Raw genomic sequence first — 144179 nt, 5'->3', positions numbered from 1 at the left:
GTGTCTGAAGAGCACATCCTAAAGATTTCAGTGCTGTTTAGCAGAGTAGCTTTGAGCAACATTTCTCCAGAGGTTGAGCAATTCTGCAGCACGTGAGCAGAGATTGTTTTATTTTTAACAATTTTTTTATTTTTCATACAAGACCAAGAGCCTTTGAGGGGGCGTGGCTAGCAGCCGATGCGGACGGTCGCAGCCTAACGAGGCTCCCGACCCTCTGCCCGCAAATCCGCCTGTTATCCTGCTTGTGCCCCGGGATCCCCGCGCACCTCGGGTAGATCCCGGGTACTGCCGCTGAAGCCTGCTCCGGTGCGAGCTGCACGCCCAGGAACTGCTCACAGAAGCGGCAGAACGCTACGAGGGACGGGGCTCCTGGCTCCCAAGATGGCGGCACCCTAACTGAGGCAGGCTGCGACTCCCTCCGGGCTCCTCAACAGCGCCCACCTGTGCAGCGGGGACTATTGACCCGGAGCACCGTGCCCTGGAACGCCCCGGCGGGCGACCGTCCCCAGCGGACACTGCGTCCTGCCCAGAGCTTCGTCGCCGGGAGTCCGGCGGGGCCCCGCCCCCTCCGGGAGGGTCCTACACTTTACTCCCCGGCTTGAGGCCTGCGCCCTGGACGGAGGCCCGCCCCTACCCTGGGCAACTGGAATCGGCGCTGCTGCCCGTGGTTCCCCCGTCGGGCTCGGGGAGACGGGCGCTGGCTGACCCCCTGGGCCCTGCTCGGCTGGTTGGTGGCGGCCGGCCACTGGAGCGAACGAGGCCTGCCGACCGCACGACGGAGTCTCCCGAGCAGAGGTGAGCCACGAGACCCCGGGGGTCCCTCCCCGGCACTGCGGACACCGGCGCTGCGGCCTCTGCCCTGGGACGGCTTGGCGGATGCCCACCTTGACCTCCGGAGGGCCCCGAGCGGCACCCCGCCACTTGTGCATCGGCAGGCCCCGCCTCGCAGGGGCGGACTCCGACTCCGACTTCACTCCCTGGCGCTGAGGCCTACACCCGTGGCGGGGACCCTCCCCCTCCTCCGACCTCCCGGAGCCTGACTGGTCGTGTGGGGCCCCCCCCTTGGGACTACTGGTTAAGAGAACTGGCTGCCCCTGGTGCCCGGCTGGCAGGTTAGCGGTGCGAGGACGGGGGTGTGGGGCGCTCCGCCGCTGCGGAGCTGACCCCGCTTCGGGGCATTTCGGTCCGTCCCGGGGCTGGGCCCCGCCGCCCGCGGGTAGCCCCTCCCGCCGAGGCCACTGGCGCAACGTCCATCAGCGGAGCCCTCTGAGGGAACAGCCAGGTGGCCCTAACCCTCCTGAAGGCTCACAGCGGGGCTATCACCTGGCCCGCCATCTTCCTGCCTGGGGACGCCCGCGGAGGGGACTGACCGAGGGGGCGCCTGGGGTGCACGCCACCACCGAGTTTGCGAGGGGGAACTGTGCTGACCCCATCGCGGAGATCGCGGACCAGGGGAGGTGTGGACTGCGAACACTTCAAACGATCTGAACCTCCAGTGCGTTGGGGCGACGGACAGCGGAGCAGAATGGGCAAGCCGACGAGAGGCGCGAGGACAGAGGGGACTCCCCCCACGGAGGAGTCCGAAGGCCCTGAGCACCCGGCGACAGATCTCCAACTAATGCAGGACAGAATACTGGACGCTATTGCTGCCACAAAAGAATCACTGCACAGCGACATCGCTCAGGTATCTGTGGGCCTGGGGCTCCTGCGGGCCGACCATGTGAAGTTGGCAGACAGAGTTAAGATTGTGGAGGCCACCCTACAGGATGTCGCGCCATCGCAGAAATCGATGGAGGGGAAGCTCACGGAGGCACTGGACCGGATCAGAGCCCTGGAGCGGCGAGCCGAGGATGCCGAAAATCGCAGCCGCCGGAACAACGTGCGCCTCGTGGGCCTGCCGGAAAAAACGGAAGGGACGGACATGGTGGGATATCTCGATGGCTGGTTGCGTTCTGTGGTGGCCCCGGGGGGTCTCTCCCCCTTCTTCACCCTGGAAAGGGCGCACAGAGTGCCGGCGAGGCCCCCGAGGCCGGGCCTTCCACCTCGCCCAGTGGTCATAAAACTCCTGCACTACAAAGATCGGGACTGGCTGCTGCAGCGCGCCCGAGACGCCGGCCCGTTCCAGGTGGACAACAGTAAGGTGACCCTGTTTCCGGACTATACATATGAAACCCAAAAGCAGCGGGCCTCGTTCCTCTCTATCAAGCGGGAGCTCCGCGCGGAGGGAATCCAATACTTGCTCTTGTTCCCAGCTAGGCTCCGAGTTGTAGTGGACGAGAACACGTTGTTTTTTCAGACATCAGATGAGGCCTGGGCCTGGTGGGACACCTACAAAGCTGGCACGGACGGTGCTCGGCGCCAGGAAGAAGAGGAACGTCAGGAACAACCTCTCAGACGGTCGAGACGTCACCGGGGTCGAGCCCGAGGCCCTAAGAGACCAACGGACACTCAGACAGCGGACGAACGGAGAGCAGCATTGCAGGCGGTTAAGGAAGTTTCGGGGCCTGCACTGGCCCTCTCGGAGAGGGGCTCGGGCTCGGAGGGCCAGGGTACGGGCTCGGACACTGAACATTCGGAGCTGGGTGGAGCCAACGGACCGAAGGTCACTCCGCAGACATCAGGTGAAATCTTCGGGAGCTGACCCCTCAACAAGGTACCAGGTGGGGAGACTGGGAGTTCCCACAATTTCCACGGCTGCTGCGAACTCTGGAGCGGGCAGCTGTGAGACTGAACTATTGCAATTTGGGATGTGTATTACAGGGCGGAGGCCTGAGGGCAGTCCCCACAGGCGTTAGCGACTAGCGTACGCACCCCGAGGCCCATAAGGCCACCGTAGCTTGACTGCGGAATAGTGGTTCTGTGAGCCGTTGCTCACTTGTTTGGATGGGAGTGTCTCTATTGCAGAGGTGTCCTATTCTGGGGGGGGGGGGCCTGGAGCGGTTGGGGGTTCTCTGGGCGAAGCTACTAGGGGTGGATTGGGGTACGGGGCTGGGGTGGGATTGTATGTGTCAGTGCCTGTGGCCTGGGTACCGGTTACTGGGCCTTCATCATTCACTGTATGGGATAATGGCTAATCTGTGCCCGTTGAAATGTGTGACCTGGAATGTGCGGGGCCTAAATACCATGACAAAGAGACACAAAATTCACTCATACCTAATACGCCGTGGAGTGCAGATTGCATTCCTGCAGGAAACTCACCTGACTAAACAGGAGGGTTTTGCGCTTCAGCGTAGATGGAGGGGTCATTTATTCTACACTACCTACTCTGCGTTAGCTAGGGGAGTACTGATTTGGATAAGGGCGGGCACCCCTCTGCAGATCACTAGGCACACTGAGGACCCGGAGGGGAGATACGTGGCTGTGGAGGGCCTGCTCAGGGGCCGACTCATAGCGCTCTGCAACGTTTATGCGCCGAATGTAGATCAGGCTACTTATTTCACCAAACTCTCCAGGGTACTTGCCAGCTATATTTCAGGCCCAACTTTATTGGGTGGGGACTTCAATTCCATTGCGGATGTTACGCTGGATAGATCGCACCCTCCGCTGCGCACCTCCCCTGTGTACCGAGTAGCGAAATGTAGAACCGAATGGCAAACTGCCTGGGCCCTGTCGGACTGCTGGCGCACGCAGCATCCCACTGTGCGAGATTACTCATTTTATTCCAGCTTGCACGACCTGCACGTGCGCCTTGACTCCTTCCTGTGCTCCCCTGCAGTGCTCGCAGCGGTGCTCCGCACAGAGTATCTAGCGCGCACACTGTCGGATCATAACCCGCTCCTCCTGTCCCTGGACTGGATGACTGTGCCCCCAAAAATCCCGACATGGCGGCTGCGCCCCGACACTCTGGATGACCCGCCCTTCCGTGCGGACCTGGAGGCACGGATCGACCAATACTTTGGGGACAACGCGGGCACCACCTCCTCCAGAGCAACGGAGTGGGACGCGTTTAAGGTAGTGGTGCGGGGCCACTGTATCGGGAAATACGCGGGTGCGCGCAGGTCATTGATAGAGGACCTAGAGAAGGCTGAGAGCGCGCTGCGGGAGGTGGAGGTCAACCGCCCTAATCGCCCGGAACTGCAGGAGACGGTGTGTAAGGCACGGGAGGCAGTGGCTGTGGAGGTGGAGCGCCTCCGCTGCTTTGATTACAGGACATACCTTACGAAAACTCTCGCAGAGGGTGATAAAACTGGATCCCTCCTGGCCTGGTTGGCGAACCCCTCCAGGAACGCCCAACCGATCTTAGCCTTGCGGGGACCTGACGGCCGTGTCCATGCTACGCAACCTGCAATAGCGGACTGCTTTAGAGAGTACTATGAGAGGTTGTATAAATCTGGGTTGGGAGACAACTCAGACATGCTGGAAGCCTTCCTGGCTGACTTACCGCTACCGCACCTAGAACGGGAGCAGGCTGAAGCGCTGGGGGGTCCCATTACACTATCTGACGTACGCAGTGCAGTGAAGCGAATGGCGCGTAACAAGACGCCGGGAATGGATGGACTCCCCATTGAGTTCTACGGGAAATATCTGGACCTCTTGGCCCCGAGACTACTACTAGTCTATAATGAGGCAAAAGAGGCAGGCCGACTCCCCCTCTCGATGAGCGAGGCCATAGTGATCCCTCTTTTGAAACCACGGCGGGAAAGCATTGATCCTGCTTCTTACAGGCCCCTAGCTATGCTAACGGCTGATTACAAAATTCTAAGCACGGTGCTGGCTACCAGGCTGTTGTCCCACATGCAAGAACTGATCCACACGGACCAATCGGGTTTCATACCCACGAGGAACACGTCGCATAACATTCGTAGACTCCTGCGGCTGGTGGATGCCCCGCCACCGGAGGCGGGTTCCCCCTTCGTACTGGCTGTGGACATAGAAAAGGCCTTTGATAGCCTGGAGTGGGACTACTTATACGACGTAATGCGCCGGTTTGGCCTGGGAGAGGGGTACATACAATGGACTAGAGTGCTCTACTCCACTGCGAGGGCCAGGGTACGGATCGGACCGCTGGTGTCGGACCAATTCGAGGTGACTCGAGGGACCCGACAGGGATGCGCATTATCTCCGCTACTATTTGCGCTAGCGGTGGAACCGCTCGCGGCTGCGGCGAGGAGCGGAGAATACTATACAGGCCTGACCTTCAGAGGAGACCTCCACCACATCTCCTTGTATGCAGACGACCTCCTCCTCTTCCTGGACAACGCGGGTGAGGCGGCAGAGGGTGCTGAGAAACTCTTTATCACGACCCAGCTGACCTCCTAGACGGCAATGTTGGGCGGTGTATCCGTGCCCTGAAGGGTTGTATATCCTTCTGGGCCACTTTACCCCTTTCGCTGGCCGGCCGAGTGGCGCTCCTGAAAATTATTGTCCTGCCGCGGCTGCTCTATTTTTTCCGGACCCTCCCCGTGTGGATACCAGGGTCGACCTTCAAACACCTGAAAACTATCTTGGTGTCTTTCCTTTGGGGCACGGGAAGGCGTAGGATTGCGCTGGCGACGCTAACCCGCCCTAGAGACGAGGGGGGACTAGCGGTCCCGGACTTCGAGCTATACTACTTGGCGGGACAGCTGCAGTGCTTCACGCAGGAGGTAGCGAGAGTCTATCGGGGTCCGGAGCAAGACAGGGAGAGGGGCACCCCTCGCCATGTCCTGGCGTACATCACTCTACAACAGAAGTTGTTCCTGAGGGGACTCTCCCAGGAGGAGCGAACGTTCCGGCAGTGCTGGAATCGTGCACAGAAGCGGGCCGGGCCTGGTCGCCCGTACGCCCCTGAAATCCCGCTGGGCATGGTGACGGCACTGCCGCATGGCGGAGATTGGTCGGGATTGCGTCTATGGGAAGAAGCAGGGCTCCAGATGCTGGGCGATTTATACGAGGATGGGGTACTCTCCCCATACCAGTCCCTACAAGAGCGGTACGACCTTCCCAAAGGTGATTACCTAATGCACGCCGCGGTGGTGAGAGCTATGCAGAGACACTGGGGAAGTGGACTGTCGGAACCCACGACTTCCCTAGCATGTCAATACACGATGATGGCGGCGGGTACGTTTAAGGCGGTCACGTGTCTCTACCGCAGAATGCTCTCTGAAGCGCTGCTGCCTCTTACGCCGCTTAAGACTAAATGGGAGGAGGACCTGCACTTAGACATCCCGGACACGACATGGGCACAACTAGTGGGTAGGGCTAGAAAAAGCACCAGGAATGCGCGTTTTCAGCTAATACATTTATACATCCTCCACAGGGCCTACCTCACCCCGCAAAAAATCACTGCATACTTTCACGTGGCTGACGCGGCTTGCCCTAGATGCAACCACATAGGGGCGGACTTAGTACATATGCTGAGAGGGTGCCCCGCGCTCCAAGGTTACTGGACCACCATAGGGGAGACTTTGACCGCGATCACGAATAGGGAGCTACTCTACGATAATGCAGTCACCATTCTACACTGGTTCCCCCACACCAAAAAAACCAAGCTATCCAGTAAATTCATAGACATGGGCTTACTCCTTGCCAAGAGAGAATTGACTAAAGGTTGGAAATCGAGGGTGGGACCAACACACAGGAGGTGGCTACACGAATTCTTAAAATGGGCCACTGCGGAGAGCACAATCCGTTATCAATTGGCCCGCCGTAACTCGGATGATAAAGCACGGGAGGCGGCGATGGCATGGGAAATACTGGTACAGGCTCTCAGGGATAGCACATTGGAGGAGGAGGAAGTAGAGGAGGGGGAAACGGATCGGCCCCAGCCACAATAGACGGTCCCTTGACACTACCAGGGATATCACACACGTAGTTTACCACGAATGATCCGGATTCCCAGTCCAGGAGTGCTTACAGTTGCACCATACACAGGCACTGACACTAGGGGGGGTGGGGGGGTTGGGAGCTATAGATTAAGACTGGGGACATTCACGTTCTTTATATCACTGTACTAGATCATCAGGGCTACTTCACCTACGGCGGGCGACAAAATAAAAGCAGGCACCATAGCACACTAACCGTTGTTGGGTATGTTGGCAGTTTCTTACGTATTACTCTATTTTGGGCATTAGCGCCGCCCTGCCTCCGGGATGAGGGCTGAATGGCTGTGTTTTCCCACATTTTACCGTCTGATCAGAAATTGTTCCTGCTATGCCCTCTGATGATGATGATGATGCCTTTCTGCATGTGTATTGATCTGCAATAAAAAATTTTGACGAAAAAAAAGACCAAGAGCCTTTTAGCGGTCTCAAAACTGCCCAATTCAGAAAATCAGATCTTTTGAGAACGTAAAAAGGCTTCATATATCTGACCCTCGATGGCTAAATAGATTTCGCCCATTTAATATGGGCAGATTTTTTTGCTTTTTGGATCACCTGATTTTAGGGCCTGATTACGAGTATGGTTGTGTTCCGAATTCCGCACTCGCAGTGGCGGTCCACTATTCGCCATATTATGGGGCATATTCTCAAGGACTCATCGCCAATTCATCTGCACTTTAGCGCCGCAAAAGTGGCAATAGTTTTATCGCCCTATTCTCAAGCTGGTGCAAACTGCCAACATCTCCAGTTTTGCAGAGATAGCTGCCACAAAAAACATCGCCACGGATGAAAGCAACAACAAGCACTAATGATATGCAGAGTAGGCGTTCCTGTGCAAAAAAACACGAAAAAACACCACTTCACGATATTTCAACGACCAGCTAGATCTGCGATGCGATCCAAAAACTGGCGATAAGGCATGTTAGCAGCAGAGATTTGACACCTGATTTTTACTGGTGTTAAGCAGGATGACAACCTGCAGTATGAAAGGGAGCCCAGCCCAGAGCCACATCTGAAGACCAACACATGTCATGGAGCTACTGATCATGCAGCTCGGAGACCCAAGAGGGCCACAACACCCACTGACATCACCCCAGGCCCCTTCCCCCCCAGACCTCCCCACGGACTTCCACTGAGGCAGCGCAGAACAAGACAGCTGACCTTCCGAAAACGGCATGGTCCCTCAGCCACACAATTGCAGAATCAAGTATGTGTGAAGGAGGCAAGTCACCCACAAACAAGAATGTACACAATGCCAAGTGTGGCGGTGATGTGCTGGACAGCCTTAAGTATGCAGAGCACAGATATGTCCATGTGGACATATACTGCTGGTATTTGTAGTGTTGTGGACAGGGGACGCAACCTTGTCACCTCAGGCATTGGGTAAGACCTTGGACATGTAGCTTTGTCATCCCCCCCTGTAAGTGTAAGCGGAGTGGGCTGGGCCGGCTTACGCCAGTCCAACATAGGGGTGTGAAAATTTTTCCCGGGGCTCTGGGCGTAGTTCAGTTCTGGCCTAGACAAGGAAGTAACTAATGCTTGTGTCTCTGTTGTAGTGTGGCGCCACTCTGCCCGCAATCAACAGTGTTACAATGTAGCATGCACCTGGAGGGCGGGCTCGCACGAACGGAGAAATAAAGGTGCTCAAGACTGTTAGGAGTCTTGGCTCATACATGCCAAGTGTTGTGTGTATCTGTATTGCCGCAGCATGAGCCAAATGCCTAGCCTTAATTGCAGCGCGAGTTGAGCCAGGCATGAACTCTACATCTGTGTCCGCCCTATCCTTACCATAGGCCTACACTCACGTGGCCGACCACCTTCAACGGCCAACATCAGTGTCGTTGTCAGGCTTGTGGACATGCGCAGACAGGCATGACAATGGTGTGCCGTAGGAGTGCAAGTGATGCAACCGCGCAGCGCACACAAGTAAATAGGCTCGGGGGAGGGAGGAGCAGCTGCGAGGCAACGTAACACCCTGTGATGCCACTCATTTGCCACATGCAAGACATTTCAAACATGAATCCCAAACTTGCACACATCCCACCCCACCCCCAACAAGCCACATCATATTTCCTGAATGCAAGCAGATGACAAGCTAATATTAGGGACTAAAGTTCCTTTGTCTGAACTATCAGGCGGAAACACATCTGCACCTCTCCAACCTCGGAATTGCATGTGCCCGGCACCCCCTGACAGATACTATAGCAGCTGATGATGACTGCCACACTACGCACAGCCTGACATAAGACCAACGTATACACACCCCACACACAGAAGTCCTTGCTCGAAGTTATCTTGCATGGAATGGCCTTCACACTTAGTTCCACAACATCCTAGGTGTACAACCGTGGCACACTAAAACAAGTCATTGATCCGAGCTGTGACATTTCATCCACAGAACTGGCGCAAGTCAGAACAGTGCCGCTTCAACCAGAGCCACTAACGCAATGACGGAATATCCCGGACACACGCACAACCCCTGTCACGTGGAACTGTACCGTGCATGTATGCTGCATTTGCTGGGGGCACTGCCATTGGCAGTGCTGCGGATCAATTACCGGCTAAGCTTCTGCCTTGCCAATGTCACCTGCTTTCATCCTGTGTTGCATTGTTGATCCTGCATATTCGAGTGGTCCATGGATGTCTGCCTATCCAACATGATGGTAGCTGACCTGGATTTTCACATGTGTGTGCGCCCCCTGTTGGCCCACGCCCAGGAGTGTCCCCATGATACCCGTTTATTGGATGCCTTGATACTTCGCATACATGCTGGCAGCTGGAGCTTAGAGATTGCCCAACTCCTCGTGTGCAGTGACCACATTGAACGCTCACATATTGGGCTGTAGTGCAAATTGGTGAAAGAGAGTGGACGCAGCACATCTGTCCGGACCTGCTAATGGATGGACTCGCCGTCCTGTTTGATAAAGTCGACAGCGACCTCATGTTGGAAATGCTAGCCTACGAAGCTGCGATCACTTTCATGGACAAGTAACTATGTACCTGCAGCCACAACAGATTGGAACCCATTGCACATGTCCCAACACCATGTTGCATCTTGGTCACATATCCCAGGACAACAGTGGACATGGCTGCATTCGCCTGGACTCTGAAAACATGAGCGGACAACAACGCGGGTTAACACACACCTGTGAAAGGTGAGGCACTCCCCCGGAGTGGACAGCGGTGTTGGCAATGTTCCTCATTCTGACATACTGCTGCATTGGTCTGCATGTTGGGGCACTTATCTTGCCCATACTGACACGCATATGCTAATAAAGTCTACGCACCTTCACTTGTATTCAACTGTGATGAGTGTTGATTGGAATGACAATGTGTGTCTCACTGCTTATCTGGGTCAAGGCCATACACGTGCATTGATAGCTTTACCCAGGGAGTACCTTTTTTTGTTGAATCACTGTTTCTACATTCAAACATACTTTCCTACTTGACTGATCATAGCCATGTGTGAATTAGGATGTTTTTTTTATTATTCTTCTTATTGAACAATAAATCAACAAAGAAACACATCAGGTGACATATTCATAAATCTTACAAGTTTCTCAATGACATTCCATACATTCAAAATATTATGCAGTTATGACAATTAGTGGTTTAAGGAGACTCGTGCGTCTCCGCTTTTTCCTGACATGCCGGAGGGGCACAAACATTTCCCCTGTAGTGATTCCAAGCCTCCCAGACCTTACCCCACTTCCCCAGGCATCCCCTGGCGGAATAGACTGACCTTTCCCAAAACATATACCAATCTAAATCCTCCATCCATTTCTCAATCCGGGGCGGCTGGCTGGCTCCCCACAGTTGGGCGATATTACGCTTTGCTATCATGAATGCCAACGTTGCCCATTGCTTTTTATATGTGTTTAGGTCCGTGGGTTCTCAGACATTCAGTATGAACCTGCGGGCCTCTGGCTGCATTTCTATTCGCAGGACCGCTCGCAGCGTGCGGTGGACCTCTCCCCAAAACGCTTGCACACTTATACAGTGCCACAATATATGTGTTAACGTCCCCAGTTCCCCACAACCCTTCTTGTACAACCCGCTCTCTGAGCGGCTCATACGGACCATACAGGGCCCCGTGACATACGTCCTGTGTAAAATCTTAAGTTGCACCAATCTGAGCCTCATCTGAATTGCCCCCACCGGCGGGGAGGAAACCGCCTCCTGCCAGTCCTAGTCATCTAGCTCCAACCCATCCTCATTCCAATGCCGTCTTATGAGTACTAGCGGATCCTCCATATTATTTATGAGTTTCTTATATAGTAGAGAGATGGTTTTCTCTGGAAGATGTCTGTCCAACTCTCTATCTTCAAGGGGAGAAGCGTCAGGGAGTGTTGTGCCCCTGGGAATGTGTGTGAGCAACCATGTCGGATCTGAAGTTAACGGATATACTCACAATCATTCAGTTGATATTGTAGCTTAAGGGAATCAAATGTGTGAATTGTACCCTCCCCCCAAACATCCTTTATATGCCTGATCCCTATAAAGTCCCACTTATCAAAGCCCTTGGACTTCTATAGACTTCCCAACCTCTCCGAATTCCGCAGCGGGGTGGCGAGTGTGAGCCTCTACTCCCACTTGAGGTGCCTGTTGGTCGCATGCCACACCTGGAGCCAACACATCCAAAAAACAAATTAGGGATCCCTCTCGGGTTGGTGAGGTAAAGCAGAATATCATCAGCGTAGAGTGAGATTTTGTCCTCTCACTCCACAGACCATCGCATTCCGCATATCGAACGGTCCTGCCGGACCCATGCCGCCAACAGTTCAAAGGCCAGGGCGAAAAGGAGTGGGGACAGGGGACATCCCTGTCTGGTGCCCCTGCCCAGATGGAAGTCAGGATACCTGCAGTTATTTACTACTACTCGGGCCATTGGAGCAGAATAGAGAAGGCGTACCCAACCCAGTTTTTCCAGCACTACAAAAAACTAGGGCCACTCGACTCTGTCAAATGCCAGAGTGGTGTCCAATGTCACTAGCACCGCTGGCTCCTGAATCTCTAGGGTCCTACCCAGGACCCCATGCAGCCGACGCAAATTGAGGGCCGTATTCCGATGTGGCATAAAGCTGGTCCGGGTGTATCAAGGTAGTGATGAGTTTGGCCAGTCTTGTTGCCAGCAGCATCGCCAGGACCTTAGGCTCCATGTTTAGCAATGAGATAGGCCTATATGATGAACATCACGTCTTGGGCTTACCCTCCTTATGTATTACCACTATATTGGCAACTCGCTGCTCATATGGAAGTTGCCCCCTATCTTTGCTTTCCTCAAACATAGGGCGGAGAAATGGAGCAATTCTATTGGATCTCAATTTATAAAGTTCTATGGGAATGCTGTTCAGCCCGAGGCCTTCCAGGAGTGTACTCCTCTGATGGCTTGCGCCACCTCATCATCTGTGAGTGGGGGTTCCAGATAGTCCCGATTTTTGCCCGATAGCATGGGCAATTGAATATCCTTGACCATCTCCCTATTATCTGCTCCCGTATACACCCCCGCCGAACTATACACCCCACAATAATAGTTTGCGAACATATTGGCGATGGCCTGTGGGTCTGCAATAATTCTGGAGTTTTCCCCCTGTAATTCTGGCACTATCCGCGACGCCCATTCCCTCCTTTCGAGCCATGTAATCAGCTTTCCCACATTGTCTCCATGCTCGTATACTCTGCTCTGAATCTCGCCGTTCTGTGCCCTAGTCTTGTCCCTGGCAAGACTACCAAACTCATCCTGCCATCATTTTAAACGGTGGAGACCCTCAGGGGTTACCGCCTGGGATACCTCCCTTTCCAGTTTTATCACTTCCTCCTTTGCTTTTTCCAATTCAGCCTGCCGTTCCTTCTTTTTCCTTGCAATCAGGGATACAGTCTCTCCCCGAATAACAGTTTTATACGCCTCCCACAAGGTCTGCGCTGAATCTACTGTGCCCTGATTTTCTTGAAAGTACCTGTCCGTGGCCTTAACTATATCTTTCTTTGTGGTGGGATCCCTCAGGTGCCATGGATTGATAGGGGTAATCTTGCCTGCATTGACCTGATCTAATTCCATCCGGAGCCAAACTGGAAAGTCGTCCGAGATGCCCCTCCCCAGATGTCGCACCTCCTGAAGGGCATACACCCCATCCCGAACTGGCAGTGTGCCTGTCGCCCCACACTCTATATCTACGAATTAACTAAAGGTAGTAATGAGGAGGAAGGCCGGTGCCCCATCTCCCCACACAGCCCTGTGTAGAATAGTCCGCCCAAATCCAGGACAGCCCATAATTAGCGTATAGTCCACGGGTTTAAACAGAGAAAGTAGCCGTGGGTCTAACCCCACTACCAGACACTACACAATAGTCCCGTGGATCTTGCGGCCTCCTTCATTCCTGCTCCTGCAGTCTGCCTCCTCCATCAGGATGTCGCCCCTCCAGCCCGCCAGGGGGACGGCTGTCTATCCAGTCTGATGCCACCTCCGGATTATCAAAAAAACAGGCCCTCCCCTCGGTTTCCACTTTCAATCGAGCCAGGAACATCATTGCATACTTCAATCCTTTGTCTCTGAGTTTTTTCCTCACCGAAGAAAATTCCGGCGTTGTTTCTGAACAGTTTGCGTGAAGTCAGGGAAGAAAGAGAGGGTGGTGTTCTCATACCGCAGGGGGGCCCCGAGCGAGCGGCCTGCAGGATCACATCCCTGTCCTTGAAGTTCAATACCCTCGCAATCATCGGGCGAGGGGGCGCTCCAGGCCAGGGTCGCCCACCCGGCACCCTATGTGCACACTCAATTGTAAAGAAGTTACCCAGTCCCTTGGGCTTGAGGTGGTTGAGGATGATGTCCTCGACAAACATGTCTGGGGCCGGGTCTTCAGACTTCTCAGGCACCCCAAGGATACATATATTGTTGCGTCGGGCTCTCTCTTCGTATTCATCTAGCTTTTGTTCGGTCAGGTCACAAGAGGTGTTGAGGTCCCGCACTTCCTGTTGGAGCAACGCCACATCATCGATTAGGCTGGCAGTCTTTCTGTCCAGCGATATGACTTTTTCGTTTGCTTTCGTGAGATCCACCCGGATGACATTGACCTCTATCATGACAGTGTCTAATTTGTTGTCCAATGACTCCATTTTCTGTCCCAGTGACGACTGGACTCCGTCTATGGCTGCCATTACGTCGAGCAATGTCGGCTCGTCCGGCGGGCCCAAAGAGTCTTCCCCCGCCGACTGAACCTGCTTCGAATCTATAGGGGAACCCTTAGGCATTGTGTAGTGGTCCAGTTTGTTGTTCTGGATCTGTTTTGTCACTTTGGAGGATCTGAACTGGTGCCTGTCGACGTTTGGCTTGGTCGCCATTGAAAGCGCTTCCCCCTGAGCGCGCCAGCACTCTTGCTCTGTAGGAGTCTGGGAGGTCCCAGTCCGTGCCGACCCCGCCCGCTATCTATGTTGACTCTCTTCTGCCACGATATAGCCAGATGGATCCAGTCCAAATGTCCCCAAGCGATGCGACGGCGCACAATCTCCAGCCCCCAAGGCGCGATTCAGGCCATGTTAACGCAGGGGCCCACTACAGTACGTCCTCTCACCTCCTGGTGCAGGCCCTAGCCAGCGAACGGGGGGCTCACCATCGCCAAACACTCTAGTCCAGGGCCCCCAATCGCTGCCACCGGGCCCTCACTCCACCTCAAGCTTCACAGCCCCGGCGCTCCTCAAAACGTGAAACGCTCCCAGGGGCTCAAGTGTGAATTATTGTACCAGTACTCCACGTAACATCACATCAGTGATCCAGCAATGCAAGACTGTTAGAAGTATATGAGCAATGCAGATAGCGGTCTTGAATCTCTATGTTAATCTCAGTATTAACAGAGCCACAGAAGCATCAGTAACTGATTAATGGCAGATCCGCCAAGATATCAGGTCTACTGAATCAGGACACATGGGAGCTTTAGAGTAGTAAAGCTATCATTTTGCAGTTTTAAATAGCCGTACTGGAGATGCAGATAGAAACCTATATTCTCAGACTCGAATCAATAGTCATTAGAGTGTCCCAAGGCCCATGTAGTATCCCACCACCGGTATCGGAGGTTTAGTCGGATTGGTACCCCAGACGGATGTCACATGCAGATTCAAAGCTGCAGGTATATTGGCGTTTCCATAAAATGTCTTTAGTTGTAAAGTGTTTCACGTCAGTGAGACCGCCGCAGTGTCAGAACATAGCGGGAGGCAGGCAACATGAGAACAGTGCTGTAGAAGTACCTCAGAGCATCACAGCAGCAGCGGAGCAAGCCTATGGGCACACCCCTCCAACGCTCTTTCATTCGCTGACAATCCTCAGCGCCTGCGGCCGCTCGCTTCTCCTCGCTGCCACAACAGCCACCGGCTCCAAGGGCCTCCAACCCCTCCGAGGGCTAAAATGGTGGGTTACCGTCCAGAGTGCCGCCGCACAGGCGCGGGATTTCGCCCCTCAGGGCACACAGAATGACTCTCTCAGTGTAGAGGAGGGGAACTAAACTAATCACCATCCACTGTGCCCCCCCTGGCCCTCCAGCACTCCCCTCCACTCCAGTTTCGGCCACACCGCACCCCTCAGCTTCACCTCCAGACCTTCAAGTCACCACCGCCATCCGAAGATCACACTCAACGGGGCGGGAGGCCTCTCCGGCGCGCCACCACTCATTCTCCTGACACCCGTGCCCATCTTCACGGCCGCCGGCCCTTAACGTTTTGATGTCAGGCCGGACCGGCGACTTCCGGTTTGCAGCCCCGGTGTAGTTCGATTTCAGGCCGGCCGCAGCACACACTCGAGCACTTGGCTCTGGATGCAGAGCAGGCCGCAACAGACGGGAGGTGTATCTATGGCCCCCGGTGTCACAGAGGGGCCGGAGTTGCTGCTGGGAGCACCACTTGTCTTCGGCTATCAGGCGGTAGGATCCAGGTCCAGGATTAATGCCAGGATAATAGGGCTGGGGGACAGGTTCGGTGGAGCCGAGCTCTTATGTGGCCATCTTGGACCACCGCGTGGCTCCTCCCCCGAATTAGAATGTTTTATTCACATTCAGTGGTGTGTTGTAGCTGGAGCAGTACAATGTAAACCCCAGTTTACATTGTTTCCCTGTGGAGGGCCAGCCAGAGTCCTTTAGGTATTGACAAGTGCATCGGAAGAGCAAGAGTTGAGTCTGCAATGTGATTGCTGTCATTGGTAACCAGACAAAATGTGGTAGTCAAATGGCAAGGTCCAAGGTTAGTGTCGTAGAGTGCATCGAGGGACAGAGGAAGGTGTTATTCCAGAGCATGATGCAGAGGGCAGAACCAAGCTGAAACTGGCCATATGGTGGAGATGAACCCTACCTCTTCATTCTTACCACAAAGCCAAATTCATCATCATCTTCGTCCTCTGATGTGTCAAGTGTCTCACATGTGGGTGGTGTTTGGTCTGCATCACTGAGTGGCAGTGACACATCAGGGGCCGGAGGTGGAATGTCTGCCGCACTGTGTGGCACTAACACTTAAGGGGGCGGAGATGTGGATGGAGTGGTAGCATCAGCATTCATCCGCGCCAGGCCATGTGGCGGCAATGACCTGGCGAGGAACTGCAGGGCATGGAAGATCACAGCTACATCTTGCTGGTGTGCAGCCTTGGCAAACATTATTTCCGCCTGCATCCGCTCCAAGCTCTCCATCATTCTCCTTATGTGTCCCAACTCCCAGCTGACATTGCTGTAGCCACTCTGATTAGACAGTTGTTCTTGGCTCAGAGTCATGACTCCAGCGATGTCAGCCATGGATCGTTAAAGAGCATCGAGCTGACTGTGGGTGACCGTTAGGGACTGTAAGTCGTCCCTGATGGGACTTAGACACCCACATATGGCATCTAGTTTGGCTGCCATGAGGTCGAACCCCACACGCAGCTGATCAGCCATCTTCTCTTGGCACCCTAACTCACGGCATTGGAATGCCATGTGTTGGTGGTGGAGGTCCTGGGAGACAGCCGTGGTGGTGGGTGCTTCCTTCTCTGTGGTCTGTGCAGTGGGTGGCGTCTCCTCGATGCAGCTGAGCTGCTCTGCTCCTGGAGGTGGGGTGTCGAAGCTGTCTATGGGCTGTTGGAGGGCGTCGATGTTGGGGAGGTCCTTCTCATCATTAGTGCTGAGTTGTTGGGTCTGCTCTGCAGGAGATGTTGATTGTCACAAGTTTACTAATAGACTGCATGACATTGTACATTGTGACTGTTTGTGAGGAGATGACAATTTGATGCGGGACAGTTGACATTTTCTACACCATCAGGGATGTGAGTTTGTACTTGTACATTATCAGCTCACAGTTTCCTGCTGTGCCAAATGTGAATGGCCATTTTCTACACACAATCTGCAGCAGTTGTGTCCTCTGTTCTGTTGTGAAAGTGTTGCAGTTTGTACCACATTGTTGTCAATGTTGAGGTGGTCCAATTCTTATGTGTGTGTGCTGCATTGTGGGTGAGTTGCCCCTTCAGCTCTGATTTGGTGGGCTCTTAGCCCTTTCAGGCGGAGTACCTTTCACTTCTGTGCTTGTACAGTGCTGAGATGTTGCAGACTTGGGTAAATTGGGCTCTTGTTCGGAGTTGTGACGCTTGGTCGTGTCATCTATCGATCTGACTGCTGTTGGGCACCACTAAAGCTGCTGTCCCTGTATCCCAGTGGGTGAAGGCGTGGCGGCAAGCTCTGGTTTGCATTGTGCTGGTTTTCAGGTGCACAAGTATGAAGGTGTGTGATGCATGCAGGGGTGCCTACACATCAACACATATGAAGTATAATGACTAAGTCTGGGCGGTGAACTCCATTCCGCTCGCAGAGTTAGCAGAGTTTCTGCACTCCGCGTTACGCGGAGCTCACAGAGTTCCGAAAAACTCGGAGCAGAGATTTTTCCTCAGTCTCATTCGTCAACATCAAGTTGGCGAGCGCGAGTGAGGAAAATCCACCTCCAGGCGAGATTTTTCCTTATTCGCGATCGTCAACATCAAGTTGCTGATCGCAAGAGTGGAAAATCAACCTCCTGGCAAGATTTCTCAACGTGGGCGGTCAGATTTCTCATTGCGAGTGGTTGCGTATACTCGTGACCGCTCGTGTTGAGAAACTGTCCGTTCACGTTGCAAAAGCTGCCTCTCAAGTAAAAATCTACTCGAGTGACAGAAAGGAAGCAGTGCCCTCTTGCCCTGTACATGATGCCGTTTGCGATGATTGCACAGTGCGGACTAGCATCTGGCGCTGAAAATCATTGCGAACAGCATTTATCTAACGCACCCCGCTGCTTGCGGAGCTCCGCGTAGCCCGGTGTAGGTTTTTTGCACTTCGCGGAGTTACTCATAAACTCCGCCCAGGCTTAATAATGACCCTTCCTGATGGCCGAGCAGCTTCATCCATCAAACTCAGGAAGGATTGGTGCACTAAAGGCTTAAAGAGGGCCAGGTCCTGCCGGTGCTCAGCACTCAGTTCTAAGAAGCAGGTGAGGGGCTGAGATGGGTCGCTTTCGGACTCACCATTTTTGCCCTCACCCTTAGGGTAAAAAACATCTTAACTCTGCAGCGGTGCCAAGTTCAAGTTCAAGTTTAAAATTTGTATAGCGCACTACTCACCCAGAGGGTCTCAAGGCGCTTGAGGGAGTGGGGTATTTTACTTATCGAATATCCAAGTTTTTAGTTGTTTTCTGAAGGAGAGGTGGTTCTGTGTAAGGCGGAGGTAGGTGGGGAGAGAGTTTCAGGTCTTGGCCGCTAAGTAGGAGAAGGATCTTCCCCCCATGGTGGATCTTTGGATGCGTGGAATAGCGGCGAGGGCTTGATTGGACGATCGTAGTTGGCAGGTGGGGGTGTAAAAGGACAGGCGCGTGTTGAGGTATTCGGGTCCTAAGTTGTAGAGGGCTTTGTGTGCGTGGGTGAGGAGACGAAACGTTATTCTCTTGTTGACGGGGCGCCAGTGGAGGTCTTTCAGGTGGCCGGAAATGTGAGCATGGCGGGGGGTGTCTAGGATGAGTCTGGCTGAGGCGTTCTGGATGCGTTGGAGTTTTTTCTGTAGTTTGGCTGTGGTTCCGGCGTAGAGGGTTTTTCCGTAGTCCAGTTGGCTTGTGACCAGTGCATGGGTGACCGTCTTTCTTGTTTCAGTGGGGATCCAACGGAAGATTTTTTTGAGCATACGTAGGATGTTGAAGCATGATGATGAGACGGCGTTGACTTGTCTGGTCATCGAGAGGGAGGAGTCCAGCATGAAGCCCAGGTTGCGAGCGTGGTCCGTCGGTATGGGTGCGGATCCCAGGGCCGGTGGCCACCATGAGTCGTCCCAGGCGGAGGGGGATGATCCTAAGATGAGGACTTCCGTTTTGTCCGAGTTCAGTTTTAAACGGCTGTTCTTCATCCATTCGGCTACGTCTTTCATCCCTTCGTGTAGGTTGGTTTTGGCGGTGTTTGGGTCTTTGGTGAGGGAGAGGATCAGCTGGGTGTCGTCTGGGTAGGAGATGATGTTGAGGTTGTGTTGGTGCGCGATGGATGCGAGGGGACTCATGTATACGTTGAAGAGGGTTGGACTGAGTGATGGTCCTTGTGGTATGCCGCAGATGACTTCGGTGGCTTCTGATCTGAAAGGGGGAGGCGGACTCTCTGGGTTCTCCCAGCGAGGAACGAGATGATCCAGTCCAATGCTTTTCCTTGTATCCCGACGTTGTTGAGGCGTTGTATAAGGGTGCTATGACAAACTGTGTCGAAGGCTGCGGAGAGGTCCAGTAGGATGAGGGCAGCTGTTTCTCCGTTGTCCAGTAAAGTTCGAATGTCGTCTGTTGCTGCGATGAGGGCGGTCTCGGTGCTGTGTTTGGCTCCGAATCCGGACTGTGAAGGGTCGAGGGACTCATTGGATTCGAGGAAGGGGGCGAGCTGACTGTTGACGGTTTTCTCAATGACTTTGGCAGGGAATGGGAGGAGCGAAATGGGGCGGTAGTTCTTAAGTTCAGTGGGGTCTGCTGTGGGTTTCTTCAGGAGGGCGCTGAGTTCGGCATGTTACCAGCTTTCCAAGAAGGTAGCGGAGTTGAGGGAGCAGTTGATGACGTCCCGGAGATGGGGTGCGATAATGGAGTCTGCTTTGTTGAAAATGTGGTGGGGACAAGGGTCGGTTGGCGATCCTGAGTGGATGGAGTTCATCAGGCGGATGGTGTCTTCAGTGGTGATTGGGTTCCAGGCGCAAAGGTAGTTGGAGGGGGTTTTTATTTCGGAGGTGGGTGGGGTGGACTGGTCTTCAAAGCTGCTATGTATGTCAACAATTTTGTTGTGGAAGAACGAGGCTAGAGAGTCGCAGAGGTCTTGGGAGGGAGTGATGTCGTTGGTGCCGGCGGTGGGATTGGTAAACTCTTTGACGATGTTGAATAGTTCCTTACTGTTGTGGGCGTTGTTGTCGAGTTGATCCTTGAATGCTGATTTCTTGGTGGATCGGATCAGTTGGTGGTGTTTGCGGGTGGCGTTCTTGAAGGTGGCCAGGTTGTCAGTGGTTGGGTTTTTTCACCAGGCTTTCTAGAGGGTGCGACAGATCTTCTTGGATTTCTTAAGGTCATCATTGAACCAGGGGGCTTTTTTGCTACCTTGCTTGATTTGATGGTTTTTCAAGGGTGCTAATTCGTTAGCGCTGTGGGTGATCCATTGTGTGAGGTTGGTGGCTGCTTGGTTTGGGTCCGATGATTTGGCAGGAGGGTTTTGGTGAAGTGATGTGAAGAGCTGGTCGGTGGTAATTTTGTTCCAGTTTCTGCGGGGAATTGGTTGTGGGTGGTTGTGGCTCGTGATCTTTTTGTAGTTCAAGTGAATGCAGCTGTCGTCCGTCCAATGGAGAGCTGTGGTGTGATTGAAGGAGATGTGCTTGCTGGAGGTGAAGATTGGGTCGAGCGTGTGCCCTGCATAGTGGGTGGGGGTGTCAACAAGTTGTTTGAGTCCGAGATTGTCGAGGTTGTCCAGAAGGGTGGTGGTGTTGCTGTCGTTGTTCTTCTCCAGGTGGAAGTTGAGGTCTCCCAGTAGAATGTAGTCCTCGGAGGGGAGGGCGTGTGGGCTGATGAAGTCGGTGATGTCTTCGCTGAATTGTGTGCGGGGTCCTGGTGGCCTGCAGATGAGGGTGCCTCGGAGTGTGGTCTTGGGGTCGGTGTGGATCTGGAAGTGGAGGTGTTCGGCGGCTGCGAGGTTATCGTCGGAACTGGTCGTGATGCGGATGGTGTTCTTATGGACGATGGCGATGCCTCCTCCTGTTTGTTTGATGCAGTCCTTTCGGATGATCTTGTAGCCGTCCGGGATGGCTATGGCGATGTCGGGCGTTGATGAGGCGTTCATCCAGGTTTCTGTAAGAAAAGCGACGCCGGCGAAGTGGTGTCGAGTAGGTTCCAAAGTTCAATGGCGTGTCTGTGGACCGAGCGGGTGTTGAGCAGGATGCACTTCAGGTGGTTGGAGTCGGAGCTCTGTTTGGAGTTTGTGGATTTGGTGTGGGTCCTGATGCAGTCGAACTTGCAGGAGTGGCAGGTGAAGGGTCCATGGGTGTGTCCTGGGACGGCTTGGTAGCAGTCTGGGAGACGGCCGGGGTTGAGTGCTGAGAGGGTGGCGGCGTCGTACGTTATGCGGGTGGAGTGGATTTTGCGTGGGCCAGGGGGCTGGTGCTGGGCGCGGTCCAGGCGCGGACGGGCGTAGACGGGCTTACCTTTGGTGCACCTTCGGCGCGCATGGGGCGCGTCTGCTGCGCGTGAAAGCTGCGCGTAGGCTGTTCTGACATAAGTGGATATTGGAGGGGGCGGAGCGAGGGAGGAGCAGCTGGGAGGCGGGAGCGGGGTGGAGAGGACGGGCTCCGAGGCACAACAACAAAATGGCAGCAAAAGCAAAACCGAAACAGGTTGGGGCACAAAGTGGGATTACGCTGTGGGCAGTCGCACCGGCACAATCAGGCACTAATAATTATTTTCAATTCTGCAATGCGAGCGCTACGATATAAACTGCACAAATGAGCAATACAAACTACGATATAAACTGCACAAACGAGCAATGCACAAATGAGCAATACAAACTACGATATAGACTGCACAAACGAGCAATGCACAAATGAGCAATAAAGCGCTATGAAATTCAAGCAGGCAGCAGTTCTTTAAAGCACAAAGCAATGCGAGCGAAGCCCAACGATACCCAAGGGAGACCAGGGAGCGTGGGGAGCGACCGCTTCTGATAGAGTCAGGACGGTCACCCTTCACTGCCTTTGAGGTAACTTCAAAGAGACTCATTATAGTTCTTTCACAGTCTCATCATTTCAGAACTGAAACGTTTTCAATATTATACACAACAAAGCCTTAGTTGTTGCTTAGTTATCTTATGCAACGGACAATCATTGACATAGCCAATAGTCTTGGCTTGTTGTAGGTATAATGTTACTAGTTGTATTATATATCTGGAGAAAATGACAGAATCAGCAAAATACCAGCCAGGCGGCACACTTTGATAAGCACAGATTTTTAGCTTATGTGTTTTAAGCAACACTCTTTATTACATTGTCCACACCCCTTGAGAGACTCTGTTGGACTTGGCCCTTTCTGCAGGGTGATCCCTGAACTTTTTGCCTTATTCCAATATTCTCTCTGACCTGTTTTTGTTGGTTTAATGACTCTGGGCACTTTACCACTGCTGACCAGTGCTAAAGTGCATATGCTCTCCCTATGAAAAGTGTACATGTGATTGATTTCCATGATTGGCTTATTTGATTTACTGCCAGTCCCCAGTAAAGGGCACCAGGAGTGCCAGGGCTTGTAAATACAAATGCTGCTAATGGGCCTGCAGCACTGGTTGCGCCACCCACAGAAGCAACCTCTTAAAATGTGTCTAAGGTCTGCCATTGCAGAACCTGCGTGCAGTCTGGTACTGTCATGCTGACTGCACAAGTGCACACACTTGCCAGCCTCTAAACCTTCCCTTAACTTCATATTAGTCACCCCTATGGTAGACCCAAGGGCAGGGTGCATTGTAAGCATAAGGTAGGACAAGCCCTGATGTATGTGGCAAGTCCTAATAGTGAATTACAGCCATTTTCGTTTTTCACTATTGTAAGGCTACCTGTTCTCATAGGCCAGAATGGGATGCTGGAATTATTACACTCTATAATCCCAGCAGGCTCAGGGAACACGCTAGAAAGTCAAGTTTAGTATGCCTGAACTCAGAATAATAAAATACTTCTTTTAGTAAAGTTAATTTTAATATCCTGTGTTTGCAAATGCTACTTTTAGAAAGTTGCGTGTAACAAGAGGGAGAGAGAGGACTAGGGGCCAGATGTAGGAGGGAGATTTTGGCCATTTACCAGCCGGTAACGGCCGAATTCGGCCGTTAACGACCGGTAAATGGCCATGGAGATGTAGGGGGATAAAAAACATGCATTTTCTGTAATTTTACCGAATCGGTAATTTTACCGATTCTGTAAAATTACAGAATCGGTAAAATTACCGAATCTGTATATTTTACCGAATCGGTAAATATACCCGTCGGTAAAATTACCGAAAATGCATTTTTGGTATGTAGGTGCCAAGTTTAACAGTGACACAGGGCTTTGAAAATCGGTATTTTACCATGCAATACAGTTGCATGGTAAAATACCGATTCAGGTGTACATGCACATCTGTGCATGTACACCTGTGCCACGTGGCACACATTCATGCCCTTAGGGCATGCATGTGTGCCACATGGCACACAAGCCTAAAACAGGGGTGCTAGAGGGTGTCAAAGTGACACCCCCTGCACCCTTGCAAAATTCGGTATTAACCGATTCGGTAAATACTGAATCGTATTTGATATTGAATCCTATGGGCTTCAAGGCCCATAGGATTCAATATCAAATACCGGTTCGGTATTTACCGAATCGGTAAATACCGATTTTTAGCGATTCGGTAAAATTTACCGAATTGGTACCTACATTAGAAATACCTACTCTTAATTACCGAATCAGTAAAATTCGGTAATTAAGAGTCGGTATTTCTGATTTTGCTACATCTGGCCCTAGATAGCTAGTCCGAGTCCCCGAGGGTTTATATGTGATTAATCAAAGAGGACTAGCTTAAGTTGACCAAAGTGTTGCAGTACTCTAATTAGTTCTGTCACGGGCACCTTGTTGGTGTATTCATGAAGCCCTCACCCACCAACCTAGTTGGTGGCATGCTTCATCATCGGGCCCACCCAGTGACACCTAGTATGTCCCGGGTGTGCTACGACGCCTGATTACAGCGGAGCTGGTATATTGCTGAGAGTGCAGTGAGTGAGGTTGAGTGAGTTGTGATTTAAAACGGCTTGGTGGTGGTCCCAGTACCCGAAGGTAAATTAAATTTTAATAACTGGGCCATCACCAGCGGTTAAAAGTAAGGCTACAGGACGCGTAAGGGTGGTGAGTTACTGCCCCCTGCGTCCTTCAGATGGTCGACATGTTTCAGCCAGTGCCTTAGAGTATTCTGGCTTTCCTCAGGACCGTTTTTAAAGGTGTGGTGAAATAAAACAGACTTAGTGTTGTGGTACAGACTAGAAAGTTAGCATTTGCTTGCCTGACCATTTCAGCACGCCTCTGCCAGGATGTGTATCTGCTGTCTGGTTTGTGTATTTGACAGGGCTGGGGAATTCCAGGGGACAGTCTGGGCTGCCAGGTGGTGAATAGAGGGATTACCCCCAGGATGGGTGGGAGGAGTGCCCCTTGACTCTGAATAGGGCTGTGCTCTGCCGCCACAATGCTGGCTCCACCTCCTGCAGAGCGTCTGATGTCCCTGCCCTGCACCCTGAAAGAAGAATGCAGCATCCTGTAAACAGAGTGCTCCAAAACTGGGTTGAACCAGGCTCAGGCCCCCTGGCCTGCAAAGACAAAATAAACTGAGTATAAATGTAGGAGCCCTGCTCCTAAGAAATTAGATCCTGTTTTGACCACGACGAACCTCTGCCCGACTGGAAGGACCAGGAGAAGCTGAAGTAAGGAAACCTGTCCCTGACCTTGGGGACTGGCCTGCAGTTGGTGCCTTGCTGAGAACAGAGAGGAGAAGACCAGAGAGGACTTTGAAGACTAGTGCCTGAAACGATCTCCAAGGGCTTGATCTCGAGCTTGCCCCCTGAACTGAACCCCAGGACCAGTAGGTTCAATTCTGCCTGTGCCCATCTGCGGCTGGTCCCTTGCGTTCTCTTCCCTCGCCGGAGTCGTGACTCTGGTGCCCTCTCCGTGACAGTCCAGAGCCTGGCCGCCCCTGCCCGCTGAGAGCTCCGCTCGAGTTCGAGTCTCTCTCTACACGCTGTGCCGGGCCGCCCGCTCTCCTGTCACCTCGCCTGCGACGGAGCGCGTTGTGCGCCTCTCATCCTCTCCCGCTGGAGTCTGCACGGAGCGCATCTGATAGCCCCGGATGGTCCATACGTCGATACGCACCTGACTGTCCCGCTTTGCCCTCCTGCATACCAAGGCCTGTGCCGCACCTCAAGAAAGCCTCCAGTATGTTCGGTACCAGAGGCCCGGTGCTGCACCTGTCTGCCCGAGAACGCGACACCCCCACAGATCCACAGGTACGATCCTGCTACGTGGACTGAGAAGAGTTCGCCGCGCATCGCCTGCATGCTAAGACGTAGTACGCCCCGCAGGCATGAACGGTGCCTCGCCCCGTGAGCTGCTCTAGACCCCGGATCGACCGCAACCCTCCACACCATCCCGCTCACCCGCCTCGCACCCCGAGGGGGCTTCAAGCCGGATAATTCCTCGGAGAACCGCAGGCCCCGTCCCGGGTCCACCCTCACAAGTGGCATCGCCTGAAACGCCTCGAACACTCGCATCAAGGTACACTTGAACTCGATCCCGAGTTCACATCGGATCCAGGGTCCGCAACGTTTGTTTTCGCTGTCGTCGTTCATCCATCAACTGGTCGCTTCACCAGCGCAAAAGCGCGCATCAACCCCCAGCGTACCTTGCTGACAAGAACACTAAAGAACTTTTGCCTATTTAAATTTGGTGTCCTCATTCGCTAAACGTTATATGGTCTTGTAAAGTAATCCTGCATATGAAGTATATTTTCACATAAAGTCTACGTATTTTTGATACAAACCTTACGACTGGTGTCCGTCTGTGGTGGGTCATTGGGTTTACTGTATGTGATCATAAATGCTTCACTAACTAACGCCCTGAGGATTAGCCTTGTCTGCTCGCGTCACGCAACCTAGAGGGTGAGCAGGGGTTATTCTTACGGAGTAGTTCCCTTGCCCTGACTAGAGGAGAGGGTCCCTGCTTGTCACAAGTGCATACCTGTGCCAACCAGAGACCTCCGATTCTAACAGACTCCCCCTAGTTTTTTCATCCCATTTAAAGTCTTGGGTGCACTGTTTCAAAAGTAACACACATTCATCATTAAAGAACTGCAAAGCGTGTCTTCAGCAAGGGCCTCGACAAAAACACAGGGGGACAATTAAAGCTCTTATAGTGGAAAAGCAAAACACCTCTCATACAGAGTCCACAGATGGATGAACGAGTGACAGCATCTGTGGAAGAATCCTGCTACTTTCACTTATGAGGTAGACCTACTGGCTTTGACAGTGATTGTCATACATTCTAGGTGTGTGTTGAAAGTGGTACATTTTGCAAGTATGCAACTGTGAGCTGCCTCTCAAGTTCTCCAATTTTTTCAGACTGTAAATGTCCTTCAGGGACGATGTAAAGCGCTCTGACACTCAGGTGTCTTTTACGATGTATAGTAAACCTCTAACAAATAAACGTTAAAAATGGCTTCTCGTTGTCGATACCACGGATGTTTGTTCAAAGTCTAGTTTTTGCTTCTTTATCCCAAATCCCAATCATTTTTTGTCCAGTGGAAGAGAGTGAAACCTTCTGAGGCGAGCTTCTCATTAGCAGAAAAGTGACTAGTATAAAAAGATGAATTGCAAGACGCCACCCCCCTTCGGGGAGTGGCGTCGTTAGAGGCAGCCAAAGGGCCGACCCCTCAGAAGTCACTTCCGGGTCCGCCGACCCGGAAGTGAAAATACGAGCTAGGTCGAGGCCAATAGAGTCAGGGGTTACTGGCGACCCGGAAAAAATAGTAGGGCGCGAGGCTTAAAAGCCTGCGTCCATTTTAGGGCTCCCTCTTTTGTCCGCTGGCCGCCTGAGGAGCCGGACGTCGCGAGCGGAAGACACCGCGGGGACCGTCGTGTGTTGAAGACATCGCGGGGACCGTCGCGTGAAGCGATCAAGCGAGTGTCAAGCCGACGTGTGGTTCAGGTTAGCGGGCCGGGCAGTGTGTTGCTTGTTGCTTGGTGAGGGGATTTAGTCGTGGGTGACGCGGCGAGCAGGATTGCCTTAGCGCGATCGACTAGGGGGCGGGGATGATCGGAGGTCCGGCGCGGCCGGGTAAAAGGTAATGAGGCCGCCTTCGCATTTAACGAAGGGGAATTAGCTCAAATGGTAGAGCGCTCGCTTAGCATGCGAGAGGTAGCGGGATCGGTGCCCGCATTCTCCAACTTTTCCTGTTACTCATTTAATTGCATTTATTATCACGGAGATCCCTAGTTGAAAGCGGGACATGAGTGTAGAAATCACATGTTGCATATCCGGGGGATCGACACATCAATGAGGTAATGAGGCCGCCTTTCGCATTTAACTATCAAGCGGGCGGCGGAAATCCCGCCTTTCACAATAAATACCAAGCGGGCGGCGGAGATCCCTAGTTGAAAGCGGGATATGAGTTTACTGTCAGGATTTCGGGTATATGTACCGTTCTGGCCAAACTCGCTTCCCATGTATTATAGGATTGAATTGCTTCACAAATGTACTTTTATGAATACCGTGAATACCGTGATTGGTCGGAATTTATTAATAACGGGGATTCTTGGCAGTAGGTAAACTAGACACGGAGAAATATATGAAAGGTTGGGAATTTAGTGGTTCCTTTTTGTAAACTGCGCTTTCCACTCTGTTGGTACCAAACAGAATAATGCATGGATTGGGTATTGGGATGCTTGGAGTAAAAGTAAAATGAGGCTGCATTACGGAGGAAATAATTTCCTATTAAAATTCCATGGCCTCGCTGGGGAGTCCCATTTAATTAAGGGGACATGCTGAGCAGGCTACGCCTGAGAGGTTGGGGTCCGGGTAAAGGAGAGCACGGTCTATACATGCTTGTAATGTTAGTTAAAGGAAGTAACGCTTGTTCTCTTTAAGTGCAGGATGCCGCCTAAGAGGTCACGGAAGGGCAAAGAAACCTCAGCAAAAAATGATGGGTACCTCGCTTTTACGGAGCTGTTGGAGTTCACGAGAGAAAAAGGCATGGATTGGGTGCTAAAGAACATGCGAGAGGGGGCTAGAGCAGACGTGAACCCTCAGGAAGAAAGAGGGAGAGGCAAGAGAGTGAGGCGTACGCCAGAGAGGTTTAAGGAGGCAACCAAAGGCAAGCGGCCCAGGGCGTCCGAGCCACAACGAGCGTCATCAGGTGAGGAAGAGGTACCAGAGACAATTGATTTGAATGCAGCTGCAGATAAGGACAAGGACGACATGGAGGGACAGAATGTCACTGCTATGCCCACACAAATGGGAGGGATCCCTGTCGCGCATGTAGGGGTGCCCTGTTCGCAGGGTACATTACCACCGGTAGTGGCGCAACCAGGTAGCGGAGTGTCGCAAGTGTGGGTGCAACCTGGAGGGGTCGCACAGTTACCAGGGATGCAACTATATGGCTCCCACGGGCAAGCAATTGGTAATGGCCCCATAAACTCGAAGGTCCCCACAATGACTTTTCCTACAAGTGCGGGACCTGTAATGTTGAATGCATACTCGAACTTAGGGTGCCCACCTTTGGCGCCAATACCTAACACGGCTGCTGACTTGTCGGTGTCCCCTAATAGTCAGATGCAAGGGGCGGCGGGAGGGCAACCGACAGGTCACCCACTATTGGCAGTCAGCCCGTTAATGTTCGGTTCATCCTCAATGACCCTATCGCCATCTACGGGGATCACCTGGCATGTGCCTGCAGAGATGAAAGAAAAAATACTCAGAGGGGATTATGTGGACGTGTTTGATCTCATTAATGCAGGGGTGGCGGCAGGGAAGTCCAAAGGAGAGAAAGTGGGCGAGTATAGTCAGAAGAAGGCATGGACGGAGTGGTCCATGAAAAACTGGATCACAGGATTTGCTATTTATGCCGCAGTAATACTGGAAAAATATCCAGTGTTAGGTCCTCAAATGATGAGCTATATATCCCTGATACATGGTGCTGCAGCCGAGTTTCCAGGGCTGGGGTGGTTAAAATATGATAGAATGTTCAGGCAAATGAAAGCAGTCCACACAGGTATATCATGGGACCAACGGGAGATCAATCTATGGCACACAGTTTTTTACTCGTCACCCTCAACGTCTAAGGCTAGTGCCCCCGCTCAGAGTCAGTCCTTTCGGAGTGACAAGGGAGTCGGTGATAGGAAACAGGCCTGCTGGCAGTTTAACAGGAATGAGTGTACTAGGGGGATCTCGTGTAAGTTCAAACACTGCTGTTCGTACTGTGGGGGAACATCCCATCCAGATATTAGATGTTTAAAAAAAAATGGAAATCCCAAAGAACAGTCTACACATACCACTCCAAAAGGGAAGCCACCCAAAACAGCTGACAAGGCTCCCAACTCCCATTAAACGGCATGTCCTGACACACCTCCTCAGTAAGTATGACAAACTTGAGGAGGCTCAATTCCTGCTTCACGGCTTTTCATTTGGTTTCCGAATCCCCTCCTCAGCATCCCCCACTGAATTCCCGCCTCGTAATCAAAGCTCAGTGCTTCAGAACATGGAGGCGACGCGGAGCAAGATCATGAAAGAAGTTTCTTTGGGCCGGGTCGCGGGACCCTTCAAAAATCTTCCAAACCCTGATCTGGTCTGCTCACCGTTAGGTCTAGTTCCGAAGAAAGAGGTGGGTAAATTCCGCTTGATACATAATCTATCAAGCCCGCCAGGTTTCTCAGTCAATGATAAGTTAGATCCTGAGCTATGCACAGTGCGCTATACAACGTTTGACACAGCCGTTGAGAAATTGCAAATGTTTGGCGAGGGCGCCCTAATGGCCAAAGCTGATGTAGAGTCAGCGTTCAGGTTAGTGCCTGTTCACCCAGAAGATACCAGGCTGTTGGGTTTCACTTTCGATAATAACTATTTCATAGACTTGTGTATGCCCATGGGATGTTCTATTGCTTGTGCAGTTTTCGAGACCTTTGCCAGGTTCCTAGAATGGGCGGTGGAGCAATTCCTGACCTCAGACAAATCTCATGCAGTAGTACATTACTTGGACGATTTTTTATTCATGGGCCCTAAGGGTTCCCAGTCATGCAGGAAGGCCCTGCTGGGCTTCCAGCAACTGGCTGAAGCTCTGGGGGTGCCATTGGCGGCAGAAAAAACGGAAGGCCCATCTACATGTCTGACATTTTTGGGCATTGAAATTGACACTACAGCAGGTGTGTGCAGGTTGCCGAAGGCAAAGGTAGATGCCTTCAGGGCTGCAATCGATAACTGCCTTGGAGCAAAGAAAGTAACGTTACACCAGTTACAAGTACTCTTGGGTCAACTGAACTTCGCCTTGCGGGTCGTTCCAATGGGCAGGGCTTTCTCCAGGAGTTTAGCAAGGGCAATGTCGGGACTGCGTGCGAAACATCACAGAGTTAGGTTGTCAGCTGAGGTGAGAGAGGATTTGCGGATTTGGAAGGTTTTCTTGCAGGAATTCAATGGCACGGTGCTATGGCGGTCCGCCAGCACCTCGAATGCCGATATAGAACTCTTCACTGATGCGGCCGGTAGTATTGGTTTTGGAGCAATTTTGGGCACCAAGTGGTGTATGCAGCACTGGCCTGAGGATTGGGTAGAACAAGGTCTGACTCGTAACATTTCCTTCCTAGAACTGTTCCCCATAGTGGTGGCTTTGCACTTGTGGGGGGATATGCTCTCAAACAGGCACATTGTATTTTGGTCAGATAACATGTCAGTTGTGATGGTGATCAATAACCAGAGAGCAACCTGCACATGGGTGCTACGTCTCTTAAAAGATCTAATACTGAAATGCCTGAGACACAATGTCCATTTCACTGCGAGGCATGTTCCTGGTGTGGAGAATAAAGCGGCTGATGCATTATCTCGTTTTAAGTTGACAGAATTCCGTGCACTTTGGCCGCAAGCAGAGACGACAATGACAGCTTTCCCAGCGGAGCTATGGAAGCTTGGTGCCCCACTGCCTCCGAACTGATAGCAGCATCCTTGGCCCCCAAGACTAAGAGTATGTATCAAAAGTCTTGGGAATGTTATATGTCATACTTGAAGGGAGCGGGCCTAGTGGATATTTTTGTACCTCAGAGCGTGTTAGGATTTATTGTGCAACAGAAGGAGCGGGGGAAATCGGTGGCATTTATGAAAAGGCAATTATCAGCTTTGGCATTCTACGCAGGGTTGCGGGGAATTACAGACCCAACGAAGGACCAGAGAGTCAGGAGAGCAGTGAAGGGTTGGGAGCGCCTGGCGCCTGGGGCAAAAGACTCTAGAAGGCCTATAGATGTAGGGAAGTTGGTAAAAATCCTCGACACGTTGCCACTTGTTTGTTTTTCATCTTATGAGACCCAATTATTTAGGGTGGCCTATGTGTTAGCCTTTTTCGGAGCCTTACGAATCTCAGAGTTACTCCCGGCATCAAAAACAGATAAGGAGGGTGGCCTAAAGTGCTCAGATATAATAGAGTCAGTAGATGTCCTGAGACTCAGAGTGCGAAGATCGAAAACGGACCCCTTAGGTAAAGGGACTTGGGTTCAATTGGGCAGAGTAGTGGGTGAGTCTTTTTGCCCAGTCAGCCTGATGAGAGAGTTCATGCAAGCCAGGCCCCTAGGGACCGATGATAGAGTACTAGTCCACATGAACGGTCTGCCTCTCACCAGGTTCCAGTTTACAAGGGTGTTTAAGATGACCTTGGCAAAGATCGGGGTTGACCCGTCCGATTTTACATCCCATTCTTTTCGGATCGGTGCAGCTACAACAGCTGCTGGCCTGGGGCTGCCCGAGCAGGCGATTAAGAGGCTGGGTCGTTGGAAATCCGCTTGCTACGAGCGTTACGTACGACCGCAATTAGTTTAACTTTGTCATTGCTCTTCCGCCCCCTCCTCCTGTTTACGACCGTTCTCTTCGTGTCTTTTAATGTTTACTATAGGTGCCTCTCCTAAGAGAATACAAATATGTTGGTGCGGCCACTCCTTCATTCGCAGGGCGGGTGTGATCTTCAAGGAGACGTTCGGAAAAAGGGCACACATGGTGCAAGGATGTGATCATCATTGGGTGGGGGTAGGCGGGCAGCTCCTAGCTGACGTCCCGAAGGATTTAAAGGCGGCTTTGGACAGGGGCATGCCTTATCCTGATGTTTTCGTGTTGCACTGTGGAGGCAACGATATGATCCCGGCAGGAAGGAGGGGAGTGAAGGAGTCATTGTTTTCTACGCTAGCAGCGGTCAAAAATATTTTGCCCGGGACTATACTCATATGGTCTGAAGTCATCCCGAGGCTGGTATGGTCGCGGGGCGCACCCATGAAAGCAGTGAATAGATCGATAAAGAGGTTAAATCAATCGGTGGCAGAAATTCTGCAGAAATCCAGCATTAGAACGATTCGTCACAAGTTGATACAGACGTCCAGGCCGGACTTGTATGCGGAGGATGGAGTGCACCTTTCAGAAGCGGGCACTGGAATATTTTTAGACACAGTCTTAGGAGCCATCTCCGAGGCCCTCGAGCGCGGGGGGGGAGGTCGAGTCCGCCAGTAAGCGCCTCGCCCTGTGGCGGGGTTCCGGACAGGAATAACACGGGAACTTCTTGTCCAGTGACAGTTTTTACCTCTGAACAGGTTTTCGAAATCATCAAGGACTCCGGGCTGGCGGGAGAGTTGAGGCTGACCTGCTGGTGGCCTTGGCTTCTCCAGCCCTACCCCGGAAGCCGCTGGTTGCCCAAGTGGGGGCATATTATTCACCTGTGGCTCTGTTGACCGGAAGGGGGTTAACGTAAAGAGAGCAGGCTATCTGGGTTGTGGCCTGCTGGCGCAGCCCTGAAGTTAAACCAAATGCCCATTGGAGAATGGGCGGTGAAAGACTATAGATGTATATAAGTGTGAGTTTTTAATGCTGTGATATGAAAAGTTTTTGAGTATAAATAAAGAAATGGGGTCAATGAAGTAATTGACCGGGAAAAATTATGTAATAAACATACACACTGCGAAAATCAAGCAAGACTCACGAGTTTAATTGTGGGAAGGGGCCTCTTGTTGATACATGCCTGGGGGAGGGGGGAGAGTGCACTTTGTATGCCATCTATGCAAGACGCCACCCCCCTTCGGGGAGTGGCGTCGTTAGAGGCAGCCAAAGGGCCGACCCCTCAGAAGTCACTTCCGGGTCCGCCGACCCGGAAGTGAAAATACGAGCTAGGTCGAGGCCAATAGAGTCAGGGGTTACTGGCGACCCGGAAATAATAGTAGGGCGCGAGGCTTAAAAGCCTGCGTCCATTTTAGGGCTCCCTCTTTTGTCCGCTGGCCGCCTGAGGAGCCGGACGTCGCGAGCGGAAGACACCCACCCACCCATCCCCAAATAATTTGGCTTTTGGCAGGGCAGTAGCGGGGTTCCGGACAGGAATAACACGGGAACTTCTTGTCCAGTGACAGTTTTTACCTCTGAACAGGTTTTCGAAATCATCAAGGACTCCGGGCTGGCGGGAGAGTTGAGGCTGACCTGCTGGTGGCCTTGGCTTCTCCAGCCCTACCCCGGAAGCCGCTGGTTGCCCAAGTGGGGGCATATTATTCACCTGTGGCTCTGTTGACCGGAAGGGGGTTAACGTAAAGAGAGCAGGCTATCTGGGTTGTGGCCTGCTGGCGCAGCCCTGAAGTTAAACCAAATGCCCATTGGAGAATGGGCGGTGAAAGACTATAGATGTATATAAGTGTGAGTTTTTAATGCTGTGATATGAAAAGTTTTTGAGTATAAATAAAGAAATGGGGTCAATGAAGTAATTGACCGGGAAAAATTATGTAATAAACATACACACTGCGAAAATCAAGCAAGACTCACGAGTTTAATTGTGGGAAGGGGCCTCTTGTTGATACATGCCTGGGGGAGGGGGGAGAGTGCACTTTGTATGCCATCTATACATCAGCCGAGGGGGTTCTGCTTCCTAGCTCCTCGTCGAGGCCCCCTCCACTCTGTTCGGCCCCTGACTGCTAATCTCCTCAGGTTGCTTATCTGGGTCGCCACTTATATATATTAACATTCAGCATGTTCTGCCCACGGTGAAAAGGGGTCTTTACCAGGCCCACTCGTGCGGCCTCACAATCCCCCGGGATCTCTCAGCAGAAGTGGGGTTAAAAGGGGTGCCCCACAGGACGTGACTGCCCCCCCCCTCACCGAAGATAGGGTCACCTGAGAAGTGATTCCCTGAACTCTGATCTGCGCCGCGCCTGCATCCCAATTAGCCTGCTAATTTATGGAATAAATTGCGAATGCCTGTTATTTAGTAAGAAAAACAATGGTCCCAACCAAATAGTTTCTTTCAAAGAACAAAATCTGTACTGAGTAAATTGTTTAAATGAGCTTCTTCAATCAATAACGCTCTATTGAATCAATCAATTTTAGCAAAAAACAATTTTCAACACATTAATTTTTGTCGAAAAACCTGACACAAACCAAAGTATTATTCGAAACAGTTCGGAGTTTAATGTTTCACTCCATTAAAACTCAATAATTGAATATATACACATTTTTCATTTATATACAATTCGGACTAACGGTAAAAAGAAGAGCAGTCAGCTTCTAAAAGAAGTGCAGAAAAAAGGAGAAGAAATAGTGATTGTGATAAGAAGGGTGCAAGCCTCAAAAGAAAATTAGTGACAAGTGAAATAGAAATTCGGATTTGATTTATGCTGTACTCAGAATCCAGCTAGTTATTTTCTAAATAGGCCACAGATAGTTGTTATTATCTCCACTCATTTATACAGTCACAAGTGACATGTATAATGGTTTCCAGCGTGGTCCTATTTGTATAGCTTAAAGAAAGGCGTCGACGTTTCGACCCGTCTTTTGGTGCGTGGGCAAGTTGGAGCCTCGACCTGCGGGTCTTCCTCAGGACGGATGTTGCACATGCGTTTTTACCGTAGACTTCACACAACAGTATCCTAAGTTAAAATTCATAAAAAGATTGGTGGTCAGGATTTTTGATAGTGTATATGGATTTTAACTTTCCATAACCGATATGTTTCTTACCCAATGATTATTTATGGGCTGCCTCCATCATCCTATTTCGAATATGGACGAAAGATGTAATTCAATCGTAGAGAACCACCTGTAATTAATGAGGCATGGGTGGTCTATTACTAAATGTTGCATGTGAATCAACTTATGGTAACATATTTACCTAGTTTATCTAATGCTGCCTAACATAAAACTAGGAGTGCTTACCCTGAACTGGGTGGTACGGCGTCTGAGTTGGTTGTCCAGACCTTGATGGTTAAAATTCAAGCAGAACGTCCCTGGACACTATATAGGAGACAACAAAATAAGGGGTGTATTGAATTTCTAAAGTCCCCCACTGTAACAACCGTGTGGACACTATACGTTAGTGAATTAGTGCATACCTTCTGTGTCAGGCGTTGTGCATATCAAGTGTCAGCCAGTTGGAATTTTGCAATTGTTCCAAAACAGTTCCTGATTGAATAAGTTACCAGGCGCTGAAAAAGATCGTACGCAGTGGTTCAGTATAGTGAAAGGGACGTTTAAATCGTGTGCGATAAGGGATGGCGAGTCGTAAAGTAAGCCTACCTCTCTGACTCGCGTCTGTTGCCGCAGAAAATGCCGACCTGCCGTGTCAAGTTCAGGCGCGACGTGATGGCGTCACAAACACGTGTTGTTTTGAAGCCTTTCAATAGAAAGGGACAAAAGACTGCCCAAAGGTGATATTCAGTCCTACATGGATGATTAAATTAATTAAATTAATTTAACAAATTCATGTGGAGTACACGGTCAGCCAGTATTCAAGATAGACACTTGTTTGTTGATCTCTTCATACTCATTGAGTCCCCGCTTGATTGTGTCGAAGAAATGTATAAAGCGACACTCTCGAACACTCGAACACTCGAGAGTGTCGCTTTATACATTTCTTCGACACAATCAAGCGGGGACTCAATGAGTATGAAGAGATCAACAAACAAGTGTCTATCTTGAATACTGGCTGACCGTGTACTCCACATGAATTTGTTAAATTAATTTAATTAATTTAATCATCCATGTAGGACTGAATATCACCTTTGGGCAGTCTTTTGTCCCTTTCTATTGAAAGGCTTCAAAACAACACGTGTTTGTGACGCCATCACGTCGCGCCTGAACTTGACACGGCAGGTCGGCATTTTCTGCGGCAACAGACGCGAGTCAGAGAGGTAGGCTTACTTTACGACTCGCCATCCCTTATCGCACACGATTTAAACGTCCCTTTCACTATACTGAACCACTGCGTACGATCTTTTTCAGCGCCTGGTAACTTATTCAATCAGGAACTGTTTTGGAACAATTGCAAAATTCCAACTGGCTGACACTTGATATGCACAACGCCTGACACAGAAGGTATGCACTAATTCACTAACGTATAGTGTCCACACGGTTGTTACAGTGGGGGACTTTAGAAATTCAATACACCCCTTATTTTGTTGTCTCCTATATAGTGTGCAGGGACGTTCTGCTTGAATTTTAACCATCAAGGTCTGGACAACCAACTCAGACGCCGTACCACCCAGTTCAGGGTAAGCACTCCTAGTTTTATGTTAGGCAGCATTAGATAAACTAGGTAAATATGTTACCATAAGTTGATTCACATGCAACATTTAGTAATAGACCACCCATGCCTCATTAATTACAGGTGGTTCTCTACGATTGAATTACATCTTTCGTCCATATTCGAAATAGGATGATGGAGGCAGCCCATAAATAATCATTGGGTAAGAAACATATCGGTTATGGAAAGTTAAAATCCATATACACTATCAAAAATCCTGACCACCAATCTTTTTATGAATTTTAACTTAGGATACTGTTGTGTGAAGTCTACGGTAAAAACGCATGTGCAACATCCGTCCTGAGGAAGACCCGCAGGTCGAGGCTCCAACTTGCCCACGCACCAAAAGACGGGTCGAAACGTCGACGCCTTTCTTTAAGCTATACAAATAGGACCACGCTGGAAACCATTATACATGTCACTTGTGACTGTATAAATGAGTGGAGATAATAACAACTATCTGTGGCCTATTTAGAAAATAACTAGCTGGATTCTGAGTACAGCATAAATCAAATCCGAATTTCTATTTCACTTGTCACTAATTTTCTTTTGAGGCTTGCACCCTTCTTATCACAATCACTATTTCTTCTCCTTTTTTCTGCACTTCTTTTAGAAGCTGACTGCTCTTCTTTTTACCGTTAGTCCGAATTGTATATAAATGAAAAATGTGTATATATTCAATTATTGAGTTTTAATGGAGTGAAACATTAAACTCCGAACTGTTTCGAATAATACTTTGGTTTGTGTCAGGTTTTTCGACAAAAATTAATGTGTTGAAAATTGTTTTTTGCTAAAATTGATTGATTCAATAGAGCGTTATTGATTGAAGAAGCTCATTTAAACAATTTACTCAGTACAGATTTTGTTCTTTGAAAGAAACTATTTGGTTGGGACCATTGTTTTCCTATATAACGTTTCACCCAGGTCCTTGAACCTTATTGGGTTACCCCATTCCAGTAATTGTTATTTAGTAAGAGCTTGACAGGGGGAGCCTCGGGGGGCACAGACGAGCAGAAGCCTCTGTGATACCGTCAGAAAGGGATGACCGCGTCTGCCCTAGTTTTGATATTTTCACAAATTATTTTCTTTTTTCTGATCTTTTCCCATCTTTGCATTTTCTGCGTTGCCTCCTTGCTGACACAGAGCCTCGAAATCTTACAAAGGGTCCTCGTTCTTAGTGAAACACAGGTGGCGCCCCGCTCATCACAGAACCCAGGGGGCGCCCTTTGGCTTGAAATACGGTGGTCACCACGAGTAAATCACTGTCCAGTGAATTCTTGTTCTTAAAATGAAATGTACATCATTATCCTATGTGGATCAAGGACTGGCCTGCTTCCATCCCCCAACTACCCCTTTGTGCATGCGTCGCCGTCCAGCCTTGGCTCTTACCCTGACTCACACTACATACAACCTGTGCATGGTGCCACAGTGGCCAGAGACATGTGTATACCAAAGACATTACAGAACAAGCACTGGCAAAGCCAAGAGGTCTGGCTGTTAGAGCGAGAACTGTGTTGTGCTGTCTTTAACTACCACAACATGGTTTGAGGGGGTTAGGTGTTCATGTCCGCTAGAATGGCCCTCGTCCTGCAGCCCCACCACACTTGGTGCCATCTCCCTGCAGCCCCTCAACACCTGGTGCCCTCGGCATGCAGCCCCATCACACCTGGTGCCCTCGTCCCGCAGCCCCACCACACTTGGTGCCATCTCCCTGCAGCCCCTCAACACCTGGTGCCCTCGCCCTGCAGCCCCACCACACCTGGTGCCCTCGTCCCGCAGCCCCACCACACCTGGTGCCCTCACCCTGCAGCCCAACCACACCTGGTGCCCTCGCCCTGCAGCCCCACCACAGCTGGTGCCCTCACCCCGCAGCCCCACCACACCTGGTGCCCTCGTCCCGCAGCCCCACCACACCTGGCGCCCTTGTCCTGCAGCCCCATCACACCTGGTGCTCTCGTCCTGCAGCCCCATCACACCTGGTGCCCTCACCCTGCAGCCACACCACACCTGGTGCTCTCGCCCTGCAGCCCCACCACACCTGGTGCCCTTGTCCTGCAGCCCCACCACACCTGGTGCTCTCGTCCTGCAGCCCCATCACACCTGGTGCTCTCGCCCTGCAGCCCCACCACACCTGGTGCCCTCACCCTGCAGCCCCACCACACCTGGTGCGATCTCCCTGCAGCCCCACCACACCTGGTGCCCTCGTTCTACAGCCCCACCACACCTGGTGCCCTCACCCTGCAGACCCACCACACCTGGTGCCCTCGTCCTACAGCCCCACCACACCTGGTGCCCTCGCCCTGCAGCCCCACCACAGCTGGTGCCCTCACCCTGCAGCCCAACCACACCTCGTGCTCTTGCCATGCAGCCCCACCACAGCTGGTGCTCTCGTCCTGCAGCCCTATCACACCTGGTGCTCTCGCCCTGCAGCCCCACCACACCTGGTGCCCTCGTCATGCAGCCCCACCACACCTGGTGCCCTTGCCCTGCTGCCCCACCACATCTGGTGCTCTCGTCCTGCAGCCACACCACACCTGGTGCCCTCGGCATGCAGCCCCACCACACCTGGTGCCCTCGCCCTGCAGCCCCACCACACCTGGTGCCCTCGCCATACAGCCCGAACACACCTGGTGCCCTCGCCAGGCAGCCCCACCACACCTGGTGCTCTCGTCCTGCAGCCCCACCACACCTGGTGCTCTCGTCCTGCAGCCACACCACGCCTAGTGCCCTCGGCATGCAGCCCCACCACACCTGGTGCCCTCGCCCTGCAGCCCCACCACACCTGGTGCCCTCGCCATGCAGCCCGAACACACCTGGTGCCCTCGCCATGCAGCCCCACCACACCTGGTGCTCTTGCCCTTCAGCCCCACCACACCTGATGCCTTCGTCCCACAGCTCCACCACACCTGGTGCCCTCGTCCTGCAACCCCACCACACCTGGTGCCCTAGCCCTGCAGCCCCACCACACCTGGTGCTCTCGTCCTGCAGCCCCATCACACCTGGTGCTCTCACCCTGCAGCCCCACCACACCTGGTGCCCTCGTCCGAAAGCCCCACCACACCTGGTGCTCTCGTCCTGCAGCAACACCACACCTGGTGCCCTTGGCATGCAGCCCCACCACAACTGGTGCCCTCGTCCTGCAGCCCCACCACACCTGGTGCTCTCGCCATGCAGCCCGAACACACCTGGTGCCCTCGCCATGCAGCCCCACCACACCTGGTGCTCTCGTCCTGCAGCCACACCACACCTGGTGCCCTCGGCATGCAGCCCCATCACACCTGGTGCTCTCGTCCTGCAGCCCCACCACACCTTGTGCTCTCGTCCTGCTGCCACACCACACTTGGTGCTCTCGCCCATCAGCCCCACCACACCTGGTGCTCTCGTCCTGCAGCCCCACCACACCTGGTGCCCTCGTCCTGCAGCCCCACCATACCTGGTGCGCTCGTCCTGTAGCCACACCACACCTGGTGCCCTCGGCATGCAGCCCCACCACACCTGGTGCCCTCACCCTGCAGCCCCACCACACCTGGTGCCCTCGTCCTACAGCACACCACACCTGGTGCCCTCGTCCTGCAGCCCCACCATACCTGGTGCGCTCGTCCTGTAGCCACACCACACCTGGTGCCCTCGGCATGCAGCCCCACCACACCTGGTGCCCTCGTCCTGCAGCCCCACCACACCTGGTGCTCTCGTCCTGCAGCCACACCACACCTGGTGCCCTCGGCATGCAGCCCCACCACACCTGGTGCCCTCGTCCTGCAGCCCCACCACACCTGGTGCCCTCGTCCTGCAGCCCCACCATACCTGGTGCGCTCGTCCTGTAGCCACACCACACCTGGTGCCCTCGGCATGCAGCCCCACCACACCTGGTGCCCTATGCCACATTATTCCTGCGTTAGGTAGGATGTATGCAGGATTGGCGTCGTACGCAACAAAGCCTCGTAGGAGTGGTGCCACCTCTAACCACTGAGCCACGCTTCTCCACCTTATGATCAATTATCCTTGCCCCACCCCCCAGTTTGAAGACTTCTGCTGTAGAAGTTCCTACGTGATGTATTTAGTCAATCTGATGGAAGGGGTCCTATCAAGAATTCAGTATGGTGATGCATTATTTGCCAGTCCCACAAATACCAAACGTACACAGAAAGCAGCCATTTACTGTACTGCCTGAAAAGCCAATCAGATCCAACTAGGCCTGGCTTCACTTAAATGGTTGTGCCTAGAAGCCCAGAGCACCCACAATGCGACCTGTGTAACAACATCACTCTCCCAAAACACTATTACCACTTACTATGTAAAACAGATGATTGCAACACTGTGCACTGATTTAGTAACTCAAAGAATTAAACTCAAAGCATTTTACTTTGCTTTAAAATGGAAGAGAGAAAAAGAGAGCAATATAGAGGGTGATTTGCACAACATAAGAAACCCAGATAACCTTGCATCAATCCCGGCTTCCACTCGACCACGTTGTGTGAACCTAGACAATTACTTTTTTTTAACAGTGCCTCCTTTTTCTTCATCACACGATAGCACCTTGAAAGACACCGTTTCACTGTGTGATGCACAAAACAAAAGGCTAATGTGATTCCATCTATAGTAATACCCCATTCCACATGTAGGGGGCAAGAGACACCTGACGTTCCCCTTGGGTCATTAATAGCATCGTCATTAGGGCACGGGGGGCATGAATATTTCTATTGAAAGTAAATATCTCACAGGAGTCCAGGTAGTTGTTCCAAGTGAGTATCTTTATTGAAGTTGAAGTACAGAGATGGTAGGTAGGTAGGTAAGGGTAGTAGGTAGGCCAAGATGAAGATGGTATGAAGGCCCCATCTGGAGCTGTTTCCATCAGCTCAGCCAGGAGTCAACTGACATGCATGAGTCACATCACATTCTATGACATCATTGGACATTCTAAATGTCCCCAGACTCAACAAGAAAGGAAGACAGGGTGGAAAGGAAGAAGAGGAGGAGAAATACAAGGAAACACCTTATAACAATTTCCAAACTCATAATTAATTTCAATCACTTCAATTCAATGGTATACTTACTTGATTGTACTAAACTAAAATACGTTGCATTATAAAGAAACACACTGTTTTGAATTTTGAGGACTCGTTATCATATATGTACTGAACTCTCTGCACTAAACAGCAGCAGACCCCTCACCCTGCCCCTCCCCCAGCCCCAAAACCCTGCGGGTTAGCACTGCTTCAGCCACCCTGCAGGAGACAGGAACCACTAAATGCAAAAAAACAGTGAATTTGTGTGACCATGGTGCAACGGAGCACACTTTAAAACCATTGGTTTGCATTGTTTGTTTTTAAAGTACGAGCAGAAACCTTGGACGGGCCCGCCCCAGGCACCACAGTACCAGCAATAAAACTGGCCCCAACTTCCCAGCCTACCAGGGGAACACCCAGTGCCCAACGCACCTGTCCAGGCCTTTCTGCAGACCTTGGGTTACCAATTCTTTCAAATGTAAATAGAGTGGCCTTTGACTCCGCCTCCTGGGAGTAATGCTCTCTCACCTCATGCTATTGGCTGTTTGCTTAACATTCCGTATCCTGTGGTGTGGTTGCATTGCAATGTGGGAGGGACTATTTTACATCTAACAGTGCACTCAATCATCAAACATGCAATCTTTTATGTCATACATGCATTCTGTTTTATCAATCTCTCCTTTAGTTGGTTCTATTTTTCACTAAAGCAGTCATGTTGATGAAAATATCTGCAGAAGTTCAAGGGCGGAGCTTGTCTTATCTGAGCACACACTGCTTCTCTTCTGCTTCATATTCACCTGTCCCCAGGCACACTTCATTGGCAGAGAGTCGACTGAGTCTGCCTACTGATTCCTTTCATTGTCACTGATTCGTGACCTCAGTGAATAAGCAGGAAAGAGACACAGATCACAGCAAACATGAGGTGTTTTGGGCAAGTTGTATGACCGCCTATGGAGTGTTTTTAAATCCTTATATCACACATTTATTCTATACATAAAGTAAACTTTATTGGTACTAATGGGGCTGTGAATGTCACAATATCTTCTTTAAGCATGCACCGATTATTGTTTTTTATCCACTGAGGACATATTTCTTCTTCATCAACCCCCAGACGTTTTATTGATGATAGGTTGCATCGGTTCCCTTCTGGGGAGCTCTCGTTGCCACTGAATGAGGCCAGGAATGAATGAGCATGTACAGGAGACTGACACTTATCAAGAAAGAATGCCTCCATAATGGATGAATGTATAGGTGAACACAGGAATGAGGGAGCAGCTGTGGCATGCGTGAAGATTAGCCTCCTGCCACCAACGTGACTGTATTCATTCATTCACTCACTGCTTGTCTCACCCATTCATTCATACATTGATTTTTTCATTCAGCTCTCTGTCCGTGTATTCAGTCGCCCATTCATCCATCGCACTCTTGCTCATTCATAATCAGTCGGTGAATGTCATTCAGTCATCCACGCATCCAATGGTTCGTCCATCCATTCATCCACTCTTTGATTCAATTGCTCATGTACCCAGTCACTAGTCCGCACAATATCACAAACAAAAGTGTCAAGCAGTTAGGAAGCACTTTCATTGAAATAAAAGTTGCTTTTACAGAGTGTGCCCACCAAAATCTGTAAAAATCCATTTGTTTTGTACCTGAAGGGATTGTTTGAGAGATAATCCTTTCTTCAAGATAGTTCAATAACACAATATTAGTCTTTCCATCTGGCAATTGAGGGTACCCCAGGTCTTGGAGGGAAGTCTGTGTGCCTCCTTTATTATATTGGTGCCTCAGGGTCTAAAGGGATGAAAAAAAGGATGGCATGGAAGCCAGCCCTCTGCAGAACTAGAGGAAAGCCCAGCACTCTAGCTTTTGATGCTCGTCCAGACTTAGGGAGGGTTTCTAGCTTCCATTCAAGAGCCAGTAACACACACAACATGTTACTGCCCTCTCAGCTCGGTATCCACTCAACCAAGTGACCTTTCACCTCTCCTCTTCTGTATCTCTGTACCCACTGGCAGAGCAGAGATTACATCAAACGATATTATTGGTAAAAGAAATGATTATGACAACTTCTGTGTAAACCATAGAAAATGTGTGCAAAGTATCACGTTCTGAAAATTGTCATAAATATTAATTTTAGTTACATCATCATAAAAGCATGCAGAAGACAAGATTGATTTGAGATATATTACTTATTTAATTAATATTGATGTGACTATTAACCATGAAACATTATTTCCGCTCATTTATATGTGTTAGAATAATGCAGGAGAAAAATGTCACATCATGGATTTTATGATAATTGGTTTGATTTTCATGTAAAGATAATGAAATTAATAAGACTAAAAGAAAATATTGTGATTTAATTTGCCTTCTATGTGAAAATTAACTATAATGTTATTTTATGTAATAACGTGTGCAACGCAAATGACAAAAGAAAGTAGGTGCCACAGCACTATATTTAGATGTGTTCTCATGAATCTTCTTTAGCACGTATTTCACATAGTCGAATAACACATACACCACAGAGATTTATATTCATTTTAATATATGGTTAATGTAGACACTAACAACATTTTATGAGTAGATTATAATGACAAGTATTAATTTTGATGAGCCTGAAATGTTGTATTTCAATCATATTTTGAGTTCACGCACTAGCTTCCTAGTAATATAATTCATAATTTAACATTATCTAGTTGTATATTAGCCCAAATTTCGTGTAGGCCTCATTTCCATTTTCAGTGAAGTCATGGATTGAATATTTTCTAAAGCGTATGATAACTTCTTGCAATATTGGAAGTTGTATTGAACTGATCACTGTTTCCTTTGACATCTCCCGGACTGAACAGTACACTTGCAACACATTTTGTTACACTCTGGAACAGCTGCTTGGGAAAGAGCCCTTATGAACACTTATGTTTTCGTTTTTTAATGTCCTATTGTTCAATGTGTCCTATGCTTACATGACTTAACCCCTTCGATGCGGATGACAAAGCCAGCTCGTCATGGGCGTTACCTGCGCTACGCGGATGACGAGCTAGCTTTGTCGCAAACCGCGCATTTTTGAAATTCCAGCGCACAGCGGGAAAACGCGGTAGCGCGGTAGCTGTTAAGGAACTGCATAATCCATTCATCAAATTTTTCCGGATTTGTCTCTTCTTTATTGTCACATCACCCTATTGCGGATTAACCAATCAACTGAATGGTCTGACAAATTGATGTCAAGGCGTGTCACCCAGGAAACAGATCCAGTATAATTGCTCGTCTTTTGAAGAACGTGGGTGCTACTGGTTTCTGAGACTTCTGGGACTTGGACTCGCTACTGCCTACGGTGTCCTGATGCAGATTGAAACTTTTCGGATGAAGAGTTCTGGTCCCGTCGCTGTGACTCTTGCTGTTACATCTGCGAAATGAGACAGATCACAGTCTTGACAAACTGGACTGGCTACTTGGAACTTTGCTGAACTCTCTTGACAGTTTTTACTTAGACTCTCCTGGCTACCTATCCGTATCGATACATACGCTGTGTGTGATCAGAATCTTCTTCGGCTAAGGAAGATTTCCCCATCCACTCATCATATTCCCCCTGAAACTCAGAGGCTTGGTATACTTCATTAAATATTTTACTAATTGATTGTTAGAGCTGTGAGCCACTTTATTGAATGCAAATATTATTTACCTTTTAGACTGAATAACTAAACTTTAATATTTAATTTGATTCTGATGTACTCTCTCGTCATTCCTTGAGGGTGAACATTAATGTACAATTATCAATTAATTGAGAAAGACTAATCTATGAGTTGATGTAAATTGGGTTTAGTTACAGTTATCCTATTCCTGGTCCTCATTGGGTAACTGCCCATTTCCTGAATATCCAACCCCTTTCAGCACAGAGCAAGATCCATTGGAGAGCCAACTGGATGCATGAGTAGTGTAAGATGATGAGTAGGAAAATTCTAGTAGGGGCCCAGTAAACGCCACAGCACCACAAATGGTTTACTCTTCTGCAGTCTTTTTCCAGTCTCTCCAGTCAAGCCTCTGCTGCAGCCGTAATCGGGGACATTGGCATGTGTAGTCATTTGCACCCTTCCACCCTACCAATATGGCATGCCAGATCCCTAAAATACTTCAGATTGCCCAAGGTTCAGACATGTACCAGTGAGGCTGATGCCTTCTAAGGGTTGCCACATGTTTGTGGAGGTCATTTCTCCCCATCAGTCAATCGATCAATCAATGCATTTATATAGCGCACTACTCACCCGGAGGGTCTCAAGGCGCTTGGGGGGGGGGGCCCGCTACTGCACGAACAGCCAGGTCTTGAGCTGCTTCTTGAAGGCGAGGTGGTCTTGGGTCTGGCAGAGGTGGGTCGGGAGGGAGTTCCAAGTCTTGGCGGCCAGGTAGGAGAAGGACCTTCCTCCTGTGGTGGCTCTTCGGATGCGGGGGACGGCGGCGAGGGCATGGCTGGTCAATCGAAGCTGGCGTGCGGGCGTGTAGAAGTTGAGGCGGCTGTTGAGGTATCTTGGGCCTTGGTTGTGAAGGGCTTTGTGTGCGTGGGTGAGGAGACGGAAGGTGATTCTCTTGTTGACCGGGAGCCAGTGCAGGTCTCTCAGGTGACCGGAGATGTGGCTGTGTCGGGGGATGTCGAGGATGAGTCTTGCTGAGGCGTTCTGGATCCGCTGGAGTCTCTTCTGGAGTTTGGCAGTGGTTCCGGCGTAGAGGGAGTTGCCGTAGTCCAGCCGGCTGGAGACGAGGGCCTGCGTGACCGTCTTCCTGGTCTCGGTGGGGATCCACCGGAAGATGTTATGGAGCATGCGCAGGATGTTGAAGCATGACGAGGAGACGGCGTTGACTTGTCTGGTCATGGAGAGGGAAGATTCCAGAACAAAGCCCAGGTTGCGTGCATGGTCTGTTGGTTTGGGTGCGCTGCCCAGGGCGGGGGGCCACCAGGAGTCGTCCCAGGCGGAGGGTGATGATCCCAGGATGAGGACTTCCGTCATGTCTGAGTTCAGTTTCAGGCGGCTGTTCATCATCCACTCGGCTACATCTTTCATCCCTTCGTGTAGGTTGGCTCTGGCGGTGGCAGGGTCGTTGGTGAGGGAGAGGATCAGCTGGGTGTCGTCTGCGTAGGAGATGATGTTGAGGTTGTGATGGCATGCGGTGGCCACAAGGGGGCTCATGTAGACATTGAAGAGGGTGGGGCTGAGCGATGATCCTTGTGGTACGCCGCAGATGACTTCGGTGGCTTCTGATCTGAACGGGGGGAGGCGGACTCTCTGTGTCCTTCCGGCGAGGAAGGAGATGATCCATTCTAGTGCCTTCTCCTGGATTCCGACGTTGCTGAGGCGCTGCACTAGGGTGCGGTGGCAGACAGTGTCGAATGCCGCGGAGAGGTCCAGGAGGATGAGGGCCGCTGTTTCTCCGTTGTCGAGCAGGGCTCGGATGTCATCGGTGGCTGCGATGAGGGCGGTCTCGGGGCTGTGGTTGGCCCGGAAGCCAGACTGCGAGAGGTCGAGGGATCCGTTCGCCTCGAGGAAGGCGGCCAGCTGCTTGTTGACGGTCTTTTTGATGACTTTGGCCGGAAACGGGAGGAGCGAGATGGGGCGGTAGTTTTTGAGTTCGGTGTGGTCCGCTGATGGTTTTTTACAGTAGAGCGCTGAGTTCGGCGTGCTTCCAGCTCTCCGGGAAGGCAGCGGTGTCGAAGGAGGTGTTGATGATGTCCCGCAGGTGGGGTGCGATGACCGCGTCGGCCTTGTTGAAGACGTGGTGAGGGCAGGGGTCGGATGGAGATCCGGAGTGGATGGAGTTCATCGTGCGGATGGTGTCTTCGGTGCTGATCGGGGTCCAGGCATGGAGGGTGGTGGTGGGGGGCGTTGGTGCGGTCGTGGGGTGCGTCGGTTGTGTGCTGAAGCTGTTGTGTATGTCTGCCATCTTGTTGTGGAAGTAGGAGGCGAGGGAGTTGCAGAGGTCTTGTGATGGGGTGATGTCGTTGTTTCCGGCGTTGGGGTTGGAGAGCTCTTTGACGATGTTGAAGAGTTCCTTGCTGTTGTGTGCGTTGTTGTCCAGTCGTTCCTTGAATGCTGTTTTCTTGGTGGTGTGGATCAGTTGGTGGTGTTTTCGGGTGGCGAGCTTGAGGGTGGTCATGTTGTCTGGTGTAGGGTCTCTGTGCCAGGCTTTCTCGAGGGCTCGGCAGTTCTTCTTGGAGCTCTTGAGTTCGTCGGTGAACCATGGGGCTTTCTTGCTGCCGGGTCTGCTAGGCGGGGTCCTCAGAGGGGCGAGGTCGTCTGCGCAGTTGCTGATCCACTTTGTGAGGTTGTTGGCGGCCTGGCTGGGGTTCGCAGAGCTGGCAGGAGGGTTTTTGTTCAGGGATGCAGCGAGCTGGTCGGCTGTGATCTTGTTCCAGCTTCTGCGTGCAACCTGTTGCTGGTGGTGGTGGATCGTGTTCTTTCTGAAGCTGTAGTGGACGCAGCTGTGGTCCGTCCAGTGGAGTCCGGTGGCGTGGCTGAAGGCGATGTCCTTGCTGGAGGAGAAGACGGGGTCGAGTGTGTGTCCGGCGTAGTGGGTGGGGGTGGTCACCAGCTGCTTGAGACCGAGGTTGGCGAGGTTGTCCAGCAGGGTGGTGGAGTTGCGGTCGTTGTTGGTTTCCAGGTGGAAGTTGAGGTCCCCGAGGAGGATGTAGTCAGCGGAGGGGAGGGCATGCGGGCTGATGAAGTCGGCGATGTCTTCGCTGAATTGTGTGCGTGGTCCCGGGGGTCTGTAGATGAGGGTGCCTCTGAGGGTGGTCTTGGGGTCAGTGTGGATCTGGAAGTGCAGGTGTTCGGCGGTTGTGAGGGTGTCGTCGGTGTTGGTTGTGATGCGGATGGTGTTCCTGTGGATGATGGCGACGCCTCCTCCGGTCTGATTGCCGCGGTCCCTCCGGGTGAGCTTGTATCCGTCCGGGATGGCGATGGCGATGTCGGGCGCTGAGGAGGCGTTCATCCAGGTTTCCGTGAGGAAGGCGACGTCTGGTGATGTTGTGTCGAGCAGGTTCCAGTGCTCAACGGCGTGTCTGTGGACGGAGCGGGTGTTGAGTAGGATGCACTTCAGGTGGTTGCTGACGGTGCTCGGCTTGGTGGGTGCGGGTGCAGTGCAGGACCGGATGCAGGTGAACTTGCAGGAGTGGCAGCTGAAGGGTCCTTGGTATTTTGAGCCCTTCTTCCCATAGTTGTGATTCAATGTCTAGGTTTGTCTAATTTCTTATACAAAAGCCAACACTTTGGAGCATAATGTATGTTGACTAAGGCTTTCAGACATCCTCAGAGGTGTGAAGACCAAGTATCTGTTGAGGACAGGAAAGGTATAAAGTGATGAAGCTAAGATCAAAATTGTGTGATTTTTGTAGGGGTTTATGTTAAAGTTGTTGGACGTCCAGTAATTTTGAATGGAGTGGAAAAATATCTCCTCAAAATTACTTTTTAGGTGCAGTTGAGTGGAAGGGGAGGAGGAGGGGTGAGAGGGTATCTGAAATAGACCAAATTGGGCACAAGATTAGTAAGGCAGACAGAAAAGAACAGAATGAGAGAAAATATAGCTGAAGGGGAGAAGAGGCAGAATGAAGGGAAGAAAGAGATAGGAGGAAATAGAAAAAAAACAATGACCACGTGGTGAGGGCGGAGAAGAGAAAAGATAGAAAAGAAGATGAACAAACTTAGAAAAAATGAAATCTGAAAGTTTCAAACCAGCAGAAAAAAGGAAGAAAGTATGAAGGCGAAAATTAGAAGAAAAAATAAGAAAACAAGATAATGTCAGAACAGAAAGAGGCATTAAAGACAGGGATCGATAAAATAAAAGCATAACTGAAAGAAAAAGAAGAGAGCAGGGAAAAGAGAAAGAATGGTAGTAAGATAGAATTAAAGAAATAAAGAATAAAACAATAAAGGAAGGCTGAGAGTAAGAAAGAAATAGAATGAAACAAAAAATGAAAGAAAAAACAAGTGATATAAATATAAAGAAAGAAGGAAGGAAAAGATAAAGGTAAAGGCATAGATGAAAGAAACAAAGGCAAGAAAACTCGTAGTATGGGTGTAGGGCCAGGCGTGTGGTGGGTGCTCCTCCTGGCTCGTCCACCATAATCAAAAACTGGTCCTTGGGACAATGCGAGGACCCTTGATTTCTGATTTCTAAATATCTATGTAGGGGAGGTGAAAGATTTTCAAAGACTGCCCCAGGCTTCTAATGCCCCCTTCCTCCTTCAGAATAAGATCACCTGCAGTGTGCCATGGCTCAGGACACCTCTCAGACTGGGCAATGATTAAGGTGACAGCACCTAGTAATTGATTTCAGTAGAATCTTCTGGGGTCTAAGTGTTATTTAGTTCACTGAGTATGGCCTAAAAATAAATTAATTATTTAAAACAAAGGTGCATCTAAAGAAAGTACAGCAAGTCCCTTTCCTAAGTTTGTGTTTGCTTTACTGCATCAAACATCCGTTCACAATTTACCATGTAGAGTTTTATTTGGACAAGCACGCCGACTGCCAACCTTGCTGGTCGTGATGTATAGTATATTTTTAAAAATTTGTTTCTGTGAGAAATTGGGTTATTGGTTGGGGAGGGGGGTAACATCCTACTCAGACAGCAGCCACAATCCTTGTCAGGGTGAAGTCACAAGGAAGCCCCAAGCTAACCTGTGCTCAACCCTCTAGGATCTTGGCACAGAGCAATCAGGGTTAACTTAGAGGCAATGTGCAAAGCGTTTATGTAGCAATTCAAAGAGTAATAAAGCGAAAACACAACACATGAAATTTCATAAACCAAATTAGAAACGTAGAGTCAAATGTAATAGATTATTTCAGCCCAAAATCCAATCAGGAGAACTGCAGATATGCAATTTCAGATTTTTAAGTAAAAATAGTGCCTAGAAGAACAAAGTGCCTAATGTTGTTATCTGATCACGCCAGGCCAAGAGAGAGTCACAATTTCAGGCCTTTCGTCAGCCATTTTCTTCTCCTCAGTTTCATACTTGAGCTTGGTCATTTGCAGTCTCATCTCCCTCTACCTTTTCTTGTCGGCCGACTCCTCTGGGGACAGGCTCTGAGGAGACACTGCTGCCTGCTCTGGCAGAGAGTTCCAACTCAGGGGCGGGGTCATCGTCCTCCCCGGAAGGCTGTCTCTCAGGGCTAATAACCAGGTCCTGATCCTGGTACTAAACATCATCCCCCTCATTTCTATCCTCCGCGGCCGTCCTCAACTGGTGGACTTCTCCTGGGTGGGGTGTATGCAAATATCTCCCACAGCACTTCAGGCACTTACGTTTGGACATGGTCTTTTCTTGTGAAGGAGCCTCTCAAGTAATTTGGTGTTCTGGAGTACAGAGGGATAACTCAACCTCTTTGACCCATGCACCGCGCGCACCCCCGTTTATTTAATTCCCCACTCCTCTTCCAGTTGTCTTCGCAAATTGTCTAGTCTTTAGTTTTGAACTAGAAGGGTATGCCTGCAGAACCAATACTATGCTAGACTCACAAAGACACCTCTGTGCACTGGTGCAAAGATTGTGAGGGTTCTAGGCAACCTGCTTATGAGCTCGCACAAGAGTATTGAGCAGCAGCAGGCCATGTTTAGGTCTGACATCACTAGGTATATACATACACACACAAGGAATCTTTCAGGGATAGTGTCTTTCACATTTTTTTCCACCCACCCCAGCACACAGCATGGGGCAGTGGGTCAGCCCAGCTCATCTAGTAGCGACTTCTGCTTGAGTGATCAAAACACCCACAATTGATGGACGGAATGCAGAACAAATCAAAACATTCACCCCAAGTCAAGAGATCTGAGTTAAATCCATCATTCTTTTGCTCACCATGCCACCCCGGTTTAGACCTGGCCATATGCAAATCAGTCTTGACCCTGTGCCTCATGGGAATAGTCCAGCCCGAACTGCCAAGCCAGGTCTTCCCTGGACTGGAAACAAGCATCCTAGGACTGGTTTTGGGGTTTCACCCCTCTTCAGCCAGGATAGCTTCATTCCAGTGGGACAGTTAGCCCAGGACCCAAGTCTGGGCATACCTGGTGCACTTAGGGCGAAAAAGCAAAAGACACACAATTGATGGTCAGAATGCAGAACAAATCAAAACATTCACCGCCAGTCAAGAGATCGGGCTTAAATCCATCATTCTTTAGCTCACTTCGCCACCCCAGTTTAGACCTGGCCATATGCAAATCAGTCTCGACCCTGTGCCTCATGGGAACAGTCCAGCCCGAAGTGACATCACTAGGGGGCATATTTATGAGTTCTGGCGCATCTCAGCTCGAGCGATGCCATTTTGTTCTTGCACATGCGCACATCTGCCTTAAAAAGTCCCCTTCGGTGACAGAGATGGTGTGACAGTGTGTCATTTATTTGTCCTGCTGCCAGTACGCCATGGATGCACGAGCAAAGCTTCTACAGAAATGTCAGCAAGGATTCCACTTTTCTTCAATGTGTGGATTAGTTTTTGTTTTCATGGGCAGCTGCCAAGACAGTTCCACCAGCCCAGTCCTGTCTGCAGCTCCCAGCAAGAAACAGATGCTAAAGTATTATTTAGCTAAGCGTTCTGCATCACGTTTTAAGTGTGAGTTATTTTTAGTGCATATAAATATTTTCTAGCCCTGCTTGCAGATGATAACAAGGTTCTTTCTGGAAAAAGCGTTTCCTCATTCTTATTTTGACGCAAACTTGAGACTCCATGTTATCAAACAAAAGTGTGATCGTGTTGCTAAGGGAAAAGTGCGGACACTTCTGAGCGTGGCTGGTGAATCCAAGATTTATTAGGGTTGTAAACAGATGCCATGATCTGATTCTGGGAGGGCCAAGAGCTGATCACTGAATGGGATTTACAGTTACATCAAATAGATTAATTTTGCTGAGAGACAGTTCACAGCGCACCGAAATACTTGTGAATTCCTTTTGAATGTGCAGCATTAAGCTTATTTTTTGAAGCAAGCAAATGTCTATTTTTGTCGATTTTTTGCATTTTTTGTGGCATCGTTCTAGTTCTTGGCCGAGGGCGCAGGAACCGGAAGTCTACATTCCGGAACCGGAAGGCGGCCATTTTGTGTGGCGCCGACCGGCAAAGCGAGTGCACGCAGATCCCGGCGCACCGGGAATAAATACATAAATACCCACAGCCTGCCTCTCTGCTTCTTTTGGGTGTGAAACTTACCATTTTACAATGGTGACGAGGCGGGATTGAGGCAAGAAACAACCACGCTGGTCCCGCAAGAAAAAAACGAGAAAAAAAAACGGAATATCTCCACACCAACACTGGAGAAGCCCTGAATCCACCGTGCACCCCAGCACAATACTCAGGCATCGTCCCGGAGCGCGGCAGAGGAAGTCGGACAGTGCGCCTGCCAACGTGTTGCCAGTACAACGCCACCCCACACTCACTCAATCTCCTGCAAGCGAGGGAGAACGAAGACTCCGCCCACCTAGGAGGCGGCCAAGGGGGACAAGCTCGGGGAAGGGACCATTAACACACGTGCTGATGCTAAGTGATTACCCACCACGAACGCAGCCAAAGAAGGTAGCGACACCCAGAGTGCACTATCCCCGCAGTCAGGCACGCTGGCGAATTGGCAGGAGAGAGGTGAGGCGCCCAGCAGAGCTGACAGCGGTAGACCACGCTTAGACAATACCTTAGAAGGAGCCACAGGTGGGGCTAGCGACAAGGAGAACGACGAAGAAGACAGCGAGACCAGACAGGCTCCAGGCAGCCCGCCTAACCACGTGGTTCCCGCCCAGGCAATCCCAAGGGGCGACGGAAGGATGGCGACACCATCCACTTCCCTCACCCACATGGTACCGTTCCTTCCGAAGAGGGGGGAACCAACGATGCCGTGGGAAGACTGGAAAAGATACTTCCTTAATTACTTGGAAGCCTTGGAGGACGAAAGTGAGGCCGCCTACACGAGCCCAAGGAGAAGGAAGATACTATTGCACAATTTAGGACCAGAGGGATTGAGAGTATACGACACTATAGTCAAAGGCACCAGGGACGCGACCGACACAGATGTGTTCCGGCATGCCATAGAAGACCTAGATGCACACTACAGACCTGTGGTATGTGTGGCCATCGACAGACACAACTTCTTCCACAGAAAACAAGAGAGTGGTGAGACGGTGGATGAATATGTGGCGGCTCTGCAGAAGTTAGCCCTCACGTGTAAATTTGGTACCCTACACGACGAATTAGTCATAATGCATACCACGAGCACGCACGTGCAGGAAAAACTGTGGGTCAACGGAGACGCTCCCTTGAAGGAGGTATGGGCCATGGTGAAGAAGGCAGAGATGTCCAAACGGTGTGCGCAGGCAGCCAGGAAGGACGGTGGAGGCACACAAACAGTATGCAGAGTCATGGTACACAACAAGGGAGACAAACCCAGACATCGCGAACCGACGAGAAATCCGGACACCAGGAGAAGCCAACAAACAGGAGGAGAAAACCTGAAGACAAGCAGAGGAGGAAGACCCAGCTGCTACAGATGTGGAAGCACGAATCATCTGGGCAACGACAAGGTGTGCCCAGCGTTCCGGGCGAAGTGTGCGTTCTGCGGCATATTTGGACATTATGAGAAAGTGTGTCGTAGAAAATCCAAAAGACCCACCGTCAAATATATAGACCAAGGAAACCAGGAACAAGAAGAAACACAAGAGGAGGAAGAGGACCCGGATGAACTCCTCTACATCGATGTCCAAGTCCTAGAAATGGGAGGCAACGAGTCGGATAAGCCAAGACTCGACATGCACATGGGTGGGGTGCCGATTGAAATGAAAGCAGACTCGGGAGCCCCCATCACGATCGTCCAGAAACAAGTATGGGAAGAGAAGTTCATGACTAAAGTGAAGGCAGAACTGCACCCCATGGACGTGAGACCTGTCACCTACACTGGCCAGAGAATACCCATGCTAGGGTATTGCCCGTTACTATTCGAATTCACGGGGAGACAAGCCAACTGCAAACTATACGTAGCAGAAAAAGGGCCTTCGGTACTGAGCTGGAAAGATCAAGGCGCCCTGGGCATCCTATTAAATCCAGGAGGTATAGAAAAGGTGTTGCTCATGGACATGGAGAAAGAACAAGGAGAGGAAGCTTGGCGGAGAGAATACCCGAAGGTGTTCAGTGGGCAGATCAGTGAGCTGGTCAAGTTTAAGCACATGATACGGTTGAAAGAAGGAGCGAAACCCGTCATCCACAAAGTCCGGAACATACCATTCCGTTGCAGAGAGGCAGTGCAAGACGAACTGGACAGATTGGAGAAAAGTGGGGTGATACAGGCCATAGAGAGCGCTGAGTGGTTGTCGCCCCTAGTGGTAGCCCAGAAGCCCAACGGGAAGGTGAGGCTATGCGTAGACCTCAGAGAACTTAACAAAAACATTTTAATAGACAAATTCCCGCTCCCACGCATCAACGAGATGTTGGCTATGACAAAAGGGGTGAAGTGGTTCTCGACGGTGGACCTGTCATCAGCTTATCATCAAGTGAAACTCCATCCGTCCAGCAGCCATCTTACATCCTTTATAACACCGTTCGGATGTTATAAATTCGTGAGAATGCTGTTTGGACTGGCATCCGTGGCAGCGGTATTCCAAAACTTGATGCACAGACTCTTTCAAAAGGTGGAGGGAGTTCAATTCTTCCAAGATGATATCCTCGTAGTGGGAAAAACCAAGCAAGAACACAACGAAAAGCTCCATGTCGTGCTACGCACATTACAAGAGAACGGACTCACGGCGGAATGGTCAAAGTGCAAGCTCGGGGTCCCCTCCATCACCTATTTGGGTCACGAAATAAGCGAGAAAGGGATTGAGCCAAAGAGAGCCAACATGGAGGCGATAAAGAACGCACCTACCCCAGCAAAAAAAGAAGACGTCAGATCATTCCTGGGGATGGCTGAGTTCTATAGCAAGTTCAGCCCCAACTTCGCTACCAAAACGCACTGTCTACGCCAATTGCTGAAGGAGAGGAATGGGTTCAAATGGACCGAAGGAGAGCAGGAGGAGTTTGAGACGTTGAAAAGGGAAATGGGAGAAGCCATACCACTCGAAGGTTTTGACCCAAGGGCGAATTCCATACTGACCATTGATGCCAGTGACCGAGGCCTGGGGGCAGTAATAATGCAAAGGTCCGACAAAGGAGAGCTGTCAACAGTCAGCTTCGCGTCCAGATCCTTGGCGCCAAACGAGGAGAAGTTTAGCGTCATTGAAAAAGAGATGCTGGCCGTGGTATGAGTGATGGAACGCTTTAGACAATACCTGTGGGGGACCAAGTTCGTGGTCCGCACCGACCATAAACCCCTGATAAAGGTTTTAACGTCTAGTGGGCATGCGCACGCCACCCCGAGAATAGCCAAAATGACATTAAGACTACTAGATTTTGTGTATGAGGTGGAGTATATACCGGGGCCTCAGAACAAGGTAGCAGACTTCCTGAGCAGGGCAGCAGCCATGGAAGGAGCAGAGGAACAGGAGAAACCTGGATGGGAAGGCTACGTGGTGGCGACAGTGCAAGACATGGAGCAAGTGATTAGTGCGCAAGAGTGGGCAGAGGCCTACAGGCTGGACGAGGACTTGGAGGCTATCAAAGGATACGTTACTCATGGGTGGCCTGAGAAGAGGAATTGAGAAGATACTGGGAGGTGAGAGAAGAGCTGTCTCTGGGGGAGGACCCCCTTTTCCTACTCAGAGGAGACAAGGTAGTTCCCCCCCGAGGCTTAATTGAACACTTGATGGCGTTGTTGCATGAGGGACACCAGGGGATCACGAAAACCAAGGCCCTGGCCCGACAGGCATACTGGTGGCCTGCGATCGACGCTCAAGTAGAAAGGTATGTGAGACAATGTGACTCCTGCTCCAAAGCGGACAAATCCCAAGTAATGCTGAGACCACAATTGGGGAAATTTCCCATGCCGGGAGGACCCTGGGAGATGGTGTCCATCGACATAATAGGGCCAATCCTGGACATCGAAGTGAACCAGAAGTACGCTATTGTGTTGATAGATAGGTACTCCAAGTGGCCGGAGGTGGAGGTGAAGGACACAGTAGACTCGGATGCAGTGATCGTGTTCTTGAATGCAGTGTTCATAAAGGAAGGAATCCCTAAGATCATAACATGCGACAATGGGCCCCAATTCGTCTCGGCCAAATGGGAGGCCTATGTGTCCAGAAACGGGATTGAAGTAAAGCACACCCCCATCTAACACCCGGCAGGAAATGGCCAGGTGGAACGATTCAATCGAGTAATCATGGGGACAATCCAAGCTGCAATAAATGATGGACTCGATTGGGAGAAGGAGTTGCCCAAGATGCTATGGGCCTACCGCATAACGCCAGGAAGCACAGGCTACAGCCCCTTTAAGGTGTTAAGGGGAAGAGAGCCCTTCACCAAGGACAATATCGCATGGAGGCAAATGGTGGTGCAAAGCAAATGGTCACCAGCAATAGTAAGGAGGAATCTGGAGAAGGCACAAGAGACATATACTGAACAGTTCAACAAGAGACGAAATGCCCAAGGAGTGTCACTTGAGAAAGGTGACTGGGTGAGAGTGAAGATAGCGACCCTGAAGAGGAAAGGAGAGAGCAAATTCACACCGCCTCTACAGGTCATTGAACCTTTCGCCCGGTCAGCACTACTTAGTGACGGCAAAGCTTGGTCACAGGACAGAATGGCCAAATGCAGCAAGATACTGAAGTGGACGACGGGAGCAGACGAAGACATAGAAGGGGACGCAGAGAGAAGGGAGGTGGAATGTAGTGAAAGGGGACAAGAGCAAGTGGAAGGAAGGACACCGCAAGTGGAGGAAAAGGAGACCATGTACGGCGGGAGCAACAGAGAGAGCGAGGAAGGTCGCAGTGCGAACAGGAAAGGAGAAGGTGAGGAGAAAAACGTTGGAGAAGGTGCAGGAACGGAAGCCCGAGGAAGGATTGCCATAAAGGACACGCAAAGAGACGAGAAGGTAGAAGGAGTAGTGAAGACGAGAACAGGAAGAATCGTGAGGGCTCCCAAGAGGTTTAAGGACTATGATATGGACATTAAGTAAGAGATTGTTTCCTTTATTCTGTTATTGATTGTATAAAGGGGGGAGATATGTGGCATCGTTCTAGTTGTTGGCCGAGGGCGCAGGAACCGGAAGTCTACATTCCGGAACCGGAAGGCGTCCATTTTGTGTGGCGCCGACCGGCAAAGCGAGCGCACGCAGATCCCAGCGCTCCGGGAATAAATACATAAATACCCACAGCCTCCCTCTGTGCTTCTTTTGGGGGTGAAACTTACCATTTTACATTTTTAGGTCTGGCCTAGAAAACGCTTTATCTGTTTTGCCAGCCTCATATAATCAAAAAATGTAATTTAAAAAAAATACATACATATAGGTACATACCGGGGCGTTGATCCAGCCCTCTTTATCCATTGGTGTGTTCAGCTGTCATTCACATTTGCTTCCACCCACCACAGCATAGGTGATTGGTTCAGCCCACTTCAGCCATTGGTGCGTTCGGCTGTCATTCACATTTGCTTCCACCCACCACAGCATAGGTCAGTGGTTCAGTCCTCTTCATCCATTGGTGCTCTTGGCTGTCATTCACATTTGCTTCCACCCACCACAGCATAGGTTATTGGTTCAGCCCACTTCAGCCATTGCCTTCCTTGCAATGTGAGTGATGGTGCTTGCTTGCTCACATGTGCACATCCGCATAAAAAGAGCAGTAGAGTGCCATGTGTGGTAGACAATCTGAGTTATGTCAGCATAGTGACTATCTTATGTCCCGCGTACTGCTCTGAGCTCACAAAAGGAACAGATGGTTTGAAACTGTCCTATGCCCTTTTTTAGTTGCATGAGCACTCACTGGCACTTGTGCAGCACAGTGAATCCAATTACTTCTCAGAACATCACTGTGACCCATATGTGCACTGGATGCAGTGCTCATTTCACTATATGGGCATTAGGGAAGCGAAACATCTGGGCTGAAATTTACTGTTGGGTTAATGTAGTGGTTTCGACATTTTGGTCTGGGGTGGGGGGCAGTGTGAATATTTCTACCCCGCTGCTTTCATTTTGTGCTCCTGCCTGTAATGTGTCACATGACACATCAAGGTGAGAGCACCCGGCCAGCACGCATTGAGGCATCCTGGCACCGGGCGAGCCATCAGGGGAGGAGTTATTAAAGAGCTAAGGTGGTGGTGTGTCCGAATGCTGTACTTTATGACCACAACAGAGGTGTTTGTCTTATTATTGGTGCAGTGGCCAGAGTCTATCACCAATCAATCAATCAACTTGGATTTGGAGACTCAACTAATCACTCTTGAGGCTACCCAGGTGTCGGGTTCTTGCTGGGATCCATCGAAAAGGCAGGTCTTGAGTCCCTTTCTTAATTCAGGGAGAGAGGATGCTGTTTGGAGGTGGGGGGGTCGTTCCAGGACTTGGCAGTGAGATAGGAGAAGGAGCGTCCCCCACTGATGCTTCGGTGGAAGCAGGGAGCGTGGGCAAGGGAGACAGAGTGCAGGAGTCTGGAGGGTTGGTGGAAATTCAGCTATTGGTTCATGTATCCTGGTCCTTGGTTGTGTGGGCCTCATAGGCATGTATCATCATCTTGAATTTCTATCTTTTCTGGGTGGGGAGTCAGTGGAGGTTCTTGAGGTGGGGATGACGTGGCTCCTTTTGGGGAGGACGAGGATGGTCTGGCACCTGAGTTCTGTATCATCTGGAGTCTCTTCAGGAGTTGGGTAGTGAGTCCTGTGCTGAGCTCATTGACATAGTCCAGCCGGCTGGTGACTAAGACTTGAGTGATGGATTTCCTGGTGTTGACAGGAGCTGTCTGAAGATATTTTGGACCATGCAGAGTGTGGGGAAGCAGGTGGAGGAAACTGCGTTTATCTGGCATTTGATGGTGCGTTTTCTATCTAAGATGATGCTGAGGTTGAGGGTGTGGTCTGTCAGTGTGGGCCCGAGTTCTGAGGGCAACCAGGTGTTGTTCAATGAGAAGGTGGTGTTCCCAAAAATCAGCACTTTCGTCTTGTCCATGTTGAACTTCAAGTAGTTGATCTTCATACAGTCGGGGACGCTCGGCATTCAGTTGTGGAAGTTGGTCCTGGCGGTGGAGGGGTCTTCTGGGAGCAAGAGGATGAACTGGGTGTCATCTGGATAAGATATGATGTTGAGGCCATGTGTTTTGATGCTTTTGGCCAGGGGTGTCATGTATGTGTTGAACAGGGTGGGGCTGAGGGATGAGCCTTGAGGGACACCTCAGATGATGCTCTTGGGATCCGAAATGAAGGATGGTAGGCGGATCTTTTGGGACCGTCCTGTGAGGAAGGACGTGATCCATTTCAGGGCATCTCCCTGGGCATCTCACTGACAATGCCACAACGGGATGTGGCATTGTCTTTCGGTGAGGATGTGGTGGGATACGGTGTTGAACACTCCTGAGAAGTCGAATAGGATCAGGACTGCTGTCTCTCCATGGTCGAGGACGGGCCTGATGTCGTTGGTGGCGGTGAACAGAACGTTCTCGGCATTGCTCTTTGTAGCATGCGTGCTTGCACGTGCACATTGTCGTCCCCCAGCATGCACACACTCTCAAAACGCACGCATATCCCTGCTTCACGTGAGACCATTTATCAGTCGCTGACTTTAACACATGAGCAGAACAAAACATAAAGGCCTCTTTCTTGCCACTGAAGTGCGAGGAGCAGTGGCGGCGATTTTATGAGTCTGGGCAAAGAGCAAAACACCATGCAAGGACAGGTACAAAGTTTATTTTCCTTTGCAATGGGTGTTTGTGCTTTTTTGCAGATCACAGAGCGTGGAGCAGGTGACTGCTACACATGCCACATGCTCTATTACTGTCGGAGGTGGGGGACCGCAAGGTTGGCAGCAGCAGCCTCCTGGCCTCGACGCATTATTGCTGCATGCATTGGTGGTGGCGGCACTGATCCTCCCCAGAATACCACAATATTTTGGATGTATGACGTTACAACGCATACTTTTACAACGCATACAGTTACAACAAATTTTTTACAACGCAAAAACTTTTACAACGCATACCATTACAACGCATGTTTTTACAACGCAAGTACTTTTACAACGCATGCCATTACAACGTAAGTATTGGTAAGTATATAATATTTTTTTTAAAATTAATTGTAATTAATATAATTTAATTTAATTTAATTAATTTAATTTTTTTTTACCCTGTACCCCTGTACCCCAAAAACCCAAATTAACCCAGAACCCTAAAAATACCCCTGTACCCTAAAAACCCAAAACTGTCCCTGAACCCTAAAAATACCCCTGTAGCCCAAAAACTGAAAACTGTCCCTGAACCCTAAAAATACCCCTGTACCCAAAAACTGAAAACTGACCCTGAACCCTAAAAATACCCCTTTACCCAATAACTGAAAACTGACCCTGAACCCTAAAAATACCCCTTTACCCAAAAACTGAAAACTGACCCTGAACCCTAAAAATACCCCTTTACCCAAAAACTGAAAACTGACCCTGAACCCTAAAAATACCCCTTTACCCAAAAACTGAAAACTGACCCTGAACCCTAAAAATACCCCTTTACCCAAAAACTGAAAACTGACCCTAAACCCTAAAAATACCCCTTTACCCAAAAACTGAAAACGTAAAAAAAAAAAAACATATAAAATATTAAATATAATTATATACTTACCAATACTTACGTTGTAATGGCATGCGTTGTAAAAGTACTTGCGTTGTAAAAACATGCGTTGTAATGGTATGCGTTGTAAAAGTTTTAGCGTTGTAAAAGTTTCGTTGTAATGGTAGTGCGTTGTAAAAGTTGCGTTGTAAAGGTTGTTTCCCCAATATTTTACCCCAATTTCAGGTTTATTGGTCGGCTCGGTCTGTTTATTAGGTCTGGTAGATACAGCTCCACCCTGTATTTTCGGGAGCCGGGCTCGAAATCCAGGCTCAGCTCGCCTTCTTGTGAATCCCGACAATGTTTAAAAAAACATGTAAGGTAGTCTATGTTAAGCGCTGTTATGTACTTGGGAAAGGTTTGCAAACTGGAAACCTACCTGAAATAGAATTTGGATTCTGCCTCTCACCCAAAGGCTAATTTCATCCTCTAAGAATGAAGCCCAGTTTGTTAAGCTTTGATAGCAGAGAGAGATACCAAGCGTTCTGCTGAAGTGCACATTGTGCAACTGGAAAGCTGGGTTCAATCCCAGGTTTCCAGCATTGACCAAAATGTGTGATCCTTCCAAAACTTTATTTCACAGAACATCCTTATGCTTTATCACATATGAGAAAACCTTAACATACTCAAGTGCATGATCTCTTCTGTAGGAAACAAACCCCGGTGTTGGCTTTGGTAGCCATAAAGTTGCAAAATCTATAAGGAATGAGAAGGTGAGGGCTCTGCAGGAGCTGGACAATGAGTGACAGAAGGGGTGCAGATGGTGACCCTGACATGATTCTGAAGGGATCCGTGATGGGGACAGATGAAGCTTCAGCATCAGGGGTCCCTGTCCAGCCTCCCTTGGTCCAGCAGTGAGGTGGTGGGTTGCCAGCCCGGGCTGCAGAGGTACACCAGTGCCTTGACCCTGGTTAGGAACGGGTGAGGAGTGACACAGATCGCCCTTGGCTTCCTGCCCACCTTCCTGCCCAGTCTGGACATCGACCCCGGCTACACCAGATCTGCACCATGGGGAAGTAGCAGATTAAAGGCATCAACAACAAGTTTGTCTCCTTTAACAACAAGATGGCGGCCAGCTTGTGGGGCCGGGAGGATAAAGTCATATGTGACTCTAATGTATTGCTCAGGCTAGTAGGACTGGAGTAGAGCAGGCCATATGTAAATCTGGTGGGTCCGAAAGGTCAATGAGGCTGGGGCTGGGTCAGTCACGGCATGTGTAAACTTGATGCACCAGGAAGGACAGTACACTGGGTGGAGTCAATAAGGTGCACATCTGGTGTGTTTTTTAAAGTCAAGTAGGGCGGTAGGGTTAGCTAACTAACACACACATTGCTGCTATTCCAGGCTCACTTGGAGTACCAGCAGCCTGGTCACAAGAACAAGCAGGTGCCTGTGGAAACCTCCAGCCCTCAGCCAGGGAGACATTACATGAAGTATCGCTTTAAATGTACTGGACCGATTGCCACGTGTAACTCCAACGGGGCCAGAACACTAAGCTAGAGTGTCTCAAATAGTATATATTAATGTAGGCCCTTTACGTTCACAGGCTATATGAAAGCAAATGATGTATGCACAATTGTAAAGCTTTCTGGCCCCTGATCCACTGTGCAGAAAGCTATCACCGCCCTTCCACTCCCCCCGAACTCTGGGCTCTAAGGGGCTCGTGGTCTAGGATTGTTGTTGTTATTATGAAAGTCCCATCAATTTCAGAGCCTGTACCCCCGTCCAGCAGAGTACAGGGACCACCCGTTTATATTGTGATTTTAGGAAATACCGTACCATCTCACTGCATGCATTAAAGATTTGAAAGAATTGTGTATTGCAGTCACTGTGCCCACTCTGTAAGGGGCTGTGTGCTCAACATGTCCTTGCCATTTCATCTACAAAATATATCTATATAACTGCCCAAGAATATTTGTGTTCAGCTGTGCCTGTAACACTGCCTGTTTTACTTTCTGTGCAGACTACACCTCATGCACCTTGTGATCAAAGCATCTTGGAAGCAGGGAAGGGTGGCAGAGACGCTGCTCTTTAAGTTCTACAGGGGAAGAGGATCAGTGTCAAGTGGTGTGCTTTTCCTTTTCTTCACCTTCTTGCACACTTATGTGGTGCTATTTATATGTTGATAAGGAAATCACAATTCATTTTTAAGATACACAACCAAGGGCACACTTTCTCATACTATGTAAAGCCACATATCAATCCTGGCCTTGTCCTTTTTAATTTTTTATTGCCTTTTGAATTAGGTTCTATATAACATTTTAAATTATTCACCTCCTCCCCCTTGTTATTAAATTATTTTGCCAATCAAACCCAAATTGACTTCGGCATTTTGGATGACTGAAGAGCATGTAATTGTTGTGGTGAAGCGTTTTCACTGCACAATAAACTCTCTTCACTCTAGGTGCATCTTTTGTCTCATGCAACAGAAACAGTTTGGAAATGGTCCTCCTATCAAAAGACTCTGCTCCCCAGCCCCTGCCCTCTAATCTTATGTTCTTACCTTTTAAATCTTCCTCTCCGTGGGCCCGATTCACAGAATGAACTTAAGACTAAATCCTAAACTTACTACTATTTGGTATTCACAGAATGCACTTACTACTTTCGGGATTCACAGAATGAACTTACTACTTTCGGTATTCACAGAATAGATTTAAGACTACTAACTTTACGTTCGCACTTGGGCCAGAAATTCCGGCCCGGAGGTGGAGCTTGCGGCTTGGGGGCTGGAGCTTATGGCCCAGAGGAGGAGCTTACAGGCTGAAGGCGGAGCTTGCGGCCCGGAGGTGGAGCTTCCTGCCCAGAGGTGGAGATTTCAGCCATGGCTAAATCCCCACCTCTGAGCCGGAAGCTCGGCCTCCAAGCCGTAAGCTCTGCCTCTGGGTGGTAAGCTCCGCCCCCACGCCAGAAGCTCCGCCTCTGGGCCGGAATTTCCGGCCCGAGTGCGGACGTAAAGTTAGTAGTCTTAAATCTATTCTGTGAATACCGAAAGTAGTAAGTTCACTTTGTGAATCACGAAAGTAGTAAGTGCATTCTGTGAATACCAAATAGTAGTAAGTTTAGGATTTAGTCTTAAGTTCATTCTGTGAATCGGGCCCCGTGTCTCTGTTTGTAGAATCACTTTGAATCTAAGCCTTTGCACTGAAAAGGGAGTACAATCTCCAGGTACTCTGCAAGATGTTTATTTCCAAGAGCTGTGCCCCTGACCTGCTTCATAAGCAGTGCAATGTCCTTGTCTTTGCAGAACTTGATGAACCATATAGCTCCTTGTCATAACTCACAACTTCGACAATGCATGTTTGTATAAATGAATCTTATGAATCCTGTTAATCTTTTTGTTTTTGCTGATTCTGAATGCAGCTGATGTTCAAGTGTTTAATCATACACAATCGAAAGAAAGTTTATGGGGCATAATATCAACAACTCGCGATATTTATCGCTAAAGAAGCTTAGCGGCATTTTTTTAATCACCAAGCACCACCAGATTTTATCGCAGAGATAACGTGCTATTAGCAAAGTTTATCTGCAATGCGATAAAATAACCGGCGATAGCGGGGAAAGGCATGAATATCGCTGGAAAACCAGCGATATTCACGCATCATCGCCAATAGGGTCTTAACCTGAATATCCACCTCCCATTTGATAGACAGGCTAAGAACTGGTCTGAGCAGGCGATCGTTTTCAGCGATATTCGCGCTTAGCGTCAATTATTTCATCGTGACGCCTGCCTTGCTAATAGGCAATAGCGACATTAGCGACTGCTTTCAGTCGCTAACTGGTTGGGTACGCTCACTTTGCATGTCATAAGCGATAAATATCACTGACATGCAAAGCGGGCCCCAAACCGCTCGCTATCGCCTAAAAGCTGTCGCTAATAGGGCGATGGAATTATTGCCGCTTTGCGGCTGAAAACAGCTGCAAAAGCTGCGATAGTGTCATTTGGCCTGCCTTGATAATATGCCCCTATGTTTTTTGCTCATTAAGAAGGCTGCTGGTATTTTTGTTAATACTCAATTTTCAATTGAAGCATCGGTACAATGTTCATCTTCAGTGGAATCTAATGCTTTCCTTATGCTTTTAATTCATTTTCAAAGCCTCATCTCCTCCCACCACGCTTCTGGCCATAATCCTGTCTCTCATACTTCTATGTCCCTTGCTTCCTAAAACTTAAGGTTTATATGGTCTACCATACTATCCGGTAACCCACGTTGCCCATCCACTGCACTAACACTCAGCAGTTCTACGATCACTGATAACAGAACCTTCCTACACCCAGCACTAGCAATCTCATCCACCCGCTGAGACACTCCACCGAACCACTGAGTTTTCACCTCTAATGAACTCTTGGTCACTTTGGCTGTGAGGGCTCAATCTCTCATGAAATATCCTGACCACTGACTATTTTCATTCTCAGAACCCCCCACTCCGTATCTGTGCTTTCAAGAAATCTGGGTCCATTTCAAGGATTCAACCACACTTGCCAATAAGCATAGAAACCCTGCCACAAGGCAGAGGAGCTGGTCTCCTCCTCATTTAGATTCTTAAAACCATCCCCACTCTCACACAAGCCAACTCCTCACCTTCCTTTTCTATATTTCCTTGTAAAGTAAACATTATACATGTCCATCACCATTCTCTTTCCCGGCACAATTCTATCAAATCATCCATCTAGTAAAGTTCAATAATCAACTGCAAGACAGCAAATGTTCATAACTTATCTCTGACCACTCGCTCATTGCCTTTCATTGATATTTCCCTGGGGAAACATCAACACCCCATGCTGGTATCAATATGTGTGAAATGCACCTGGTTTCACTCTTATTGTAAACAAATGTTTGAGTGGTATTCCCCACGGATGTATATAGCTGAGCGCTGTGCACGCATTCATGATCTGTCCTTGGCGCACACAACCTTGGCCGCAGCACACAGAGATATTTCAAAACTGCACATACAGAAAATAAATTAGAGGTAACATTGGATCTCAGTGCTGCAGTTTGCATGGAAGCTGGTTTCGATGTGTCCAGCAGATCACCACCACTAAACTCTCTTCCACATAAACAATTGCTGCCCACCCAGAGCTTAATTTGTGCTGGGGCCCTGACCAGGAGGCTACTACAGCTTGCACCACTCATTGCCTCGTCATCGCTACCAATGATGCTACCAAAACAACTACTAGCCGTCTCTACCGCCCGCAAGTGCAACAGTTCAGATTATTCCAGGTCCCCAAAGCTAAAGGAATGGCTGGGGATGCAGGTATTAGTATTTTTAATGTGTATTGTATTCATAAACAACAGTTGTTCTCCTCATCTCTAAATTAAATGAGCAACGCCACCATGTGACAGTGTCATAAGTGTGGTGTTGATAACTAAGAGCTGGTGCTGAGCACCGGAAATCAATTAAGTGCTGGTGCCTCTCTGGCTCAAATGAAGCACTGTGCCCATCCCTCAATCTAAGAAAGAGAGGTAGGACAGCCTCTTCTTTCCTAGTCCACTCAGCCACTGCTGCTATCAGTAAAGTGCTGACGGTCATTGTTATAAGGAGTGGGGCTTGTTTTTCTGCTACCCTCACTTCCCCTATACAGACATTCAAGGGTCAGTGGAGTGCTGTTTGACCTGCAGTTTTCTGTGTCCCCTTGGAAACTTCCTCTGATGCTGTGTGTTTGCCTGTTGGGAGTGGAACTGGAAGTCTTCCTCATGGACAGTGTGTGTGTGTGTGTTTTTGTGTGTGCACACAGCATGCATGCGTGTGCTTGTGTGTATATTTTGTACTGCAGAGGCTGGGAGCTGCCAATTTCTCCCCTAATCACTGACATGAGCTGTCGGCTCAATTATGTTATGTTATGTTATATAACCTTGTATAGCATGCAGCTGCCCCAGCAAAGAGGCGTCCCGGCGCTGACAGCAGAGTAGAAGGACCATAGATGGAGCTAGGGCCTACAACAGAGGGAAGAGATGTGTTTTGATTTCCTTCCGGAAGGCCAGGTAGTTATCTCGGAAAAACACCTCACCTGCTCACAACATGGAGCCATTTCTCAGTGTGGGAAATGCTTTTGAAGAGTTTCTAGTCCTACTTGAGGACTAGAATTCTCTTTGAGGGCTAGAATCAAGTCGAGTTTGGGACTGTGATATTGCACTTCCTGCCAGCTAAGGGGGCTGGGCTCCACCTCCTCCGTCTCTGCAATGAGCTATGCAGAGCATAGCACGAGCCACCAACTCTGACATGAGGTGGGTGTAATGATGTGTGCTACACACATAGAGGGTTGGAGAGGACCAAAACACAAATCGTGAATTTCACAAACAGTGACAAACTCATACTTTTGGAAAAACTGCCCTCACTCACACGCAGATGTGTGTGACATGCTTCATCATAGGGTCTGCTACAACGCCCTGGTGTAGCCACGTACAGGGCGGAGCATAGGGAGGGGGAACATATAACATAAATAAATCACAAACACTAAACATGACAAAACAGTGTGCTAACCAAGACGTGTCAGTACATAATGATGTGTGCCCTTGGCCAACATGCTAAGTAACAGAGGATGCAGACACGTGGTTATGGTGGGCACAACTGACCACGAGCATGTGCACCCGGGCCCTTTTATTGACAGGGTCACCTGGCCTGTAACGCCTGTGATGGATGGGTCTGATGGGTGTGGGGGGAGTGGTAGAGCTGCCTCCATTGAGCGGCTGCTGCAAGACGTGTCTTGCAAGAGACTACAGTGGGCTGTACATCTGTACCACCAGATAGAGGTGAGTGGGTTTTATGTCCCGCCATCATCTTTGTGTGCAGCTGGCATTAGTTCCTTAACTCTCAAGAGAAAGTCCTCAATCTCAGCTGCAGCTGAGACCCAACTTGACAAAAGTAACTGAGGCACAGCGAAGGGGTGAGAGGAGGGTGAGTGTAGTCCAGCCAGACTGTTTCCTTTCACATCTCACTGCAAGTAAAGTTTTTTATCAAAGTCTGAGGCATTTAACTTGCAGAAACACAACCATATATTCAATTAATACATTTGATTTACCTGAGAATGTATGAATGAATTGACAGAATGTTATTGATCATGATATAGTTAATTTAAACCTTTATATGATGGAAGAATACAAATAGCAAAAAAGTAAACAAATAGAAAACAGGTACATATGTGAAGGTCACTTTTATAAACATATTTAAAAACATATGATATTTGTGTCGTCCGATGCCCGGCATGCCACAATTAATTCTACGGCACGACCAGAGGTTCAGATTATGCTTCTCTTCCTTTACTACTGAAAAAACAAAGCAGCCAATCAAAACGTTTTAACACAAAAAAACACATTTCCAATGAGTCTCTTGTCTGACCTCCATGCTACTCCACCAGCCCCCATGAAGCCCCATGAGTCCTGAATCCTTCTTCTTTCTTTGCAGAATACCAAACAGCTCCAACGATACAGAAAAAGCCTGTCTCCACCGTGGAAATCAGGTGCAACTCCAACCATCAACCAATCCAAGAGAACAAACTCGACGTCCAGGAATCTGGAACTCGATTCCATGACTTGACTTTGCAGCTCAGCTAACGCACCCCAGAAATCGTCTAGGGCGGTGTTAGACCTGTCAGCCCTAGGGTGGTCTGTCCCTATTTTTTTTGCCCTTGCCTCATTTTTCCCACCCTTTTTTTCGTTGGCCTTAGGTCTCCGCGCACCTTCCCATTGCTAACCAATGCTAAGGTGCAGGTGCTCTCTACTTCAAACATGGCTGCCACAAGCCCCTGCTACTGCAGCGTGATTTTTTGTGTGTCCAGCGCCGCACAGCAATTGGTTGCCGCTGCCGCGCCCCCGGGGGCTGCTCCACTATTGGCCGTTGTGGCTGGGCCCCTCCCCCGCCGCCGCCTGATTGGTTCCTGGGCCGTGGAAGCCACGGAAGGCGGTGGAACAGCTGGCGCAAGCCCCGGAGGGGCCAGAAGAGATCCCCAGGCCGCGTGAGGCCTCTGGGAGGGCCGGAGCCCTTACCAACATCAACCACCGCCAGGGCCCGGGTAGGGCCGAAGATTGAGGTAAACACCCATGGAGGGCGGGCGGAAGGCTTGGGACCGCCCCCACCTCCGGGGGAGACTATTGTTGGGCCCCGTTGGCCCTGTGCTCTGAACTGGGCCAGAAAGCACAGGAAACACTTAGCCACACTATTTTGAGAAGAAAGTCAACCCCTGATTAAGGGGCTGTTGTGAGACTCCTTGCTAATGTGGCCCATTCAATGAAATGCTTTTCCTATGTTTAAGAAACTGGTTTTCCACTGTTTACTGAAATGTTTTACTTCTGCAGGATGCAATCGTGATGCTTACCTGATGAAATACTGATTCACCCTAATGTGATGTCTGTTTTCTTGTCTAAGGAGATATTGCCTGATTTACACTGAAGTGTTTAGGCCTGCAGAAGAGGCTGTTGACTCAAGGCCTACAGTTATAGAATGAAATGGTTATTGCTGAGTAATGAAACGTTTACTCCTTGAATGAAATGGTTATTGAAACATGCAGTAATGATGATTGAATTGCTCCCCTTGCTACCCTGATGAGATGCTTTGATGAGGTATTGACACCGTGATTATTGATTACCCTGAATCTTAATCTAGATAAAGCCTATTGATTTTTAATCAACCTGGCTGGTGTGCTGTCCATTTTTGTGTGCGTTTACAGTCTCAGTGGATGTGTGTGCTGTATGGTCACTTTACACCTAAGCTTTCGGGTGCCTACCTGCTCCTGCCAGGCTACCCCCCGGGGAACTGGTGACCCCCAGTTCCTATAGGCGGTTTACCATCTGCGCCTGTCAAAAAGAAGAAACTGATATTAAAACCATAAAAACAAACAAGGGGAGGGCATAAGACAGTATAAGAATAGACTGATAACAGTCTTCACACAGTACATCATCACACCATACAATAAAAGTCTGAGTGGGATAATCCTCGCCTCTTTGTCCTTAATAGAATTGAAAAATCTTGACGCGAAAGCTGGATCAAATTTTGTCCTCTTCAAATTGCAAAGAAAGTTAAGATGAGGGTCTTAAAAAGTGCAACAGCAAGTCGGTAAGGACTGCTGCTCCAGCTAATTGTTAGTGTAAATCGTGGCCTCCAATACCCTGAGCCTGTTTCAAAATATTCCAATAGAAGTGTTCATGCTGCAAATGTTCAATGTGTCAATGCTTAAAAAGTGCAATCGTGCATGCGCAGTGACCACCACTGTGGCTCTCAGTACAGTTCATAAAGTGCGCCCAAGTGCCGTCAGAGTATTTCATCATTTATCCATAATGGGACATTGGCTTGCAATATTATCTACAACTCGAAATTATCAAATGAATGCATTTGATTTACCTGAGAGTGTACCTGATTATATAACAGAGGCCAGCAATGCCCCAGGCCCAAAGGCAGCCTCTAAACTACATTCAAAACACTCTGCCTGATTTACAAAGATAAGCATAGACGTTTCAGTAACTTAACGATTTTTTGCAATTTACAAAGGAATTTTACGAGTTGCATCTTTGCAACTGCTTATAATTGTATGTGTGAATCTCAGTCAGGAGTGCAGACTTTCTGCAGCCATTAAGATACTACTCGTAAAATTCCTTTGTGAATTACAAAAAAATGTAAACATACACAAAAGTATAAGTTTACCTTCTTTAATCAGGCCCTCTGATTTCTGCAAGCACAGATCGTTTTAAGACCTCAGCACCGCGTAGCTTCAAAGAGTTCCCAGGAGGCGTGACACTGAACCTGTACTGGCTTTGTGACCAGTATCATCCTGCAAGACCTGTTGGTGTTAAAAATAAACTACAGATCCCAGAATGCATCACGGCCGTGGCCTGGTAGAATCTGACGTGTCACATGACATGGTAATATCCGCAGCCATGTCTGCAGCACGTGGATGGAGTGGGCATTACTGTCTCGCTTTTATGACAGTCCAACGTGTACTGTCATGTGAAGTGTTCTCGGTAGGGGGCACTGTAGGGCTCTGGCATTCACCCCAAGATTGATTGATTTTTTCACAAATTTGAATGGTTTTGTTTAAAGGACTCCAAATAAGGGAACTTTTAAAAACATTTACGTCAGTTATTTTTCTGACACTCAAAGGCCTTGTGCTCAAACCTAAGCAGATGCTGAGTTGCGTCAGAAATGTTTTGGGGAGCCGAGCGTGTCTGCATTGCCAACTCTCATATTCGGTTTTTCTGAAAAAATCTCCCACAATATCTGTCTGATTTTACTGTAGGATGCACAGTCATGTGACTAAGCACTTATGTTTCTTTCTTTAATTAATACAAATATTACGCGCATTTCTAATGAATAACTTTTGATATGTGTCCATGCTTTTTGTGTCAGTAACCGAGCTGCATTGGTGCCAGGAACTCCTTCTGCCTGGCATCCGAAGGCGAGCCCTTCAGAGGGCAGACCAGAGGAGCTATGCAGACCAGAGGAGCTATGCACACAGAGCTGGGAACAGTGCAACGAATCGGTGCGTTTCATGTGCACTTTAAACCTCCAAGTCTGAGAACAGAGGGCCTCATTTATGAGGCCGTGCGTCACTTTTACGCCGCTGGTGCGTCACTTTTTGTGCCGCACCAGCAGCGTAAAAACTGTGCCTTGGTTGCACCATATTTACAAAGTGACGCATCTAGGTAGATGGGTCACTTTGTAAACCCCTGCGCCACATTATACCTGCACCAGGTATAATGTATGCAGGGGGGTGTTCTGACGCAAGAAAGGGTCATAGAAGTGATGCAGTGAAATCTATGAGATTTCACTGCGTCACTTCTAGGACGCAAATGCGTCAATTACTTATGCCTGCTGTGAGGCAGGCGTAAGACTCACGCAGGCACATTTCACATGGGGCTTGCCCCATGTGAAAGGATACATTGCTGGAGTTGCGTCACTTTTGTGTCACATTCCAGCAATGCGTCACTCTTGCGCCATACAGATACGTCAGAAATACTGACGTATCTGTAATCCTTGCGCCATGATGCGTCATACTGTAAATATGATGCATCATTGGTGTCGCAAGGAGGGCGCAGTAAAAAGTGACGCATCGCTGTTTTCATGCAGTGATGCGTCACTTTTCATAAATGAGGCCCAGAGTGTGCAGGTGACACAAGGACTCCAGCATTGAATAGCCCTGTAAGTAATGCAGAACCCCTGGTGTGATCCCAGCCCTCTCAGGTTTGTACACCTTTGTGCCACGAAAGGTCAGGCTGACATTCACCTCCCATCCCCTGTGCCTCCCACAGATGCTTCAGCAGCCACTGTACAGGTGCATTTAATGATGAAAAGATGTCTTACTGAGGCACTTTGTGGCAAAGGCCACCGGTTTATGAACTGACGGCATTCCCCACAAATTCTTCAGGGCCAGAAGCCAGACCATCACTTCCTGTGATCTGGATTCAATTTCATGCAATGGGCTTCCTCTGATATTTTCACTGTGCCAAAATTCAGGTGATGAAATTAGCCTTTTCTGTTAAATGAATAAAATCCTACCTCTCTTTGCCTTCAGAATGGTACCAAGTACATGTTCTCTGTGGGGGAGACGGGAGGGGTACCCTTGCAATGATGAGCGTCCCTCTCTGCAGTCACAGCTCCATTATCCATGGAGCCTGTTGGAGGGAGCTTCTGGACCGGTGATGACATTTCAGGAAACTACCAGTGAGGCGGCCATCAAACACGAAGACACTAGGAGTTCCCAACTAGGAATAAAGGTAGGAGATTTGAGCTTGGAAGTGCTGCTCTGAGGAGCAATGGATGCGCAACACCCAAAGCAAGAACTCCCCTGTAGACTGACCCAGTTGCCTATATGACAGTTACGTAGTAATTTAATTACTTGTGCACCGTTAAGTCAAACGTATATCTCTACAGGAATTTTCCCCCACAGAGAGGACACCTTTCCCGCTCACAGACATTTGTGAGGGAGCTCCTCAGAAGTTTATGCTTGTGTCCCACACATGTACATACCCTGCCCCAGTGGCGGAGCCAGGCACTTTGCTACCCGTGGCGGTCCGTGCCTTTGCCGCCCCGTGGGGCTGCGCTGAGGAGCTGATGGGGGGAGGCCGCCTCCCTCAAAACTCATGCCGCCCGGGGCAGAATGCCCCCATTGCTACGCCACTGCCCTACCCTGAAGAAGACGTTCATTAAAAAAAAATCAGGACTATCATGAAGGTCGAAACACATTGGCATATATAAAAAAGTGGCCAGGAGATATCTATTCCCAAAGACAAGTAAAGATAGGGAAAGGTCCTGGGGAGCATTGACACCACCAAAGACTCCAACTCCGACTACAAATGGCCCTATGGTATTTTAGGGTCTGAACACTGAAGGAACCAAGAGGTCTCTAGCAGTTTAAAATTGTTAGCATTCTGTGGTTACTGTTGGACACCATTTCACGAAGACTACTATATGTGAATATGTATGTTGGAAACTTGTATATGTAAAAAAATAAGTCTTTACGTTTTATTATGTAACACTGTTGCATTGAATGTATGTCGTGTCTTTTTTTATGTGACGTTCATGTAAATTTGCTATAATTGTGCAGTGTTTGTTTTCTCTCACACTGTACAATTGGTTTCTGGTGGGTTCTGAAGTGAACCCTAAGAAAGAAGCACAAGCAATTATCACGTTTGTGTGTCTGAGTTATACACATGCCTTTTCCTTAACCACTTCCATGCTAATGACAAGGTCAGCTTGTCATGCAGTTTACTGGAGCTGTGCTTATGACGAGTTGACCTTGTCATGAACAATGGGAATTCATGAAGTTTAGCACCCAGCGGGAATTGCCTTAGCAGGCAAGGTGTTAAAGATGTAAAGGGATGAACTATTGCTTCATAAAATAAAAAATAAAAAAATGCTAAAGAATAATGTCACAGGTATGTGAGGATTAGTAGGTATAAGTACATGAAAGAACAAGCAATTGTCGCGAACGAATACGACACGGAATAATAACATGGTATCTGATATTTTAAAGGAAGATGAATCGTTAATAATAGTTTTAAAATTATCTAACTTGCTGCTCTTTTTTCTGGGGTTAGCCATCACCCCGCATTAAAAAAAATATTTTATTGAATATTACCACTCTCTGCACTTGTCCTCTCTAAAAATGCACTGCCTGGACTGCATTGAGTCAGCCTCTAAGCAAGACAAGTTTGTGACCAGTTTTCGTTAGTATCGATTGTCGATCTGTTACTCCACAACAGGCCTGTGCTCAGCACATTTTGCACATTGTTTGTAAATCCTCACATAAAAACCCGATTTGTTATGTGCACTGAGTGCTCTTTTACACACTTTTTAAAAGATGTTTCAGCTGAATCTTCTAAGACAGTTTTTTGTAGATCTGTTTAGGCAACAGTTCTGTGTTCTGCGTATTGGGCCGAATGCTCCCAAAAAGCTCGTAGAGGCTCAGCACCAATATCAAACCCTCTGAGTGGGGGCTAAAAGCGATCAACTCTGGAAATGTCTGAAAACCCCCAGCAGGAAAAGTTGACTGTGGAACTAGGTGCTGAGGGATTAGTCTTGGCCCAATTTGGCTTAGTCGCTAAAGGGGTTATTGCTGGTGAAGATAGCTGGACAGCAGGGAATTTAGAGGAGAGGACGAATCAAGAGATCGCAAAGGAAGACTTCTCTAGCATGCCTCGAGGTAAAACCAAGGAATATCCATTATTCTAGAAACCCAAAATACCCTAATTGCCTGCACAGACTCCAGTTTCAGAGCAAGAATCTGTGGGTAAAATACAAGCAAGCATGCCATTAGATGTTCAAGCTTCGACTTCACCTCTTAGGTCGCTGGAACAATGGATGGGGGTTCTAATGGATTGCCAGCCTCTAGCCTCTATGGTGGATAAAATTGCAGCGGCGGGACAGTAACATCTGGTTCGGCTAGCACAAGAAGAACCCTTAGGAAATCAGCTATCAAAGGCGGGGACCAGTACCCAATGTGACATTAAAATCATGTTAAATCTCATTGTGGATGAGATGATACACAAGCTGAAAGCAACGCAAGCATACGAGATTGCAGCATTACATCTGCGCTTGTCAAAAATCAAAGAAGCAGTTGGCACCTATCTGGCAAGATTACAAGAAGCCGAATCCAGGATATTCCACCTTGAAGATCAGATGACCTAGATGCAGCACCAGGCTACTTTGGAAAAAAAAACTGAAAAATCCACTTGAACGCCAGCTGAAAGAGCTGGAAAATCACTCTTGACGCTCTAATTTGCGGCTGTTCGGGTCCCAGAAGGCTGTGAAGGGTCAGAAATGCATCAATGGGTCGAGTCATTCATTAAGGATAATGAGCTGCCTGAATTCTCCGGAGATCTTACTATCACAAGAGCACATGGGGTCCAAGCCCATCTATTTCCAAATTCAAATTTACCACGAACAATCCTAGTCAACTTCAAAGATTTCCGGGTCAAAGAAAAGATACTGACCAGAGCTATTCAAAAGAAGAAATTCTCAACTCGCAAAGTTCCCAGCTGCCGCATTTTCTCCGATATGTCAACAGCAGCGGCTCGTCGCCGGAAAGAATTTGTCAAGCTTCTTTACCTGTTCAAGGCACAGGGGGCTCAGGTGGCTATAGCTCAGCAATCTAAGTTACGAGCATTGGTGCAAGGGAAATTTCATATGTTCGCAAATCTTGATGAAGCACAGGAACTGCTACAGAAAATGACCATGGAAAAGTAGAGAGGCAGGAACGGCTGTTGTCTTTCTTTCCATTTTTCCTTTTTGTCATCTTTCTTTGCTGTTTGTAAATGTTTTAATTAACCATACAATAACAATGACTTGACTTGACATTTCAGGAGACCGAATGCCTGACATGGAAACAAGGTCAAGTGAAATAATGATCTTTGTTCTGCGGCGATGCAGCCACATCCACTATACAGTGAGGTCTACTGGAGGGAGGGAGCGGTATCTCTTCATTTTCTCTTTTAAAAGACAGCCTTCCGCTCTCCCTACCACATCTGGAGACATAGGCATCTTTAGATGGTGCCATTTTTCATGTTATTACTTCCACACTAGGAACGCCTGTCATACAGGTTTACAAAAAATAATTACGAATAGAAATTGCTTTGCCTGCCAAGGTGAAACCTATTGGCTTTGCCAATGCTTGAAAATTAATATGGCTCTGCCTTGCTTCCTCCGCCTTGCGCTACACAGCGACTTTATAATGAATATTAAATGTACGTCTAAGTCTGGTGACGCAGCACTAATGGGTGTTGATCCATGATCCCCCGCGTAGCATTGTTAATGAAGTTAATTTCATACAATATGAGAAATGGAGGATTGGAAAGGATTATCAGTAGGACATGGAAAGCTTCTGCTTGTCATTGAAGGTTGAGGGGTGAGCAAGTGAGTCAGTCTGCAAACTACATAAGGAAAATGTATAATTTCATGAACTACTTATTCTAAATCCCTGATAATCATCAATTTTCTCCTCCAAATTAGCTTTGTTTTCAAGAAGCCTTTGTAAAGGCTGACGTCGCAGCCGAGCCCTCTTGCTGCCCCGTCATTACAATGAAGGATGAGCCGCCACTTCTTTCCCGCGCCTGCAAATGAGGGGTAAGTGGGAGGGCGGGACAGGAAGGCGCCCACCCATCCATCCACCGACACCAGAGGCCCATATTTCCACACTCATTAGGGCAGGTTCTCGGCACACAGCGAGCCCTAGCAGGAGAATATTTGCATTTGTGACAGGGGTAAGAGGGACGTTCTGATGTATGGTGGGTGCAACACAAGTTTCTAGAAACTCAGCAGATGCCCATGGTGACATTGCATAGCTTCTACAAACAATGTGTCTCTACCACGAGCAATTGATAGGTTTCCTTCTGAGTTTAGAGCATACATAGACTCTTTAGTTCTGCGTAACCGTGCAACATTGTGATGCAGCGGTGTCCAACTTATGTCCATGAGGGCCTGATCCAGAACACATTTTAGTAACATCAACGTAAGAAATAATTGAATCTCACGGCCACTTTCCTTGCATACCATAAGCTGATCCTAGCTTCTGTGATACCCCACCCACCTACTTACCCCACGTTGGCTGCCCTCCAGAGACTCTAGGCCTCATGTATGCGGTTTTGGCGTTGAACAGCATAACCACTCACCTTGCTGCGCGGCCCAACGTCAAAGTGAAAGGACAGGGATGTACCGTATTTATCCAATACGGTGCATTCCTGTCCTTTCCCCGTAGCTGGTGCAGTTTCGTCAGATAGCGCCAATGTAGGCACCTTTGCACCATAGTGAAGGGTGCCTGCATTCTCAAGTGTTGTTTTTGTGCAGGTAGGTGCCCCTTCTTACACAAAAACAATCAGGCATAAAATGCAGGCACCCCGGCAACATGGCTCAAGGATGCCTCCGTGGCGCTAGGCAACCCATTGTGCACCAGCGCAGGGAAAAGACAGGAATGCGCTGTATTGCTTTAAATACGGCGCACTCCTGCCCTTTCCCAGTGACGCAGCACAGCACGGTGAATTGCTGCGCTGTGTCACCTTTTCATGAATATGACCTTTAGGGGCAGATTTACAAGCCCCATGCGCCGCCGGTGCTTCACGTTGCGTGACGCACCTGTGGCGCAGCCTGCTAAAGGATATTTACAAGCACAGGTAAAGCCACCCTGCGTGACTTAACCTGTGCTTGTAAATATAGTCCCTGTTCACGCAATACTTTGCGTGTTAGGGGTGGGACGTGGGTGTTGCTGTGGGTGTTTCCACGCAACACCCATGTCCACTGATGCATTTCCAGATTTACGAGAAATCGTAAACCTGGAAATGCGTCAGTTTGCTGCACCACCATAGGGGGCGTAGCGAGGTGCAACGAGAAGAAAGGTTTTAATTTCTCCTCGTTTTTTTCCTCTTTCAATGTGTGCTGCATTCTACAGCACGCATTAGAAGAGGAAAAGGCCTGTAGTGATTGTTTTTGTGCAGAAAGGGTTACCTTCCTGCACAGAAACAATCTCCCATGACGCAGTCATCCTTGCACCGTGATGTAAGGGTGCTGTGCCGGCGCATGGCAGCTGTTTCTGCGCCAGCGCAGGGGAGAGCACAGGAATGCGACATATCATTGTAGATATGTCGCATTCCTGTGCTCTGAAATTGCTGCAGCGTGGCGCAGCCAAAGGGCTTGTGGTGCCGTGCGGCACTTTCTTGTGGTTCTGCCTCTTTGTGTTTAGAATCCATTGGTATTAAATGTGACAAAAAGTCTAATAACTGACTGTAGTTTTGAGGTGCAAAATAATCCCTTGTGTATTGTAATGTAAGCACTCCACAGAACCACTACTCTTTTTTATAGATGGGAAATAGGATTCGATATACCACAAGATGGAAGTATAGACTGTGATGTATAGTTTACAATGACAGGAGTAGGTATAGAAACCAGGGTTTGTAATTCTAATGATGACTAGATACAATATTGATGTTTTAATTTTATGTGTAGGATATGCATACTGTAATGTAATTTATGAATAATGTATTGATATATATTTTTGTATGCTTTTCATTTAGATAATTGGAAAATATAATTTTTTATGTACAAAAAGAAAAGAGACATTCAATCTTTGTGCTCTTGATAAAGGTGGTGCGCATCCAGCAACTCACCGAAACGCGTCGACGCTTTTGTCACACTAAAATTCAAGGGACTATACGTTTGGGACATTGATTATATTAAACCCAACAGTGATTATAGATCCTAATGAATTAACAGTTTAGGATGTTTCGCATCGAATCACCAATTACTGTCTCTTTTGGTGTTTTTAAATTGTTTTTAGAAAATGTTTTGGGGGGGTTGTTGAAATGATCTGTGATTATGTTTTTTATAAGTGTTTGATAAGATTTTATATGAATACATTGATATAGTTTCCTATATTTGGCAACTTTTAGTTTTTGTGCTTATATTCACAGCTGGCAGAGGCACGATTATTTGACCTTGCATTGGAGTTGTGGTGAGAATGAAATTATGAGTGATATCTGAACCAAGGGAAAGGTATTTTGTTACACTGGTTGTGCTGGTACCCTGTCCCTTGGATAGCTGGGCCACTCCCTTTTTAATTCCATAGCACTCCACAGGAGACAGAATAATGCAACAGCCAACAGCATGCGAGAGAGCCCTTAGCCCATCTGTGTACATGTTATAACAATGTAAGTGCTTAATTTGTGCAGGTGCTTTCAGGTGCTCTGCACCAGCACTTATTTGCCAGCACCGGGGCTTGTGACTCTCTGCCACATGGTAGTGGTGTCAGGCAATTTAGGTACGCGCACAACTTCTGTTTATTATTTCAATCTAATTTTCAAATTATTAGTATTTGCCTTAAAAAGCCATTCTTATAACTTTGGGGGGCTGTAATAGTATGAATTGTCACACTTTAGAGTGTGATGATAGGTAGAGGGTTGTTGCTGTCATTGGCAGTGTTGCCAGGGGCAACAGATGGTGCAAGCTCTAGTGTCCTTCTGTCGAGAGCCCCGGCACTACGTTTTTTACAAATTAAGCACTGCTGCCCGACAGACTGCTAACGGTGTCAGTCCCCAGACCCAAAAGTGTGATTGAGCCCTGCAGGGAATGAATTACTCCCTGAAGCCCCAGGACACAGAAGTCCAGCCTCTCCAGCCTCTCTCACCAGCGCGCAGTTTAACTCACTTGTGTAAGAAATATGTCTGCAGATGTCTCGAGCGCGGGGAGTCAGGGGCTTTCCATCTCAATCCAGGCCTCGCCTGATAAATGCTTGTCCCCCATTACAGCTGAAAATGGATTTTTATTTCACATTTACTGCGCGCGCGGCCCCGGCTGAAATGAAGGACGGCTTTATCGCGCCGCCGCCACAAGGACTTTTTTCATTATCTGCAAACGTCAAGAAATCTCTGCTTTATGAGCCCCTGGCGGGCTCTTTCTTGGCGGGGCGCGTGCTTCAGGTATGCCAGGCACGGATTTCGGAGTCAATAACATTTACCTTTCTTGTCCCAACTTTCTTCCCAGGAAGCTTTATAGGCCGGGAGATATTTTTGAAAGTGATTTTTTCCTTGGCGTCTGGACTTTCCTGACTCGATGTTGACATCTTTCTGCCTCCGGACATTACAGGCGACATAACTTAGTGCCACACGGGGTGATTTACAAGCCGCTGGAATACAACCTGCCCCTGGAAATCATGTCACAGGAAGGTACTGGCCTCTGAGACTTCTAGAAGTTTCCACCGCACCACTTCCAAGCACGCTGAGAAGTATTTCATTTTATAGCGGGATTCGGGCACAGTAAAAATACCACTGAACTAGTGTTGTCAACTGGAAATGTAAAGAATTGTAACATTTATTGTTTAAGTGGATTTCAGAAGACTTTTGTGATTAAAAACTGTTTAGTGCTGTACTTTGCAGCTCCCTGGGTCTTGTGGGTTGTAAGACCTTTTGTGCCCAATGCAGGTAGCTGTCAAGGATCCCTCAGAGTTTATACCAATTTTATTTATTTTAAAGTTTTATAGAGCGCGAACCAGACCCGTGAGGGTATCGGAGCGCTTTACTGTATTAAGGGAGGTGTACAGAGCGAAGACAAAAGGAAAAGCTCACTGGTAACTGAGCTGCCTAAGATCACACAGAGACTCAGGGGCATATTACCAACAAATAGCGATAATTATCGCTAAGTAGGGTTAGCGGCAATATTTTTATCACCGCGCATCACCGTTTTTTTTCGCTGAGATAACTTGCTATTAGCAAGGTTTATCTCAAAAGCAATAAAAATCCAGGCGATAGCAGCGAAATGCGTGAATATCGCTGTGAATACAGCGATATTTACGCATTAGTGACGAAATGCTCTTAGCCATGTTATCCACCTCCTATTGGATAACATGGCTAAGAACTGGTCTGGGCAAGTATTAGTATTTGGAGATATTTGCGCTTAGCGCGAATAGTTCCAACGCTACGCCTGCATTACTAATAGGTGATAGCTGACAGCAGTCGCTAACGGGTTGGGTACGCCCACTTTGCATGTCATTAGCGATAAATATCGCTGACATGCAAAGCGGGGCCCAAACCACTCGCTGTTAGCGACAGCTGTTTAATGGGGCGATAGAATTATCGACGCTTAGCGGCCGAAAACGGCCGCTATCGCCGCAATATTCGCCTATCGCCCTCCTTGGTAATATGCCCCTCAGAGAATTGGCTCGGTAGAGCTGATAACTTTGGTGATGTTATAAAAGGTAACTTAACGAAAATACCGAGAGTTTTCGCGAAACATGAAGGTTGCCAGCGGTGTGCACGAATCCTTGCTTTTGGGAAGTAACAGCAATGGTCGTTGCAGGGGCGGCTCCTCAGCTAAGGCGTAGGAGCGTCGCCCCACTGCTCCCAGAGCAGTGGAAAAGGGAAAAGTAAAATGATAATAGCCATGTTATCATTTTATTTTTCATTTCTGCAGGGCGGGGTTGCAACAGGACGGGGCTGGTGGCAGAGGGAGGAGGAGTGGTTCATGCACTTAAGTGCGCATCACGGTTTGCCCGGTCATCTAGGGTCGGCCAAACTGCCATGCGCACTTTGCATGTTCTCCACCAGGCTGTAATACACAAGCCTGGGTGGAGAACATGCACAGGTTTCCTGTCCCTGTCTGAGCGCCGACCCACAGCACTCAGACCAATCACAATGTTGCATTGCAGCATTGTGATTGGCTTGGAGGAGCCTATGTGCTTCCTGATTCTTCCGGACTCGCAGGTTTTTAAAATAGTTTTCAACCCGCCCGCCACTCCTGTTCCCTACCAGCCGCCACTGGGTCGTTGTGGAACGTCACATTTTGCATTCTGCCAGAGGAGTATTTCAGTCTTACCTGGAGCATTAATGCACCTAAAGCTATTGGTTATTAGGTGTGTTAGTGTCTGCTTAAAGAGTGCCTTGCACTGGAGTGCATCCACAGTGAAGGTAATCCATGCACTACAATGGAGGTGCAAGTTAAAATCTAAAAGCATTTGCACGCTCCTGTGGAGGCTACAAATATGTGATTTTGCGCTTTTGAGGTAATTTTGCACACAAATGTGCTTTTGCTCTTAAATGTGATGTGTACTCCTAAAGGTATTTACACAGATTACTAATGTGATTTAACAACTAAACATAATTTTGCTCCTAAATGTGATTCCACAGTGCTATGTGCTCTGCATGAAAAGTGATTTTGATACCACTTGATTCTGCACCTAAAAGTGATTTTGCACATAAATCTCAGTTGTGCTTCTAAAGGGCTTCCACACCACACTCAGGGTGATTTTGCACCAAGGGTAACTTTGCAGGTCAGTGTGCTGTCAAAGAGATGAGGCGCACTTTGTACACCCAGTGTGACATCTTACTGCTTCATTTTGTCTACTGGTTTCAGAGGATTTGCACCTAAATGTGACACCATACTCCTACAGACGTTGCACACAGGGTGATGTTTCATCTATATATGTTTGTGGGCCTATATGTGACATTTGATACTAAATGTATGTTTGCACCTAATAGTGCCTCCATACACCTGTTGATGTTTCACCAATGGTGAATTAGTCTCAAAATATAATGCTGTAGCTAAATGTGCTTTGCAACTAAAAGTGTTTCCTCACTCCTGCTGATGTTGAACAAAGGGTAATGTTGCACCTAAAATGTATTTGCTCCGATATTTTATTTTTGTGCCCCTACAGTTTTTTTTACACTTCAGGCACACACTTCTGTTCACCATAGATATTTTGCACCAACGTATGACTTTGCATTTAAAACTGTTTCTGTATATCTACTGATGTTGCACCATTGCTGATATGATATCTTAACGTGATTTTGCACCTTAAAGTGATTTTGTTCCTATAAGTAATTTTGCACCTAAATATGATTTGTGCTGCTTAACAATTTCCTCACTAACACTGATGTTGCACCAAGTGTGATTTTGCAACCCAATGAGTTGTCAATTAAGTGTACTGTCATATTGATGTACTTATTTTAACTCTTATTTGACTTTTTATTATTACCCTGAATCTTAGGTTGCCCTTAAATACCAATTTCCTATTTTTTTCCAAACAAACAGCAGTATGATAAATATTGACTTGCAAATTGTGATAAATTGTTCTTCACATTTTGGCTTAATTAATTATATATTACAGTTGTTTTTACACTGATAAATTAGAATTTGGTCTGTATACGCGTTTCGTTCTTTGAGAAAAGGAACTTCTTCAGGATTAAAAATATTCATATCAATTATATATATATTCAGATCTCATCATATGTTCAAAGGCTCATAGGCATGTTATAGACAGACAATAAACGTGGTAAATTCAAGAAAGAACTTATCATCGTAAACAAAGAGCCATGTTGAAGTTCAAAGCATAGAAAGAATTAGAGCTGAAAGAATAGCAGGGGCGGTTCACCAATAATAGCTGGAGCGTTGCCCTACTGGCCGCAAAAGCCTCCACAAAACTGGTACACGTTACCTCCTATTTAATTTTGACCTATCGATCGTCCTCCTTCTCCAGGGATCTGTTCCCTGTTTGTGACTATTGTTTATACTTATTGTCCGATCTCCGTTTTCACTCTCTCTTTCCTGTCCCTATCCGCTTTTCTTACTTTTTTCTCACTGATACTCTTGTAAATGCCAGGCCCTGTAAATTTGTAACATATAATTGTCCAACCCTAATCGCTTTTTAAATGTAATCTTGAGTGTTTTGCAATTTGTATATATGTAATTTGTAACCCTAGAATCTGTAGTAGACGTACTTACTTATTAATCTTCAAATGGCCTATATTCTACTCTAACCCCTGCTGCCACCACGCCGATGTATCTTCGCTTCCTTGGGCTCCAGGCGTGCTTCCAGCCACTACTGAGAGGTGCTGTGGAGCTCTGGGCATCTGCGGTGAGTCTCTGGTGCCCACAGTTGCTCTCGTCCTAGGCTGCCTGTGGGATTTTGGCTCTTGCATTTCTGACGCCGGGAGCTGTCTGCTCTTACTCCGAGGACTGGTTTGATTTGGTGGCCTCATTCTGGAATCTCGCTCCACACGCTGATGTTGGGGTGGATGCACCTTAAATGACTTCAGGTTCCCGGTTCCTGGCATTTCTGATATCTCTAAAATGGCTGCCCCGCCTCCCGGGAACATCTGGGTCAAGTGCAAGACCTCCTCCTCCACTAAGGATTCCTCCCTCTCTCTAAAATGGCTGCCCTTGATTAACTTTGTAGATTGTTTCTTCCTCCTACCCCTTTACCCTATCCCCTTACCCTTCCTTGCTCCATTCACCTGTCCCCTATGTTCTTTAAATGCTTTTCTTGATGTTTATGTAATATCGTAACTGATGTAAAATTGTAACATTATTGTTCCTCATGTAATACGCTAGCTCCTATCCCCTCTCCCCTGAATCTCTCCCCTTGCCTCGCTACACCGCCTAGCCCCTGTCCTTTGTGCCCTTTGACTAAGCACTCCTTCTTCCCTTGTTGGGGAAAGATCCAATATTTATACTCTTGAATCTCAGCGAACCCGCTGAGAGAGTCCACAGTGCCAAGGGAGCCACTCACAGGTGAGGTTTGGTATGGCACCCCTTGCCAAAGCACTCCCTCTCCCCTTGTTGGGGAAAGATCCAATATTTATACTCTGGAGTCTCAGCGTACCCGCTGAGAGAGTCCACAGTGCCAAGGGAGCCACTCACAGGTGAGGTATGGTATGGCACCCCTTGCCAAAGCACTCCCTCTTCCCTTTTTGGGGAAGGATCCAGTTGATAAGCCTTGAAGTCTCAGAGACCCCTCTGAGAGAGTCCACTGCGTAAAGGGAGCCTCTCGCAACAAAGATAGGGAAATGATACTACTTCCCCTAGGATCACAGCTTACTGGACTTTGGACGTTGCTTTGACTCGTCTACCGGTTTGTGTCCCCATCGCCCTCCCCCTCCTCTTTCCATGCTGTGTCTCTCACCCTCCCCTCCTCTTTCCCCCGTCATTCTCTGTCTACTTCCCCTGCTCCTACCCCCTCCCCTGAATCTCTCCCCTTGTCTGCTTTTCCCCTTACGTATATGTGCTTATTGTTAATTATGACCTTTTCAAGTAACTATGTTGCCATGCTCTAAAACTATGTAACCTTTGTAACGATGTAACCTGCAACTATGATCTGATACTCATGTAAAGTGCTCTGATACCTCCGGGTCTAGCCAGCGCTATATAAAACCTTTTAAATAAATAAAATAAATAAATAAAGTGAGTGATTGGCTGCTACAGGTCCGAATAGACCGGCCGCGGCACTGTGCGCATTTAAGAAAGGCTGACTGTGCGTCTGAAGTCGGATGAATGTGGTTGATGGTTTTTCAGTTATAGGTCATCAGTTTATGGGTAGGTCCCAGCTGAACATAAAAGAACAAGGAAGATGATGTGAGATCTGACATCGAGATGTGAATAGATCTGATCCAGAATGGTACCTTGAATTCCGATGTCACTACGTCTCGGTAGCATTGCGGGGTGATATACCATGTCAAAGGTGGAAGAGAGGTCAGATCGAAGGAGGGCATTAACTCCCTTTGTTTTAATAGTGAAAGTGGATAGGACCACACTGCTTGAATGTAACGGCACCATTACCCCATAGCATCTTGGTAGTTGTAGTTCAGCGAATGCCATATTTTGAAATCTTATCTCTAGACAACAGTATTTCGGGATTCCTCCCTCCAGTAGAAAATATTTATGGGTTTTTGGACATGCTGCTAATTTTCTCAGGTGTAATCCCCCTCATAGCATGCAGGCGTTCCAAAGCTCGTCAGCTTGGGGGCAGAATGGTGCTGTTACATGCAAGCAGTGTGTTCCTCTTACCCACTTGCCATTTATTTTAATAGCATTCTTGAGCCTATCCTAGGTGGAAAACAGCAGATTCACTGTTTCTGCCAGAGCGGAATCCTGGTTGATGGTAAAAAGAAGTTGTTTTCTTTAAGGAAGCGATGCTGCTTTCTGATCACAGTGGGTGATTGATTTATTTATACAGCACTTGAATACCTGCTTTGTGGATTCATGGCGCTTAGTTGCAAGACCGAATTAGTAAAGTTTGTGACAAAAAGATCTGATTCAGGAAACACCTACATACAACTCCAGCCTCCTAGCCAGAACAAATAGCTCTTTAGGGGGTTCCTAAAAAACATACCATCCTGAGGGGAGGTACTGCTGTTTGATCCGCATCTGTCCTGACCTACCATGGCATCTCATTGTCCCACATGGAAGGGGAAGAAAAACCTGCCAACATTCACATGCTCTTGATATTAGTTTTTCGGGAGAAGCCGCGCACTAGCCCTGTTCTGGCAGAAACGTTTGTTAAAGAGGAAGTGGACATTTGGGTTCCTTGGTGATTCATGTCAGAGATGTAACCAGTCTCTCTCACCCCATCCGCCCCCCTCCCCACAGGCTGCGACGCATGAGTTATGTGCATTAGTTGGAGCTTAAACCAATTCAGTTTAGGAATTTATTTTATAGAGTTTTATATAGCGCGAACGAGACCCCAAGGGATATCAGAGCACTTTAAATGTAGACGTATTTGTAAAGCGCACTGATACTCCTGAGTGTCCTGGCGCTGTACTCATACCGCTAGGGAACCCTTCCTGTTTTTTCCCCGTGAAATGTCCACTCCTGGGCATCCCCAGGGTGCAACCATGCATCCCTAGCACTTTTGGGGGCCGTTGTGGAGACAAAGCAAGCTATTGCCCAGAGTTGCAGCGTGGGGCCCGTGCTTAGAGTAGGCACTGAGGCGAGAAATCAGGTCAGAGGAATTATGAGCCCAAGATCCGCCGAAACCAGCCGAGGCCAGCCATTGAACCCTGGTCTCGGGCCAGACCTCTGCATCAGGTTCTGCCGCTCTAACCATTGAGCCACACTTCTCCACAATATGAAGAAGGTAGAGTAATATTCTAGTATCGATAACAAAAAGAGTGCCAAACAGTTGTAGTAACCAAAGGTCAAATACAAGTGATACATCATGAGAGGAGAAGGAGAATGCATCTCCAGTAACGAAACAGTTATTGTCACAATAATCACAGACAGGTGGTAGACAGCGAGTAATTCAATAAACAGGTCAGTACCAAGCTGCTATGGGGGCAAAACTTACACCTGAGAGGTGCAGAGAGCAAAAACACAGGATGATAAGAAGGATGTAGAGTTAATCAAATCGGCCACGTTAAGGTAAGAATTTGTTCAATAGGAATCTTTTGACTTCCAGTTTGAAAGCAGTTAATGATGATATTCTGCCAAATCCGGTAGAGGAGAGTTCCAGATCTTTGGTGCAGCACCCGAGATGGCTCGACAACAAGTTCTCTTTTTATTCGTGATACATGGCTTCAAGAGGAAGTTGTTAGCGCTTCTTAAAGATCTCTCGCCACATGATAATTCAAGTTTTTTGTGCTAGGTACCTGGGGGTGTTGTCGTGCAGGGCTTTGTGTGCAAGAACGATAATCTTTAACTGGATTCGGGCTTCGTAGGGCAACCATTTAAGAGACTTTAGGACTGGGAAAATATGCCCATTTCGTTTGGTACCAATAACTAGTCTGGCTGCACCATTCAGAGCTGACCTCAGTGGAGCCAAGGTGTACCTGGGAAGGCCACAAAGTGTAGCGCTGCCATAGTCTAGCCTCGGTAATACCAATGCTTGGACTGCATGTTTGAAGTCATTCTGTGGAAGGAATGGCTTGAAATTTCTGAGTGTCCTCATCAAGTGATAAGCTCCCTTACATACGTTACTGATATGATTTTTCATATTCAAGTGCTTGTCCAAGGTGATTCCGAGGAATTTGGCAAAGTCTATGATGAGAGGGGTGCAATTGTAGGCTGAGAGGTGAGTCAACCAAAGGTCTAGGCTGAAGGGGTGGTTCGGAGGAGAGATGAGAAGAAATTCAGTTTTGGCTGTGTTGAGCAGGAGGTGGTTCTCAGTTAACCAATTTTGGGTAGATGGTAATGTAGAGTTGAGAGAAATGATGTTATCCAGGGATGAGATTTTCAGGTAAAGTTGTGTGTCGTCAGCGTACATATGGAAGAGAATGTTCATGTCATTTAGAGAATTAGCAAGAGGTTCCAAAAAGAGGTTGAAAAGGAAGAGGGCAGACCCTTGGGGTACACCCATGAGTACTAGAGAGGGCAGGGAGAGGGAGTGGTTTGCCTTACCTCTTTGTGTTCTGTGGTGGAGGAAGGAGGAGAACCATTGTAGCACCAGACACGAGAATCCCATCCTGTTCTTCAGAGTGGAAAGGAGGTTGTCATGATTAATCCTGTCGAATGCGGAGGAAAGATCAAGGAGGATCAAGAGGCAAGAGTCACTTTGATCGAGTATGTTTAGTATGTCGTCCATAACGTGCGTGAGTGCGTATTCAGTGCTGTGCCCCTTCCGAAAGCCTGATTGATGTTGGTTAGGAAGTTGGAAGTTCTCCATGTGAGCGCAAAGTTGGGTTTGTACACATTTTTCAAGTAGTTTAGCTAGATGGGGATGTTAGAAATGGGGCGGAAATTTGTGAGGTCAGATTTCTCAGCAGTAGTTTTTTTTGTATAGGTGAAACCTGCGCTGCTTTTAAACAGTCTGGGATCGTGCCTTGGGATAGAGAAGTGTTTACTATCCTTGTCCAAGTGGGGATGAGCGCATTCTTGATCTCTTTGAAAATGATTGGGGGCAGTGGGTCATTAAAGTGGTTGGATGGGTTGATGTTCTGAAGAACCCTATTGATCTCTTTTTCACTGAAAGGGGTAAAGGTGCTCCATGAGGCCTTATTCTTGATGATCAGGCTAGTAAGGTAGGGCTTTTCTGTGACCCAGACATTGGCAATAGAGCCTCCTTGGAGGCAAGATCGCTGGAGATGAGTCTTGATTTCTCAATGAAGAAAGCCGAAAATTCTTCACCAGACGGTTTGCAGACATTGGAAATAGAGTGATTTGTATCCCCAGTTGATTGATGTTTTACCAATTCAAAGAGTTTCTTGGGGCGATTAGCAGCTTGCTCAAGTTGTAGTCTGAAATAATCTGCCTTAGCGCACTTGATTTGCTTGTTGTAAATACTCCTGACATCTCTAAGGAATTTTAGGTGTTCCAGGGAGGGATTTGACTTCTAATGATTGAATGTGTCAATCATTAAAAACATGTCCGGGGGAGAGTGGAAAATACCATGGGGCAGATCTACAAGGAAGTGCCACAGCGCGGCAACGCAAGCCCTTTGGCTGCGCCACTTCCAAAGCACAGGAATGAGACATATTTACAAGAATATGTCACATTCCAGTGCTCTCCCCTGCGCTGGCACACAAACTGCTGCCATGCGTCGGTGCAAGCACCCTTGCACCATGGTGCAAGGATGACTGCGTCATGGGGAGACTGTTTTTGTGCAGGAAGGGCACCTCCCTGCACAAAAACAATCACTACAAGTATTTTCCTCTTGCAAAGCGTGCTGTAGAATGCAGCACACTTTGAAAGAGAAAAAAACGAGGAGAAATGAAAACACTTCTCCTCGTTGCACCTCGCTATGCCTCCCCTGGGGAGGCGTAGCATTGACACGCATTTCCAGATTTACAATTTCTCGTAAATCTGGAGATGTGTCATTTCCATGGGTGTTGCGTGGGAACACCCACAGCAACACCCATGGAACGCCCCTTCCACGCAAAGTGCTGCGTGTGTTGGGACCGTATTTACAAGGACAGGAAAAGTCAGGCAGGGTGGCTTTCCTCTCCTTGTAAATATAGAGAAGTGTAATGCGCCTCCAGCATGTCAAAAAAGTGACGTACTCGTGGCGCAGGGGGCTTGTAAATCTGCCCCCATATCTGTTTATCCGGACAGTTACTGAAGCTCAGACGTGCTCACCAGACCTGCTCACACCGAGGCCTGAACCGGGCATTTTCTTCCATGAGAGGTATCTATGCATCAGCAGAGAGGGTCAGACCGATCTTAACTCCATGGATTCCTTTGTGTTTTACAATCCAGACAGGGCTCATACGTGCAGACACAACGTGTGTTCGAAGAGCAGGCTGCAACACAGGAACATACATGAATCTAGGTTCATGCAGGGCAGGAAAAGGTTTCACAGAATGAATATTGAACTTGTATTTTGTTTTGGCTACATACTGTGTGCAGTATTTCTAAGCATTGCATCATCTATGTGCACGACTCGAGCATAGGCAACCACGATGCAGAAGGCATCCTCTGCTGGTGCAAGGTGTCAGCACCCAGCAATAGTTCATGCTGGTGCAAGGTGTCAGCACTCAGCAATAGTTCATGCTGGTGCAAGGTGTCAGCACCCAGCAATAGTTCACGCTGGTGCAAGGTGTCAGCACCCAGCAATAGTTCGTGCTGGTGCGGGGTGTCAGCACCCAGCAATAGTTCATGCGGATGCAAGGTGGCAGCACCCAACAATAGTTCATGCTGGTGCGAGGTGTCAGCACCCAGCAATAGTTCATGTTGGTGCAAGGTGTCAGCACCCAGCAATAGTTCATGCTGGTGCAAGGTGTCAGCACCCAGCAATAGTTCATGCTGGTGCAAGGTGTCAGCACCCAGCAATGGTTTGTGCTGGTGCGGGGTGTCAGCACCCAGCAATAGTTCATGCTGATGCAAGGTGGCAGCACCCAGCAATAGTGCATGCTGGTGCGGGGTGTCAGCAGCCAGCAATAGTTCATGCTGGTGCAAAGTGTTAGCAGCCAGCAATAGGTCATGCTGGTGCAAGGTGTCAGCACCCAGCAATAGTTCATGCTGGTGCAAGGTGGCAGCACCCAGCGATATTTCATGCTGGTGCAAGGTGTCAGCACTCAGCAATAGTTCATGCTGGTGCAAGGTGTCAGCACCCAGCAATAGTTCATGCTGGTGCAAGGTGTCAGCACCCAGCAATGGTTCGTGCTGGTGCGGGGTGTCAGCACCCAGCAATAGTTCATGCTGATGCAAGGTGGCAGCACCCAGCAATAGTTCATGCTGGTGCGAGGTGTCAGCACCCAGCAATAGTTCATGTTGGTTCAAGGTGTCAGCACCCAGCAATAGTTCATGCTGGTGCAAGGTGTCAGCACCCAGCAATAGTTCATGCTGGTGCAAGGTGTCAGCACCCAGCAATGGTTTGTGCTGGTGCGGGGTGTCAGCACCCAGCAATAGTTCATGCTGATGCAAGGTGGCAGCACCCAGCAATAGTTCATGTTGGTGCAAGGTGTCAGCACCCAGCAATAGTTCATGCTGGTGCGAGGTGTCAGTAGCCAGCAATAGTTCATGCTGGTGCAAAGTGTTAGCAGCCAGCAATAGTTCATGCTGGTGCAAGGTGTCAGCAGCAGCCAGCAAAGGTTCATGCTGGTGCAAGGTGTCAGCAGCCAGCAATGGTTCATGCTGGTGCGGGGTGTCAGCACCCAGCAATGGTTCATACTGGTGCGAGGTGTCAGCACCCAGCGATAGTTCATGCTGGTGCGAGGTGTTAGCACCCAGCAATGGTTCGTGCTGGTGCGGGGTGTCATGCTGGTGCTAGGTGTCAGCACCCAGTAATAGCTCATGCTGGTGCAAGGTGTCAGCACCCAGCAATAGTTTGTGCTGGTGCAAGGTGGCAGCACCCAGCAATAGTTTGAGCTGGTGCAAGGTGTCAGCACGCAGCAATAGTTCCTGCTGGTGCAAGGTGGCAGCACCCAGCAATAGTTCATGCTGGAGCAAGGCGGCAGCACACAGAAATAGTTCATGCTTGTGCAAGGTGGCAGCACTCAACAATAGTTCATGCTGGTGCAAGGTGTCAGCACCCAGCAATAGTTCATGCTGGTGCAAGGTGGCAGCACCCAGCAATAGATCGTGCTGGTGCAAGGTGTCAGCACCCAGAATTAGTTTGTGCTGGTGCGGGGTGTCAGCACCCAGCAATAGTTCATGCTGGTGCAAGGTGTCAGCAGCCAGCAATAGTTCATGCTGGTGCAAGGTCTCAGCAGCCAGCAATAGTTCATGCTGGTGCAAGGTGTCAGCACCCAGCAATAGTTCATGCTGGTGCAAGGTGTCAGCACCCAGCAATAGATCGTGCTGGTGCAAGGTGTCAGCACCCAGAATTAGTTTGTGCTGGTGCGGGGTGTCAGCACCCAGCAATAGTTCATGCTGATGCAAGGTGGCAGCACCCAGCAATAGTGCATGCTGGTGCGGGGTGTCAGCAGCCAGCAATAGTTCATGCTGGTGCAAGGTATCAGCACCCAGCAATAGTTCATGCTGGTGCAAGGTGTCAGCACCCAGTAATAGTTTGTGCTGGTGCAAGGTGTCAGCACCCAGCAATAGTTCATGCTGGTGCAAGGTATCAGCACCCAGCAATAGTTCATGCTGGTGCAAGGTGTCAGCACCCAGCAATAGTTCATGCTGGTGCAAGGTGTCAGCACCCAGTAATAGTTTGTGCTGGTGCGGGGTATCAGCACCCAGCATTAGTTCATGCCGGGGCTGAATCCTGGCCTGACTTGATCGACTAAAAGGAGGGAGCAGAAAATGAGCGAAGAAATTTGCTCCTGCCCAGGGCCTTATGTGTTTTTCCCATTTGCTCTGAAATGTACCAGTTTATTCTCTATTAAATAACTCTCTGTAAAAGACCCCTCCCAAACCACTCTATGACAGTTGGGTTTGCTCGCTTCGCTTGCTACACCAACCACAAAACTAACTTTTACGCCCAACCACTTTCACCAGCCACTACTGACTTACCCTCCCAAACGCATGTTTTGCATTCTTACCTCTCCATTTGAGTCTCCCCAAACCTGGAACATACCACTCAGCTGAGAATCACCACATCAGCCACACTGGTGAACTTTTGAAGATATTGGAGTGAAATGAGGCCCAAATGAGTATTTAATAGAGTGTGTTGAGTTTGGTTACTGAACATGTTTTGTATTTTCAATAGTGCAGGATCATCTTTAGTTATGACCGAATTTGCAATTTTTAACAACTCCACTCCCCTGCAGGAATGTCACAGGACACACACACAATACAGACGAGGGTGTGATTGGCCTTGACTTGGCACAATGCTGTTTGACCAGTAACACTACTCTCTTTTCACAGGACAAGCCAGGCAGACTCTATGCAGCCTTGTATCTGTGTGAAGCATGAACCTGGTGCCAGTGAGGTGGGGGGGCTTTCATCTGTATCTCAAAGGGTGAGCTGGGGGAGCCTAGAAGGAGCTGAGAGACATACAAATGTCAGTCAGTCAGTCAGAATATCTTTATTCGACTTGTTCCAAGTCATACAAAGAAACAAAAGCAATAAAAAACATTACATACAATACTTGTTCCTACGTTTTCCTAAAAAACAACAGTCTAAATGTACGTTTAAAAAGTTATACACATAGTTAAAATAGATTTACATTTCATACCAAAAAGAACATAGTAAAACCATTAGTTTTAAGGCGAAATTTGGCCGACAGCTTTAGCCCTTGCAGCGGCCACCAAAAAGTTAGCAGTGCAGAAAGTAATGCGAGGATTTGACAAAAGTTGTAAGAAGAGCAACGCCGGGCGCACCTGTGTGAAGCCGGCCTCTTTCAAGATAGGAAGCAAATATTTTTTCCTCTGCTCATGATACAAACTACAAAACATGACAAAATGCATTGTATCCTGCACGGAAAAATGGTCGCAGCTACAGGGAGGGGCTAAGTCTGGCTTCTGCCAGCTCTTAAAGGAACCTAAATAAAAATGTAACAGGTTGAACCTAAACTTAGTTAATAAAAACCTGTGATAAGGGAATGTAACGAAGCTAAGATAAGGTGCAAGTGAGGATGCGCTAACCAAAAGGCTATGTGCCCTTACTGCTGGTTTCAACAGTTCGTGTTCCTCACAACGCACTTCCTTCCTTTCCCTAAATGACTTTTTTATATAGTCTATGTCCTTGACCCTGATTTTCTCTGGGGATGAGAAAAGTTCCGGACGACCCAAATCTGTAAATGATTTGACTAAATAGGCCAGCCATGGGATGCTGCTGTATTTGTCAAGCGATAAGACATCGTGTAGAATTTTATGGTTCAAAGGGAGATCTTCGTTCAACCACATTTTCAACCACAGGGTCAGGGGGGCTAGACTCAATGTGTCTGACAGATAAGGTAAGCCCACTTCTTTGTGGATAGAATAAGTTGGGGTTGACTGTGGTACAGAGAGCAGGGATCTAATAAATCTGTTTTCTGCTCTCTGAATAGGGTCAAGGTTTACATACCCCCACAAAGGGGACCCATATAGTGCAATGGCCACAGACTTACACTTATAAATTTTTAAAAGAGCTTCCATGGGCCTTGCTCCTAACTTGCCAGTGAAACCCAGGAGCGCTGAGGATGATCTGATTACGGCCAGCCTCTTTGCTCTTATCTGTGGGCCCCACGATCCTTTCTGGTCGAACAATACACCCAAGTAGGGGAATGTAGTTACCTTAGAGACGGGGACCCCTCTACAAAAGAATGTTTTATGTCTTTTTTTAGTGCACTCACGCCCCATTGCCATCGTGTGTGACTTAGAGACATTAACCTTGAGGTCCAAATTATCCATAAAAGAGCCGAAGGAGACCAGAAGAAGCTGGAGGCCAACGCCGGTACGGGCAATCAACACAACGTCATCCGCATACAGGAGTGCCGGAATTTGGGCGCCTCCTGCACGCGGAACGTCCGCTTCCTGGCCCCGCAGATGTGCCCCCAGGCCATTGATATAGATGGTAAAAAGCAAGGGGGCTAAAATACAGCCTTGCCGTACCCCTTTTAAAGATTTAAACAGTGGTGTACATCTGCCATTATTTGACACTCGAACTGCTGCAAAAAGCTCCTGATGCAAAGTGGCCATGAACACGACCAAGGCCTCATCGATACCCATCTCCAACAAGATCAACCATAGTTTTGTCCTATTGACCAGGTCGAAAGCCGAGGAGAGGTCCATGAATGCGAGAAACACGGAACCCTCCTTGGCCACAGTGTATTTAGAGATAAGTAAGTGCAGATTGATACATTGTTCAATGGTCCCTTTTCTCTCTCTAAAACCATATTGTAGATCACACAGTCCTCCACAACCCTCAACATTCTCCCTCAGTCTGAATAAAAGTACTCTACCCAAGATTTTAATGGTTGAGTCCAAGAGGGATATGGGCCTATAACACGCGGGATCATCCCGCTGACCTTTGTTTTTAAAAATAGGGACAATGGTGGATATGGCCCACGAGGCAGGGGCTGGATTACCATTAACTGCGTTAAACACATTTGACATAACCTCCGCCCACAGTTTTGGTGAGTACATAAAAAAGTCAGCAGGGACTCCGTCAGGGCCAGGTGCCTTATGTTTTGTAGTTGCCAAAAGAGCTTTTTCCACTTCTTGGGGATTAAAGATGATAGGATGTACAGCTACGAAGGGCAGTGGGACCTCTTTGTTTCCTTCTTCCTCGCCCCCATAGACGTTTTTAAAATGAGACAGCCATTTTTCATCGGTGATCACGCAGTCCATGGGTGCATTTTTATCTTCAGAGAATAGGGGCTGTTTAATGATCTCCCAAAATCTCCTGCTATCCTTCAACACTGCCGCTGAAAGGAGATTTTCCCATGCTTCGCGTTTGATGGTGTCCTTGCGATTCTTTATGGCTGCCTTATAATTTTTCCTTAATCTAGAGATATCATCTTTAACCCTAGGGACATTTTTTAGGGCTACCAGCAGATCTCTATGGGCGTTCGAACATGCAGAGTCAAACCAGCGCTTGTTTCCTAGGGTTCCCTTTATAGGCTTGGCTAAAAGATCCTTTGACACCTGGCCACAAATTGCCTCATATGCTGCTACTATTTTTTTCCCTTGGGCGCCTGTATTTTTACAGAGCTCTACCTTGGCTTTAATTTTTGGGAAGTTTTTTGGAGAAGTGTGGCTCAATGGTTAGAGCGGCAGACCCTGATGCAGAGGTCTAGCCCGGGACCAGGGTTCAATTCCCCGCCTCGGCGGGTCTTGGGCTCAAAATTCCACGGACCTGATAATTCTCTCCTCGGTGCCTATTCCAATCATGGAGTCCCACTCTGCAACTCTGGGCAATAGCTTGCTTAATCTCCACACCGGCCCCCACAACGCCAAGGATGCCTGGCCTCCACCTTGGGGGTGCCCAGGAGTGGACACCTCACAGGGAAAGCCAGGATGGGTTCCACAGCGGTATTCGTACAAGCGCCTTGAGACCCTTGCGGGTGAGTAGTGCGCTATACAAGTATCAATTTACATCTACATCTACATAGAAATTCTCCGGGATCACTTTAGCCCATTTCACTCGTCTATCTTGATCAGTGGTCCTCAGGGGATGTGCAAGTTTTACTGTTATTGGGGATGCCCCCATCTGAGCTCCCCAGGCCACTTCGAGTAATACGGGATTATAGTCGCTATAATGTGTTAAAACTGTACGATAATCCGTGGTCCGACTTAGGATGCCTTGTGAGACGAAAATGTAATCTATCACTGTTCCATGTTGGATGCCAGTAAAGGTTGGCATTCTCGGGCCCCAGTCAGGTTCGTACAGATCATAGTTAGCGAGTAGTTCTTCAAGCTCCTGCCCCTCTGCGGAATGTTCAAAGTGAGGTCCCTGTAAGGCCACATCGTCAACCTCATTATCGCTACTTCCCTTACAGGCTAGGTTACATAAATGAATATTAAAATCGCCTAGTAAGATAAACTCAAAAACAAACTTGATATTCTGAGATACTGTATTTAAAATGCTGTCTAGGATAGCAATGTTGCAACCTTTGTAATCGCTGTTCCCAGAATTATAAAAGTTGATATATAAGGTCCTGCTAGTGTTATTGATAACCCTTTCAACCATTAAGATATTATCAGAGTCAGTGCTAATCTGCCTGTAGCTTCCTTTTAAGTCTAAGGAAAACAAAATTACCAAACCGCCTTTAGCTCTACCCGCTCGGCTAGGGACTGCAGCTTTGGTGAAACTGGTAAACCCATCCCACCAAAGATTGGCGGATGTGTCCCAGGTTTCTTGCAGGGCGATAATGTGATGGTTTGAGACAAAGCTCAACCAGACATTATCCTGACGTTTTGCGTTTAAGCCTGCTACATTCCAGCTTATGATCTTGCAGGAGTCGGTGGGTATCCTAGGTTCATTTACCCCCTCCAGGTCCCCTTCAGCTGTTCGTTGCGTTAATGATCCCTCATTAAGTTCCCCTAGAGAGAGGCTCTGTGTATTCTCAATGATCGGGCTCGGCATGGCGCAAGCCTCCATCCGATATAAAATCGGGGGGTGGGCAAGATTTGACGACTCTTGGAACTCTGATGCTTCCTTATGAGTAAGTTCACTGAGGGATTCGACAATATTATGCTGACCACTTTTTAATGATGGCATATTCAGTGCCTCACTTTCTGAATCGACTCCTACTTTAAGTCAATCACAGGTATTTAGATCAGATAAAGGGCCATACCTATTTCCCGTTCCAAGACCCCACTCAAGGGGAGTAGCTACCTGACCCTGCCCAAAAACTGCTGTGCTCCACATAGGTTGTGGCGTATTTGGGCGTGTCAAAAGCTGGTTATTTCTCATCCGGAGTGTAAACCCATTGCCCCGACCACTATGATCGTAACCCGAGAAACCGGGACCCCGACCATTTATACTAGGCTCGTGTAGCATGGCAGGCCTGATGTTTAGCTCATTCGAGTAGTTAAATCTTCCTATCTCCAAGTTGGATGTGGGCTGGAAACGATCGTTAGAATATCGAGGTCTGGTGCCCCCTCCCCAGCTAATGATGTTAGTAGGTCTCTTGTATCTGGGGATCTTGGGGAATGTGGCAAACTGAGTCTCACTATAGAAAAATTTGAGGGTGAGGGGAATTATGGAGCCACTGCGACGTTGGGGTGGAAAAATATTGGTCAGAATGTCTGGGAGGACCTCCGCATTGGCAAAGTTTAAGATTACACAATCCCCCTTAAACTTTTTTGGCTTGCTCCCAATCCAAGGTACCCTCCTGGTCATAACGATGTCCCCTGCCAGTTTATCAAACCCTTGAGGTGCCATATGCATGTTATTAGTGAGCCAATGTAGCGCTTTATCTTTCAAACCCTGATTGGACTCTGTTTTGTCTTGTGATAGAACAGGGACGTTTACCAGAACGAGTACTACTGGAGAGGCTTCCAAGATGAATTGAGCTGAGACATCCGCTTGTTGCGGTTCCGCAGTAACAGCAGTTGTGCTGGTGGGGAGGTCTCCAACTTCAGCTTCCTGTCTAGGTACAGGTAATGATGGAGGTGGTTGCGGGTGCCCTTGTAGGGTGGGCTGTCGGTTGCTTTCGGTTGGGTTGGCCTCCACATCCGTAGCAGCTAGGTTTGTGACAAGGGAGGATAAGTTCTCCACCTCTTCAGCCAACTTGCTGTGTACCCCGCCCAACTTTTTAACCTCAGATGTTAATTTGTCCAGTTTCCCGATCAGGGGCTTAATTATAGTCCTAATTTTGATGTCTATCATATCTTGAATCCTATTAAATAGGTCATCATCAATAATGCGTCTTGACTCTACATCAATGTCCAGCTCTGCATTATTCCCTTCACATCTTGGAGGTGGGGTGGCGGCCTTTTTCCTACCTTGTTGTTTCCCCCCCCCCGCTTTGTTGGGAATTTTCTGCAGGCTCTAACAGCCCGAGTTGCAGGCTGCGGGGGTGATAGGACTTCGTTCGCTATGGCTATCTGGTGGTTGGGATCGGTAACAGTATTAACTGATAGATCTATTAGGTCTATTAGTGGATCCGAGTCATCAACCTCATTGACATTATCTTGGGGAATAGAATCTGCTATATTTATGGGGGGATTTTCTAGCGGTATGTCCGATGTCGCTGTACTTAAAACGCTTGTGGAAGGGCTTTCTGGGTGCAGAATTGGCGATTGGCTCAATTCTAGGGATTGCCTTCTCTCATTGTTGATCTTGCTGACCACTTGTACTAAATAAGAGTCCAAGGTGTTAAGTGGCTCAGTGGGAGCAGGTACCAGTTTCTTCCTGTAGGAGAGTAGGGTCTGCTATCCTATGGTCACCCCACATTTTTGCTTTTTGCTTCACTGGTTTTCGACTACTGAGGCTGTGGGCCTGCTGATCAGACCCCCAGCCTGCTGTTCTCTCACTAAATTAATGATACATGTGCTATAGGCACATACCACAATTGGAAATGGACTCCTTGTCAGCCCCTGTATAATGCACTATAGGTGCCCAGGGCATAGGGGCCACCAAGGCCTACCAGGGGCTGCAGCATATCTTTTGCCAACCCTGGCTGGTTCTTAAATTGACACAACTGGCTGATTACTCAGCTGGGGTAAGGTGGTGTAATCACCCCTTACTTAGATATAGTATACCTATATCTAAACCTATATCTGGACACATATAAACCTGTGAGCCACTCCTATGGAAGGCCTCATCAATCCTGGAGGCAGAGTGCGTGGTTTCATGTGAGATGGAGCTCTAGCATGAGCTGAGCCTGTCTGCAGCTGTCGGGAACAACTCCCTAAGCTGTTTCAGGATAATGCCATACCATATACTCTTAAGTGCCTTATAATCCTCGCGGTTATATAGCAACTCTGGTTTGGCTTTATCAAAACATGTCGTGTAAGGTGTCATACGATTTGGAATACTATCCCCTCGCCAGTTCTGGCAACGGGGATAGCATTCCACCCCTCTAGAGGGGTAAGACATGTCCCTTTACTTTAATGCGGTTAATTTCTAAAAGGGCCTTAGATCCACAAAATGGATGCCTCTGCCACAGACAAGAGTCTGGACCCCTGCAGCTGACCGAAACTCAGCCAAATGGGGCCTGGACAAAGGGTTTCCTGCCACAGGAGGGTGTCACCACCCTCCAGACAGGAGATAGTGGATTGTAGCAGGGAGGTCTGAAAGAAACCAGACACTGCCTGGGGCGCACAAGGCTGCCCCTTGCATAATCCGGCCAAACCGGTTCTGGGGCACTCCAGCCCTCGTGCCAGGGCGGCCTGGATCAAAGGAAAGGGGTGTATCCACCCCCTTCCTGGGTCCCACCCATAGGGGGGGACCTAGCAGGTAATCACGCCCCCCAGATTCGAATAAGAGTGGGAGCAGTGCCAATGCACTTCAGATTATCCTGAAGAAACATAAGAAACGAAATTCTGGACCCTTCGACATCCTACTCGACGTAGAAGCCCGAAGAATCTCCCTTGTGGTCAAGGAGTGACCACCCTGTGCAAACAGGCACCATCCAGGTATCGACGTCTACTTTGTTGCAGTTCCCGCCGGAACTCGAGCGACAGAGATCGACGAGATCAAGCCTGCCTGCTTTCCAACAGCCCGATCCACAGTCCCTGCAGAGCTGAGACCCGTGGAGGCGACCGGAAGCGTGGGGCACGCCATCTTGAATTGACCACGAGACGCTGACTGTGCAGCCCACGAGTGACCCTCGAAGCTGTACACCGGGGTTTGAGAAGCCCCAACCCTGAGCCACTCTTGCACCGAAGCTCACCCCTCTACACTCATCGAGTGCTGCGTGGGGCCCTTCTGCTACTTTTGGCTCAACGCGTTGGTCCGGTCACTTGCCAGCCGGCTAGTGGCCCCTGTGCCGACGAAAACTTGAAATCGACTTGTGAATCTGGTTGCTCCAGATTTGCACCAGCTCCCCTGAAAAGGAGCCCCCACTCTGACCCTCCTGGTTCGAGTGAGAAGCAATCTCCCGGTTCCGCATGGATTGCTTTTGCCAAGTGTTGTTTGCTCCAATCTTGAAGCCGACAGCGCCGACGGCGAGAGCCTGCATGGGACAGATCGTGACCTGCTCCTGGACATCGTAGATGCCCCAGAGCCCACGTGACAGCGGAGAGAAGCACCTCGACAGCGACATGATTGCGCCCGACATTGCCTGGTTCCGTCCTGGTTCCACCCTGGTCACTGCTGAGTGACCCAGACTCTGTCCCCTCTGCTTTCAGGTACTTTTCGACTCGAGTCCACCCTTGGACTCCACCGGACACTTTTCTTTCACCCCGCCTGCAGCCCTTTCAGCTTCAAGCACCAAGAGCCTGCGTGACGAAACCCGACTCAACTTCGACCCTGTGCACCCGCTTCCTGTGGGTGAGGTAACTTTGCTCCGCCGGTGTTCCCACACTGGTACACATCTCTAGGGTCTGTGTCTTAAGTTTTGTTCCTCTAGGTTCAGCGGAAGTGTCCTTAAACTTTAACTTTGTAACTTTTACGCACCATTGGTTAACATTGGTGCATGCGTGCGCTTTCCGCACTGCTCCCGAATCCCGTGGGCCTCTCCCGACTTCAGCACTGCTTGTCCTGACTGCTCCCAGCGATTCCCTAGGCCCTAGGCCTAAGCACTGTTCGATTGGTATCTCTTATACCACTTGTTTAGTATATGGTTTGAGTGGCCACCCGCCCTCATCCATAATTGTGCAACTTGTATGTTTAAACTGTGCTTTTGATTTAACGCTTGTGCCCCTTTATTCATAAAGAATACTGGGGATTGTTTTTAGTAATAAACACATATATTTTTATAATATATACTTGTGTGGTGTCCTTTCATTTGATATTACAGGATTGTATGTGGTAAAACAGCTCGCTTAACACGACCTCTTAAGTTAAGCCTTTAGGCTGCTTAGTCCATGCTACCCCTAGGATAGCTTGTCTAACAAGGTTGACTTACAACCTGACACCATAAGGGATTGTTTGGTCTGATAATAGGTGGTTCCAGAATTGGAAACATCACCTATCAGGCCAACTTCTCACATTGGTGAGCAGCGGTGCGGATTTGAGCTTGTTGTTGTTTTACCATTGCAATCTTTTATCAAATTGAAAGATCACATCAAGTACCTCTAGGTACATATAAATCAAAAGCTTAGCATATTAAGTTCTACTGAACTTAGTAGTTGTAGATTAAAGGGATTAGCACACCCTGACTACAACTCACTAGCAAGGTACAGTAGGAAAACACTTAGTGTAGGTAAGTGCACCACTTACACCTCACTAGCAGTCATGTCTGACACAGGAAAAGCCTCAGGGTCTGCTCCTGTGACAGTTGACCTTACCAAGGCAACTTCCAGCTATGACAAACTAACCCGAAAGGACTTGATAGCCTTGTGCATATCAAGAGGGTTAAAAAGGGGCAGAAGTCCCACATGTCCTATCCTGATAGCCATTCTAGAGCAGGATGACTTAGAGAAGGGAAATGAACCCCCCTTAGAATCAGGAGAAGGAGTGAACCCCCCTGTAACTGATACCACTCCAGAGGAGGAAGAAGAAGAGGAGGAAGAGGAGGAGGAGGAGGACTCAGAAGTAGAGGACCCAGAGAATCAGGATCAGAGGGGTAGCCAGGTCCAAGTTGCCAGGCTTAACCAGGCCAACTTAGACCTACTGGGAAATGGAGAGGGCCAGCACCTCCCCAGATCCAACCATGTCATTCTCCCAGGCAACAGAAGAGTGAGATCTCCCTCAGGGGACTCTCATATTTCTAGTGCCTCTAGAGAATCTCAGAGAGGCATGACTGCTTCTCAGAAGACAGAGCATAGGGCCAGAATGAGGGCTGTCAAACTCCAAATAGAGAGGGAGGAGGTAGCCCTGGCTCAAGCTAAACTTACCTTGGCTCAAGCTAGACTTACCTTGGCTAGAGAGCAGAAATTGAGTGGCTTAGATGCCACTGGTGGCAGCAATTTTCCTAGAGAAAAAGACAGGGGCTATGATAATAGAAACCTGACAAAAATTGTGCCCCCCTACAAGGAAGGGGATGACATCCACAAATGGATGACTGCTCTTGAGAGAGCCTGCATGGTACAGCAGGTTCCTCAGGATCAGTGGGCTGCAATTTTATGGTACTCCTTTTCTGAGAAAGGGAGGGACAGGCTCCTCACAGTTAGACCTGAGGATGCCAAAAACTACTCTGTTTTGAAGAGTGCTCTTATTGAAGGGTTTGGCCTAACCACTGAGCAATACAGGTTGTTGTTCAGAGACACCCAAAAAGCACAGACTCAAGACTGGACTGATTTCGTTGAGTGTGCCACTAAGGCTTTGGAGGGTTGGTTGCAGGGAAGTAAAGTTTCAGACTATACAGGATTGTACAATCTTATAATGAGAGAACAGATCCTTAATAACTGTACAAACCAGCTGTTGCATCAATACCTTATTGACTCTGATCTGACCTCTCCCCAAGAATTGGGAAAGAAGGCGGACAAATGGGTCAGAACAAGGATTAAGCAGAAACCCCAGAACCAAGGTGGTGACCAGAAGAAAGCAGACCAGAAGGGTGGGAATCAGAAAGATAAAGATAAAGAAAAAGACCAGAAGTCTTCAGGCCCCCAAACTAATAGTAAGGAGGGTGGTTCCCAAAATGGAAACAAGAAGAAGAAGAATAAAGGTCCAAAGACACCTTGGTGTAATACCTGCAAATCAGTTTCACACTGGGGCAGTGAATGCACTAAGGCAAATCCAGTCTCCACCACTCCAGCTCCTAAAGCAACTGCAGCCCCTAGTCCAGTAAGCAGTGGTGGAACACAGTCCAAGGGTGTAGCTGGGTTGACCCTGGGTATTGAAGTAGGATCTGGCCTAGTCAGAACCCCTACTCAGGCAGTTCTCCTATATGATGGGACATAGATTTGCCCACTGCAGTGAGTCCCAGTAACCTGGGCAAATATAGGCAGACGCCTTTAATTAATGAGAAACTGGCTCAAGCCTACAGGGACACATGTGCCAGTGTCACAATGGTGACACCTGACTTTGTGGACCCTGGACAGATTGTACTAGGTGAGAGTTACCTAGTGACCAATGCAAGCAACTCCACTACTTCCCATAGTGTGGCAGTTGTGAACTTCTCCTGGGGAGGGGTAGATGGCCTAAAGAAAGTTGTTGTGAGTGCAGACCTACCAGTAGACTGTCTGTTAGGCAATGATCTTGAAAGCTCAGCTTGGTCAGAAGTGGAGTACAGGACTCATGCAGAAATGCTAGGGATTTCAGAGCATGTCCTTGCCATGACAAGGGCTCAGGCTAAGAAGTGCCTTCCTGAACCAGTGGTGGATCTTGGAACAATAGACCAACCACAACCCAAGAGAAGGAGCAAGAGAGGAAAGGCTGAGCCTTCCACCTTGCCCCAGGTTGAGGATCAAGTTTCAGAGGAAACTGATTCTGCAGTCCAAGAGGAGACTGTCTCTGAGGAACTTGAACCTGACCAGGTTGAGTTTCTGGGGACAGGGGGACCCTCAAGGGCAGACCTGAGGCAGGCTCAATTAGATTGCCCTTCCCTTGAACCCCTCAGACAGCAGGCTGCTGCTGAGGCTGCTGGGGATGCCCAAGGTACCCATACTGTGTATTGGGATGATGGACTCCTTTACTCAGAGGCTAGAGACCCCAAGCCTGGCATGACCAGGAGGTTGGTTATACCTCTGCAGTTTAGGGGGTTCCTCCTTACCTTGGTCCATGATATTCCCCTTGCAGGACACTTAGGCCAGAACAAGACGTGGGACCGGCTTGTTTCACACTTTCACTGGCCTCATATGTCAGAAAATGTCAAGGAGTTTTGTCGCTCCTGTGTCACTTGCCAAGCCAGTGGTAAGTCAGGTGGCACAACAAAGGCCCCCCTAATACCACTACCTGTGGTGGGGGTTCCCTTTGAAAGAGTTGGAATTGATATTGTGGGTCCCATGGACCCCCAAACAGCATCTGGGAACAGATTTATACTGGTGGTAGTGGATCATGCCACCAGGTATCCAGAGGCTATTCCCCTGAGGACCACCACAGCACCTGTGGTGGCAAAAGCCCTCATTGCAGTTTTCTCAAGAGTGGGCTTCCCAAAGGAGGTATTATCAGATAGGGGCACCAATTTTATGTCCAGCTATCTGAAAGCAATGTGGAAGGAGTGTGGGGTAAACTACAAGTTTACCACCCCCTACCACCCACAGTGCAATGGGCTTGTGGAGAGATTTAACAAGACCCTAAAAGGCATGATAAAAGGATTACCAGAGAAGCTCAGGCGGAAATGGGACATTCTTTTACCTTGCCTGCTCTTTGCTTACAGAGAGGTCCCACAGAAGGGGGTTGGCTACAGCCCTTTTGAACTTTTGTTTGGCCACCCTGTGAGGGGTCCATTGTGTTTGGTGAAGGAAGGATGGGAGTTACCTCTCAAAAAGCCTAAGCTAGACATAGTGGACTAAGTACTTGGTCTCCGCTCCAGGATGGCTGAGTACATGGAAAGAGCATCCAAACACCTGGAGGCCAGCCAAGAATTACAAAAAGCTTGGTATGACCAAAAGGCTGTACTGGTAGAGTTCCAACCAGGACAGAAGGTGTGGGTACTGGAGCCAGTGGCCCCAGCAGCACTCCAGGACAAATGGAGTGGACCCTATCCTATCATTGAGAAGAAGGGAGAAGTCACTTACTTGGTTGACTTTGGAACACCCAGGAGCCCTCACAGGGTAATCCATGTGAATCGTTTGAAAGCATTTGTGGACAGGGAGGACATGAGCTTGCTCATGGCCACAGATGGGGATCAGGAGGAAGAGAGTGACCCTCTCCCAGACCTGCTTTCTCAGAACCCTGATGATGGTTCAGTTGATGGAGTAGCCTTGGCAGGCAGCCTCACTGACCAGCAACAGATGGACTGCAGACAAGTTTTGCAGGCCCACAGGCATTTGTTTTCACTCACACCCAGCCAGACTGACTGGTGTACCCATGTGGTGGACACTGGTGACAGTCTGCCTGTGAAGAATAAGATCTACAGGCAACCTGACCATGTCAGGGATTGCATCAAGGCTGAGGTGCAAAAGATGTTAGAGCTTGGAGTGATTGAGCAATCAGAGAGCCCATGGGCCAGCCCAGTAGTCCTTGTGCCAAAACCTCATACCCAAGATGGAAAGAGAGAAATGAGATTTTGCGTGGACTACAGGGGTCTCAATGCTGTCACTAGGACAGATGCTCACCCCATTCCAAGAGCAGATGAGCTCATTGACAGATTGGCTTCTGCCAAGTTTCTGAGCACATTTGATCTGACAGCTGGCTACTGGCAAATCAGACTAGCTGAGGAGTCAAAAGCCAAAATAGCATTCTCTACCCCTAGTGGACATTATCAGTTTGTGGTAATGCCCTTTGGTTTGAAGAATGCACCTGCCACTTTCCAAAGGTTGGTGAACCAAGTCCTTACTGGGTTGGATGACTTTTGTGCAGCATATCTAGATGATATTACTGTCTTTAGCTCCACCTGGGAGGATCACCTGATCCACCTGAAGAAAGTTCTGGAGGCCCTGCAAAAGGCAGGCCTGACTATCAAGGCCACCAAGTGCCAGATAGGGCAGAGTAAGGTTGTATACCTGGGCCACCTAGTAGGTGGAGGTCAGGTTCAGCCACTGGAGAGCAAGATCCAGGCCATACAGGACTGGGCTCCTCCAGTTACCCAGACACAAGTCAGAGCCTTCTTGGGCCTGACTGGGTATTACAGAAAGTTTGTGAAAAACTATGGGTCTATAGTGACACCATTAAATGACTTGACATCCAAGAAGATGCCAAAAAAGGTTCAGTGGACAGTTAGCTGTCAAAAGGCATTTGACGACCTGAAGAAGGTCATGTGCTCTGCACCTATCCTGAAGAGTCCTGACTACTCCAAACAGTTCATTGTACAGACAGATGCTTCTGAGTTGGGGGTGGGAGCTGTGCTCTCACAACTTAATCAAGATGGTCAAGACCAGCCCATTGCTTTCATTAGCAGAAGGCTGACCCCTAGAGAGAAACGTTGGTCAGCCATTGAGAGGGAGGCCTTTGCTGTGGTTTGGGCCCTGAAGAAGTTGAGGTCCTACTTGTTTGGAACTCACTTCCTAGTTCAGACAGACCATAAGCCCCTCTTGTGGCTCAATCAGATGAAGGGTGAAAATCCCAAACTGCTCAGGTGGTCCATTTCCCTACAGGGGATGGACTTTACAGTGGAGCACCGCCCAGGGACTGACCATGGTAATGCAGATGGTCTCTCCAGGTACTTCCACTTAGAACATGAAGACTTATCTGGTCAAGGTTAGTTTAATGTCCCTGCGTTTGGGGGGGGTTGTGTAGGAGAGTAGGGTCTGCTATCCTATGGTCACCCCAAATTTTTGCTTTTTGCTTCACTGGTTTTCGACTACTGAGGCTGTGGGCCTGCTGATCAGACCCCCAGCCTGCTGTTCTCTCACTAAATTAATGATACATGTGCTATAGGCACATACCACAATTGGAAATGGACTCCTTGTCAGCCCCTGTATAATGCACTATAGGTGCCCAGGGCATAGGGGCCACCAAGGCCTACCAGGGGCTGCAGCATATCTTTTTCCACCCCTGGCAGGTTCTTAAATTGACAAAACTGGCTGATCACTCAGCTGGGGTAAGGTGGTGTAATCACCCCTTACTTAGATATAGTATACCTATATCTAAACCTATATCTGGACACATATAAACCTGTGAGCCACTCCTATGGAAGGCCTCATCAATCCTGGAGGCAGAGTGCGTGGTTTCATGTGAGATGGAGCTCTAGCATGAGCTGAGCCTGTCTGCAGCTGTCGGGAACAACTCCCTAAGCTGTTTCAGGATAATGCCATACCATATACTCTTAAGTGCCTTATAATCCTCGCGGTTATATAGCAACTCTGGTTTGGCTTTATCAAAACATGTCGTGTAAGGTGTCATACGATTTGGAATACTATCCCCTCGCCAGTTCTGGCGACGGGGATAGCATTCCACCCCTCTAGAGGGGTAAGACATGTCCCTTTACTTTAATGCGGTTAATTTCTAAAAGGGCCTTAGATCCACAAAATGGATGCCTCTGCCACAGACAAGAGTCTGGACCCCTGCAGCTGACCGAAACTCAGCCAAATGGGGCCTGGACAAAGGGTTTCCTGCCACAGGAGGGTGTCACCACCCTCCAGACAGGAGATAGTGGATTGTAGCAGGGAGGTCTGAAAGAAACCAGACACTGCCTGGGGCGCACAAGGCTGCCCCTTGCATAATCCGGCCAAACCGGTTCTGGGGCACTCCAGCCCTCATGCCAGGGCGGCCTGGATCAAAGGAAAGGGGTGTATCCACCCCCTTCCTGGGTCCCACCCATAGGGGGGGACCTAGCAGGTAATCACGCCCCCCAGATTCGAATAAGAGTGGGAGCAGTGCCAATGCACTTCAGATTATCCTGAAGAAACATAAGAAACGAAATTCTGGACCCTTCGACATCCTACTCGACGTAGAAGCCCGAAGAATCTCCCTTGTGGTCAAGGAGTGACCACCCTGTGCAAACAGGCACCATCCAGCTATCGACGTCTACTTTGTTGCAGTTCCCGCCGGAACTCGAGCGACAGAGATCAACAAGATCAAGCCTGCCTGCTTTCCAACAGCCCGATCCACAGTCCCTGCAGAGCTGAGACCCATGGAGGCGACCGGAAGCGTGGGGCACGCCATCTTGAATTGACCATGAGACGCTGACTGTGCAGCCCACGAGTGACCCTCGAAGCTGTACACCGGGGTTTGAGAAGCGCCAACCCTGAGCCACTCTTGCACCGAAGCTCACCCCTCTACACTCATCGAGTGCTGCGTGGGGCCCTTCTGCTACTTTTGGCTCAATGCATTGGTCCGGTCACTTGCCAGCCGGCTAGTGGCCCCTGTGCCGACGAAAACTTGAAATCGACTTGTGAATCTGGTTGCTCCAGATTTGCACCAGCTCCCCTGAAAAGGAGCCCCCACTCTGACCCTCCTGGTTCGAGTGAGAAGCAATCTCCCGGTTCCGCGTGGATTGCTTTTGCCAAGTGTTGTTTGCTCCAATCTTGAAGCCGACAGAGCCGACGGCGAGAGCCTGCGTGGGATAGATCGTGACCTGCTCCTGGACATCGTAGATGCCCCAGAGCCCACGTGACAGCGGAGAGAAGCACCTCGACAGCGACCTGATTGCGCCCGACATTGCCTGGTTCCGTCCTGGTTCCACCCTGGTCACTGCTGAGTGACCCAGACTCTGTCCCCTCTGCTTTCAGGTACATTTCGACTCGAGTCCACCCTTGGACTCCACCGGACACTTTTCTTTCACCCCGCCTGCAGCCCTTTCAGCTTCAAGCACCAAGAGCCTGCGTGACGAAACCCGACTCAACTTCGACCCTGTGCACCCGCTTCCTGTGGGTGAGGTAACTTTGCTCCGCCGGTGTTCCCACACTGGTACACATCTCTAGGGTCTGTGTCTTAAGTTTTGTTCCTCTAGGTTCAGCGGAAGTGTCCTTAAACTTTAACTTTGTAACTTTTACGTACCATTGGTTAACATTGGTGCATGCGTGCGCTTTCCGCACTGCTCCCGAATCCCGTGGGCCTCTCCCGACTTCAGCACTGCTTGTCCTGACTGCTCCCAGCGATTCCCTAGGCCCTAGGCCTAAGCACTGTTCGATTGGTATCTCTTATACCACTTGTTTAGTATATGGTTTGAGTGGCCACCCGCCCTCATCCATAATTGTGCAACTTGTATGTTTAAACTGTGCTTTTGATTTAACGCTTGTGCCCATTTATTCATAAAGAATACTGGGGATTGTTTTTAGTAATAAACACATATATTTTTATAATATATACTTGTGTGGTGTCCTTTCATTTGATATTACAGGATTGTATGTGGTAAAACAGCTCGCTTAACACGACCTCTTAAGTTAAGCCTTTAGGTTGCTTAGTCCATACTACCCCTAGGATAGCTTGTCGAACAAGGTTGACTTACAACCTGACACCATAAGGGATTGTTTGGTCTGATAATAGGTGGTTCCAGAATTGGAAACATCACCTATCAGGCCAACTTCTCACACTTCCCCATATTTGCTGCAGTCTATTAAAGGCTGTCTGGGGCTGAACGGTCTTGCTGGGTTTAATAATCAGACAGCGACGACAGTTAGACGGACTAATCTCATTAGCGCGATAATATAAGCTAGAGTGTCAAACTGGAAACAGTACCTTATCGTCTCCGAGCGGTAGGTGTCAAGGGGGTGGCCTAGCCTGGCCTTTTCGTGCCTCTGAGGGCCACAGAGGGCCCGCCCTTTGCCCGGGCTTCGCCCCGGGCGTCCCGCGAGGCGGAGGGCTCGCTTCCTTTGAAGCCCCTCCTGTCGCGTGTGACGCGTCAGGGAACGCGCCGCCGCGAAGGCTCCCGGGAACTGAAGTCCCGGAGCGGCGGCGCGACTGGCGGCGGTGATGTGCTGTCGGCGCTTGACCAGAGGTGATCTCCTGGCTCCAATGACCTCCCGTGTCTCGACTCCTCTGCCACCGAATGCCAAGGCTCAGAGTGCTCCGCTGGACAGGACCCCCCACTCCGCCGAGGGCTCGCTTCCTTTGAAGCCCCTCCTGTCGCGTGTGATGCGTCAGGGAACGCGCCGCCGCGAAGGCTCCCGGGAACTGAAGTCCCGGAGCGGCGGCGCGACTGGCGGCGGTGATGTGCTGTCGGCGCTTGACCAGAGGTGATCTCCTGGCTCCAATGACCTCCCGTGTCTCGACTCCTCTGCCACCGAATGCCAAGGCTCAGAGTGCTCCGCTGGACAGGACCCCCCGCTCCGCCGAGGGCTCGCTTCCTTTGAAGCCCCTCCTGTCGCGTGTGACGCGTCAGGGAACGCGCCGCCGCGAAGGCTCCCGGGAACTGAAGTCCCGGAGCGGCGGCGCGACTGGCGGCGGTGATGTGCTGTCGGCGCTTGACCAGAGGTGATCTCCTGGCTCCAATGACCTCCCGTGTCTCGACTCCTCTGCCACCGAATGCCAAGGCTCAGAGTGCTCCGCTGGACAGGACCCCCCGCTCCGCCGAGGGCTTGCTTCCTTTGAAGCCCCTCCTGTCGCGTGTGACGCGTCAGGGAACGCGCCGCCGCGAAGGCTCCCGGGAACTGAAGTCCCGGAGCGGCGGCGCGACTGGCGGCGGTGATGTGCTGTCGGCGCTTGACCAGAGGTGATCTCCTGGCTCCAATGACCTCCCGTGTCTCGACTCCTCTGCCACCGAATGCCAAGGCTCAGAGTGCTCCGCTGGACAGGACATACAAATGGTCCTCATGGCTGAACTAAAACAGGCCAATGTTCGAATTTGAGTGCAAAGGACTCTGAATACATTTGGTACCCCAAAATACTTACTCAGACAGGAAACATATCCGAATGCATTGAAAACTGAAGCAACAAGTGTGGAAATTATACTGGGATTAATTTTAGAGACGACCATGCATGCCAAACCTATACGTTGTCTACTGTAGGTGGAGAACATACTTAGCGCAGAAGAAGAAAGACTACTCTGCCTGTCTCCAAGAAGGGACTCTGGCCATGAATCTTTTGTGGGAAGTCTAAATAAATATATCAACATCACACCCCTATCTACCTCCTAGAGTAAACTGTGGCTGCTTGATGTAATCTTAAGGATTTGGGGGCCCTTGGAGAGAAATATATTGGGGGTTATATTAGGCCTGTCAGTCTTGAGGTGGTCTTCCACTAAACCTTTTGCCTTACACCTCCTTATTTTTCAGGTCTCATTTTTGTTGGCCATAGGACTCCGTGCATTTTACCACTGCTAACAAGTTCGAAAGTGTGTGTGCTCACACCTTAAAACATAGTAACATTGGCTTGTCCCCAATTGGCATATTTAATTTACTTGTAAGTCCCTAATAAAGTAGTATTACATGAGCCCAGGACCTGTAAAAGAAATGCGAGAAGCGGTCCTCGGAAGCTTTTTTCCGGTCCAGGGAAGGCATGGCTTGGCAGTTCGGGCTGGACTGTTCCCATGAGGCACAGGGTCAGACTGATTTGCATATAGCCATTGCTGAACGGGGGTGGCAGAGTGGGCTAAAGAATGGTGATGGATCAAACCCAGATCTTTTGACTGGGTGTGAGTGTTTGATTGGTTCAGATGCTCTGTCCATCACCACCCCCTTTTGTACCGCTTTTGGCCGCCATAAGTGTGGCACGGTATGCTCAGACGTGAGTCCCTTGCTCACTTTGCCACTGGATTCAAGCAAGCCGGGCTGAAGACGGCTGGAATGCCAGAAACCGGTCCTCAGAAGCTTGTTTCCGGTCCAGGGAAGGCATGTCTTGGCAGTTCAGGCTGGACTGTTCCCATGAGGCACAGGGTCAGACTGATTTGCATATAGCCATGTCTGAACTGGGGTGGCAGAGTGGGCTAAAGAACGATGATGGATCAAACCCAGATCTTTTGACTGGGTGTGAATGTTTGATTGGTTCAGATGCTCTGTCCATCACCACCCCCTTTTGTACCGCTTTTGGCCGCCATAAGCGTGGCAGGGTATGCTCAGACGTGAGTCCCTTGCTCACTTTGCCACTGGATTCAAGCAAGCCGGGCTGAAGACGGCTGGAATGCCAGAAACCGGTCCTCGGAAGCTTGTTTCCGGTCCAGGGAAGGCATGGCTTGGCAGCTCTGGCTGGACTGCTCCCATGAGGCACAGGGTCAGACTGATTTGCATATAGCCATGTCAGAACTGGGGTGGCAGAGTGGGCTAAAGAACGGTGATGGATCAAACCCAGATCTTTTGACTGGGTGTGAGTGTTTGATTGGTTCAGATGCTCCGTCCATCACCACCCCCTTTTGTACCGCTTTTGGCCGCCATAAGTGTGCCAGGGTATGCTCAGACGTGAGTCCCTTGCTCACTTTGCCACTGGATTCAAGCAAGCCGGGCTGAAGACGACTGGAATGCCAGAAACCGGTCCTCGGAAGCTTGTTTCCGGTCCAGGGAAGGCATGGCTTGGCAGTTCGGGCTGGACTTTTCCCATGAGGCACAGGGTCAGACTGATTTGCATATAGCCATGTCTGAACTGGGGTGGCAGAGTGGGCTAAAGAACGGTGATGGATCAAACCCAGATCTTTTGACTGGGTGTGACTGTTTGATTGGTTCAGATGCTCTGTCCATCACCACCCCCTTTTGTACCAGAAATGGGCCTGCAGCACTTACTGTGCTGCAGGCTTAAGTAAACCTTTAAACATGTCTCAGATCTGTGTGTACAGTTTGAAAACGACATATAAACCTGGCAAAAAAAAATTTTGCAAGGCTCAAACCTGCCTTTTTAATGCATATACATCCCCCCTAGGGTCAGATCCAAACAGCTCATAGAGCAGTATGCAATGTATTTAAAAAATAGGGCATGTAGTTTTAAGTTTTACATGTCCTGGTAGAGGAAAACTCTTACATTATTCTTTCACTACAGCAAGACCTGTTGCTCCCATAAAATAATATTGGAGGTACCTTATTACATTAAATAATCTGCAATTTCCAGATGGGACCAGGTAAACAGTTCATGTTTGGTGTCTTTGGAATTGTGATGAAAAACCCTCTCCTATGGTGAAGTTGGATATTTGGTTACAATTTTGGAAATGCCACTTTTAGAAAGTTGGCATTGTCCTGCCTTCACCATATATTGCCTGCAGCCTGTCCCTGGGTCACATGACTGGCTGTAGTTGGCTGTTGGTCTTTGTATATTCCTCTTAGACAGCCACGCACAATAGAGAGCTTAGGTGTGCCTGGATGGTTCATCATTGGCAGGATGGGTGCGCAGAGTTAGGCACAGCCCCACTTACACCTGAATAGACTGTGTCTTCCCTTTACACAAAGGATTGCATTCCCCCTAAAGTTAGTCGGAAGCCAGGGTACCTGTACACTTGAATGGGAAATCTCTAGAAGCTTCTCTCACTTCAAAGAAGGCACCAGGTATATATATTGGAAGCATACACCAACACTTCAAAACTCTACTAGACCCCTTGAAAGACTCTGCCAGATAGAAGGTCTGCTGTGCTGCTCAATAGACTGCCACTCTGCTAGACTGCTGACCTGAAGGACTGCAGCCTGCTGTGCTGACCTGCTGCCTTCTGCCCTCTTGCCTGGGTGAGAAGGACTGGATATGCAACCTGTACCCAGGTATGCCAAAGTGACTCAAAGGCCCAGCCTGTTGTAACCTGCAACTGGACTCAGCAAATGTGAGTTCTACCTTGCCAAGTAGTGCCACACCAGTCTTGGACCCTTGGAAGTGGGCCTGAAGGTTCTCTGCCAGCCCATCTGTGGATCCAGAAGAATGAACTTATCTCCTCTGCCGCGCAGCGTAACCGCGATTAGAATTAACGCATTGCCTCTGCTGCGAGGATTCTTCCAGCGAAAAGACTATGCATTGACCTCGCAGCCTGCAGCCTCATTGGCACCACCATGGCGCGACGCATCCCTGATTCAGGCCTGCTCGCATCACAAGCTTCTCGTCAATGACAGTCTTGGTGATGATGCATGACTTTGCATCACAAGACCTGTAGTCTCTTCAGAACAAGTCGGTGCACAACACATCCACAGCACACGACTTCACATTGCAACCTTCCATCGTCAACTGCCTCCTTGATGATGTCTTAGAACCTCGCATTGCAGCATCTTGGCTCCCCAGAGCCGAGGCTGCATGATGCTTCTCTGACCTGGACCTTGTATCGCCTCGGCTATGTGACGCATTCTCGATGTAGGACCTTGCAACTCTCCACAACCAGGATTTAGGGTACCCTTGCTCAGAGAGCCTACCTGGGTCCCTATAGCCGGACCATGCCCCATTGTGGTTGGCCTGAATTTGAGACTTTGTCCCAGTATGGCGTGACCAGATTTCCACGGTTGGTGATTTCTGCTTTTTGGTGATATTTTCACTTAAAACTTTAAAACTGCATATCTCCAGTTCTACTGATTGGAATGTTGTTCTTTTAGTCTTCTTTTATGTATTTAAAATTACTCTATTGTTCTAATTTGGTGTGGAATCCTGCTTGTGTGGTGGTTTCACTCTATTACTGTTTAAGTGATGCATAAATACTATACACATTGCCTCTAAATTAAGCCTGACTGCTCTATGCCAAGCTACCCGAGGGATGAGCACAGGTTAGTTTGTAATGTAATGTAATGTATGTATACTTGTAAAGCGCACTGTTACCTCGTTACGTGGTGTCCTGGCGCTGTATACCGCTGGGGAACCCGTCCTGGCTTTCCCTGTGAGAGGGCACCCCAAGGTGAAGCCAGGCATCCCCGGCGTTGCTGGGGCCGTTGTGGAGATTAAGCAAGCTATTGCCCAGAGTTGCAGAGTGGGACCCATGGTTAGCGTAGGCACCTAAGCGAGAATTATCGAGTCCGCGGACATTGACCCAAGACCCTGCCGCGTCGGGAATTGAACCCTGGTCCCGGGCCGACCTCTGCTTCAGGGTCTGCCGCTTCTAACCGGTGAGCCACACTTCTCCAGTTTAGAGTTTGCCCGTGACTTCACCCTGACAAGAATTGTGGTTACTGCTTACATAGAGTTCCACCCCTCCTCAACCAGTAACTCAATTTTTTACAGGCTCTGCTGGTCGTAACTTTTGAATTTTATTTCCCATTTCCTGCTCATTCCAATCCTATGTTGCCTAACTGTATTACATTATATGTTGAAGATTCAGACTCAGAAATAAACAGAAGTGAGCTAGAGAGAAAACTCACTTTCCAGAAGAGAGGGGGAGCCTTGGAACGTGGAGGCTCTTGGCAATTGCTGACTTTGCCCATGCCTAAAAACATCTCTTTTAACACCTTGCATGCTCATGACGAGCTCAGCTCGTCATGAGGCATGGTGCTCCTGTGCTCATGACGAGCTCAGCTCGTCATGGGCTGTGGAACGCTCACACGCGGGATAATTCCCCTGCTGTGCTGAACGTTCCAAGAAAACGGGTGCGGCCGTGACGAGCTCAGCTTCTCATGAGCACAGGAGCACTGTGCCTCAGCACAGGAGCTCAGGTACCTGCGCTCGTCATGAGCATGGGGGCACGCGCCCCCCGCCCCCAGCACAGCGGGGGAATTACCCCCGCAGCGAAGGAGTTAAAGGCTATCACTGGAGAGTCAAGGATACTTAGCTAACCAACTGCAAGCAACCATAACTATATATTAGTGTTAAAGACTCATATGTGCAAGAGAAACAAACAAGAACGTAAGTATCTTAATTGCACTCTATGCAGGCACCACCCAGAATCTCCTTAGAAAACTTCAGGACATTCGTAACGCCGCAGTCAGACTGGTCGTCAACTTCCCCTGTCGCAGCCGCATCCCCGAATACCTACGAGAACTCCACTGGCCCCCGGTCAACAAAAGAGTCACCTTCAAGCTCCACATACATGCCTACAAAGCCCTCCACGACACCGGACCAGCAAACCTGAACCACCGCCTCTCTTCCACACACCCACCAGACACCTCCGCTCTGCTGAATTGGCGGCCGCCACCGTCCCTCGAATCCCCAAGACCAGGACCGGAGGAAGATACTTCTCCTACCTCACCGCCAAATCCTGGAACACCCTGCCTTTTCATCTCAGGCTCTCCCCATCATTGACACAATTCACAAAGGACCTTAAGACCTGCCTCTTTGAATGAACCGCAGCGCCCAGTCGGACCTGCAACCCCTCCCCCAGCACCTTGAGACCCTCATGGGTGATAGCCGCGCTTAAAAAGCAATGTTTGATTGATTGAATCTATACCCCTTCGCCACTTTGGCTCTCGATGCTTCACTCTGCATCAATTTGTGACTGCGCATGCGTCCATCTACATTTTATGACTGGATACCGAGAAGTGCTGCCATTAATTAGCAATATGGTCTTTGTGGGGTTACACGTCGGTGTAGTTCGTTGCACCTGTTTGCTTATAATAGACTCTTTGTAATAAAAAAACTCCACTGCACATGTTATTGTTTGATGCTTGAGGGTGCAATTGCACAGTATTGCACGCACTGTTTTACTACTAGCAGAACTGGCAGCCATTTTGTGTTGTGCTGTGCAGCAGCCTGCCTATAATCCGAGACAGGTCATTAAAAATCAGACTTCTGAGCCGCTGTCATTTTATGCCTCACATAAGTGGGACACTGCGTCCATCTCACAGATGGCTGGAAACATAAATATTGCCATGAAAATTAACATGGCTGCAAAAACACTTTTGTTTAGTTTAGGACATCATTTTTATCCAGACTCTGTCACTTGAATGTCTGCTTGGGGCAGAAATCACTTTGCAGCACGTTTTAACCCAGTACGAGCGATATGCTAATACTACATTACAGCACGGTAAAAATGTGGCTACGTAAACACCGCATAATAGTAAAATCCTTGACAACTTCTTTTCTGAACAGTAATTTTAGCATTCATTCAGCACAGGCTACAAATAAAAATTTCTTTTCGAATTTCCAGCTGCCATTCACAATATGTCTGTGAAAATGTCCGCTTTTAGGGCCATATTATCAAGAAAGGGCGATACATTATCTTCCGCTTTTATCGGCAGGAAACTTCTAGAAGTTGGCCTGTCTGTGTAATTTATGTGAATTGGCTGTCTGGCTTGTGATTGGCTGGAGCTGGCTGGTGAGCCTGGCTCCAGGAGTCATCATGGGTCTGCCCCGGTGGTGAGTGGAGAGATCAGCATGACTGATGTTAGGGTAGAGTGCACCTTGGACCTGAATAGGGCTGGGCTTTCCATACACAATGCTGGCTCTGCCCCCTGTGGTGCGACTGATGACCCTAGCCTGGCCAGTGAATAGTGAGAGGGGCTGAGCACATCAGAGTGCTCCAAAACCAGCTGTGACTGGTTTTCCCCCCACCCTGCACCCTCAGACAAAGGAAATGTGTATATAAAAAGGGGCTGTGACCCCTTGTAAAATGTTCTCTTGCTGATCCTAACTTGGAGGGGAATGCTGCTGCTGGGAGCCAGGAGAGAGAGATACTTTATTGTGCATGGTTATTTAAAACCTTTACAATATAGGAGAAAGGAAATTCAGTTAATAAAACATGAGTCAAATTTAAGCGTGTTAAAACGAAGGGTCTGTCCATAAAAGAAAAAAAACAACAAAAAAAATACGTGGTGAGGTAGCAGCAACACAATTAAAATAAGCTTAACATCATGTTGAACAGCCTGCTTATCATAAAAAGTTAAGCAATAGATTCTTCCTCGATGTCGAACAAGTGGAAATATAATAAAGTGCCAGTGTGCAAGAGAGAATGGTTAAATAATAATAACAGTTCGGGATGTCCCTGCTGTATAGTCAGTGATAATCGATGTAAGGGAGAGTCATGGTGTCGCGCTAGAGGTTGGTCTTCAGGGGTACCGTAGGGCTCATCCTTTAGTCCTTTTACGGTACTACTAGATTTTGTTTGTTTTCTTCAAGGTTTTGAAGCGGGCCGCAGCTGTTTCAAGGAATTTTACCATTCGGCAGCTCAGTTGGATTTCATCTCCTTTGAAGCAGGCGAGCACTGCTTGCCTGCAGGTCCGTATCTTACGGATGTTAAAAAGTGGTCGCAAGAAGACGCGTCGTTCTTGGATGAGTTTGCTACAGATAGTGATCAAATGGACTGTGTTTTCTTCGCCATTCCCACAAAGCCGGCATGTTGTTGGTAGGTGTGGCCGTAACCATGGAGGTAAGTGGGCCGCTGACGGCAGTAGCCCTAGGCGAAATTTCAGGAACTTCTCTTTTATTTTTTTAGTAAAGCCTACCAGCAGATAGGTTTGAGGCGAGAGCATGGTATACGATTGAACTGTAAGCCACCCGTGAGCCCGCTCTGATAGGGCGTCTTTGACCTGCAGCAGTGATTCCTTCCAGAATGTCTTGTTGACCACCTTTTTGAAGACTGCTGTGGAGCCTGGAAGTTTCTAAAGTTGCTGTAAGCCAAGGTCCTCGATGGCGGCCTCCAAATACCGCCTTGCCGGACAGGTTTCTTTATTTTGAAGTTCCTTCCACAGGAGAGCATTTAGGGTTTTCGGGTCTCCCCTGCTTACTTTATGCCAGGTTTTTATGTAGGCTCCCTTGCGTGCCAGCTCTTCTTTTTGTAACTCGAATTCTAATCTCATTTGGGCAGGAGATGTATACCTTGGAAGGCCGAAGATCATACAAAGCGCCTTTGCTACCGTTCTGTCTACTAAAGAAGCGTCCCTCCCTCTCATAGGTTCGCTACCGTAAGTGATGGCTGGGATTAACTTTGCCTGTATCACCTTTATGAGAGGAAGTAAGCTTGGGCCAGAAACTGTGTTTTTTTTAAGTTTCTAAGTGCCACCGCAATGGTTAACCCTCTCCTTTTTATGGCTTCACATTGCGGCATGAAATTGCCCTTGCGGTCTATGATGACCCCCAGATATCAATATTCACAGACCATTTCTAACTTTCTTGATGACAAGAGCCAGTTTCGTGTTGCTTTCTTTTTAGAAAGGTTAATGCACATAACTTTTGATTTTTCACGGTTGATGGTAAGCCTGTTAGCAGCTGAATATCTTGAGGTAATGTCCAGCAGCCGCTGGAGGCCAACAGGGGTCGGGCTGATGAGTAACAAGTCATCTACATAGAATACATTTGAGATCTGGGAGCCCCCTAGCTTTGGTGCGTGCAAGTTGCATTCATTCAACAACGTAGATAGCTCTCCCATAAAAAGATTAAAAAGTATTGGGGCCAGTACACAGCCCTGTTTTACTCCTGTGTTTGTTGGAATCTTCCTTGTTAGGTAATCGCCCGTGCCCAGCCTAACTGGGCACCAGGAGGAACCGCCAGCCACTGGGGACTGCCTCCCTACCTCCCTGCCTGGAGGGCCCTGTGAGCTGGCCCCTGGGCCCAGCCTTTGCCCCCCCTGCCTTCCTAGGGACTTGGTGCCTGAAACTTTCCCCTAGCGCCTGGGAGCGCTTTATTTTGCATCCTGGGGAAGGGTTCTTTTGTGCCTGAAGCTGCACTTCTCCGTCCCCTAGTAACACTGGGCTGGGCACCGAGTGCTGCGTGTTCTTTGCTGGTTGCATATTTGAATTATCCCCCTGAGCGGGTGCCTACCCCGCTTTATATTTCAATTTAGCGTGCCGACCCCGCAATTGTGGGCCTCTTGAGGGAGCCTACCCCTCAATTTCAACCAAGTTCGAGGTCCCCAGCGAAAGCAAGCCGAGGAAGCAGCCGCTGACGTCACCCGGGGAGCCGCGCTGCCATTGGCGAAGGCTGCGGGAGGCTCGCCGGGCAACCCGCGCGCTGCCATTGGCTACCCCAGCAGGAAGCAGACGGGAGCCTACCCCGTGCTCCTGTACCGAAGAGAGGTAGCAAGCTCTCCCCCCCCCCCCCGGGGCTCCCGGTTGTGAGGGAGAGCCCCGGAGTGCCGTGGGGAGCGTAGGAGAGACCATGACCACCATAGAGCCCCGCACCCCCAAGGAGAGAGAGACCGAAGCAGAGTGCCAGCGAGAGGAGCACCGGCTCCGAGCGGAAGTAGCCGGTGAGTACAGACGAGCCGGGAGGGAGCTTGGAAGGGTGCTCGTAGTGCCGAGAGGAGGCACAGTTGTGTTTTAAAGCCCACGAGGGCTCCAGGGGGCACATCGGGGCATTTTGTTTATTTCGAGTCTGTCGAGGCTCCAACGACCCCGGGGGCCTTATTTTTCCGAGTCCCCCGAGAGGGACTCCAACGAAGCAGGCATTTCTTTAGAGCCCACGAGGGGCTCCTGGGGAACAGTATATTCAAGTCCACGAGGCTCCCACATGTTCTTGGGCCCCATTGTTTGGAACCTAGAAGAGAGCAAGGAGGCAGGCTGGTGCCAGGCTCAGTTCTCCAGCTGCCCAGCACTTAGTGGGCAGCTGCTACGTTTAGGCCCCTTGCATCCTTCTCTTTGGCTACCTATTCCTAATTCCAGCTCTTTTTCTCTCTGTCACTCCCCTAAATGCCCACCCGCATACCCACCTCTTGCTCATCCTCACCATCACTCTGCAGCTTCTTGACTTCTCTCCACCATTCACCCACGCCATCCTCCCCACTGGCTTCTTGATGCCTACGTTGTGTTAAGTTATGTTAATATGCTTTGTAAAGCGCATGGCTACCCCAGCGAGGGGCTTCCCAGCGCTGACCACAGTAGGCCGGCATAATGCAACCAGTGAGGCGGGGCATTGAGAGGTCTAGTTAGCAAACAGCCATGTTTTAAGTTTTTTCCTGAAGTACAGATGATTTGTAGTACTCCTTAGATCAGGGGGGATGCTGGTCCAGAGGGCAAGCACCAGGACCCCTCCTTAGATCAGGGGGCGTGCGGTTCCAGAGGGCAAGCACCAGCACCCCTCCTTAGATCAGGGGGCATGCGGTTCCAGAGGGCAGGCGTCCGGACCCCTCCTTAGATCAGGGGGCACGCTGGTCCAGAGGGCAAGCACCAGGACCCCTGCTTAGATCAGGGGGCACGCTGGTCCAGAGGGCAAGCACCAGGACCTCTTCTTAGATCAGGGGCCGTGCTGCTCCTGAGAGCAGGTACCAGGACCCCTCCGTAGTGAGGTACTGGGTTTTTCAGAACCGGTACCGAACCGGTAACCCAGTGGTGTCAGGGTACACCCTAAGACCTCGAGTACTTTCCTGGTTCAGACACAGAAACTCAGAGTCTTCTAGGTGAAGTCAAAGATCGAATTTATTGGCTGCAACCAAGTAACAGGCATCCTAGAAGTACAACAACACGGTGTGTATATTCTCAGGAGACTGCTCAATCTTACAAAGCCAGGCTTCTCTTTTTATACAAAATATTGTGCTTTAGGCAAACATTCTTCACATTTTAGTATACCATTCACATGTTTTCACTACAAAGGAAAAGCAGAGTCATGATGACAAGCCCACATTCCAATTTGTTCAGCCCACAATAAATTACCCGGCAAGGCCCAACATTTTCATCAGATATCGGTGTACCCCCAATAAAAACGGGCACTTCCTCATCATAAAGCAAGTGAGAGAAAAGAGCAGGGACAGGTGTAAGCAAGATTAGGCAGGGTGTGTGTGCGATGAAAAGGGTTTATGGCATGTTGTGCCTTGATGCTATCTCGTTCGGCCACTGGGAGAGGAACTGACCAAACAGGTTCGGCCTGGGGCAATGGTTTCAGCTTGCCCAGGTCAGAGAGAAGTCAATTAAGGTGTACGTGTCCTTGGGAATCGAATTTAGCTTGATATAAGCCTATGTGAGGGCAACCCACAAAATGGCTGCCGTACACTAAATGGTAGCCAAGGGTTCAGGACGAGAATGTAGATTTCGAGGTGAAATCGTTACTGGAATATGACGAAAATGCTTGTACATAGTGTACTAGCCATTTTCGGTCTTTTGATATAAAAATCGTCATGCTACGACGAAGTTTTATTCACGAGTTCAGGATTTTCAGAACTACAAACCCTCCTTTTGCCCTTACATAGGCAATTAACCTATCCTCATGCTAGTCTGAGTCCAGGTCTATATTCCTAAAGTCATTGAGATGTTGCTGTAAAATCATCCTAGTACTTAGCTCGTCTCTTGATACAGGTTTCCTTACACATGATGTAGCACAGAGGCCACATATTGCAGGAGCACACTGCACGCACAGACAGAACAGGAAAAGAATGGCTAAGACCATCCCAATGACCATCAGAATTTTCCATCCCCAGGCAGATATCAGTTCCCAGAACCATCCCATAAACGACCAATCTCCTTTATCCACATGAATAGATTCGGAAATCTTATGTAGTTTGGAGATGGCCTGGTACACTGTTGGAGCGTTATCTGGAATGAAAACACAGCAACTCGATTGGATCAATTTACATACCCCACCTCAGTCTGCAAGTATGACATCTAATGCGACCCTGTTCTGAATGGTCATAAGACGATCCGATTGGAGCTCAGCAGTCAAGTTGCTAAGGGCACTGGCAGTTTCAACCACGGTGGATTCAACCACCCTTGTCAATTGCCTTATGTTCCTGCTGTTAGCCATCGGTCCCCAGAACGGCAGAAAACCCTTTACGAAGTCCCCAAATTCTTGTCCTGCAGTGTCTTCTTTACTCAAGGCACCTCTAACTATCCTTGTCTTGTGGCAGTCTGCCGCTGCTGTGTAGGTGGGAGGCAACAGGAACGAAACAAAACATGTGCCCGAAAAGTCAGGGGGCAACCATGTATAGGCTCTATCATGGCAGATGAAATAGGTACCCTTAGCTGCTAAAAACGAAGGGGAAGTCTGAGATGCAAAAACATACGTTTTAGTACAGATACTCTTCCCTAACTGAGCTCTGGGAATCTTGCCAGTACCTTGCAGACAGAGGTGACCCTGATGGGGTACAATCCAAATCGGGGAAGATCTCTTAGCTTGCTGTTTCTCACTCAGAGTAGCTCCATATCAGATTACGTTCCATCCTATGTATACTAGTGTCTCATCTCTAGGGATAGTCTCGTAGGAAATATGTTCCTTAATCATATCTACTATACCCTTAACTAGAGCACTATTCTTAGGATTGTCTTCCACAGAACGTAGGGGGTAGACTTCATGTGCATAGATGAACATTGTTCTGTATGCCCACACAGAACCATTGTGGCTGAATGGCAGGACCAGATAGGGAATACCTTTATCCGTTGTGTGAGGCATAAGACCACACACCCAACAGTTAGTCGTGTTCATTACTAGTTGGTGTTGGTGCAAGAGCTGAACAAAGGAGTTATTAATAAACTCTAATCTCCTAGCTGGTTCATGTTCAGGAAGGGGTTGAAAAGAATGAGAGGAAACAGTAGAAAGAGGAGGTATAGGCGATGTAGTGGGTGCAAATGTTACTCGAAAAGAGAATAAAACATAACCTATTAAAAATATCATCACACTGAATAACATGAAAATGCACAATATCAAAAAGCTTTTCTTTGTCATCATTTTACATATTCTGTTTTTAAAGTTCGTTTCCTTGGCAGGTCTCTCCATCTTGAGAAACTCCATCCTCTATACAATGCTGCCCGCGATGGGAGGTTGTTTCTGCTAAGGAATGCTTCTGTCAGTCTAGGGCAACTCCCATAGACCAACCAGAACTGTCGACCTAACGTCGTGAGCTGCACCCCAAAGACTTTGGGCAATCGCGGCCCCAGCAGCGGAACCCGGATGGCGGTTTGAAAAACAAAAATAAGCAAGTTTCTCAGATGGGAGAGCTGCGCTTTCAAAAATATCAATGAAAAAAAGAAAGTTTGTTTTTATTTGTCCATAGTTCTCGACCTCAGATTGTATCTTTGCTTTCCAGGTATGATATGATCTCGGAAAAGGAGTTCAGGCTCTGTAGTGTCCAATGGAACTGACGGTGATACAGCTGGTTGCAAAATGTTGTCACTCTCCTTTTCAGTAAGTGTTCCTTTCACACGTGCATCACTGAAAGGCAGAAAACGTGGCACAGTTTCAGTCTCTGAGTCGGCGACACCCTCCTGGACCCACCGGTTGTATGGCAGAGGCAGAGGGATCCGCTTGCAGTGGATCCCGTGGATCCAGTTTTTCTTCCCCTCCGCTCGAACAGCTGATCTTGTTGAGAGCAGAACGAGATGCTGTCCGGTCCACCTGGGCTGATCGCTCTTTGTTCGCTGGAAGTTTTTTACTAGAATCCAGGATCCAGGGTCGATCTGATGACTTGGAGTTTCAGAGACCGGAGGCAGGGTGTCATGGACCTGTTGGTGTAAAACACGCAATTTAGCCGTCAATTCGTACAAATAATCAAGCAAAACAGGGTGTTCGATTTGACTGAACTTTGTGGGCCTTGGCACTCCCCATATGTTGGCCGGGTGGCCAAAAACTATCTCGTAAGGACTAAGTCCCACTCGCGAATGCACAGTCATTCTGGTTGATAGGAGTGCTAGGGGTAGAGCGTCAGGCCATTTAAGACCAGAGCTCGCTTGAATTTTGGCCAATTTAAGTTTCAATGTGCCATTGTAACACTCTACTAGTCCAGCTAATTGGGGGTGATTTGCAGCATGAAATTTCTGATGAATGCCTAGCCCTTCACATACTTTCTTCATCACTCGACCCACAAATTCACTTCCATTGTCACTCCAGACCATTCTAGGTATTCCGAATCTGGGGAAGAACTCTTTCACAAGGGCTTTAGCTGTGGATAAGGCAGTGTTGTCTTTTAGGGGGTAGGCTTCCACCCATCTTGAAAAGGCACAAACAACAACGAGTACTTATTTTAAATTGTTGCACCTTTCCATGTGGATGAAATCTAGCTGCAAAACCTCAAACGTATACGTAGGAGGTGCAAAATGACCAGCTGGAGTTGGGGTTCCCCTACCATGATTGTGTTTCAGACACACCATGCAATTCTTGACCACATTTTCTGCACACTTAGGAATTCCAGCATTTTGCCATACTAGAGCCAACAACTTACAAATCCCTTTCACACTGATGTGAGCCATTCCATGGCCATTGTAACCACTGCAAGCACGTACGCATCGGGTAACAACCATCTCTGATGCTCTGACAATTCAATCCAACAACCATTTGCATCCATTTGACCCGTACTTTCTCTCCACACACTCAACTCTTTCTCTGTAGCTTCAGCTTGAATAGACTTTACACTCTCTATCGTGTCTTCACACATTCCAACATCACCAACCCATCTTGCAGGGCCCGCAACATACATTCGGCTCATCACATTCCTTGCTGTTTCTTTTGCGATTTCGTCAGCAAATGCATTTCCACGACCAACATCATCAGTCACTTTCTTGTGAGCACTGCATTTTACAATTGCAACTTGCAACGGCAAAGTCAGTGACTCAAGAAGCTCATTCACCAACTGACCATGCTGAATCTTAGCTCCATGCGAAGTCAGGAACCCACGTTCTTTAAAACAATCGTCCAAAACTGTGAGCCACACCAAATGCATACTGGCTGTCGCAGTGGCGGCTGGTGACATTTGAAAGTGGTGAGGCGTAAAATTCTGGTGAAGCATTTTTGTGCACATGCCCAGCCTCTGTGCAGCTTTGTGCACAAGGCCAACCTCGATACAGTATCCTACACACAGAAGGATGTTTGACAATGCTGGTGTAGGGCCTTCTAGGGCAGAGTAGACTGCCACTCCTTACACAGTACCGTGCACAGTCACCAGAGATACCACTGTAAGCATCAATCCCGAAACATCATTGCATGCACGACAGTGCAACACTGTGCACTTTTAATCTTCTCACAACACATGTGTATGCTATCAGACCCCTCACACCACCGGGCATACAGCACACCCCCACAGCGCTGTTCACTCCCCTCACAGCACTATGCTCAAAAGCAGCCCGGGACACCCTAGCATCTTTGGAACAACTGCGTATGCATTTTGTCACTGAACATACAAGTTCACACTCAACACTGCACACTTTCAACGCTGATGCAGCACTGGCAGTGTACACAATGTCTCCTCTCCTACTGCACACCTGGACTGTCAGTACAGCACTGCCTTGTACAGTCCGTGTACATTTTCATTGGCACACCATTGTAGAGATCGTTTACAAAACTGTGCATAGCGAGCCCACAGAATCTGCTACAAAATATATCGACCAGTCGCCAGAATACATACTACCAAACCACAATAGGACTACTAATAAAACAATCTTAAAGTATGTATGGATTTGCACAGTAGACGAGGACCTCCAGAGTAATCAGCTGCTCATTTTTATATTTCACTTTTCCCTTTCTAGCTAGTTTAATCATTTGCTAACACGGGTAACAGGAAGCTTTAATAAAATACAATGCAGCGACTATAACATGAAGGTAGCCAGATCCATGCTGTCAGATTATAAATCCTACATCGGACATCGCATTCATTTAAAACAATTTTACAATTTCAGCTGGTTTACTGGTAACATCTTTCATTTTGAGTTAACCTGTATTAAATGAAAATAGCTTTATTTTGGCATGTATGGCAGCATCATTTTTCAAACATATTTTTCATGTATAATAATTAAGCCAGACTAGACGTCCCCGGCCCTGTGATACAAGCACGCAGCAAGTATTCACAGCTAACGGTTGTCCTCTGTTAAACAAACACAAGGATAAACCTGCATAAGAAATCTGCAGTGAAGCCCTTTGACCTTGATTATTTCTTCCCTTTCAGATTCTAACCGTGGGTCTTGATTTGCTTTTGCTGAAAGATGACTCAAATAGGGATGCGGGAGCAGCTACAACACCCTCTGGTAACACTGAAAGAGTTCAGACTTCAGAGGCAGAGTAAACACACACCAAACAAACAAGAGGCCCAGGAGAATTTTGTTTTTTCCAAAGACGGGAAAGTATCACGCAAACTCTTTTGGCAAACTGCTGGCCTTAATTAAACACAGAACTCTGCATTTTATTTACCTTTCTCTGACTGCAAAGTGCACCTTGAAGTTCGAACACAGCCGTGCTCTAGAGCAGTGTGTGGAAGGGGAATGCCAGAGCATACCGCAGATTTCCAAACAAGTAATAAAGCCATAAATTACATTTTCATTTGCAAACTAGACTTCACACAGTCGCGGCCGGCATTACGTGCGGGTGGGGGGGGTTGGAAATGGGGTCCCACTCGTGAGGGGATGAGGGGGAGGCGGGAGGGGTATGGAAACGAAAAATAAATATATAAAATAAAATACAGTACTCTCACCGTCCGAGACTTCATCCCGAATCCCGCCGTCCTCGATTTGAAGTCCTGCAGCAGCACGTCATCAGGAAGGCGGCGCTGCAGGCAGCCTCCCGCCCCTCCACCGCCTCGTTCTTGATTGGTGCGGCCGGCTGCCCCAGGCTAAGTAATTTTCTCGCTGAGAGAACAGGGAGAGTGAGTGGGTGGTGTTACTCAAGGGCAGGGGGAGTGGCTTGGGGGAGTGGCTTTCCCACTATTGTTAATACTGTCTGTGTGGGCGGCCTCAGGCAGCCCACACAGTCAGTATTAACAACAGTGGGCAAGCCACTCCCCCAAGCCACTCCCCCTGCCCTCGAGTAACACCCACTCTAAACCAGGAAGTTAGTTCTGCTTTCTCGCCGTGCGAGAAGGCAGAAACAAATGGTAGTTATAAATAACTACCATTTGTTTCTGCCTTCTTGCACGGTGAGAAAGCAGGGGGGGCGGCGCCCTAACGCCCCCATGGGAAAACCGCCACTGGGCTGTCGGTATAGATGGTCACTTTCATTCCTTTAGACAACACACATGCTCTTGTAAGTGCAATCAATTCTGCTGCTTGAGCTGAATTATGTGGGATACGTGCAGCTTCAACAATTGTATGCAAAGTCGTGACAGCATATGCTGCAGTCGTATCACCATTCGGAAGCTTGAAGCATGAACCATCCACCCATAATGTACCATCACACTTTGCAAGAGGAGTATCTTGGAGGTCTATTCTCCCTTTCGTTTCTTCTTCTGTTCTAAGAAAACAATCATGCTGTTCTGAATCATCTAATGCTGTTACAATTGGCAACAACGTAGCTGGGTTAAGTGTGTTGCATCTTTTTATGTGCACATGACTCGCTAACAATGTTAACTTGTAACCTGACAATCGAGCACTAGTTAAGTGCTGTGTCTTGGTTCTGTTTAACAACATGTCCACTGCATGTAGAACCATCACAATTAACGTGTTATTCATCACTAACCCAGCAGACTGTCGAAGAGAAACAGCTGCTGCTGCTGTGGCTCTTAAACAACTCGGCAATGCTTTAGCTACCGGATCCAAAGTCGACGAAAAATATGCACATGGACGCTGCTTGTCTCCAAACAACTGTGTCAACACTGACAATGCACAACCTTCTTTCTCTTGGACATACAATGTAAAGGGCTTACTGTAGTCGGGGGTACCCAACACAGGAGCCGAACATAATGCTGTGCGCAATTCAGAAAAACATTTCTGACACTCTTCAGACCATGGGACGGGATTCGGTGTATCTTTACACGTTAATGCCACCAAAGGCTTGGCCAATAACGAAAAATTTGGTATCCATTGTCTGCAATATGATGTAATGCCCAAGAAACCACGCACTTCTCTCTGTGTTCTTGGCACACTCAATTTCGCTATTGCCTGAATTCTTTCTGGGGTCAGTTTCCTTCCCTCCTTCGATAAGAGATGACCTAAGTAGGTCACCTCTTGTCGACAATATTGCAATTTTGAGAGAGACACTTTGTGATGCAAATCACACAAATGACGCAATAAAGACAACGTGGTTTCTTTACAGATTTCCTCAGTATCTGCAGCAACAAGCAAATCATCTACATACTGAATGAGGGTAGCGCCATCAGGTAAAACAATCGTATCAAGCTGTGTTTTTAGAGCTTGACTATATATTGATGGACTTTCACAGTAGCCCTGTGGAGCGCGTTTAAAGCGGAAGCTTCGACCTCCTAAACTGAAGCCGAAAATATCCCTACTCTCCTCTGCAATCTGGATGCTGAAGAAAGCATTCTTCAAGTCAATCACCGAAAACCAGGTGGCAGAAGCTGGAATCATAGTCAATAGGGCAGTAATGTCAGGTACAACTGGAAATTGTGGCACAACTATTTTATTCACCTCTCTAAGATCAATCACGAGTCTGTAAACAGGTGGCTGGGAAGGGTCAGTTCGTTTCAAAACAGGCAGAACAGGACTATTGCAAACTTTGCCTCTTGTCTCTTCAATCACATCTTTTTCAATCAGATCATAAATGATCGCTAGTAAAGCTTTTTCACCTTCACTAGAAATTTTGTATTGGGGAATGCGTGGCATTTTAACATTGGCTTTCAATGTTACCACATATGGCGGTATTTCCAAAAGACCTACATCATTAGGACCAGTAGCCCAAAGAATATTAGGGAGAGATGACAATTCTGTTGGAAGTTTGTCCTTTGACAAATACATTGAAGAAATTACTTTCTTACCCAGTGTAAGTTGTACTCCTGAAGGAGAACAGTACAAAGTCGCATACAATCGTTTCAGCAAATCTAATCCTAGCAAGTTTTCACCACAACCTGTTGTCAGAATAAGGGGTGCTTCGAATTCACAAGGTCCAACAGAAAGGGACAAAGGGTCAGAAATCGGGTTTCTAACTGGGGCGCCAGAAAAACCTACTGATACATTAGTTTCGCCAGACAAAGGTGCGCCAGGGAGTTTAGAGTGCATAATAGAACTCTTTGTAGCACCAGTATCCAACAGAAAAGGCTCTGAAACACCTGATGTAATCACCTCAACGTAAGGTCCACTCTGATCTACTGGAACTGAAACAACTCCCTCTCTTTGTCTATGGCTGTCCTAGCAATCATGACCGTCCATATTCTCATCTTCTGCATAGCAATCATCAGCATAGTACTGAGCCGTCCTACCAGACGCGTTATTCTGCTGATCAAATCTATTCATAGAATTTTGAGGCGGAAGGGGACGAGCGTTCTGGGGGAAATTTCCACGTCCTCTACCTCTAGGCGCTTGCTGAACACCTCTACCTCTTGTGTTTGACACACCATTTGCGCGCTGTAACAGGACATGGCAACTATACTTAAAATGGCCCTCTTCCTTGCAATATGAACACTGATTGGGACCTACAGGGACACGTGGTTGAGTATACTCGACTCTTTGCGAGTTCCTCTGAAACTGTTGAGGCTGCTGATAGTTATTCTGATAGTTACTCTGAGCACCACTATTTTGACCACCACGTGGCGGGTACGCTTGCTGTAACAGAACCTTCGTTTTTAACTCTTTAGTTTTCTTCTCTGCTCTATCTTTCTCATCTTTGTCTCGATTTTCGTAATACTGTGCAGTAGCCAATATCTGTGCTGAAGAGGAAACTGCCCAAGAACTCTCTGAATCTTTTAACTTTTTACACAACTCGAGAAGCAAATTGTGCACAAATTTATCGACGAACAATTGCTGGCCACCTTCTGTGCTCATATCTTGACCACTGTGGTCGACAAACGTCTCTTCAAACCTGGTGAAGATATCTGACACCGTTTCATCTTTCTTCTGCTTACACGCAGACAATTTATCCCAATTCACACGCATCACAGGCATTAAAGTTTTCATTCTTAAAAATAAGAGAGTTTCCCAGAAACCAGAAAGGACCGGGTGTCAACAGATTAAACAAGGAAAATTCCTTTCTGTGTTATTAGACTTTGAAAGAGTGACCAAAGGGCCTACATAAGAATCATGGTTAGCATTTTATACCATAATTGTGACACGAATATATAATTTTCCACAACACAGGTAATTACTGTTTGATTCTCAGTTTTTATTTTCTTTAAAAACGTTTTCTTCTACAAAATTAAAAATTAAAAATTAAAAACATAAACTCATAACACATTCAATTTATATTGTGAAGAGGGCTCAATGCTCTGGTACATCAAAAAAGGCCTATCTAACAATTCCGCTTTACGGTAACTTTCTCAGAGACACTGGTCCAGATGTTTTACACAATATTTCACACGAATTTGCAATTTGATAGACAATCCCAGAGTTACGATTAGTTAAAACATGATACATAAACAGTCCTTTAGTCGACGCGTTTCGGTGTTTGTGTGGTAATATTACACCTTCCTCAGGACAGACGTGGTTAAAAACAGGTATAGTCTTCTTTCTAAAAAAGGAATGCGTATAATTAGTTTGAGTTTATTGCTGAGAAATTGTCATATTACTGGTTGCGTACTGCTTGTGTCAAAGCATTTTCTTGAAGAGAATAGAGTAGTGTTTTAGCCATCTAACTTTGCTTACTTTGATTTAGTTGGCTATTGGTCCTTCTTGTAATTTAGGGCCAGGCGAAAATCACTTTAAAATGGGAGCCATTGTATTCATTGCTCTCAGGGATTCTATAATTCAAAAAAACCACGATATTTACACTGATTTTAATTTGCTTACAAGATGAAATATAGAGTCAATTTAACTACCAACTTACTTAAAAGCAGGGAGAATCGAATTTTCGGTGTCTATATTGTTGCTGCGTCTTTAAATCTGCGCAGAACAGCTGATCCTTTTAATACACCTGTCGCCTGTGTAAATTGATCAAACATTATTATCCTGAATTTTTGGTCGAATTCTACCTATAGTTCACATCAGTTACTGCTACTTGTGTTGCCACCTACCTATTGGTTGACGGTATATAGCCTCCTCCAGTTGATTTTCTTCTCATGTGGAGTTGCTTGTTTTTATTTAGAGTATCGCTTTCTTTGTATTGCGTCCTAGACAATAAAATGTATTTGTTAGGCGTGAAGAGCTAGTTGAACACGTTAAGTTATTCAGTGCCATTCTATTCGTTACATTTCTATGGTTTTATAGTGGCGCCACAAATATAGTTACCCTGGATAATCGGAATTATTTGAAATTGTGTTCTGCGATGTTAATTAAAACCCTATTCTGATTATCTATGATTCTATAAGTTTCCACCACTTCATTGCTTTCAATGAATGTTTTGTGGCTAGCACTTAATGCCCGTGCTGTTCCACCAGGCTTAAACTATATGTCACGTGTTAACAGTTCTAAAGTTTTCATGTAATCAATGATTTTACCAGGAAGTTCAGCTACTAAAGGCTCGGGTTTAGCACCACCAACTTGTCGGTCATCTGCAGCAGCAATATTAGCCCATGAGTCACCTAACTCCTGATCATGATCTGCATGGCGAATCTTTCCCCATAAAGGCTGTGGAACAACATTCCCAAACAGCATATCTATATCCGCTAAATTCATGATGCATGACCCTGCAGTCTTTGACAATTCCTTGTAATACCCTGCAGGATTTTTACGGGGATCAGGTAATGTCTGCTTAAGGGCCAAAACTTCAGCTCGTTTCCATGGAACATTTACCCATACACGCTGAAAGTGTGGCAGAATAATTGGATTAGCATTCGCATCCCCATCTCTCCAAACGGGGGGAACTTCTCTCATAGGATACTGTCTCCCCTTCTTCTTAACAGAGGAATCAGACTCAAACAACGACCTGGAAACACCTTCAGTCCTAAGCGACAACAACGTCGCAACTGCTTTCTCAACATCTGAACCCACAATTGCGCCTTTTGAAAACTCAAACCGTACATGGCTCAACTCGGGCGGATTAGAGTCCAAATCATTGTCCCCTAAATCTTCACACAGAAAAGCACACATTTTCTCAAAAACGTATCTCTGCCTTGATGCTTCCCACTGATGGAAGACATCCATAACAGATTCTAGATCATATTTCATCGGGTCTGTCACCCATCTATGTGCCAAATGATTCAACGTTTCCTTCTCCCTAGAATCAGGCAGTTGGCTATGCAACTGGTAGGAGCCGGACTTGCCGCTCCAAAGAAAGGATATAGAATACTAGTCACAGTACTAGCCACTCTCTGACGAACAGAAGGAGAAGTCGATGAAAAGACAATCGGGAAAGCAGGGTGAGGCAAGGCAGATGCAGAGGCAGTATCAGAAGGAGTACCAGGAGTGGTAGTCGTTATAGTAGTTAAAGTTGTAGGAAGTATAGGAGGAGCAGATGTAAAAGCCGGTGGCCCTTGAGGAGGCTGCACCGGAGGAGCAGGAGCCAACTGAAGAACAGCTGGTGGTTGTGGAGGAGCAGGAGGCAATACAATCAAAGGTTGCGCAACTAAAGGTTGCGGAGGTGCCGTAGCATTTTGCGCATAAGGGGGTGGCGAACTTAGCAAATGCGACATTAGGGGATCTTTCTCAAGCTCTTTTGCTGCATCTTGCTGAAGAGGCAGCAAAACTGGGTAGCATTTATCTATTACCATTTTACGTTGCCTGTGCAACTGCTCACTCATCTGTTCCTCTTCGTTATCTTTAAACTGCATAGCAGCTTGCATTATCAAAATACCCCTTTCTCTCTTATTTTTCTTCTCTAATTTAATTTCCTTATGTTTGGCTTCCTTACGCCATAGGCGGAAAGAGTCAAACATCGCCGGCCGGGCTTTCTTCTTAAAAAGTTTAACTTCAAGGTTATCTAGGATTTCTGTGTCAAAGCTACCGTATTGGGGCCATTTTAAAACACCCTCTTTTCTGGTGTATTTGATCCACACTTCATTATATGTGATGGGGCCTACTCCATGTTTCACATACAATTCATAAGTTGGAGTTCCAATCGGAGGAACCGGACACAAGTCCTCCAATCGGGAATCCCTATTATAACCAAGACAAAACAAATTTCCAAGTCTGCTAAGACCAGGCATGTTCGCTCACTAGTCTAGGTTCAAACTTCAAAGGATTATCGATTACGATATTCTCGTGAATACACGAGTCCTTCGGCTTTGGTACTTGCAAGTTCCAAATCAAAGATCCCGAAGGGATACCCAAACTAAGAACCAACTAAGGACTGGGAGACGCTCCACTTATACTTAACTGAGATATCGATGACGTCACCAGAAGACTCGTCTATCGTTTCGCTCTACCAAACATCAAGGGTCCAAATCAGGGCGATAGCCAGGGCAGCAGTCCTTTGTAGCCGTTGGGAAGCGGGGAACCTCGCAGCAAAGACTTTCGGACCACGTCGACATGCAGGGGTCGATGAAGTGGCGGCCTTCCTCGAGAATTTTCACACGAAGCTCCTCACGAACCTCAGGCTTGGACCGGTACCGTTGGTATCGCCCTACGTTGGACACCAGCTGAGGTACTGGGTTTTTCAGAACCGGTACCGAACCGGTAACCCAGTGGTGTCAGGGTACACCCTAAGACCTCGAGTACTTTCCTTATTCAGACACAGAAACTCAGAGTCTTCTAGATGAAGTCAAAGATCGAATTTATTGGCTGCAACCAAGTAACAGGCGTCCTAGAAGTACAACAACATGGTGTGTATATTCTCAGGAGACTGCTCAATCTTACAAAGCCAGGCTTCTCTTTTTATACAAAATATTGTGCTTTAGGCAAACATTCTTCACATTTTAGTATACCATTCACATGTTTTCACTACAAAGGAAAAGCAGAGTCATGATGACAAGCCCACATTCCAATTTGTTCAGCCCACAATAAATTACCCGGCAAGGCCCAACATTTTCATCAGATATCGGTGTACCCCCAATAAAAACGGGCACCTCCTCATCATAAAGCAAGTGAGAGAAAAGAGCAGGGACAGGTGTGAGCAAGATTAGGCAGGGTGTGTGTGCGATGACAAGGGTTTATGGCATGTTGTGCCTTGATGCTATCTCGTTCGGCCACTGGGAGAGGAACTGACCAAACAGGTTCGGCCTGGGGCAATGGTTTCAGCTTGCCCAGGTCAGAGAGAAGTCAATTAAGGTGTACGTGTCCTTGGGAATCGAATTTAGCTTATTATAAGCCTATGCGAGGGCAACCCACAAAATGGCTGCCGTACACAAAATGGTAGCCAAGGGTTCAGGACGAGAATGACGATTTAGAGGTGAAATCGTTACTGGAATATGACGAAAATGCTTGTACATAGTGTACTAGCCATTTTCGGTCTTTTGATATAAAAATCGTCATGCTACGACGAAGTTTTATTCACGAGTTGAGGATTTTCAGAACTACAGTAGATCAGTGGGCACGCTGCTCCAGAGGGCAGGCACCAGGACCCCTCCTTAGATCAGGGGGCACGCTGATCCAGAGGGCAGGTGCCAGGACCCCTCCTTAGATCAATGGGCAACGCTGCTCCAGAGGGCCGGCGCCAGCACCCCTCCTTAGATCAGGGGGCGTGCTGCTCGTAAGGGCAGGCGCCAGGACCCCTCCTTAGATCAGGGGGCGTGCGGTTCCAAAGGGCAGGCGCCAGGACTCCTCCTTAGATCAGGGGGCATGCGGTTCCAGAGGGCAGGCACCAGGACCCCTCCATAGATCAGGGGGCGTGCTGTTCCAGAGGGCAGACGCCAAGACCCCTCCTTAGATCAGGGGGCGTGCTGCTCCTGAGGGCAGGTACCAGGACCCCTCCTTAGATCAGGGGGCATGCAGCTCCAGAGGGCAGGCGCCAGGACCCCTCCTTAGATCAAGGGGCATGCTCTGCAGAGGGCAGGCGCCAGGACCCCTCCTTAGATCAGGGGGCATGCTCTCCAGAGGGCAGGCGCCAGGACCCCTTCATAGATCAAGGGGCGTGCTGCTCCAGAGGGCAGGCGCCAGGACCCCTCCTTAGATTAGGGGGCACACTGCTCCAGAGGGCAGGCGCCAGGACCCCTCCTTAGATCGGGGGCACGCTGCTCCAGAGGGCAGGCGCCAGGACCCCTCCTTAGATCAGGGGGGACGCTGCTCCAGAGGGCAGGTGCCAGGACCCCTCCTTAGATCAGGGGGCGTGCGGTTCCAGAGGGCAGGCGCCAGGACCCCTCCTTAGATCAGGAGGCACGCTACTTCAGAGGGCAGGCGCCAGGACCCCTCCTTAGATCAGAGGGCTTGCTACTCCAGAGGGCAGGTGCCAGGACCCCTCCTTAGATCAGGGGGCATGCTACTGCAGAGGGCAGGCTCCAGGACCCCTACTTAGATATGGGGTATGCTGCTCCAGAGGGCAGGCGCCAGGACCCCTCCTTACATCAGGGGGCGTGCTGGTCCAGAGGGCAGGCGCCAGGACCTCGCCTTAGATATGGGGGATGCTGCTCCAGAGGGCAGGCGCCAGTACCCCTTCTTAGATATGGGGTACGCTGCTCCAGAGGGCACGCGCCAGGACCCCTCCTTAGATCAGGGGGCATGCTGCTCCAAAGGGCAGGCGCCAGGACCCCTCCTTAGATCAGGGGGGACGCTGCTCCAGAGGGCAGGCACCAGGACCCCTCCTGAGATCAGGGGGCATGCTCTCCAAAGGGCAGGCGCCAGGACCCCTCCTTAGATCAGGGGGCGTGCTGCTCCAGAGGGCAGACGCCAGGACCCCTCCTTAGATCAGGGGGCAGGATGCTCCTGAGGGCAGGTGCCGGGTCCCCTCCTTAGATCAGGGGGCATGCTGCTCCAGAGGCCAGGCGCCAGGACCCCTCCTTAGATCAGGGGGGACGCTGCTCCAGAGGGCAGGCGCCAGGACCCCTCCTTAGATTAGGGGGCGTGCTGGTCCAGAGGGCAGGCGCCAGGACCCCTCCTTAGATCAGGGGGGACGCTGCTCCAGAGGGCAGGCGTCAGGACCCCTCCTTAGATCAGGGGGCCTGCCAGGCACCAGGACCCCTCCTTAGATCAGGGGGCATGCTGGTCCAGAGGGCAGGCGCCAGGACCCCTCCTTAGGTCAGGAGGCAGGCTGCTCCTGAGGGCAGGTGCCGGGACCCCTCCTTAGATCAGGGGGCATGCTGCTCCAGAGGGCAGGCGCCACTACCCCTCCTTAGATCAGGAGGCGCGCTGCTCCAGAGGGCAGGCGCCAGGAGCCCTCCTTAGATCAGGGGGCGCCCTGCTTTAGGGGGCAGGCGCCATGACCCCTCCTTGCATCAGGGGGCGTGCTGGTCCAGAGGGCAGCGCCAGAACCCCTCCTTAGATCAGGAGCGTGCTGGTCCAGAGGGCAGCTCCAGGACCCCTCCATAAATCAGGGGGCATGCTCTCCAGAGGGCAGGCGCCAGGACCCCTCCTTAGATCAGGGGGCATGCTCTCCAGAGGGCAGGCGCCAGGACCCCTTCATAGATCAAGGGGCGTGCTGCTCCAGAGGGCAGGCGCCAGGACCCCTCCTTAGATCAGGGGGCACACTGCTCCAGAGGGCAGGCGCCAGGACCCTTCCTTAGATCAGGGGGCAAACTGCTCCAGAGGGCAGGCGCCAGGACCCCTCCTTAGATCAGGGGGGACGCTGCTCCAGAGGGCAGGTGCCAGGACCCTTCCTTAGATCAGGGGGCACGCTGCTCTAGAGGGCAGGCGCCAGGACCCCTCCTTAGATCAGGGGGGACGCTGCTCCAGAGGGCAGGTGCCAGGACCCCTCCTTAGATCAGGGGGCGTGCTGGTCCAGAGGGCAGGTGCCAGGACCCCTCCTTAGATCAGGGGGCGTGCGGTTCCAGAGGGCAGGCGCCAGGACCCCTCCTTAGATCAGGGGGCACGCTACTCCAGAGGGCAGGCGCCAGGACCCCTCCTTAGATCAGGGGGCATGCCACTCCAGAGGGCAGGTGCCAGGACCCCTCCTTAGATCAGGGGGCATGCTACTCCAGAGGGCAGGCGCCAGGACCCCTTCTTAGATATGGGGTATGCTGCTCCAGGGGTCAGGCGCCAGGACCCCTCCTTACATCAGTGGGCGTGCTAGTCCAGAAGGCAGGCGCCAGGACCCCTCCTTAGATATGGGGGACGCTGCTCCAGAGGGCAGGCGCCAGTACCCCATCTTAGATATGGGGTACGCTGCTCCAGAGGGCAGGCGCCAGGACCCCTCCTTAGATCAGGGGGCACGCTGCTCCAGAGGGCAGGCGCCAGGACCCCTCCTTAGATCAGGGGGGACGCTGCTCCAGAGGGCAGGCGCCAGGACCCCTCCTTAGATCAGGGGGGACGCTGCTCCAGAGGGCAGGCGCCAGGACCCCTCCTTAGATCAGGGGGCATGCTCTCCAGAGGGCAGGCGCCAGGACCCCTCCTTAGATCAGGGGGCATGCTGCTCCAGAGGGCAGGCGCCAGGACCCCTCCTTAGATCAGGGGGAAGGCTGCTCCTGACGGCAGATGCCGGGACCCCTCCTTAGATCAGGGGGCATGCTGCTCCAGAGGGCAGGCGCCAGGACCCCTCCTTAGATCAGGGGGGACGCTGCTCCAGAGGGCAGGTGCCAGGACGCCTCCTTAGATCAGGGGGCGTGCTGGTCCAGAGGGCAGGCGCCAGGACCCCTCCTTAGATCAGGGGGCGTGCTGGTCCAGAGGGCAGGCGCCAGGACCCCTCCTTAGATCAGGGGGCGTGCTGGTCCAGAGGGCAGGCACCAGGACCCCTCCTTAGGTCAGGAGGCACGCTCTCCAGAGGGCAGGCGCCAGGACCCCTCCTTGCATCAGGGGGCGTGCTGGTCCAGAGGGCAGCGCCAGGACCCCTCCTTAGATCAGGGGGCGTGCTGGTCCAGAGGGCAGCGCCAGGACCCCTCCTTAGATCAGGGTGCACGCTGCTCCAGAGGGCAGGCGCTTGGACCCCTTCATAGATCAAGGGGGCGTGCTGTCACAGAGGGCAGGCACCAGGACTCCTCCTTAGATCTGGGGCTACGCTGCTCCAGAGGGCAGGTGCAAGGACCCCTCCTTAGATCAGGGGGCAGGCTACTCCAGAGGGCAGGTACCAGGACCCCTCCTTAGATCAGGGGGGACGCTGCTCCAGAGGGCAGGCGTCAGGACCCCTCCTTAGATCAGGGGGCATGCTGCTCCAGAGGGCAGGTGCCAGGACCCCTCCTTAGATCAGGGGGCATGCTGCTCCAGAGGGCAGGTGCCAGGACCCCTCCTTAGATCAGGAGGCACGCTGCTCCAGAGGGCAGGCGCCAGGACCCCTCCTTAGATCAGGAGGCACGCTGCTCCAGAGGGCAGGCGCCAGGACCCCTCCTTAGATCAGGAGGCACGCTGCTCCAGAGGGCAGGCGCCAGGACCCCTCCTTAGATCAGGAGGCACGCTGCTCCAGAGGGCAGGCGCCAGGACCCCTCCTTAGATCAGGAGGCACGCTGCTCCAGAGGGCAGGCGCCAGGACCCCTCCTTAGATCAGGGGGCATGCTGCTCCAGAGGGCAGGTGCCAGGACCCCTCCTTAGATCAGGAGGCACGCTGCTCCAGAGGGCAGGCGCCAGGACCCCTCCTTAGATCAGGAGGCACGCTGCTCCAGAGGGCAGGCGCCAGGACCCCTCCTTAGATCAGGAGGCACGCTGCTCCAGAGGGCAGGCGCCAGGACCCCTCCTTAGATCAGGGGGCACGCTGCTCCAGAGGGGAGGCACCAGGACCCCTCCTTAGATCAGGGGGCGTGCTGCTCCAGAGGGCAGGTGCAAGGACCCCTCCTTAGATCAGGGGGCATGCTGCTCCAGCGGTCAGGCGCCAGGACCCCTCCTTAGATCAGGGGGAGTGCTGCTCCAGCGGTCAGGCGCCAGGACCCCTCCTTAGATCAGGGGGCGTGCTGCTCCAGAGGGCAGGCACCAGGACCCCTCCTTAGATCAGGGGGACATGCGGTTCTAGAGGGCAGGCGCCAGGACCCCTCCTTGGATCAGGGGACACGCTGCTCCAGAGGCAGGTGCCAGGACCCCTCCTTGGATCAGGGGGCATGTGGTTCCAGAGGGCAGGCGCCAGGACCCCTCCTTAGATCAGGGGGCATGCTGCTCCAGAGGGCAGGCACCAGGACCCCTCCTTAGATCAGGGGGAAAGCTGCTCCAGAGGGCAGGCGCCAGGACCCCTCCTTAGATCAGGGGGCACGCTGCTCCTGAGGGCAGGTACCAGGACCCCTCCTTAGATCAGGGGGCATGCCCTCCAGAGGGCAGGCGCCAGGACCCCTCCTTAGATCAGGGGGCCTGCTGGTTCAGCGATCAGGCGCCAGGACCCCTCCTTAGATCAGGGGGCAGGCTGCTCCTGAGGGCAGGTGCCGGGACCCCTCCTTAGATCAGGGGGCGTGCGGTTCCAGTGGGCAGGCGCCAGGACCCCTCCTTATATCAGGGGGCGCGCTGCTCCAGAGGGCAGGCGCCAGGACCCCTCCTTAGATCAGGGGGCACGCTGGTCCAGAGGGCCGGCACCAGGACCCCTCCTTAGATCAGGGGGCACGCTGGTCCAGAGGGCAGCGCCAGGACCCCTCCTTAGATCAGGGGGCATGCTGGTCCAGAGGGCAGGCGCCAGGACCCCTCCTTAGATCAGGGGGCATGCTGCTCCAGAGGGCAGGTGCCTGGACCCCTCCTTAGATCAGGGGGCATGCTGCTCCAGAGGGCAGGCGCCAGGACCCCTTCTTAGATCAGGGGGCACGCTACTTCAGAGGGCAGGCGCCAGGACCCCTCCTTAGATCAGGGGGCGTGCTGCTCCAGAGGGCAGGCGCCAGGACCCCTTCTTAGATCAGGGGGCAGGCTGCTCCAGAGGGCAGGCGCCAGGACCCCTTCTTAGATATGGGGTACGCTGCTCCAGGGGGCAGGCGCCAGGACCCCTCCTTACATCAGGGGGCATGCTGGTCCAGAGGGCAGGCGCCAGGACCCCTCCTCAGATCAGGGGGCACGCTGCTCCAGAGAGCAGGCGCCAGGACCCCTCCTTAGGTGACCATCTTGCCTCCAACGCGAGTGGTCGCTCCCCTCTCTTCCTCCCTCACCCTTCACCTGTGGTATCGTAGCGCTGACCTCTGCATCTGCCTTTCAGCTAGCGCGCACGTTTGTTTAAATATCATCATAGCGCTTTGGCTGACTGTAGCGCTGACCTCTGCATCTGCCTTTCAGCTAGCGCGCACGTTTGTTTAAATATCATCATAGCGCTTTGGCTGACTGTAGCGCTGACCTCTGCATCTGCCTTTCAGCTAGCGCGCACGTTTGTTTAAATATCATCATAGCGCTCTGGCTGACTGTGCATTGTTTTATATTTGCTGTGCATTACCTGTGATAATATTGGCTGCTCATTATCTGTGATTGCATTGGCTGTGTTTAAATCGAGACTGCGTCACTATTTGCTCTGTCTCCGCGCTCGAACCCGCTCCCACCACAACAGTATCTGTAACATATTTTGGACCTCATAGCGCCCCATTGCTCCTTTTTGTTGTTGTTGCGGCCATTTTCCTGGCTGACCCGAGCCCTCCCTCGACCTCGCTCCCGCCTCCCAGCTGCCCCTCCCACCCACGAGAGCTACAGGCCGTCCTCACCCACACAGAGAGCTGTGACCATCTTGCCTCCAACGCGAGTGGTCGCTCCCCTCTCTTCCTCCCTCACCCTTCACCTGTGGTATCGTAGCGCTGACCTCTGCATCTGCCTTTCAGCTAGCGCGCACGTTTATTTAAATATCATCATAGCGCTTTGGCTGACTGTAGCGCTGACCTCTGCATCTGCCTTTCAGCTAGCGCGCACGTTTGGTTAAATATCATCATAGCGCTCTGGCTGACTGTGCATTGTTTTATATTTGCTGTGCATTACCTGTGATAATATTGGCTGCTCATTATCTGTGATTGCATTGGCTGTGTTTAAATCGAGACTGCGTCACTATTTGCTCTGTCTCCGCGCTCGAACCCGCTCCCACCACAACAGTATCTGTAACATATTTTGGACCTCATAGCGCCCCATTGCTCCTTGTTGTTGTTGTTGCGGCCATTTTCCTGGCTGACCCGAGCCCTCCCTCGACCTCGCTCCCGCCTCCCAGCTGCCCCTCCCACGCTCCGCCCCCTCCACTATCCATTTCAGGCAGATGTCCCAACGCGCAGCGTCCACGCGCTGCGGCCGCGCCGAAGGTGCGCCAAAGGTGAGCCCGTCTACGCCCGTCCGCTCCTGGACCGCGCCCAGCGCCAGACCCCTGGTTCCCGTAATGCCCAGCCCACTCGCATCACTTACGATGCCACCACCCTCCTAGCCCTTAACCCCGGCCGTTCCCCCAACTGCGTCCAAGCCGCTCCTGGACACACCCATGGACCCTTCTCTTGCAACTCCTGCAAGTTCGACGGCACCAAAACCAACTCCTCATCCACCAACACCAAACAGAGATCCGACACCAACCACCTAAAATGCATCCTGCTCAACACCTGCTCGGTCCACAGACACGCCATCGACCTCTGGAATCTACTAGACACCATCTCACCGGACGTCGCCTTCCTAACAGAAACATGGCTGAACGCCTCTTCAGCCCCAGACATCACCATTGCCATCCCGGAAGTATACAAGATCATCCGTAAGGACCGCGCCAAGCAAACAGGAGGAGGCATCGCTATCGTCCATAAGAACTCCATCCGCATCTCAACCAGCTCAGACGTCAACCTTGCCAGCGCCGAACACCTCCACTTCCAGATCCACACCGACCCCAAGACCACACTCAGAGGCACCCTCCTCTACAGGCCACCAGGACCCCGTGCACAATTCAGTGACGACATCACTGACTTTATCACCCCACACGCCCTCCCCTCCGAGGACTACATTCTATTGGGAGACCTCAATTTTCACCTGGAAAAAAGCAACGACAGCAACACCACCACCCTTCTGGACAATCTCGCCAACCTCAAACTCAAACAACTTGTCACTACCCCCACCCACATTGCAGGTCACACACTCGACCCCATCTTCACCTCCAGCAAACATGTCTCATTCAGTCACACCACAGCTCTTCATTCGACGGACCACAGCTGCGTTCACTTTATCTACAATAAGACCACAATCCACAACCATCCTCAACCCACCCTGCGAAGAAACTGGAACAAAATCACCATCGACCAGATCTCCTCATCGCTTCTTCTAAACCCCCCCGCCCACTCCTCAAACCCCGACCAAGCAGCCATTAACCTCACCCAATGGCTATCCAACAGCGCCGACATCCTAGCACCGCTGAAAAAACGTCAAATCAAACTAGGCAGCAATAACGCCCCTTGGTTCAACGATGATCTTAAGAAATCGAAGAAACTCTGTCGCTCCCTCGAGAAGGCCTGGAAAAAAGACCCAAACACCAGCACCAGGGACGCCTTCAAAAACGCCACCCGCATACACCACCAACTAATCCGGTCTGCCAAGAAAGCCGCATTCAAAGACCGACTAGATAACAACGCCCACAACAGCAAGGAATTATTCAACATCGTCAAAGAATTTACCAACCCATCAGCCAACTCCAACGACATCACCCCCTCCCAAGCCCTCTGCGACTCCCTAGCTTCCTTCTTCCACAACAAAATCGCAGACATCCACAACAGCTTCGACAACCGACCCGGAGACCAACCCACCCAACCTTCTGCAGGACCTTCACCCCCCTTGAACATCCTTAACGACTGGAACCCAATCTCCACTGAGGACACCATCCACCTGATGAACTCCATCCACTCAGGTTCCCCAACTGACCCATGCCCTCACCACATCTTCAACAAAGCAGACTCCATCATAGCACCACACCTCCGAGATGTCATCAACTGCTCCCTCAACTCCGCCACCTTCCCGGAAAACTGGAAACACGCAGAACTCAGCGCCCTTCTGAAAAAACCCACAGCTGACCCCACTGAACTCAAAAACTACCGCCCCATCTCGCTTCTTCCATTCCCGGCCAAAGTCATCGAGAAAGCTGTCAACAACCAGCTCGCCACCTTCCTTGAAACCAACAAATCCCTCGACTCCTCACAGTCCGGCTTCCGAGCCAAACACAGCACTGAGACCGCACTTATCGCAGCAACAGACGACATTCGAACTCTACTGGACAATGGAGACACAGTCGCCCTCATCCTCCTCGACCTCTCCGCTGCCTTCGACACAGTCTGTCATAGCACCCTTCTACAGCGCCTCAGAAACGTCGGAATCCAAGGAAAAGCACTGGAATGGATCACCTCGTTCCTCACCGGAAGAACCCAGAGAGTCCGCCTCCCACCATTCAAGTCAGAGGCCTCTGAAGTCATCTGCGGCGTGCCACAAGGATCGTCACTCAGCCCCACCATCTTCAACGTCTACATGAGCCCCCTTGCGGCCATCGCTCGCCAA

Source organism: Lissotriton helveticus, chromosome 11, assembly GCF_964261635.1.
Source record: "Lissotriton helveticus chromosome 11, aLisHel1.1, whole genome shotgun sequence".
NCBI classification, from domain to species: domain Eukaryota; kingdom Metazoa; phylum Chordata; class Amphibia; order Caudata; family Salamandridae; genus Lissotriton; species Lissotriton helveticus.
This window is presented reverse-complemented; position numbering follows the sequence as displayed.